The 144,179-nt window shown below is 38.4% G+C and overlaps 2 protein-coding genes and 1 pseudogene across 7 annotated transcripts; 2 read left to right on the forward strand and 1 right to left on the reverse strand.

The window, feature by feature from the left end:
- Positions 1–4,347: 4,347 nt before the first annotated feature.
- Positions 4,348–87,301, forward strand: SLC12A1 (solute carrier family 12 member 1). Of its 5 annotated transcripts, none has more exons than XM_088797189.1 (28): positions 4,348–4,501; positions 5,588–6,203; positions 17,251–17,382; positions 17,535–17,610; positions 22,748–22,843; positions 23,346–23,441; positions 25,085–25,224; positions 27,298–27,408; positions 29,125–29,236; positions 30,843–30,970; positions 37,334–37,418; positions 39,936–40,087; positions 41,217–41,324; positions 41,645–41,768; positions 43,575–43,676; positions 45,573–45,728; positions 48,213–48,312; positions 49,121–49,232; positions 56,394–56,534; positions 59,058–59,164; positions 63,288–63,370; positions 72,737–72,880; positions 75,604–75,735; positions 75,966–76,077; positions 77,776–77,862; positions 83,418–83,553; positions 84,920–84,987; positions 86,008–87,301. In XM_088797189.1, the coding sequence occupies exons 2-28, from the start codon at positions 5,784–5,786 to the stop codon at positions 86,141–86,143; spliced, it is 3,396 nt and encodes a 1,131-aa protein (XP_088653315.1). In that variant the 5' UTR covers positions 4,348–4,501; positions 5,588–5,783; the 3' UTR covers positions 86,144–87,301. The 5 variants fall into 5 exon arrangements, with proteins under 5 accessions (XP_088653315.1, XP_088653319.1, XP_088653318.1 ...); XM_088797190.1 differs by having other exon boundaries at positions 4,388–4,482; XM_088797193.1 differs by lacking the exons at positions 22,748–22,843; positions 23,346–23,441 and adding an exon at positions 22,117–22,212.
- Positions 36,643–37,323, reverse strand: LOC148758665 (ubiquitin-ribosomal protein eL40 fusion protein pseudogene; annotated as a pseudogene).
- A 29,325-nt stretch (positions 87,302–116,626) lies between the features above and the next one.
- Positions 116,627–128,823, forward strand: DUT (deoxyuridine triphosphatase). Of its 2 annotated transcripts, none has more exons than XM_019730691.3 (7): positions 116,627–116,762; positions 117,853–117,991; positions 119,926–120,017; positions 122,105–122,149; positions 127,782–127,856; positions 128,016–128,086; positions 128,511–128,823. In XM_019730691.3, exons 1-7 carry the CDS (start codon positions 116,738–116,740, stop codon positions 128,565–128,567), a joined length of 504 nt encoding a protein of 167 aa, XP_019586250.2. In that variant the 5' UTR covers positions 116,627–116,737; the 3' UTR covers positions 128,568–128,823. The 2 variants fall into 2 exon arrangements, with proteins under 2 accessions (XP_019586250.2, XP_019586249.3); XM_019730690.3 differs by lacking the exon at positions 116,627–116,762 and adding an exon at positions 117,006–117,324.
- The last annotated feature ends 15,356 nt before the right edge of the window (positions 128,824–144,179 follow it).

Genomic DNA, 144,179 nt, shown 5'->3' on the forward strand with positions numbered 1-144,179 from the left:
GAGGAACTGAAGTTGAGAGAGACTAACTAACTTCCCAAAGTCACCACACTTGAGAGTGGTTGTGTTAGAAATTGAACTTGGGCAATCTAATGTCAGAGTCCTTGTTTGTAAACACTCTGCTGTACTCCGACACTGCCCTCAACACTTCTACATATCTTACAAATACGGTTATTGCTCAGGTCTATGGTACTCCAAAACCAGCTGTCTTAGTGAGATTCCCTGGTACTTGCTATCTCCTAATAGATTTAGAACACATCTGTGTTGGCTATGGATCTTCTGGAACAAATCTACACATCAACAAGGCTCTTTGAACTCCAGTAAGTACAGGAGGGTTGGCCTGAGACATCTGGTAGCCAGTTAGTAATTTGGTCCAAGAACACCTCATTGAACCATGTCAGCTGGACACACTGCAATTTGCATATACCAGGACACTAGGCATCTCCTTTGTGACCCAGGCTTGTCAAGTACTCACTAAGACATATGTCCAAGACATATGTTCCATTTGTCTCCCAGGGAAGACACCCACCAAGATGCTCCATTTTGGTGTCTAGACTATAATAAGGCTAGATCTTTATTTCAAAAAGAAAAAAGGCCCGAAAACCAAAAGACAAGAAAACTTTATGAAGTATGAGCATTATTTCAGAAAGTTCAACATCCACAAGCTTTTTCAGGTATCATCAACTTCACTGTAATGTTATTTCAATCCCTCTAAAGAGAAATTCTTTTAAACAAAAGTGCCTTCAGCCTTCAGCCATGGCATTCATTCATGCCCTATAGCAGGGAAAGGAGGAGAAAGAGTGGTCACTATCTGTATTTTCAGAGCAAGAAACAATATGAAAGATATAAAAAGGCTGATTAACGTATGGATACAACATAAAGACTTTCTGAAATGCTAAGCCTTCTAAGGACAGATGTCCAATATCATAGCCAGATCCTCCCCTAGCTGCCCCTTCACAAGAACTGTGTCAGGGAGGACAAGAGGAAAGATAGAGGAGCATACCTCCAGACAGTTTCCACATGTTACCTTACCCACCTGTCTGAAATACCTAAATTGGGTTTACCTTTCAAGGTTGGCTTTATGGATGGTGTAATTTCATCCATATCCCCCAAACCATCTTCCATCTGCTCCAGGATGTCTGAATCCCATAAGTAGAGAATAAGACTTTCACTTCACAGTTAGAGATAAAAGGCTTAGAATAAAAAGTTCTGCTTGATGTAAGACCAAGATTAAAACTAATTCACACTACACTGTAGTCAAGCAGTCAGTCAGCAAGAAAAAAAGAAATTGACCATTATCAAAGGGCATTCACAGTCATTTGTAGAGTAAAAAAGTTAGGAAATAAATAGGTAGATCATATGGTAATTCTATGCTTTTATTAAAGTATAATCGTATACAATATTATATTAGTTTTAGGAATAGTGATTCTACATTTATATACCATGCAATGTTATTACCACAATATCTCGAGTAACTATCCGTCACCATACAAAGTTATTATGACATTATTGACTATATTCCCTGTGCTATACATTACATCCCTGTGATTTATTTATTTTATAACTGAAAGTTTGTACTTCTTATTCCCCTACACCTTTTTCACCCATCCCCCTACACCCTTCCTCTCTTGCAACCATCAGTTTGTCCACTCCTGGTGTACACCCCAAAGAATTTAAAACAGGGTCTCAAAAAGATATTTGTACACCCATGTTCTTAGCAGCATTATTCATAATAGCTAAAATGTGGAAGCAACCCCAGTATCCATTGATGGATGAATGGATAAGTAATAGTGGTATATAGATACAATCGAATATTTATTATTCAGTCTTAAAAAGGAAGGAAATTCTGCTATGAGAAAACATGGATGAGCTTAGGGACATTATGCAAAGTGAAATAAGCCAGTCACAAAAAGGAAAATACTGTATGATTCCATTTACATAAGGTACTTAGAGCAGTCAAAAATCATAAACACAGAAAGTGTAATGGTGATTGCCAAAGATGGGGAAGGGAAGAATGGAGAGTTATTGTTTAATAGGTATAGACTTTGTTTTCAAGATAAAAAGAGTTATGGGGATGGATGGCGGGGATGACTGCACAACAATATGAATGTATTTAATATCACTGAACTGTATACCTAAAATAGCTAGAGTAGTAAATTTTGTGTTAAGTGTATTTTATTAATAATACAATAAAAATACAAAAGCAAAAACAAACAACAACAAAAAACCTGCTTACCATGGACAGAGGATATAAAACATGTTCATTTTCTTCCCTCCACCAAAATTGTTTTTAAAAAGAAAAGAAAGAAAGAAAGAAAGAAAGAAAGAAAGAAGGAAGGAAGGAAGGAAGGAAGGAAGGAAGGAAGGAAGGAAGGAAGGAAGGAAGGAAGGAAGGAAGGGGAAGGAAGGAAGGAAGGAAGGAAGGAAGGAAGGAAGGAAGGAAGGAAGAAAGAAAGAAAGAAAAGAAAAGAAAGAAATGGGTAGGCTCCCGAAAGATGGCCAGTGTTGAAGGGAAGGGAGACTGAAGGTGGTAGAAGTAATCACAAGTCAGTCCACATCTCCTGTCCAGGGCCAGTGAATAGGACTTGTTTTGGGTCTCAGCCTCATCTCAGCTGATTTAAATAACCAGCCCCACCAGGCTGAATCTGAAATGTGTCTAATTCCTATGCCTGACTACCTTCTATATGGGGAGTCAAAACCCTTTGTAGAAAGAACAGATAAATGCTCTTGGTATTTAAGAGCAAAAGGAGTTATAGTTGCGTACTTGTAATTCTGTTTCTATATCTGATACAGCCTCATGACACCGTGTTTCCCTGAAAATAAGACCTAGCTGGACCATCAGCTCTAATGCATTTTTGGAGCAGAAATTAATTTAAGACCTGGTATTATATTATATTATATTATATTATATTATATTATATTATATTATATTATATTATACCTGGCATTAGGATTAGATTAGATTAGATTAGATTAGACCCAGTATCATATCATATCATATCATATCATATCATATCATATATCATATCATACCCGGTCTTATAATAAAATAAGACCGGGTCTTATATTAATTTTTGCTCCAAAAGACGCATTAGAGCTGATGGTCTGGCTAGGTCTTATTTTCCGGGAAACATGGCATTAGTCTGACTGATTAACATGACACCTGACAAAGAGCATCTAAGGAGTTTTACTTAGGTACCTCCAGACTACCTTCCAATCTTGAATCTGTTCACCAACCTACCTTTCCCTCTATTTTAAAAGGTATAATACCTATGCCAGGCTCTACTGATTCACCCCAGAATCTTCCATGTGACTAAATAAAAGTCACCAGTTGTAAATATTGCTAAAATAGTAAAAGCAAGTGCTAAGCATAAACTAAGTATAAACGGGTGCTTTTTCCAAATCCTCTACACAAATTGACTAATTTTATCCTCACAAAAATTCTACAATAAGGTAGGTACCATTATTATCCACAACTGTATTTTACAGATGAGAAAAATATGGCAGAGAGACTGCGTCATTTGCCAGAGATCACACAGTTAGAAAGTGGCAGGACTAGGATGGGAATTGAGCATTCTGACTCTAGAGACTTGCTCTTAACCACTGTATCATACCACATGCTGCCCAGGCAACTGGAACTCACTTGGATAGTTTCGTATAGAACACTAGGAGGACTCATTCAGTCATACCAATTGAAAACCATAACAGGACCTGCAAGGAGAGATTGCTTGTGCTGTCTTAATAATCACCACCTCACCGATTTGAGCAAAACATTTCCCACAATAAAACTCAAAAACCGGGTTTGATAGAAATGTTTTGCCACAGGGAGACAAAGAGGTCATTTAGCAGTGCCACTGGGAAACTTACCCACAGTTTGATTTCTTCTTGAAAGCGTTTTCCCACTAGGTAGAAATATTTTCCATAAATTATGGATTCTACTCTCAATCTGCTTACTTCCCATGCAAAGAAGAGCCAAAGTGAGATGTATAAGCAAGATAAAATCATCTCAAATACCATTTTCTAGTTATAAAGTATAGAAACTATCCCAGGGGGACAATATTTTGCTACACGTGCTGAACAATAGGAGGTCATTAGGAATCATGTGAACTAAGATGACGGGATTTGATTTATTCAGTTCCAAACAACTGAAGTACTGCTCATATTTTCTTAGGTGATTGCTGTTGAGTAATATAACTCCCCTTATGAATTAAAGAAACTTTATTTTACTTCCTGTCTAAAAGGATTAATGGTTTACTACTAGTTACTTGTTGATGTAGTACTTAAGGTTCCTCAGGGCTAATGACTGGGCAGGACTTACAGTACTATTCCAGGCCAATCATTGCTCAGGCATCTCTTTCAAGGAAGACTCTAACCAATAAAAAGAAGCCTAAGGTTCCAAGGGGGAAAACTAAGTGCCCCATATATGCCTGGGTGATGCTGAAGCAGGTTACACTTCCTGAGAGAAGAAGGTTCCTGGTTGGTAAGGTAAACATTTCTGGACAAGGTAAAAAATTACAATTAATATTATGTCATAAAGTAGATTCTGAGGAGTAAAGGAAAGGCAAAGATATCAAGAACTATGAAGAGAAGTGGGATGTTCTATAAAAACTAAAGAGATAACAGATTCACTTACAATTTCCCCAGGAAAGGTCTTTTGAGAGTTGAAGTTGAGATTTTTTCTTTTAATTCAAAGAAATAGCTTTAATAATGTCAGGAGAGAGGCAGCTTTCTGTTTGTATTTATCTATCTTTCCAGAACTTTCTTTGAAAAGCCAAATTTTAAGGTATGAATGAAGAGATATTATTCTAATGGAAAAATGTTCTAAGATGGGTTATACCATGGGTCGTGAAATTAATCAATGGTCTGTTTATCTGGCAGTCAAATATAAACTTCTCGATAAGACTGAGACTATTTCATTAAAGAGAATCAGAAGAGCATGATTATTTTACCTAAATCTAGCACACAATTTTATTAAGGACCGTGATTTATTTCCTTACCCTGAATACTCGTATGTTATTTTAAAGGTTTTATAACAGCATTTGTAAAACAAATTTATGAGCAAATCAAACATTTTGAAGGCTTGCAAAATAACCGAGTATTTGCAGAAACATCATCTTGACAGAATGTATTTTTATCAACTAACAAGAATATAAATTTCTAGAAGTATTAAAAATATTTTAAAATCATATATATATATCATAAAATATTTCACAGCTTCAACATTTAGTACTGTGAATGAGCTGTGTTTCTGGCTAAGAATATTCTCATCAGCTCCTACTGTACTAAATTGGTAGTTACATCTTTTCTAAAGTCATATTTAATCCAATTGCACAAAGTCCAAGCAAATATTACAAACACAGGTAACATTTTAATGGCTCCATTGGAAATTCTGTTTGCTGAAGCAAGTCCCCAGTTATTTATTATGGGATTTAATTGCTCAGGTGATTAAGATGCCTGGACGGGTAATTTTTAATGAAATGAATTTAAAACTGCATGTCTTGTGAAAGAAAACTGTTTCTTCATACCCCCACTCCTACTTAAATATATTTATATTCCTTGGAATAAGTTTAATTTTCTTTTTTAATGACAGCTTTGAAGAACAATGTGAAGATTGTATAGGAGACAATACATCAAGAATCTACTTATTGAATTCTTCTAGAACAAAAGCCAGAAACTCACTAATTAAAATACATTAGTGTTTATTTTGAGGAGGAAATATATAGATTTTTTTAAAAAAAACAACCATAAAGTAGATAGCTTAGTCCAAAAAAAATCCAGTTTGGAAGATGTCACTGAACAACTCTTCCAATGTATTTCTGGATTCAGTGCCCAGTAATACCAATCGCTTTCAAGTTAATGTCATACATGAGAGCCATGAGAGCAGTGCAGCAGCGGCTAACAACACCGACCCTCCACATTATGAGGAAACCTCTTTTGGGGATGAAGCTCAGAACAGATTCAGAGTCAGCTTTAGGCCTGGGAAACAGGAGTGTTATGACAATTTCCTCCAAAATGGAGAAACTGCTAAAACAGATGCCACTTTCCATGCTTATGATTCTCACACAAACACGTACTACCTACAAACCTTTGGCCACAACACCATGGATGCTGTTCCGAAAATCGAGTACTATCGCAACACCGGCAGCGTCAGTGGGCCCAAGATCAACCGACCCAGCCTGCTTGAGATTCACGAGCAACTTGCCAAGGTAAGCTTAAGGGCACCAGCAGGTATCCTCCCTTCCTCATTCAGGTGATGTCCTGCTCTTTAATAACACTAGAAATGTAAAGGCTTCCAGTGATGGGTCTACTCCAAACCATCCATCTTACTTACATGAATGTCCCTAGTTCCCAATAAACAGAAAATACACAAAAGTGTTTCACAAATGTTTACTGAGGACAGAGACCTAGCAAATTGAATCTGAAAGTTAGGCAATATGCTGTATCTTGTTTACAATTGTTGTCTACTCAATTCGCATTTGGTTAAACATGCCAAACTGAATACTAACCTAGTTTCACCTTAATAGTAATGCCTCTACAACAGTTGTAAAAAAAAAAAAAAAAAAAAAAAATCCCTGATGCTTGCTGTAGTTGATACTGTGGTGACAGCCTTTAGTGCACATGGGTATTTTTATATTCTTTAAAGAGACAGCAGAGTTTTATAAGATTGAGCACTTTATCCCTTCTTCTTCAAAGTTTTGCCTCAGGTTCCTGAGTGCACTTAAGTATATAAAAGTAACTAAATTAAGTTTAAGTACAGAAGCGGCAGATGTGGCTAAACTTTTTATTATTTAAGGAATATAGCCAAAGTTTCCAAATCAGCGAGAAACATGAGGCAGCACTTTTTCTAGTCTTGTAGCAAATCATTTATAAGCTTAGTAGATTTCCTCTTCCATAACTTGCTCTAAAATATGTTGATGCACTTTATCTTCCTGTTCTGGAACACAGTTAGGAATGAATATCATTCTTTATGCATATAATTACTTGCTGAGAAGAATAATTAGCTGTCACATATCCACATGTAATTTACTCTTGCCCAAGTTTTAAAATAAGGGAAAAAAAATTGATGGAAATAATTTCTTTGATATTCATTCATTCATTCAACAATTGTTTTGGTGTAACCATTTGTATTAAATGGTTACCCACTCCAGGGATTCTAGGACTACTGCACTCATGAGAGATGCTAATGAAGGTGAAAATCTCCCTTTAGTTTCTGATCATCCTTCTTTCTACAAGGAAGCCCATCTCTAAAACTTGTTCTCCTTGGCTGTTCAGGGTCCCTGACTCTGGGTCCTACCACCAGAGCCTGACTGACTTCCTGAGGAGTAGCCCATGCTTTGAAGTCTATCCTGTTATCCCTTCTCCCACCAAACCTTGCTTGTCCTGTATACTGTATTGGCAACACTCTGCTACAGGGCTGGTTTCTTTGTAGACGTAAGATTTAGATTTTGTCTGGGATGTTTGATGCTTTCACCAAGAGAAGTGAGCAATGTGTCAATGTCAGACAAAATGACAGCCCCCATGAATATTTTTAAGAAGAAGGCCAATTTGAAGCTCCCGAAATCAGACTGAGGTATCACTTTTCTATTTAAGGGAAAAGGAAAGGAGAAGAGAAAAAAGGAAGAGGAAAAGAAGGCTGAGAGAAGAGGGCACAGGGAATTTCTAAGATGTGGGAGGGGCAGAAAGAGAAATTGAGGGTACTATAAAGAGATTTTAATTCATTCTGAAGAAGTGAAATAAAGCAAATTCCTTTCAAAAAAAAAAAAGACCTGAAATTCTATTCCACCATACTCTACCTCTTCATACATGATAATTTTTAAAGCTGCATCCTTCATAAAATTGTGATCAAAATTTAAATATTCTCATTCACCCTCTTCCCCAACGTACAACAAAAGAAAATTTTAACTCCATTAGAAAGGAAATGGAGTAAACTCACATTGTTCTTAGGATTGATATTCAGGAGAGAGAGAGAAGAGTAGCTTATTTATAACTTCTAAATCAATAACATGTAAATCTTTATGTAAGGGGAAAAAACTCTGGGGAACATTGTTAGAAAGTCATCTAAATGGACACACAGCTAGAATGCATTAGCTGCATTTGACAGATTTGATAGCTGTTTGCGATATGGTATTGTTCTCAAAGAATAAAATAAGACTAAGGACATAACTTTGACTTAAAGCACTTTTTTTCCCTCATATACGAAGGAATGGCAAATTAAATAAATTAAAAATTAGGTTTAGGTTCAATCCCCTGCATAATTCTGAATGAGCATAGTAATAAGTAAACTCTTTTTATGAACTTGACCCTGACTTATCTAGGGTTCTTCGTCTTGATTAAATTATTCAGAAGTATCTGCATAGCCAAATTGGGAGCAGATACAACCACAGAACCTACAATTGGCACATTCCCATAGCCAGGACCACTCTAGTGTTATTGAACTTGTAGGGGCACATCTGCCTCTCCACATGTCCTACTCCTGTGCTATCCTTTGACTGCAGACATTGACAGTCAAGGCCTTCTTCAATTCATCTCTTTCTTCCTTTACAGTGGAAAGTAATTGACATAGCACAAGTTTGGCGATCTTTTTTGAATCCATGATTATATTGCTTAAAAAAAGCCATGTAGCAAAGGGATATAAAGTACAGCATAGGCAATATAGTAAATAATATTGTAATAACTATAAATAGGGCCAGATGGGTACTAGAATAATCACAGGGGATCCCTATGTAAATCATGTAAATGTCTAACCACTATTCTGTACACCTGAAACTAATATAAAGCAATATTGAATGTCAACTGTAATTGAAAATTTAAAAAAGAAAACCTTTAAAGTACCTACTAAACACACTATTTATATTATATAAAGCTTACTTACATGACAACTAAGCTTTATTAAGACAACAAATTATACAGTCCTAGAGAACAAATTTTTTTAATCCAAATATTGAGATTCATTGTCATTATTACTAATTTAATCCAATCCCTAATCATTTTTACACATTAATCAGAATATCTTTAACAACTATTTTGAAGTCTTTTTTTTTAGATTTTGGCTCAATATGGAAACAGTTCTAATGATTTTATTAACTACAAGAATTTGTTGTGACTGTAAAAAAATCAAAGCCATACAGGAATGGTACATTCATATTAAATGGCAGGACATATTTAGTCAGAAACTAGTTGGATTTTGTGCAAATTGTGGTTATAACTTCCAAGTCAGAAAAAAACAAATTACATGACAAGTTTGTCCTAATAGGTAAAACAAAAAATACGTTTGAAAGACATTATTTTCAGTCTCTATCTTAAGTGAAACTCTAGGAGGGATAGATATTGAAAGAATTTGTAATCCCAATGATTTGAGATCATAGTTAAAGAAATCCTTTTCATTTTCTATGTAGCTAAGAGCTAAATGCCTATACTGATGGCTCTAAATTAAGGTCTTCTAAAAACTCTAGCTAAAAGTAGAGAGAAAAAAAAATTACTCCATCCCTTACTTGCTCTACAACATTATACAGGCTACAGAACTTCAACTGATCTTGCAAGATGCTTGTGAATACCGTGTTTCCCGAAAATAAGACCTAGCCCTACTTTAAGCTCTAATGCATCTTTTGGAGCAAAAATTAATATAAGACCCAGTCTTATATAATGTAACATAATATAATATAATAACATAATACTGGGTCTTATATTAATTTTTGCTTCAAAAAATGCATTAGAGCTGATTGTCTGTCTAGGTTTTATTTTTGGGGAAACATGGTATTTGAGTTTATATGCCTAGAAAGTCTAGCACATTGCCTATAATGGGTAGAAACTCAATAAATGTTGATGATGCTGGTAATTTTTATACTAGCTAATTTTAAAATTTTATTTGAAAAGTAAAATATACACTGATACAATTTAATAATACATAAATATATATACATATATATAATGAAATATCTCTTATTTTATGTAAATCCTTATTTATTCTCTCCAGATAAATCATTACTGAGAGTTTCTTATAAATCTCTTCCGAGAGTTTCTATGCCTATACAAACATAATATATGTGTGTGTGTGTGTGTGTGTGTGTGTGTGTGTGTGTGTGTGTATTCCTATCTAATTTTCTGTCTGTATTCTTTTTTCAAACACATATTGTGATATATTTTACATATTGTCCTGCACTTTGCTGTTTTCACTGAACAATGTACTTTGGAGATCTTTCCATATCAAAACAAGCATAATGATTATTATACATCTGGCAAAGATTAAGCTAGTATTTCTACTTTGTAAAAATAATTCCACTTTTTATATCCAGCCTAATTCATATGGTTGCCTTTTCATACACAATTCCTAACTACAGGCCTAACTGATGGAACTCCTTTTCAGCCTTACTCACCACCATTGTTAGCATTTCAGAAAAATATAATTATAAGGAAATCAGGAAAATATATAGCCTTTCTATCAAACTCAGTGTTCTGATGTCATTGCAAGAAATTGTCTATGAAAAGTATACAATAACTATAAAAATTAAGATGGAAATATTATTCTTTAGGAAGCCAACTGTTTATAAACTGATCCAAAACAAAAACAATGGAATGACTTCACATTGGGTCATTAGGCTGTTAGCAACTAAAAGTAATTTATGAATAAAAGCATTAAGAGAGCCTGTGATATAGAATAACAAACATTTTACTGAGAATTTTTTGTATCAGACATGATGCTCACACTTGACAAATTCTCACTCAATCCTTATAACAACTCTTCAAGTTAGTACTATTATTATTGCTATTTTATAGATGGTGAAAGTTTTATAAAATCCTATGGCCATTTTAGAAGAGAAAACAATGACTTAGAGAAGTCAAACTTCCAAGGTCAAGAAGCAAAGGTCACATACTAAAAAGTTGAACCCATGCCTGTATGACTCCAGAGTCCATGCTTTTTTTATCACTATATTTCATCCTCCGTCTGTTCTCCCATAGCACTTTGCCTCAACTCATTGGATAGCTATAGAAAATGATGGAACTCAGGCACAAAAAAGAAATCTCACCTCAGTCATGATGGGCTCAGCAGGGGATCCCAATTCCTTCCTTAGTGGGGGCACTGTGCCAAGAGATATCCTTGCTTCTCCTACAAAATTAATTGTAGGTCTTAATTTTTATTGTCATCATGAAAAGCATTTATTAGCCATTTATTTACAAGAGCTGCTGTATAAAGTGAATTAAAGAGATTTGACCTATACTCTCTAGAATTTGATTTTATAAGTCAAATGGCATTGCTATGGGTAGAAATAAAAGACATGCAGTCAAGTTAACAAGCATTAAACCACATAAATCAATGCATAAATGCTTATCTTCTGTAAAAGGACAAACAGAATGTACAAATGTGTTCTTTAGAAAATATTTTCTAAAGTGTTTCAAAGTTCACATTTGAAACTTTAGCATTCAAAATGGGGATATCCAAAGTTAGAAATAATCATCAAGACAAATAAGATAAACATTAAAATCAGACAATAAATGTCTTGAAGCATTTATGTGCTTCACTTTTTTATGCCCATCCTCCCACCTAGCAATCATCAGTTTGTTCAGTGATAACAAGAAGCTACCCCTGAAATATTTGTTGGAGTGAAACTGTGCAACTAAGGGCTCATTCTAATACCTGTCAGAGTTCTTAGTGCTCAAGGCCACACCTGGGAGCTCTCACTATTAAAATACTCTGTGGAAACAAACAAACAAAACACATTAATTGCTCATTATAAACAGTTCAGTGATAGATGGTAAGTCGAGTGGGCGTTTCCGTAAAGTATACTTGGAAAATATCAAGAATCTTTTAATTCTACTTTCTTAAAATGGCTTATCTGATTTATCACACATCACTACCTTTTGGCCTAAGTTATCAAAAATATAAGTCGGTTTGTGTGTGAGCTATATGTTTTCAGATGTAGTAAAAATATTTTGAACATAAATTGTGACCATTGGTAGTGACTTAAAGGCATGGTTTATGGTAACTTTTAAAACAAGAAAAAAACCTCTCATGTTCTTATTTTATTTTGTAATTATAGTTGACAATATTATATTAGTTTCAAGTGTACAACATAGTGATTAGACATGTATATACCTTATGAATTAATCATCATAATGTCTAGTAACCATCTGTCACCATACAGTTATTATGATATTATTGACTATATATCCTATGACATTACATCCCTGCAACTAATTTTATAACTGGCAATTTGTACTTACTTCTTAATCTCCTTCACCTTTTTCGCCCATCCTCCTACCTGGCAATCATCACTTTGTTGTTTGTATCTATGAGTCTGTTTCTGTTTTGTTTTGTTTGTTCATTTTCACAATTTAAAATACTCCCCATTATCACAAAGGGCTAGAGATGTACAAACACAATAATATTAATATTAAGATATATAAACATTAAAATCATGTTTTTTATTCTGATAGGAACCTTAAGAATTATCTGGTCTTTACTGGCATTGTTTTTAAAACAGTCCAGTGACAGCAGTCTGAGAGGCTTACTAGGTGGAATAATACTGGCCGTATGTTAGTAATTGTTGAAGCTGTGATGGGTATATGAGATATACTAATTCTCCTTACTATTGCATATGTTTAAATATTTCAGTAATGAAGGAAAGTTTAAAACAATGGGGAGGGGATCATGTAGGCCTAAATATTTATGGAACCTCTTCAATGATGGTCTAAAATTTCTACTATTCCGAGATTAAAGGCTAAAAACTTGAAAACACATATAGAAGCAAATATGATCTAGTTAGAACTTAAAGAATAAATATGTTAATATTTTTTTATTTACCCCTTAATCTGCATGTGATTGAGCTTTACTGGTTTACAATATTGGGGATGGGGGCAAAGTTTTTATCAAATGGTCTTCCTTTCTCTCTCTCTCTCTCTCTCTCTCTCTCTCTCTCTCTCTCTCTCTCCCACTCTCTCTCTCTCTCTCTCTCTCTCTCTCCCCCTCTCTCTTGCTCTTTTTCTTTCTTCCTAATGCACTTTATTTTACCTTCTCTGAATACTTAATGCACAAGTAAAACTCTTAGTAAATAAATAATCATTCCCTAAAGCTATGCAATTTAAAATGCATTTATAAAAGGTTGTGGGTCATCATTTACGATAATGGACTGTGAACAAATTAATTCAAAGTATGAAGGAAAAAAACTGGTTTCAGGCAGCAATCATAAAACTTCTGGTTTTTGAGACTTCAGTCCCAAGAACATGCAGCACCTAGGAGTCTGTCAGCCACCGGTTATAGCTCACAGCCACTGAGTCCCCACAACCCTCCACCTGAAATCTTGTTCAGTACTTTGATGATAGTTGACTTTATAATTGCTGTTTGGGCTTACAAAGGCGGCATGTCTGAAGAGGAAGATGGCAAACCTAGAAAAATGATTTTGCCTCAGAGTAAACTACTTCAAAGTAAGGTTTTCAGGAAACCCACTGGATGTATCCTCATTTTCAGTATCCAGGAAAGATTAAGTAACTTGCTGGAGGACACACCCTGAATTAATTGTAGAATCAAAACTAGACTTCAAGTCTTCTAGTTTATATGGTTTTTCAGCTCCTGCATGAGTGTGAGCAATGGAAACGGATTTTGTACTTATAAATTTACTATCAGAACTTTACAGTCAAGAGAAGAAATATACATTGGAGGTTTTTTCCCCTCTAAGGTATAAACATATTTAAAACTTTGAAACTCTAGCAAGTTGAACATATTTACCTTAGGGATGGTTGAACACCCAACATCGACTCTATTTTTGAATAGCTGAGAAAATTATTGCCTTACTAATTTCCATGTATGATGATTTCCCTGACATGCCTTTATAGAATATTCATTTTGCTTTATATTATGATGTACTAGTGATAAATTGAAGAACTGTTAAACTGTGACTAGAAAGGCATCAATCAGATTGAAATGTTCATTTAAGGGGAACTTTTAAGTATCCTATTCATCCTTTAGCCTGCCTTGTAAGATGATTTTTACTTATTGGTATTCTCATTAATCCAGATCTAAGGGTCACAGTTACCATCAGAGTTCATCAGAGAGGAGAGCAATTTCCTGGACCAAACCCTTAAGTTCAGATTTAATCATAAAACATGGGTTTTATTCCCAAGACTGCCTTTAAAAAGCAAATGATTAGGCTTTGTCTCATGGGATCCCCAGTTAATCCAGGAAAAGGAAATTGCCTTCTCCCTGAATGAGTAGCTGCTGATGGTCTGGCCATGGGATTTTTTCTTCTTTTTCTTTTTTCCAAAGCATATTAACATTTAAATTTTAAAAATTTTAAATTAATTTTTCAATTACATTTGACATAGAATATTATATTAGTTTCAGTGTACAATGTAGTGATTAGACATTTATATACCTTGTGAAGTAATCACCCTAATAAGTCTAGTACCCATCTGACAGCATACATAGTTATTACAATATTATTGACAATATTCCCCATGAGGTACTTTACATTCCCATGACTATTTTTATAATTGGCAATTTGTATTTCTCAATCTGGCCATAGGATCTTGATTAACTAGAATATTGACAATGTAAAAAGTTTTTCTTAAATTAAGTCAAATAAATGATTCTCTTAACCAAATAATCCCTTCAACATTCATGGACTTTTTAACATATTCCTCAATTCCCTGCTCTCATTGATTTTTCCAGTCGTGGGAAATGAAAGTTATTGTTGACCCCTCAGCTGCCTACGTGCATGGAATCCTTTCAGAAAAATGTAGAATTTTTGTATGACTGGAGAACAACCTCAAATGTTTCATCCGTCTGTAATTGGCTCTATCATATAGACATGTGTCATCCAATATGGTACCCACTAGTGCCATGCAGCTATTAAGCACTTGAAATGTGGCTGTTCTGAATTGAGATGTGCTGTCAGTGGAAAATACACACCAGATTTCAAAGGCAGAGTATGAAAAAAGGAATGTAAAATATCTTGTTAATGTTTTTATATTGATTACATGTTGAAATAATAATACTTTATATAGATCCTATTAAGTAAAATGTAGTTAAGACATTCTAATTCAGGTTCCTCTGACAAGGTGGCGTGCCACCACTGCTAGTGAATATTTACATTGCAAATATTAGGAGTATGATATTCTACAGAAATTAAATACGTTTTTAAATTTTAAGGATCCAAGTCTGAACCCATGTTATTTCACTATTTTATTTTTCACTTTTTAAAAAATAGCTCCTGAAAAATTGCCACTTCCATACACAACTCACATTTGTGGCTGGTATAGAGCACCAAGTCCTGTCCTGCTACTTCAGTCTTCATTTTCATGGACTTTGTTTATCCATATTTTACACTGATATAAATACATGTCAGCTTTTAATTATTTGTACAAATAGGGCCTGAGGATGCCTAAGATTAAGATATCCTCAGGTAATTCAGTACTAAATTTTAACTATTAATTTGTTTCCTTTGTCATTCAGTCCTCTTCCCCAATGCTGTCAGAAGATAATAAAATTGTCTGGCTTAGGATTCATTCCCTTCCTCTCCCTTTTTATGTGGCCCATACAAAAGAAATAATGAGAAATGGAATACCCAATAGGGAAGGAAGAGAAAAGAAATAGAAAGCAAAAACAGATTTAAAAACTTGGTTATCTGCTCCTCAGGTGGACTTGCGGGCCACAAAATGCATTCAATACTGTATTTATCTGATGGCCTGCTATATGACAAGCCCTTGGTTGGTGTTGAGGAGAAGTAACCATACCACCATCTTCCTCCAATTCAGTTCACACATACATATACATTAACTTTACTGCATTGTATTACATTGGTTATCCAAAGGTCACATTGGTATCACGAAAAAAGTCTTATGGGGGAGCAAAGTTGGGAGAAACCCTTACCTACAGAGGGAAGAAGAACATGCTGGAAGAAGGAGACAAGAAGTCAAAATCAGTTGGAGTAAACAGTCCAAATTAGGGTCAGTTCACAGTGGGTAGGTTAATGGTACACCAAAACCCAAAGAAGCAAGAATCCATGAGCATGTCAAAGGCAAGATCTTTGATCATTCCCAAGTAAAGACCTTATAATAAATGCTGAATATTTATTTCACATCAGTCCCATTTTAGAGGGGGGAAAAACACCCTTGTCCAAGACCTCTTAGCTAGTAATGTCAGAACACATCATTCTAGGCTTAAACCAATTTAGACCATTTAAATAAGACTTGTTCCTTAATAATGATAATTAATGCTGAATCTAAGAGACTTCCCCAATGGTTTCAAAACTCTTACTGGAAAAGATTGCTTTTGGGGCGCTCAAAAGGGTGTAATCTAACCATTAAAGAGTCAGATGGGTGTGGATAGGCTAAATTAAGTGGATGCATCTGAAATTAATAAAAGTCATACCTAAAAGAGAAATTAGAGAGTTGTTCTTGAGAGAAGCAGAGCTATTTCCTCCCCCATTGAATTCAGAGACTATCCTAATGACAAGGAAGTTCTTTTTCAAATTGCACAGGAAAATAAAAACAAAAACAAAATAAAGGTTTGAAACTTTTTTTATACTATTTACTTTTTATTTCTACTGGCCTATCTTTCTAATTGTGAGATTTATTTCCTTCTGTACATTACTAGTAGCACATCCAACAGTTCTCAGGCAAAGGTGTGTCAAATCGGAAAGAAATTTTCCCTTTATGAATTGCACTCGTGTAGCCATTGCAAATACAGTACCTCTACATTTTTTTTTTTGTAAGGAAAACACTTCTCTATCTGTTCTTTCACTGAATCCTCCTAAAGATCCTCTGATGTGATTAGAGAAGTTTTATCATTATTATTTTAGACGAATAAAATTAGACCCAAAGAGGATAATGGAAGAAAGGCCAGGTACCCTGTGTTAGCGAGGAAGGTTAATTGTTCAGCCCTCTTACCAAGCCTTTTCAGAGACCCTCATTCACTCTTGACAGACTTCCCTCCCTTTATTGCATCCCTTCTTCTCTCTTTAGTTCTTTCCATGTTCTAAACAAAGCCAAATCTGGCCATTTTCCCCTAAGGTAATATTCTCAATAGTGGAAGAACTTCCCAGGTTCCTTCACCACCCCTGCAGTCTTGGTGCCTAAAATCACTGACAAAACAAACCCATCACCTTCCCAGGGAGAACATTATTTATCTTATTAAAATGACTAGAATTTGTTTTCTCATCTAAACTTTTACGTCAATTGTTTTGATTTGCCTCTGAAAGTCTTATGGAATTGTGTATTTGTTGACCATACACTATGTTTTTGCTCTCTGTAAAAATGCAGAATGTGGCAGTGACCCCTGGTTCAGCTGACAGGGTTGCTAATGGTGATGGGATGCCTGGAGATGAACAAGCTGAAAACAAAGAAGAAGATCAATCCGGTGCTGTGAAGTTTGGATGGGTGAAAGGTGTGCTGGTGAGAAAGCTCCTATGTTTACAAATGAAAACTATCTATTCAATGTTCTAGTAGACTTAATGTTAACAAGACCTGAACACCAAGTTACAAAGACCTAGGTCTTACCCCACTATCACTTCTCATGTCCTTTTCCCTGCTCCGTCAATCCACAGGTAAGATGCATGCTGAATATCTGGGGTGTCATGCTCTTCATTCGCCTCTCCTGGATTGTTGGAGAAGCTGGAATTGGTAAGCATTTTTTTCTCTCCTATATAATTTTCAATGTAAATTGTAAACTCAATAAGCAATTTGTTTTCATTATTAATGCTGAATGTGAGATGAAGGTTACAAAAATAATCTGCTCTTGGGCTGTTTCACTTTGCCTTTTGGACAGTGTTTGTCAGAGGGGAAAGGTGAAGCGTTAACTGCTGGGAGACTAGAATTTTCCAGCTTGCCAACCAGATAAATGCTCAAGGAAATATTTCTATCTTTTCATAGATTTTTAGGTGCACAGGCATATAGAGACACGTTCATTTTAAATCATAGTATTCATATTTGGGGACATACTGAAATTTATCAGAGTATCTCCCTTTTGATTATTGGCAAAATTTCACTAAGTAAAAATAACTTGTGGGAAAACTGGTGAAAATGTGACCTGACTCATAAAAATGCGGAATTGTTGAACATTTTCCAAAGAAAATAATTGTGTTACTTTTAGATACCCAGCAGTAAGAAAACAAAGATTAATAAAGTATTGCTTAAAATAATAAGTAAAATGACTAAGATAATGTATGTAACTATTGCTAATTTTTCTAAATGGAAAATGATGTTGAAATTACTGTGCGAGATTATTTAATATTTTAAATATTATATCCCATTTAAAGTATTATTTCCTGTGGCAAATTTTTTTTTATTGAGAGTATATTAATAAAATTTACATGAAAAATTTATTTGAATTTTATCAAAGTTCCTGATTTAATGTAATAAAAATTAATGGTGTTCTATGCTACATATGGAAAATACATTATAGGTTCACTTTTGGGGGAGACTGATAAATCATTACTATCAAGAACATAGAGGTTCAGATGTGCTTTCAGATACTATTCCAGAATGTATCTCAGTTCACATTCAAAAGGTACTTGGTCATTATTTATTGCCTTCACTCCTCAAAACACATTTAGAATCACTCAGAAAAAGAAAGGGCTGAGTTGTAAATTGAAAAACTGGAACCAGTTCTCATAGTTTTTCCATGTTTCATGTTTGGCAACTGCTGGGTTCCTGACAAAGGACGGCTAGCAGGCTTTGTGATGCATAGCAAATGAGGGTTTACAGCCTCAGGGTCCAAAATAAGTATATGCTGTTCCCTGGAAAATCTGCATCTTAATATTGCCAAGGTTTTGCTCCAGGGCTTCATGCAAAATTAGGTTTTTAAGGGCAGTTTAGTAACTTATTGAGATCATCAAGAAACATTACTTTGTTTGGAGGTGTGAGTGTAGCCAAGGGCAAGAGTAATTCTTTTTAATGCAATTTATTTAACATCCATATGTTTGGGCCATAATCTGAACTTTAATCATATCCTACATTCCTCTTCACATTTAATCCAGTTTCATGTTTATTGCAAAACAGTAATATATGAAGAATCGTACATTCTGCTAAATTTTTAGTATACTTTCAGATATCAGTATTGTTTTAATAAGGACCTTTTATTTAAGTATTTCAAGCCTACTTTAGAAGAGTATAGAGTTCTATTTAAATGGGTGTTCAATAAGTTTTCCTTTGAATGGAAGTTGTTCTTTTTTCTTTTAATTCTCAGAAAATAGACTTTAGAAACTTATTACTACCCTTACTTATTTTATTGGCCTTTGCTGTAAACTTAAAGCTATAGGAATTGATTAAGTCACCATCTGCATCCCATTTATTGGGTAAGAAAAGAAACAATACAAGTAGTTTCTTCTTCTGTGAATAGTTTGGGGAAGGAACCTGGACATGCGTTAAGCCTAGACCCTGGGAACAAAGCCCGAAGGAAGTTAGAGCCAGCAGTATAATAGGAGCTATAGCCCTTAGGTAACCATTCAGAGGCTAAGAGTTTTGGCTATCTTGTCCCCAAAAGCAAAGGGAAGAATGAGCCAATAATGACATCTAGTTGTTCTCTGTCTTGGAGACTTTGGCTGGGGCAAGATGATTTCCAATAAACTTAACCATCAGGCAGAGAAAAATGGTGTGAAAAGCAGGTATGACCTGAAGCAAGTCATTTATATTCTGTGAGTTCGATTTTCTTATGTGAATATTAGAGAACTGGATTAATTGTTTCCCAGTGAACTCTTTGAAGATAATGCTAAAGAACCTTGCTGAATAGGCAGACACAAACTGAGATAGGCTGAGAGTAGTGCAATAGTCTTAAGACTGTGGGGTGTATAAGAGTTACAGGGGAAGTTAAGTTGTAAAACTGCAGAATCCAGGGATTCACTGTAAAAGATCTAAACTCAGTAGGTCTGAGCATTTTTAATAAGCACCCCAGGCATTTCCTCAAGCAGGTGGTTCAAAGACCACATTTTGAGAAAATATGAACTGAATGTTCTCTCAACTGCCTTATGTCCTGGGATTGTATGTTTGAATATGAGAGGGAAGCAGATCCTTCATTCTTTAAATATATAAAATTTGTTTCCAAGATATCATATGATTTACAAAAATATATACAATGCAAAAGGAAAAATTAAAAATTGTTGGAAAAGTAGAGGCAAAGGGAAAATAAGGGTAGGGAAATAATATAGTCAGAGTAGGTTTAATGTCCTGAAATGCAACTATATGTCCTTATACAGTTGCTGGTGAGAGCTAAACATTTGATATCAAACTTCCACAAAACAAAGGCAAGAGCAAAATCATGTACAAAAGATAAAAAAAATCACCTCTAGGGGTACAAACAATTGAGGCGACTTAGTGATATAGTGGTGATGCAACAGATACGAAAAATTTAGTGCAACTCTCTCTTACAACACCAAACTTTTAAGAGTCTACAGGGGCCAAAGCAATACGGCCCAAGTTTGCATGTCATGCCCACAGTTAGCCTCTTCCTACTGCAATTTAACCTGTAAAATAGCCTACACACTTCTGCTAGAGCCAGGATACAGCGGGGAGCATCAAAAGAGCCAGCCTCCAGTATCTCATTCCCATTTCTATCCTTAATCTCTCTCCACTCCCCCTTCTCCCAGGGCATGACCAGAGAGATCATAGCCTCTCTTGGCCAACTACCCTTCTAATCATCCTTGGAACAAGAGAGACTGTCAACAACAACTATGGAGCATCATTTTGTATAGGGGAGCATACATACCACACAGGTCCAGACAAGAACATTCTGGCTGGAACTAGGGTGATTTCAGCCCCGCAACTTCTCCCCGAATTCTGGGTTGGCCTCTATTGAGGAAGGTATTGCAGGGGTGAAAAGCTGTTTTCCCACTATGCATATTAGGGTCACTGGCTAAAGCCCTGCAAATTAGACTGACAAACGACAGTAACAAGAGAAAAACAATCAGAAGTTTATGAACATGTGCAATGTGCATACACATGGGAGGATTCAGCAATGAGGAATTCAGAGGGGTGGTTAGAGTTGGGCTTATACAGCATCTTAACCAGAGAATGATACATTTTTAGAGAAGTGACAAGACAGGAAAAGGACTGAGTTTCTAGAGTGGCAAATGGTTGGAAGGCAAATATATGGAGGGGATTAATGGAAGATAAGTAAAGTTTGTTATGTAAGTTCCTCTGGTATCATCTCCAGCTGCCAAGAGTTTAGAATTGCATCTGGTGATTTAACTTCTGCCCTTCCAGGGAAAGGGAAAGAGGAGATACCTTTGCAAACTTATGTCCTGATTTTAGGCCAATAGGGGGAGGTATCTGCTTCTCATTTGCCTGTAGCTCAAAATAATCTTTATATTGAAGTGGCACATTTGGGGGTGGCCTATTCTGCTGTTTTGCAGTATCCTTGTTGTGTATTTTTTGAAGCTGAATTTTGGCTTGCCACCTGCTCCCACTCGTAATCATTGACCTTCTCCACCGTAAAATCGTTGAGGGCAGACTTTTTCGTTTCATTTTATCTGTTCCTTGCATTTCTCATATTACCTAACATATAGCTCTTATGATTATTGTGGATCTAATCAAAAGGCAGTGCACTGACTATGTGCTGTGTTCTACGCACTAAGCTAGCCACTCTACACATGCATTCTTTCTCATTTCTTTGCCATTTTGATTCAGAAAATAAGTAACTTGCCAGAGGTCACATAGCCAATGAGTGAAACTCATTTAATTTGGTTCTTCCTACTTTACTTATTTGCCAGATGAACGATTTGTTATACTGTGTGTCATTTTCCACACTTACACAACCAAATGTATGTAAAAAAAATAGTTACCTGGAAAGATGAACATTTACTCTTTAGTTATATTAACAGCTTGGAATTGTGTGGACCAGTTATAATGTTTATAGGTGTCTAGAACCTCATCAAAAATGCAGTTTACATTAAATTTTGACCAGCCACAGTTGTGCAGTTGTGTGCAACTTCTCACTGCACATCTTAGCTCTTGAGTTCCTAGAATGTGTGCTACAACAGGCAGAAAACGTCAAAGCTGAGCACTTTCCCTGGCTAACTTGTTAACTCAAATGTGGTCCTTAGGTGATTACCCTAGACTTGCTGGCTTTTATGTAAACAATCTAACGGATTGTTCTACCGATTAATTGCCTCTATTTTTCCTCTCTCAACTGAGGTCTTGGTGTGATTATCATCGGCTTAGCCGTGACAGTGACTGCTATCACTGGTTTATCCACCTCTGCTATTGCTACAAATGGATATGTCAGAGGAGGTAATTAAACTTGTGACCTGCACGATCATTTGTAAGGTAAAGGCAACACAGGCTCAAATAGTTCACCACTGACCTTTCTGGAGTGTTTTCAAAGGTAATCCAAGTTGGTTCCTTTTTTTCCACCACCCCCGCCCCCCCAGGCAAGAGAGATACAAGAAGAATGGGGAAGGATTTAACCTTTGTCAAACCCCCAGCTTTCTCATTCAGGTTCCTCTCAAGCAAGAGAGAAGGTCAAATGTCATGTTTTGTCTTTTCACAGCCAGGGTAGTTTCTCTCCCAGGACACCAGCGTAAGTCAACTTTTCCTTTCTAGGGCTGCATTTCAGATTGTGTTTACCTTTGGAAATCATCCTTCTTTGTAATGAGCAGTTCTCTGGCTTGATCTTTATGCCAGTTTCTCCTTAGCACCAAGGAACTCCATTGGGGCCCAAGGCTTGGACGTGAAAACTTCAATTAAAGGCAGTATAGTTTGTGGCAATAGGGAATCCAAGGAAGAAAAGTAAAATGTAATATCTTTTATCTTTCATTGCTGACAGGTCTTGGAGTTCTCATAATTCTTCTTTCCACCATGGTAACTTCTATTACTGGGTTGTCAACTTCCGCAATAGCAACTAACGGGTTTGTTCGTGGAGGTAAAATTTCTAAGATATCTAAAGCTCTCATCACTTGTTACGGGTAGGCAAAAACTTTTTATATACTTCTTTTTGATGGGGACAAGAAAGTAGCCCAACGTGCTTGAAGCCTGACTAATTCTTTGGATGAGGTAGATTCAGAAGGATACATAAGGTACTGTGAGTATAAGTGCTGGTCCACTCTGGTCAGCCATCTTCTCTTTTCTGACGGAACTCTCTGGCACATTGCAGGTCATGGTTTCCAGATTCTCCAATTCCTTGGGTAAAAGTTTTATTTCTCAGGCTAACCTGCACACTTCTTGGAGTTTCTTGGAAAATGATTCCTGGACATGGCTTCAGTTTAAAGTTTAGTACATTTCAGGTGCTTCCTAGACCTTCGTGGAATGGGATCTTTTTAGAACATTTCAGGTTTTTCATCACAAGATTCCAGCTGCTGCGTCCTGAAGTATTGGTGACTTCTTGAAGTACTGGAGCCAAACACTTTTCTTGGGGGATTTTACAGGTCTTGGAGTGATCATCATTGGCCTGAGTGTGGTCGTGACAACACTCACAGGTATTTCTATGTCCGCTATTTGCACAAATGGAGTAGTAAGAGGAGGTAAGCCAATTCCTTTACTTGTGTCTATAAGCTTTGGTTATGTCGTAATGTCTAGAATTGGTTTAATGTGGGAAGTAAAAATTGTATATCGATAATGAGTCCCTCAAAGCCTTAAAACAAAACAAAATCATCCAAAATTTAAGGAGTAAGGCAAAATTCTTCTCAATTAAAATTGAGAGCTCTCCAGGAAAGACTTTTTTGACCCATTTCCTGTGATTAAACATGTTTGTAAAGTAAAGAGTGGCCAGGTGTCTAGAAAGAGGGCAATTTCTTTGTGCCTTGAATGAGCCCTGCTGGCTCTCTCCCAGGTCCCCTCAGCATGGCTCTTCTCCAGTGCCCCCTGCTGACACTGCTGATACTTCTCAGTCAAGTCCTCAGCGTTTACCCCAACATGGCTCCCAGTGGCCAATAGCCATGAGAAGATCCTTAAAAAGAAAATAAAAACAAAACAGTTTCTTTCAAATCATCTAGGAACAAGCAGACCCAAGCAGAAAATGAAGTGCATGAAGTTTATCACTGTTCTAACTTCCTTTCTTCCCCTCTCCCATTTTGCTTTGCTCCTCAGGGTCTCTACTTGGGTACCTTATCCAGGTCTCCCCATCACACACTTTTTAAAACACCACCCTACCCACAATACACCTGCTCTCACAATGTCTGCCTGTCTATCATTTTGACCATGCCTAAGTAACTGCCTAGCTAATTTACTTAATATAATCTGGACAAAAGAAATAATGGGGATTTGCACCACCTAGGTAATAGGTAACACTTTTAGAGGGGACCCTGACCCCTTAATCGAAAGGAATTAATAAGGTGGAGAAAATTTCTTTTCAGTAAAAGATTGTTTTGTTTTGTTTTTAGATATGTTTGTTCGGTGTCATTTCCCTACCATTCTGTGACTTCTAACATTAGCTCCATATAGAATGTTATTAATTTGCTACAGTCTGTGATAATATCTCGTTATCTAGGCCTTTCAACATCTAGTCTTTTTTATTTCCAGTAACCTGCTCTCAGTACCCTCGAGGCAGTTAGCAAGTCCGGCTCAGTCTTTCACGTGCACAGAAGTACACAACCATATATAGAACTACCTTTTCAAAGTCCAAGGAAGAAGCACTTGTTCCAAGCCCTCTCCTGCCTTCCTTCCCATTTGCCACCTCCATATACATATGGGTATTTGGCAATAATAATGTCTTCTTGAGCTAAAAACATAGACAACCAAGTCTGATTTATAGAGTGAATCATACATAGCACTATACAGGTAACTTTTTTAAACAGCAAACTTATACCAGAAAAGAAGTTAGAATAACAGTGATAAATTTCACTCACTTCATTTTCTGCCTAGGCCTACCTGCTCCTGGAAATTTCAGATATAAAATTTTACTTCATTTACATTATTGATTGAACTCGCCAGTGAATTTTTTTTAAAGACAAAGCATTAAGTCAGGATAGTTCTATTACATTATTAAGTCAGGTTGTTCTATTATATAATATACACAGAGTGAAAAGAAGGGCTAAGTTAGGAAATTATAATATTTTTATTAGAATAATTAATATGTCAAGCATTTTCAGATGTTCAAAATTATTTGGTCATGTACTAAATGCCTCAGTTGTTCCTCAATGTAGAGAATGTTTGTTTCTTTTTTCAGGTGGGGCCTACTATCTTATTTCCAGAAGCTTAGGGCCTGAGTTTGGTGGGTCTATAGGCTTGATCTTTGCTTTTGCCAATGCGGTGGCTGTTGCTATGTATGTGGTGGGATTTGCTGAGACTGTGGTCGACCTTCTTAAGGTAAGTAAAAGCTTTTCTTTTCATTAGCCAAGCAAGATGATTTGATTCAAGTTGTTTTTTCAGGGCACAAAGGCATATCATGATGGCCAGATGAGAGGAAATAGGTTTATTCTGCAGAACGTGGAAGTTGGATAGTTGAGGGGGCCCTAGGCTTGGCATCAGAACTGGCTTGGAATCCTGGCTCTCATATTTACCAGCTGAGAGATTTTGGACCAGTTTTCTAAATCCATAATATGGGTTAATAATGCTGTTCTGTGTATTTTATAGAAATATGATACAGAGCAAATGAAATACTGTGTAAAATACAAAACAGATAAATAAAGGGTATTATCAGCAGCAGCATATAGTAGCCCCCTTATCCATTGGGGATATATTCCAAGACTCCCTATGGATGCCTGAAACCATGGATAGTATTGAACACTACATATACTATGTTTTTTCCTATACACACCTACCTATGATAAAGTTGAATTGATAAATTAAGCAGAATAAGAGGCTAACAACGAAACTATTAATAAAATAGAACAATTATAATAACATTGTAATAAAAGTTATGTGAATGTGGGTGTCTGTCTCTCAAAATATCTTATTGTACCATATGCACCTTTTCACTTATAGGAAGCACTTTACAGTTTCTCTTTGGCATATCTAAATTGCCAGCATCACTGCTTTTGCACTTTGGGGCGATTATTAAGTAAAATAAGGGTGACTGGAACACGAGCACTGCAATACCATGACAGTTGATCTAATAATTGAGAAGGCTGCTAAGTGACTGACAGGCGGGTATCATACAGCGTGCATACACTGGACAAAGGGAAGATTTATGTCTCAGGCAGCACAGACTAGGACAGTTTAAGGTTTCATCATGCTACTCAGAATGGCACTGTTTAAAACCTCTGAATTGTGTATTTCTGGAATTTTCCATTTAATATTTTTGGACCACTGTTGACCATGGGTAACTCAAACCACGGAAAGTGAAACTGCAGATAAAGGGAGATTACTGTATTACTATTATGGTTATAGATTTTCAAAGGGAAAGAAAGTTCAAACATTAAAATAACTTATTGCAGAACACTAGGTGTTTCCTCATTTAGGTGCCCCACCTAGATGGTGTATATATGAGCATGGGAATTAGCTGGTAACAAACAAACTTCTAGTCCTCCTTTTGTAACAGTGAAAGCACTCACTGAATTCAATCGGTAACAGTACCTCTATTTAAAACTTAGATAAATAAATGAGTGGATTATGTAGTTCATAAGGTATATTATCTTCAAGAGGTGCATTACCTGGTTTGTGTAGCTTGTTATTTGATTGAATAACACTTATGTTCAACTATTCACACTGGAAACCACTCATTTTTACTCCTCTAGGATTTCCCTGACACACAAAAATAACTAGCCATTCTTCGGAAACAAAACTTGATATATGTACGTATACATACTTTTACTTGATGCTACGATAGCTTCAAAAGCTGTAACCAGAATGAATCTCTAAAATTTCTGACTCCTAACCTTAGCTATCAAAGGCCTATTGTAGGAAAAAATGTTAGTTTATTTATCTTCTCATATTTATGAGCACTTCAGTTTTCTATTATCCTCTATGGTCCCAGACATTAGTGCACAGTATCTCTTCTTACTGTTAAATGCTACAATAAGAAATATAGGGGGAGGCCGGCCCAGTGGCTCAAGCGGTTAGAGCTCCGTGCTCCTAACTCCAATTCGATTCCCACATGGGCCAGTGGGCTCTCAACCACGAAGTTGCCAGTTCAATTCCTCGAGTCCCGCAAGGGATGGTGGGCTGCGCCCCCTGAAACTAGCAATGGCAACTGGACCTGGAGCTGAGCTGCACCCTCCACAACTAAGACTGAAAGGACAACAATTTGAAGCTGAACGGCACCCTCCACAACTAAGATTGAAAGGACAACAACTTGACTTGGAAAAACTGGCCTGGAAGTATACACTGTTCCCCAATAAAGTCTTGTTCCCCTTACCCAATAAAATCTTTAAAAAAAGAAAAAGAAATATAGGGGGAGAAAACCTCCATCTCTAACCAGTTTTGCAAATTTTTTTCCAGGAGAGTGATTCAATGATGGTGGATCCAACCAATGATATCCGGATAATAGGCTCCATTACAGTGGTGATTCTTTTAGGAATTTCAGTAGCTGGAATGGAATGGGAAGCAAAGGTGAATTTCTCACAATGAAGTTATCAACAACTGCTGGTCAGGTCCTGAACAAATTGCAGGGATAGAAGGAATCTCATATTCAAAAAGAATTTCTATTATTACTTACTATGGAAAAATTGTAAGTTAATGTGTGGTGGAACACCAAAGCCGTCAAAGCCCGAGGTCCAGGCAGTCATGACTCACAGCTCACGTGACACATGATCAGACCTGTACTTTGTCCTTTATAATATCATCACAGTCACAACTATCAAGGTTGCTGCCATCATCACACACAAGACCCCTTATGATCATAACAACAGTACATGCTGGAAGCCTCTCAATCCCGCTTCTGGTATCCCCTTTCAAGGTGCTAAAAGCCAAAAGAAATGGCAAATATGTTGGGAGAAGGTAATAGACGCAGAAACTATCATTCTCTTCTAAAATCCAGTAAGTGCGTCAGTAGCAAATTTGAGAGCATCAGAGGCCCTGGAACTAGAGACTATCTGGATTTAACTAGTAGTAAAACAGCAATTTCTGAGTGATGGGGAGCATGTTTATTACCTGCTTCGTAACTCCCTAGAGTGACTGGTGCAATAGAAACGGATCCTATGTGCCTGGAGATGGGCAATTAGACCTCAATCGGTCACCAGAAATGAAAAGATGGCCAATGTCTTCCACCTATATAAGGCAATAGGAAATGTTCCTACATGGCACTTACTTATGGATTATGTATTCCTACACTAAACAAAAATTGATTAAGTGCTTACATGTGCTGGGGATTCTGCTAGGCTCTGGATATTCCATTGTGAATAAAACAGGCACAATTCCTACTTGGTTGAGAATATGGTCTCTGAGGATATGAGTAATAATCAGGTAGGTAAACTAGTAAATCTAAGATGGTAAATTGTAAAAGTGCTGTGAAGAAAATAAACAGGGCACTGAATAGAAAATAATGGGGAGTCTACTTTCGATGACTTTATTCCCTGAGGGAGCCAATGTAGTTTCACGGCAGGAGACGGTAGAATTTAAAGCTCCAGCTCTGCTGTTAGAATGCTAGCATGTGAGTCTGCTTTATGTCCATATGACCTCTAGTAAACTGCTTAACCTATCTGTGCCTCACTTTTCTAATCTTTAAAATGAGGATAATAATATTACCTACTTCACATGGTTATTGGTGGTATTATTTATCTGAAAGAATACTGGTACAGTTTAATCTGTGTCTGTTATGTTGTAAGCCCTCAGTGAACATTAGTTGTTATTTAGATTCAGTGGTCAAGAAAGGCCTGTGTGAGAAGGTAACTAAGCCTTAAAAGATGAGAAGAAGAAAATAGTTATGCCAAGAGTAGAAGTGCCTTCTTAGCAGAGGGAACAGCATATGGGAATGCCAAGACCCCCCACAAAACACCTCAAAACGTATGAGGAAATAAAGACAATTTGGCTGGTCAACCTTACAGACTGTGCTGAGCACATCGTGGCAGCCCGACATCAAAGGCACTAAGCGTCAGGTGGATTCTATGAGTCATTCTGTGTTCTTGTACTCCTGCAGTTAGCTCTGGGAAGGGGAGGAATCCAGGGTGCTCTGCCTAGAGAGGAAATAAACTCCGTTAAAGCTAAAATTTGGGGCTGCATTTATATTCCTGAGGACACTGCAGTCTTCCGTGGACACGTAACTTTTGTAACTATGTAAAAAGCTGTTAAGTAGATCTAATTTGCACTCCTTCCGCTTTGCCATTCCAGGCTCAAGTGATCCTTCTAGTCATTCTCCTTATTGCTATCGCAAACTTCTTCATTGGAACTGTCATTCCATCCAACAATGAGAAGAAGTCCAGAGGTTTCTTTAACTACCAAGGTACGTGTGATAAATGAACTGCTTTGCTATAAATGGTTCTCCATCATTCGCCTCCACCACCATCCCTGTGACCCCCACTCCAGCCTTGAAATCCTAGTGTGATCCAGGGAAGAGTCCGGAGTGGGATTCCAGAGAGCATCAATCCTGCTGCTTATCAGTCAGGCGGGTCACCGAGTATGTTCGGGTCTCAGATTTTCCTGGTAATGTGTGCATGATAATAATAACTTCCTGAAGGGATTTTTGAGTAGCAAATAGATAGTGGGTAGAAAAGTGTTTAGGAAACCTTAAAGTGTTAGACAAATCGTTGTTGCTGTCCAGAGTAGAAAGAGAGTGTACCTGCAGGGAAAGAGAAAAAAGCTCAGGCCATTTGTTCAACGATTGAGAGCACTAAAGACAAACATACTCACTTTTTTCCCGCTTTACTTTTTTGCACGTTCCCTTTTTAGAGCCTTACCTAGTGAAGAATCACTGTCAAGTTTTCAAGCATAAAAAATTGTAGGAGTTATTTAGTGTAGCATCTTGTGATAATGCCACAAAGCATGAAATTTGACATTTGATTTCTCTCCCCTGTTTTACTCTGCCTACCTATTCTTTCCTAACTTTCCACTCTAGCTTACTCAAGATCCATTGATGAGATTTAAAACATATTTCCCTTCATTTACTCAGTTGTCACTATTCATTTCTTTTTTATATCACACACCTCTTTTGTTCTGATTCTTTTTCTTTGTAAAGATTCTCTTGTTTGCTTTGCATTGTTAGCATCCGTCTTCTTTCTATTCTTTCTCCTACTTCCAGCTCCTGCTGTATTTTTTCTGGTGCTATACATTTTCTTTACTTGTTTTTGCGTTATTCCAGACTCTTTTGTTCACATTTTTCTTCCTTCCTCTTTTTGCTTCCTTTTCCTTTTTGTTTTTCTTCTAGATTATTTCCTTTCATTTAAGTAATATGGTGACAACCTGTGAGATAGTATTATTTGATGACCAAAGCTCTTCCTGATATTATCCTCCCATATATTAGAATTTGGTATAAGAATTTAAGATGTAATCTTTGGGAGCAAGGAGCGGGCAGGTTAGAATATTAGTAGCAAAACTAACCAACAAGGTTCACCTTCAATTAAAAAAAAGCATAGAAAAGTAGTGTGTTGATTAAGGTATTTGTGCATGTGAGAATGTAGTTTATATATATATATATATATATATATATATATATATATATATATATATATATATATATATATATATATATGAATGACAGTATAAGTGTGGTATATTTGTGAGTATGCCAGTGCTATCATGAGAGAATTCTCCATTTACTCCTTTTTCAGTCTTCTAAATTCAAAGAAGACAGGTGGCCTGGGTCTCCGTTGGCACAAAATTTATGGATTTTTAGAGTCTTTTCCTAGAGACCTAAAACCTTAGGATACTTATTTTGACCTTTGACAAACATTAACATAAGGTTCACCACAAGTCCACCAACATCTTTGAGTTTATTCCACGTAGATTATAGGAACCCATGTGCATTTAGGGCTATGAATGCCAGCAGTAACTTTATCTCCTACTCTGTGAAAAAAGTTTACATGATAATGTTGTCGTTGTTTGTGTTGCAGCATCAATATTTGCAGAAAACTTTGGGCCAAGCTTCACAAAAGGTGAAGGTTTCTTCTCTGTCTTTGCCATTTTCTTCCCGGCAGCTACTGGGATTCTCGCAGGTGCCAATATCTCAGGAGACTTGGAGGTATGTTGTTTTCTCTCCTTTTGTAGTCCTGGGATGTGGTGGTACAGTTGGTGGGCAGCACAAGACATCGATAATGACCCTGTTTCTCTACAGATTTCAAAACTGTAAGATTTCTGTAAGGTTTCCTGGTTATTTAAAAATTCTCTTTTAATGCCAAAGTTTAATGTCAAACTATCCAATTCCAGATAGTTCTTCCAGAATTCTTATTTAGTGATATCAGAAGGGCAGAGTACATTGACAGTGTATCACATTTCCAACAAAATGAGTATAGCTCAGTGAAAAAAAAAATATGAGAACCACTCTTTCTCGTTTAAACACATGGTGAACAAGAACACGGAACATTAAAGAAATAACCCCCCCAAAAAAAATTTACTTTGTTACTGAACACATGGCATTAAATTCAGAGGTAAATTCACTCATTTGATAGGTATTTATTTAGCATTCACTAACGTATTGTTCTATGTTAAGTACAGTAATGAGCACTGCATTAGTTAGGATATTGCTTTGAATGTTTTATAAAAATCCAATAACAGTGACCTAAACAAGATAGAAACTTGTTTTTCTACTGCATTAAAATTTGAGCTGAATAGCCATCTAGGGGAATAAAAAAGGTCTGCTCCTAAAGGTAGCCCAGGAACCCAGATGACCTCCCTTGTTTTACCATTCTCTTGGGGTTTGCCCTAGTCTGATCACTTCCAATATCACATTCTAGTCTATAGGAGGGGAAATAAGGAAGTAGAGGACAAGCAATTCCTGGACCTTGCATGTGTCGCTTTTGTTGGCATTCCATTGGCCAGAATTTAGTCTGAGGCCTTCCCTCAATGCAAAGAAGGCTGAGAAATGTAGTATATAGCTGGGCAGCCTTGTGCCCAGATAAAAATTTTAGGGGGTTCTAGTATTAAAAGGAGGAAGGTGAGAGTGGCTGTTTGAGATACAATAAACAGTTTCTATCGCACACACAGGTTTTTCCTCAATAAATTTATATCTACTTTAGAAGACAAATATTTGCAAGAGCCATCAAGGCACAATTATATTATATTATATTATATTATATTATATTATATTATATTATATTATATTATATTATATTATATTATATTATAATATATTATAATATATTATAATATATTATTATATATTATTATATATTATTATATATTATTATATATTATATATTATTATATATTATTATATATTATTATATATTATTATATATTATTACATTATATTGCATTACATTATATTATATTTATTATATATAAATGAAAACTGTATGCACTGTCCAAATGGATAGTGAAATAAAAATAACAAACAAATAATTGTTAAGGATGATTTCCTCAAGGAAGTAACCTTTGAGTGTGAACTGAAATCAAAGGCTAGGTACTGACTATTGGTAAAAAAATGTACTACAGGGAGAGAAGACAAAAGAACACTCAGGCATGGAGAAACTAGGAACAATAAGGAATCTCTCACAGTTTAACTGGAGACGCCCTCATGAGGCTGGATAACCTTGCAAGGCAAGGAAACAGCTGTTGGAGGGAACTGAGCCCTGGAACATAACGGTGAATGTGACTTTGCTTTTGGTTTTGTTCATTGCTATATCCTGGGAGCTAGTAAGGCTTCAATAAATATTTATTGAGTGAAGGAATAAACACATTTAGATTTGTCATATTAAGGACCACAGTGCCATAGGAAATTCTTTAGCAGAAACATGGCATTAAAAACAAGATTAGGCTGAGGCTCAAAAATTAAGTAACTTGTTCGCAATGATTCAAGCGGTATTGCTGTTTAATGAAATTTAGCTATGGATGTTGAGCTCCCAGTTTTTCAGATTTGGAAAAGCATTAGATGTCACTGATTTAAATTTCTGCAAACTGTAAGTGCACATTTAAATTGAAGAATAGTTTTCTTTTCTTAGACTCTTTAAAGACTATATTGTACTAGAGGCTTAGTAGTTAGTTCAGCTCAGCCAATACTTACTGAGCACCTACTTACACGAGGCACTGGGGAAGCAAAGAAGAGCTTGAGCTTTCCCTCAAGGAGCTCATGGTCCAAGAGGGAGACACACTTACTCAAACTGAGTCATAAGAAGCAAAAACAGATTGTGTGCCAGGGAAAGGAGAAACAGTAATTGCCTGTCCCTAAAGAAGTAAGGGAAGGCTTTCAGAGGAGGGGACACTCAATCCACATTTAAGGGATGAGCAGGAGCTCATCAATAGAACACAGAAGAGAGGGACATTTGGAACAGTCAGCATGGAATGTAAAAAGGCACAGAGAAAGATGCTGCTGATGGAAAGTAGTTTATGTACAGAGTGAGGTATGCAAGTATATCTTTTCATCAATATATTAATCAACATATTTATAAAGGACCTTCTATGTGTCCTAGGTAATCTGCAAGTAAGCAGAGAACTGGAAGATATCCCTACCTAAAAAGGCAAAACTTACAATTTCTTTCTCCCACAATAAATGCTAACTTGATTTAGTGGTGCCATATTAGTAAAGATTTTTACTTTTCCATCAATCTGTACTAAGAAATCTCTGATTTTGAGATTACATGGAAAGAAAATGCAGAGGATATTGCATCGTGATTTTCAGGGTACAAGTGGTCATAGCATTGTTGCAAAAAGTTTTATTCTTTCTATTTAAAAATATTTTGGTGATTTTATAATGAAGCTTAACTTTCATCACATATACCACAGTATACTGTTAAACAGAACTCAGAGGTCCTTTAGACTACTGATAATGGAGTTTGGATATCATCCCAAAACTAGCTAGAGACACTAAAGAGATTAGATCAGGATTAGACATGTGTTTTACAGAGAGCCTGCTAGCATTTGTGAAGGATGGATTAGAGGGTGGGAGGTGATAGGTAGGGAGACTGGAGGCAAAAAGATCAGTTATAAGATATCATGGTAGTCTGCACAGAGATGACATGGTCTTGAATTGAGGGTATGGCAAGGGAATTGAAACAAAAGGGTCAGCTTTTCTTAGAGTTCCCTAGGAGAGGAAATGAAAAGGACTTTTTTTTTAACTATAATCTGCAGTAAGAAAACTTTATACATCACAATCAAGTGCATACATACAAAATTTTCCCCAAACAGTTCTTTACTTTACTAAAAATGATGTCTTCTGATATTTTCACATTAGTTCTCTTCTACTATATTCTTTTAATGCTGGTTCGAACCTATTGAACTGATTGCATGAAATAATAGATGAGAAAAAAGAAGCTCAGATTTGGTCATGGGGGTTGAAATGACAGAAGGACGTCAGAGTGGATATGTCTAGTGTGTGGCTAGATTTATGAGTCTGGAGCTCTGGAAAGGAATGAGAGCAGGATTGGAAGCCGTGGCATGGATGAGTTCATCCAGGTCTGTGCAAGAGGCAGGAGAGAAGAGTACCAAGGCAGCATCCAGGACAACAGACATTCAAAGTATTGAAGGTGGAAAAGGAACCCATGAAGAAGAAAGAGGAAGAGGTAGGAGAACCCAAGAGAGAGGGGGGTGATGAAAGCCAAAGGAGGCAAATGCTTTAAGAAGTAATAATTTACCATCGGAAACCAGAGTGGTCAAGCATGATAAGGAGTGAGAGGTGATTGCATATAGGGAAGTGGCTAGGAACCTTCCATATTTATTTCTAAGAGTGAAATTGGAAATAACCAAAACATAATAGATTCAGACCACCTTAGTAAACATTTATTTTTTACACACTATGGAAATATGCAAGATGCTACCTCTGCTCACAACCGTAGCATGTTGAGTCTCAAGATGGCACTTCAGGCTGCCAGTGACAGTCAAAGAGAGTTGGCACAAGGGGATGCTACTACAACGTTCCATCCTGAACCATCTATGTGTTAAGACATTCATTTATATCTGTAAATATGTGCCTGGGAGAAGATCTGGGAGGTACCCAAGTCTAATCAATAGAGTGTAGATGAAGTTTCAGAGATGCAAGATTAAGAGGTGGTTGACATCCTCTGAAAACAGCAATCTAACAGATTCCTTCTATTCTGTCTTGAGAAAAAATGTAATATTTAGTGAAGAAGGGTGAAGGAAGGTTAGATTTTGGGTAACTGCTGGGGTGGAAACTAACATTTAGAGTGAAACTAAATATTTGCCAGTCCTGAGCCCTGTCTAGGGGAAATGTAGCTAGACCAGACAACGTGAATATGTGATCATACATTAAGAGATTGGCATCACAATTTATATTGAGTCAAGTTTGACCCTCATGTAAGTGCTAAATAAGTAATTTTAGAACTTATAATAGATAGTTCTAAATAAAGACTAAGTTTTTGTGTTTTAGGTATAAGACTACCTACCATCATCACACCTCTTCTTATCCTCACATATATTCCCTTTCTTCCCACTTAAATCAGTTCTTCACATTTCACTCAGATCCCCAAAAATCCTTAATCAATGCAATAAATTTTGAAACATAACATGAATTAGGAGATTGAATAGGGCCATGATTGTCTTCTCCTTCCTTCTATGTGCTGCTTAATTGCACACACTTCCCACATTCACTTTTGGAGACAATAGCTTCGAAGGAAGAGGCTGGGTATGTATGTACTAAAACAAACCATGTGTGGAGATATTCCTAAAAGAGTGGGAAGGAATTAATGATCACAGAGTGACTCCGTAGGGATGGATTACTCCCATGCGGGGACAGATTTGCTTGGTTTCATTATCACTTCCAGCTGTCAGGTTGAGTTTACACTCACCATGAGTTCACCTTTTGGATGGATTTGATCAACAAATTTTAGCTAAAAAACAAATGAATAAAAACAACTTCACACTTTCACTGCATTGATTGCTTGTTTGTATTGATGAGTCTCACGTCCTCTGCTGGGGGAACTAATGCCTACTGAGATTGTGATTCCCTCAACTCAATATTTATTGACTCCTACTATATGCTAGGCACTGTCCTATATAAACAATGACTGTATTTAAATCTTTATTTAATAATCCCTGTTAAGTTGAATTCAATTATTCAGATGTTATGCTGCTTGGAATTGATTATGACAAGATTTAGCCCCCCAAATAGGATCTAAAATGGTATGATGTCAGTTCAGCTCAGTGAATTCATATACATTTATAAGCAAGAGAAAAGCCCATTTTCTGTTATCAGCTTAAATTTCTCTCTTTCTTTATGCCTGCTTATGAAAATTAAATATCTCCCATTGCAGTCATTTCTGAACTAGATTCCAAATGGGAAATTTGAGGGATTGGAGAATTTAGCAGATCATCCTTTTTGCTCAATCAAAAGTGATTTTTTTAAAAGGCAAGCCTAGTTGAGTCCAAAACAAATACACACAGAGATACTGTCAATGTGCCGGGTATGGTTGTATATCTCTCGTAATAATTTAAGGTCTAATAAATCTGCGTGAAATTCACAGAAGATAAAGAAAAGAAAGAGAAGCGTTAGTGAGTGAACTAACTAATGTACTTTTCTATAAAACCTCCCTCCTGGACAATTAGAGATCTCTTCTGTTCAGTGCAAAGTTCTTCACATTTCTTTCTTTCTTTCTTTCTTTCTTTCTTTCTTTCTTTCTTTCTTTCTTTCTTTCTTTCTTTCTTTCTTTCTTTCTTTCTTTCTTTCTTTCTTTCCCTCCCTCCCTCCCTCCCTCCCTCCCTCCCTCCCTCCCTCCCTCCCTCCCTCTCTCTCTCTCTCTCTCTTTCTGTCTCTCTCCTTTTTCAATGAAAGGGAAACTTTACTGAAGTCCCAGGGCCAAGCGATTTGGCCAGAAGGCCGCCTTGTGGGCCGAGGTGGCAGTGGACGGGCTTTAGTTGACCTTCTTCTTGGGGTGTAGGTTGTCGGTGTGGCCACACTACACTTGCGGCAGATTATCTTCTTGCATTTGTACTTCCAGGCAAGCTTGCGAAGGGAAGGCTCTATGATGCTGCCCTGCAGAGAAAGCACCAAGAGCAGGGTGGATGCTTTCTGGATATTATAGTCTCCGAGAGTGCAGCCATCCTCCATCTATTTGCCCGCCAATATCAGGCCCCGCCGGTCAGGTGCAAGGCCCTCCTTGTCTTGGAGTTTAGCTTTGATGTTCTCAATAGCATCCCTGGGCTCCACCTCGAGTGTGATGGTCTTGCCCATCAGAATCTTCACAAATTTCTGCATCTCTGCGTCTGCTGCTCCGCCACCTCTCATTGAAAAGAAAGAGATCTACAGATTTCCTTATTCACTCTAAGTACTTTGTCTTTGTCCTCAAAGAACCATTTTGCCATTTGCTTGAACTTTTCTTTAGAACTTCCCTCAGGAAAGGTAGCCTAAAAATTTTGAAAATATAGAAATAACTCCAAGTGATCTCTGTCTCTTATTCTACCCTGTCTCCTCATACCTCCATGTTATTTTTTCAAGGATCCCCAAGATGCCATCCCCAGAGGAACCATGCTGGCCATTTTCATCACCACTGTTGCCTACATAGGAGTTGCTATTTGTGTAGGTAAGTTGTTTGTCTCTGGTGTTGGAATGCCAGATTTATAAGGGTCTTCATGTCCAGTGGGTTTTCAGTGGGACGGAAGTAGAACGTTTTTTTTTAAATGCAACAATTTTAGGGGTTTGAATGCAACTAAACTGTGACACAGTTGTCTCTGGGTCAGGACTAGAGTAGAGATAATCAGATTGTCATTTTACCTGAACACAAAAGGGTTCCATTTTGCTACTCTTGATATTATTCCTGCTGCCAAGGAAGCTATCACTTCCAGCACCCCCCTCCCTTACCTTAAGGAGGCAGGTGAGGAGCAGAGAGAAGAAAAGAAACCCAAAGCAAAACAAAACCAACAGCAACAACAAAAGCCTTAGGGAAATAGAAGAGTCATAGAATTGATGGCTGTGTCTCCTCCTTGCACTGCTATCCCTAATATGGAAATGTCGCTGTCACTAAGCAGCAGGAAATCAGAACAAGACCCAGTTGCCAGCAGCCCCCACGTTGCTCACTGAGCCGAAAATATATGGATTCGCCTGCTGTTCCGAAGCTGACTTTGTTCCACCTGCTGCCTGCAGCCACACCTCCCCCTGGCTGTGGGTCACCTCATGCTTATGCCATTATGGGAGAGGAAGCAATATAGAACATTCAGAGAAGCAAACTCTTTTCTGTGCACACTAGGGAATAGAGCCCCAGGCTGGACCACTACAGAAACCCGGATGACCACTTCCCGAAGGACATATCCCAGTTGTCCTCTTGTTTACTATGAAGAGGATTAGGAGAGCACATATATCTTGAGTTGGTTTCTAAAGAAAATAGCAAAACAATTAATTTAGATTCTTGTTTCTCTCACTGCCTCTCATTTGAAGAAATTGAATAATGTTAACTGTATTGTTGTGGCATTTCCAAGTTTAGTTACATGTAAAGAGATTTTATTCCAATGCTTTTGTTAAATCAACATGTTTTTAAATGACACTGAAGTCACTTAAATTTCCCCAATGTTTTTTTTTTTTCCCCTCACACAAAGTGAAAACAGAATGAATAAAGTTAGAGACCTCATTTCAAAGATTCTTTTAGTTTTTGCCACTGATAAGTGGGAAAATCTGTTTCTATACTTTTCCCAGGATAGGAGAAGGATACTCATGGGGTCCGTGGCTGGTCATTAGTGCAAATAATGGCTCATGGATTGACTTCATGGCTGTTATGGGAATTATATTATGGAGAAGTTAAAATACATGACTTAGAAAAGTCAGCTCAACATAAATGAACACTGCAAAGAAGTCAAATCTAGAATGGATAGTTTTTCTTGGTAACCAACACCCGTAATTTCAAGTGGTTCAGCAGAGGCTGGCAGGCCATCTCTCAGGCCTATATAAAAAAGATTCCTGCACCCTGATTATTTTAAATGATTCTTTCAACTTGAAGATTCTATGATTTTTAAGTCTTTCTGAGACTTAAAGAATATGAATTCATGGCTAAAATTGAGGGTTCCCATTAGTACCCATCACAGGGACCTCTCTTATATTTATTAGAAAACTTACCCTGACTGGAATTTGAAAAGCAAAATGAACAGTTTTATTAGTTGGCATTAGTTTGTATTTATTTACCCTTCAGGTGGGTCAGAAAAGTTTATATATATTTCATGCCTATGTTCATACATTTCAATAATCTTATCAAATACATAACGGGAGAGATTGCAGTTGCAAAAATTTACAAGAAATGTCAGTGATTAAAATATATATCAAGGATCTTTAAAAACTTTATAACTCCATTTCTGGGAAATTATCCTATAGAAATACTTTGAAATACAGAAAAAAATTTATGCACAAAGATGTTCATAGAATGTTTATAATAGAAAATAACAGAAATGCCCAACTGTATGAAGATAATGGGATAAACAGAGATAAAGAGTTGATAGAATATTATTTGACTATTAATGTTACTTGAGAAATCTTAATATTTTTACCCCAAAGTATTTTCTGTATTATTTAAACCATTAAATTGAATATAAAGTAGAATTATAACTGTTAAAAATATTTTGCTAAGAATATCATTAGTTGAAAACTTGGGCTCAGTCCTCTTAGTTAGTCGAATTCAATAAGGCCATCTCTTGGTTCTCCTACAGATGAGAAAATAAGATCTTCTGCTTGAAAAACTCCTAATCAGTAGCACGAAGTCAGAAATATCAAAAGAGTATGCATTATAGGCAAAGCACTGCCATGGGCATTTTAAGAGATAAAAAAGAAACGGAGTCCAAACCCCCAAGTGTCTTTCAGAGGCTGGCGAGAGCCAGGCCTGAAACTACCCAAGGCAGCAGAAGTAGCAGCCTGTTAAAGACAGGAGGTGCTCCCAGGCCTCAGAGAATGGGAACTTCCAGGGACCATGTTCCAGGAAGCATTGACAATAAAGACAGCAGAGTCAGTGGGCCTGCTCAGACTCAAAGTAAACTAAATATGTTTTCAGAAGAACCCCTTAAGGAAACAGAACCCTTCATATAAAGAGATGACGAAATGACGAGCCACTGTTTTTCCCCAGGGGCCTGTGTGGTCCGAGATGCCACTGGGAACATGAATGACACCATCATTTCTGGGATGAACTGCAATGGTTCTGCAGCCTGTGGGTTGGGCTATGACTTCTCAAGATGTCAACACGAACCATGTCAGTATGGGCTGATGAACAATTTCCAGGTTTGAACTGCAATAATTATAATAATGTTTATTGCCATTTTTTTCATTTTTAGAATATCTGGTATAATGAAACTTCTGACTCTGCAACTGATTGATTTGAATTCAGCAAGGAACAATGGGTGTGGGAGGGAAGGCAGTCATACCAGCATTATGTGATAGCAAATCCTGTGGTTACGTGCACTGTGGTGAGGAAAAAACAGGCACTTGTCTGAATTGCATCACCAGTGAAAGCTTACCACCCTACATTATGTATCGTCCAATCAATTGTGCAGGATTTCATGGTGGAGAGGAGAGACTTAGATTAGTGGGCACTTGGAATGCATTTCATGCATGGGCTTTGGCTTAGGAAAAGCCTCTGTGGTGGTCCTGGAGTGCCTGGAAGATAAAGCTCAGAGAGAAATTGTGAGTGGCAGAAAGGGAGGTAAATGAGGGGGAAGGAACAAGGGAAGTTGGGAAAAGTGTAGGACTTGAAACACATTAATTTGTCTGAACGACTGGCAAGCAGAGGGAGAAGCAAATTTGTCGTGAAGGCTTCATTCATCTGTTTTAACAACCAAAAAAGAAAAATTAGCTCAGCTGAAGTCATTATTCCAAAATATGACATAAATGGATAGAACCTCATCATGTCTCAGATCTAAAATTATGTTTTATGAGCATAGAAAAAGCAAAGGTTTGAAAAGCCTCTGAGCAGAAAGAACAAGAAAGGCTAATGCCTTTAAAAAGACTGGTAAACAGCCGAGTCCCTCCCCAGAACTTATTAAAATACCACTTTATGTGGGACAGACTTTCCCATCGTGAAAGAAACATGTGCCTACAAAGGACAGAAGGGGCAAATGTCAGAGTCCTTGAAACCCTCCTGCCTTATTCTTTCCAGGATCTTCTGGATGTATTGTGGTGCACATTTATTATTTTTATAAACAACAAAAAGGCCATTTTCATTTTGAAAAAAACAACTATTAAGAACTCGAGAATGAAAGGGTGGGGCGGAGGGTGGGGGGGTCTGTTTAGAAGCAATTAGCTTATAAAGGAGATTCCAGATCCCAGTTTGTATAAAAACTGTTTTTTTGTTTGTTTGTTTTTTTGTCTTGTCTTTTGGATGAGTCCCCTTACTTGAGCTTCTCTTCTCCAGGTCATGAGCATGGTGTCAGGGTTTGGCCCCCTCATCACGGCTGGCATCTTTTCTGCAACGCTCTCCTCGGCCCTGGCCTCGCTCGTCAGCGCTCCCAAAGTGTTCCAGGTGATACAGGCACAGGAGCATGTGCTTCTCCCTGCTGCCATTGCCACTGAACATGGATCAAGCTGCAATAGTCATTCTCACGGGCAATCAGTTTCCATCATTTTCTGAAACAGTTTAATGTTTGCATCTGGCTCAAATGCTATGTCTGCCACATAGTTAAGATCGATTCAAATAATATAAAGAATGATAAACTGCAGCGTTAACTTGTGCCTCATATTGTGTATCTCTTTATCTTTCCCCAAATCTTCTTGTTTGAATCACCTAGGGAAAATAGTTGTGCATAGATATAAGTGACAGATTTATCTTCTCTTTCCCATTAGGCTCTGTGCAAGGACAATATCTACAAAGCCCTGCAGTTCTTCGCAAAAGGATATGGGAAAAACAATGAACCGCTGAGAGGATACGTTCTCACTTTTGTTATAGCCATGGCCTTCATTCTTATTGGTTTGTAGTTTTCTTGGTCTTACTGAAAGCCAAATAATTCTTCTGATTACTCCCAGGTTTTTCCTCTTAGCTTGAGAAATTACCTGTTTTATGTTTAATATTCCGTTTGGGAATATTGGAATCTGTCTAAGAAGGAAATGAGAACTCCTTGTGTGTAGAGGCCTTTGAAGACTTGAGTCCAAAGTCTTTTGGACTTTAATCTCTTCTTTGAATCTGAATGTTGGAAATCTATCCGACCAAATGTAACTGAATCCTTCCTCCAACCTGTCCAATATTGCCTAATCCCAGAGTCTCCCCCAGCTGCCTCCTGTCTTTCCGTCTCCTGGCCTGGCAACTAGCAGGAGCGGCAAAGTGTCTGTTCTCAAAATGTGGTCTGGTGACCATTTGTGTCAGAATCAGAACCATCTGCATGTTTGTTAAAGTGCAGATTTTTCAGGCACAACCCAGAGGTAGAATCAGAATCTCTGGTGATGAGCAATCTGTATTTTTACAAGTTCCTCAAGAGATTTGTAGACAACTAAGGTTGGAGAACTTACCTAAGCTTTAATCTTGATTCCTTCTCCTGAAACAATATAAAAACAGCTATATAATCTTGGAGAGGCACATGCAACAACTGTAGGTTGCACATTCCTCACGGCTCCCTAAGGCACCACCTTTGCTGGTGAGCATGTCAGAGGAAAAGAAGCAACAGGCAAGGAAGATGATAACGATGCATAGATGGGCGGAGCCTCCCTCAGCACAGTGGTGCCGAACAGTGAGGGATCCTGCTCACCACATAAACTTAGGAAGTGACCAATTCATGAATCCTCATAAGGTTTCCATGAGGGTGAAGATGTTTGTTACAAGGGAACAAGGTTTGTTAGATTTTTAAAAAATTAAACAAAAAAGCAATTGTGTGTAGATATGTTTCAATTATGTCATTTAAGCTTTAAGACTTCAAATCATTGCTGTATACTGCATGTCAGTGATAAAATAGACAAAGTTTTTAAAAATTGTAAAAATGAAAGAATATCCTTGAAAATCATTCTTTCAGAACAACATAGAAGAGCTTCATGGCACAACCTACTCCCTTGCAGGCCTCCTGTTCTAGCATCACAATCACACCCAGCTGCCACTCTCATTTGCATCACTGAGGTTGACCTGCGTCTGACCCTCAGAGAAATAGGATTATCTTTAATTTATTTCTTATATCTTATAATTCACCCATAGACCAATTCAGCTAGGATTAACTCATACTGGATATTTAGCTACTGCGGTAAAACATTTTGGCAAATCTTAAGAAGTAGAACTCTCTAGACATGTAGAAAAGACCAAATGACTAACAAGAGTTCTGAAAGTCAGAGAGAGCAAGTTGAGTATCTGCAGAGAGATTTCCAAGTAGGCATTTCTGGTGCACTGGTATTTAACTAATCTGATACTCTGTAGAGCCTTTTGATTGTATGCATAACAGATAAAGAACACAGTATTTGGTACCTTCGGGATAGCAGCAGGGAAATTTATCATCTACCCAGTCCCCAAACCTGCTACCCATTCCCATTCAAATTTTTGGTGGGTAGAGGTCTTGATTGCCTATTTTCTGATAAGAAGGTTTTCTTGCTTTTTACTTTATTGGAAATAAACTCTGGCTAAGAATAGATTTTTTAAAATGAATGCAGTCCCAAAGAAAAATCACTAACTTCTTAAACTTTGACAGATGCTAGCTATGTTTTCAATTTCCAAATAAAGTCAAGCTTCCAGGCTATAACTGCTGTTCAGCTCCTGGTCTCATCACTCACATGTACATGCTCAATTCTGCTTTGTTCACAGCGGAACTGAATACCATTGCGCCCATCATCTCCAACTTTTTCTTGGCCTCATATGCACTTATTAATTTCTCCTGCTTCCATGCCTCTTATGCCAAATCTCCAGGTAAGTTGACTTTTCAAAATTAAAATACACGTACGCGAACAGTCTCAATAAAAAGAAAAAAGTCAGTGAAAAGTGCTTAATTTGTGTTTATGTGTTTCCTTATGTCCTAGTAGGCAGTGTAATCCACTTTATTTCGGTGAGTTGGGGGAAGACTTCTGAAATAGAAAAAGAATCATTTGAGCAATGGCCTTTTTGACCAACCGTAAAGTCAATTTTCTCCTGCGGCAATAAATTATTCATCGCAAGAGAAACCACATTTATTTCAGCTGTAGAAAAACACCACTATTTATTTCCAGAGTGAAAGTGACCACAGAAGTGGAATAAATGTATATATTTGAAACTTCCTTGCTATCAATTTGTTTCCTGCCCGTGGTGCAGAAGAGAAGGATGAGTAGCTCCCATAATTACCTGCTGAGTGTAGTCAACGCAGATTCACATTGAAGCTGGTGACATCCCTGCACTCTCAGACTGTGGTTTAAAATGGTACAAAATTTCACACCAAAGCGCCTTGCCCTATCTAGTCACCCTTCACCTCTGCTGTGCTTCCATTGGCCAATCGAATATCTTCTGCCTTTCCACCAGATTAGAGACTTGCCGTTATCAACCATCAGAAAGTTCTTCACCACAAGGATTTTAATCAGAGATATAAACATATTTCCATTCGTTTAGGGCCTGCCATAATTGAGCTTCCTTTGGCAAAGCTGCTGCCAATAAGACTGTAGATGGAAGGAGAACCTTCATCCATCCAAGGCCACCAGGCTCCAGAAGATATTGAGGACTTTTTGTTTCTGTTTTGTTGTCTTCTTTTAAGCAGAGAACAGAAAGTTCTAGTCAGAGAATACAACAAATCATAGAAATGTGTGCCTCCGTGCCATGTTATGTCCATTTTTGAAAAACAACGTGAAGTCATAGAGTGAAAAGGAAGGAGGGAGAAAAAGAGAGAGGAAAAATAGAAAAGCACATAGATGGGGACACATGGATACATAAACCCAGAAAATAAGAAATGTGACTCTCCTCCTCCCTACCCCCCCACCTGCGTCCCAAGCCAGACTGAGAAATAAGGGCATTTCCAGTGATGTTCTTCTCAAAATGCTGTTTCCATCTTGTGGCCATTTAGGAAATTGCTCTAGAAGACTTGGAAAACTGTTGTGTTTTGGCAACTCCAAATTTAAAATGTACTTCACCGATAGACCAAATGTGCCCTTCAAATCAGAGCTTCCCCATCCTGGCCATACTGTCTTCCAGCTTCTTTTATTTCAGGGAACTAATAAAACATGGGAAACCCCATGCATACATGAACCATTGGAAATGCGTAACATTAATGCATAGGGTTTGAGAAGACATTGCAGACAAATTCCCTCCCTATTCCCATAGATTATTATTTCTGAAAGAGCAGGCACTGTCCTCTTGGGGTAAAGGAACAGCTAGCCGGAAGTTAGTGGATTGACCTTTGATGACTCTGCCTTCTCCACAGGAACAATAAGCCCGTTGTCTTAATCTTCTTCTTAGGCCACCAAGGAGTTCCTCCCAGCCCTCCCCATAAGACCCCACTTTTTCCATCCCTCCTGCCTCCTTTCGATTCCTTATGGCATAGACATCAGATGCTCAAGGCTGTAATTTGGTAAGACAATCAGGAGGCATGCAGGTAGTGTGGAGGGGCCATGAGTGACACATTTTCTATATTTCACAGCATCCTTATTTGGTATAATTACACCTTTGTAGGCCAGGGACCAAAGATCACAGCAAATTAATAACAAAGTTAGAAACTTGACCTGAAAGTTCTGATTTTTATGCTAGGAAAAAAATGTTAGCTGTATTTTAATAATATGCACTGGCATGGTGAGAGTGTGGAAGTTTTTCTTAGGCACATAGATTGTTTTTCTTTTTTACTTTTAGGATGGAGGCCTGCATATGGAATTTACAACATGTGGGTGTCTCTTTTTGGAGCTGTTTTGTGCTGTGCAGTCATGTTTGTCATCAACTGGTGGGCCGCTGTCATCACCTATGTCATTGAGTTCTTCCTCTATATCTATGTGACCTATAAGAAGCCAGGTAAGATAAAGACTGTATAGGAGGGGGGGGTTCCAAAGCAGCTTCTAACGAATAAATGATTCAACAGTTATTGAGTGGCTCCTATGTGCTTAGGTGTGCCATGTGTATGGTGGATATTAATGATATAATGTAACATAATAACAGTCGTTAACCTTGTTGAGCACCTATTATATACTACCCACTCATTTAATCCTCACAACAATACTGTACAGCAAGCATTATTAGACCCATTTTACAGATGAAGAAACTGGACTTAACTATAATACAATATAATAATGTGAGAGTGATATGAATGAATTGCTGAGAAAAGGAGAGAAATGGATGGACTGCAAATGGGAGAGGCTAGAGACCTCAGAGTGAGATACTGAGAGGTCCAGTCTCACACTCCCCTTCCCCTTGCTCTGCAAGTAGAGCAGAGAAGGTAATAATAATAATAATTGGAGGGGTATATTTGTTGTTTATTTTTATTACTTCATGTATTTTAAACATCAGGTATAATTTACATATGGTAAAACTCACCCCTTTTCGATGTGCAGTCTATAAGTTTTGACAAACTTACACAATCTTATAACTACCACCAGAATTAAGACAGAGGACATTTCCACCATCACTATAAGTTTTTTTATACTCCTATGTAGTCAATCTCTTCCCTCCAACTTAGCCCCAGCAACCACTTTTCTGATTTCTGCCCCTATAGAAATGCCTTTTCCAGAACATTATATAGAATCATATAGTATGTAGCCCTTGTGTGTGCTTCCTTTCATTTAACAGGGTGCTTTTAGATTCATCCATGTTGTTGCGTGTATAAGTAGTTTCTTCCTTTTTGTTGCTGAGTAGTACTTGATTGTATAAATACATCTCAACGCATGTCAGTTGATGGACATTTAGGTTGTTTTCAGCTTAGGGTGATTATATATAAAGCTGCTATAAACATTCACACATAGGGTTTTATGAGGACCTATGTTTTTCCTCTAAGAATGAGATATCTAGGAGTGTGATTTCTAATATAACAAGTGTATATATAACTTTATAAGGAACTGCCAAGTTGTTTTCCACAGTAGCAGTATCATTTTCCATTTCTACTAGCAATGAATGAAAGTCCTAGTTGCTCCACTTCTTGTCAGCATTTAGTATTGTCAGTTGCTTTAAGAAATAAACAAACAAACAACAACAAAAACACATTCTAACAGATGTAGAGTACTATCTGACAGTGGCTTGGTTTTCATTTTCCCAATGATTAATGATATTGAACATCTTATTTGCCATCCATGTATCTTCTTTAGTCAAGTGTCTCTTGAAGTCTTTTTCCCACTTTTTTGAGTTGTTTGTTATTATTCAGTGGTGAGAACTCTTTATAAATTCCAGATGCAAATCTTTTAGCAGTACATGTTTTACAAATATTACCTACAGGTTTGTGACTTTTCATTTTTCTTACAGTTTGTTTTGAAGAATTTTAATTTCTATAAATTCTAATTTATGATTTTTTTCTTTTATGGCATGTTTTTTTGCTTCTAATCGAAGGTAGTATTCCCTAATCCAAGATCACAAACTTCTTTTAGATGTTTTAATGCTTTAGATTTTAGATTTATGTTTATTATCCATTTTGAGTTAATTTTTATATGTGATGCGAGGGATGGTTCAAGGTCCCTTTTTTTTTACATATAAGTATCCAACTGACTAGTAGGGTTTTCATAAGAATAAAATAACTTAAGATATACTAAATACCTGGTACGTGATCAACACTTAATCAATATTAATTTTCTTTATCTTGAGATAGTGATCCACCACCATTTCCCGGATTCTTTCAAGCAAGACTGGGAAGATGGTTCTGTCTGCCATCTGGGGTGAACCTGTACATTCCCATCAGGCATTTTCTCTTATCAATTTAGAGAACCCATCTAATATTTAATTTGTTCAACAACAACAACAACAAAAAGCCAAGGGATGGTAGTGCTTACCTCCCTTATGAAGACTAGTCCCTAAAAGATCAAAGTAAAATGCTTGATAAAAATTGACCTCTTCATGAATACCCAAAAGTAAGAATTCCTGAGCTATTCAGTTTTACTATTCAAAATAAAAAGATTGCTGCACACTATCTGTGTATACAAAAATGTCTCTTCTTTTCATCTTAAGAATTTGTGAAGACCCCTTGAATTTATTCAGGCGCTTAGCATTTTCTCGTCTATCACCTGCAATGTGGTCATCACACAAATTCTCCACAAAGAAAGATTTCTGAGCTGCAGCTTTAAAAGTATGATCCTTAGCTGGAAAGAGAGGTCTCACTTCTAAGAATTCACAAAGTGTTCATAGAAAAACACAGTGTTCTTCCTAGGAAATACTACATTATATTTTCTGTAATTTGGGCACTCATCACTGCTGACATAGCCAGGGGAAATCATAGTAAGGGATGGCTTATAAAACTTATTCACAGTATACAGAGGGAAGGTCAATACTTTTTATGCCGCATTTCTCCTTCGTCCACAGATGTGAACTGGGGCTCCTCCACACAGGCTCTTTCCTATGTGAGCGCTTTAGACAATGCTCTGGAATTAACCACAGTGGAAGACCATGTGAAAAATTTCAGGTAAAATGGGCTTCTCAGGCATCCTGGTGTTGTTCCATATTAGAAGTGTCTTTTCTTTATGGGGGACAAATGCACTAGAGTAGTTATATGCTTTTATGGGTCTATTCTAAGACAAGGCAGTTATACAAAACTACCACATTCTCATGACAGCCCCTCCTGTAAATAAGTACTTCTTCTATTCCACTCTGAGCTATGCCCACCCCCAATTATAAATGCTCATGGTGCCAAGGGTCACCTCCCATTCATGGAGATACAGAGGTGATCTAAGTCATGTGATTTCAGAGCGATGTCCCCCAAACCCCCACAAACCTTAATCTTTGGTGCTGTGTCCATTCAGTTTAAGGCTTTTTGGCTTACTGCATTCTCTTAGAAGAAGTAACACTTTAAGCTCTACATTAGTTATATATTATTTTGAATGGAACCTCAAAACATAACCTTTGCAAGGAGGATGAAGGAAAATAGCCTGAAAATACTGGTTGGAGAACAACAGGCTGTTTTGGGATTTGGGATTTGGGACAGGATAGTGTCCGGGGGTGAGGGGGGATTGGGGGGAGTTAAACAGGAGAAAACTCAAAATCATCTTTTCCTTACTTGACATTTTGGCTATCACTGTCTAAACTAAGAATATAAAAAGAGCAAGATGGACAGGCAGGATGATTCAAGACTTCCAGTGAGAAACCTAAGACATATTTAGGGTAGAGAATGTCCCATTTTGCCAAGCCTTTTGTACCTGCCATTTCCATTGGGGTAGTTTTGAGCTCATAGGCTTCTTGCAATAGTTCTCACATCTTCTTTTCTCCACTTTCAGGCCCCAGTGCATTGTCTTAACAGGGGGACCCATGACAAGACCTGCTCTCCTGGACATAAGTCATGCCTTTACCAAGAACAGTGGCCTTTGCATCTGCTGTGAAGTCTTTGTGGTAAGAGCCACTTCATCCAGGAAAATGCTTTTTTCTCCCTGCTCACCTTGTGTTGTTTTAGGTGTGCCGAAAAGGTACATGTGGTGATAGGAGAATGGCAAGACAGTTTGGACAAGAACCCTTTCCCCTGATTCATATAGCAAGAACTAGCAAGGGCCCGTGAGCCTGAATTTAAATGAGTGGATAAAATGACTTTCCGATTTCATAGGAGACAAACTAAAAGTGATAAATCTTTCCAAATGATGGCCATTGAGTCAAGAAAAAGAGAACTGGCTCAGAAATAAATAAATAAAACGAAGGTATTTGACGCGATAAGTGTCCCCAGACATATAAAAGGATGAAATGAGCCAGAGAGCACTATTATATAAATTAACTGATGAGGAAAGAATCAGACCAAATGGCCTTAAATGACAGCACATAGAATTTAGATTGAATATTTGGATAAACTTGATGACACTATAGATAATCTAGGGAATGAAACCAAGTTTTTCATGTCTTAGATACACATTCCGAGCTGAATGAGTTCTTTTTTGTTCAGGAAGTACATGGTAGACTAATGATAACTTATTGGTGGGTTTTCCCAGGAGGGATCAAAGTACATGCTAAAATTTTAACCAGAATTATTGACTGACTAATCACCAAAATCACCAATATCTAAAATGAGGAGAAAACATTAAAATGATAAGAAAATAATAAGTCTAAGTTCTCCAAACCAGTCTACCTCTGTTTGTATCCCCCCCCCCCTCTCTCTCTCTCTCTCTCACACACACACACACACACACACACACACAGGCACACCACTCAAAATCCTCAGCTATTTCAAAGTCTTTTTATAGTAGTTACCTATTTTTCAAAGCATTTTCCTACAGTTTTTATTTGATCTACATAATAGCCTAGTGAGGCAGAAAGGAAAGAAGCCATGTTCTCATTTTACTGACTGAAAAAGTGAGATTCAGGAAACTTAAGGGTCACATTACACAGGGTCACATGATAAGAAAGTGACAAAGCCAAGATGTCAGTCCAGGCCACCTGACTGTGCTCTGTGTTACATCATGAGGAGAAAGTCTTGGCAGACTTGTATCCAGGTTGTGCTATAAGCATCAGGTAGCACTACCTAAATGTCCGATACCTGCCAGAGAGTAGGGCCATCAGGAAGCTGTGGAATCCTGGGGCCAGTCAGCTGTGCCATGATGCAGGGGGTAATTTACCACACATCATCATGACCAGCACTTAAGCATCTAAGCATCTTTTTACTCTTGGCAATACCCTAAATGCTATATAAAGTCAATTGGTCATATTCTCTTTCCTCTCAGTGCTTAGTTATATGATAGTAACTGAAACAATATAACTCAATGCAATTATCCAGTAGGGGGTGAAGGGAATTCTACTGACTACGTAAGATTGACAGGTTAAGTAATGACCAAATGTGACTCCAGAGGATTTTTAAAAATCTCATCAAGCGCTCTTTTTCTCATATTATCAACTTTGGTGCCCTGGATTAGTGGATTTCATTTCAGCCAATATAATACAGGAGTAGGTTTTGATGGAATAAGCAGTTTGGGGTGTTTTTCTCCTCCAGCAATTTAGGGAAAACTTACTTTAGCAGGCAATAAAATACCTTTAGGACAGGACAAATGAACTAGGAGTATAAACAGTCATATATTGGCAAGGGAGAAAAGGTCTTTTTACAGAGGCAAAAGATATTGCTTTTAATTAACCCTTTGCGGCTTTAACTATAATAAAAGAGTATGATTCTGGAATATCATTTCACGTGAAGTAGGTACCTGAGACTGGGCCTCCAGCAGCCCTGTTTGATATGTATATTGGACCACATTCTACATCACTGTGCGTGATTCTCTGAGTAAGGACCAAGAGTCTTACTCCCAGGTACTGAGTTCTCTTAGGGACAGAAAATAGTGCATCAGTTAATGACTTTCCAGTTAGTTACTTACTGTGAGCTCCTGGGGCTGCAGATGCTGTCAGCATTTTTCAACTCCATGTTCAGTCGTCAATCATCTTTGCAAAGAAACAGATGGAAGGGGATGTGGGGAAAGTCAACATACCATTAGAAAATTTTTTCCCAAAAGCACAGTGCTTGGTATTTAGGCCAACCTTGTGGAAAAGTTAAATAGTAATGGTAGTGTTAAGGGATGACAACTTAATTTTTAATTCTAGGAAGTTGGTGCTCATGGGCATTTGAGACACATAGTCAAGATTTGAATCTCTGTTTTGCTATCTGTTAGCTGAGAATCCCTTAGGCACATAATTTAGTCTTTCTATGCCTCAATTTTATCAGGTATAAAATGGGAATATTAATAATAATAACACCTATATGACAGAGTTGTTGTGAGAATTCTGTAAGATAAATTTTAGTGCTCAGCTCAGTGTCTATCAAATAGTAAATGCTCAATTTTAGCTGTTATTATTGATATTGTTATTATCATTATTTTGGTATATCATAGTTGCCATTTTTATTTCAAAACTATATCCCCTTCAATGGAAGCCAAAAGCACTCTCTTTTAAAGAATCCAGGTCCAGACACTGGGTGTTGGATTTGGTATCTGATGGCTTACTCGTGATGTAACAGTGAAGTATGTACTCCCACCCAGCTAGTCACAGGACAGCAGGCTCTGCGCTCTGTCCCTCTGGTGGCCGTCAATCATTTGACATGCTAGCTTCAAGTGCTGTTACACTACAAGGAAGAAGCAAGATTCAGAGCTCGCTGACATTTTGATACTGGTGGCTAAATGGAAAGCATGTGGCTACAACTGCCATTTCCTGCAACAGAGGTTTTTTAAAGGACTGGACATCATAACCCTCAAAGCTGCTGGAATTGAAACTAAGAGTTGTTATTATACCATCACCCACATTATAGTCTTCCAACTATCTGGCTAAATCTTACATGCAGCCATCAGAACCTCTTCCACTCTTTTGCCTTTTTCCTACTCAGCCTAACGATGTCGAATGAGGGACCCTTTATCAAGACAAATTTCGGAATCCTTTTCAAGAAATCCAGTTTGGTAACTTAAAATAATATATATTTTCCCCTTTTGAATTACCATATAATAAATCAGTGACATACTTATATCCCAAGAGACTTTATATTCCACTTCTCCTAATAAACAACTCTTAACTTTTTTTCTCATAGATGCTTCCATTCACTTTTTAAATGAGATAAACCGTTACAGATCAACCTAACATCCTCTTTATAACCACTCAGTCCCATGGCTCTCTCTCTCCAAAGGAAATGTTATCTGTGTTTTATTGGTATTCTTCTAGTCATTTCATGTATGTGTACCAAGATGCAGATTTATTTTGTTTAATGCTTTTTTCTCTTTAATATTCTTTAAACTTTTATTGTCCTGTCCTCTCTTCTCATTGTAAAGGAGAAAAAGGAATAGTTTTTGACCAGGTCCTTCATGTAGATCCCATTTAAGAAAATTTCACCTTTACTATTTCCATTTCTTTTTTTTTTTTTCTGAAAATATATACACTATTTTAACAAAACCTAAAGCTTTTTTTGAATTCAAAGAAGCTCTTAAGAAAATTCAGGGAAGACAACCAACTCCTGACTCTATGGCATGATGGAGGGCAGCTGAAACATAGATAACCCAGGGGAAACTAAAATTCTCATTTCTATCTTCAGCTTTTTCTTAATCTCAACTTTCACATCCACTGAGAAGAAACACACTCTTTTTCAGATGTATCTATTCTCCTTTAACTAGTCAGTCTCTGCCATGATATTAACAAAGTAGTGACATGACCAAATACAGGAAGAATGAAGTGACCTAGCAGTGGGCTCTAGGATGCATCATGAGATGAAATATGGACAAATCAGAAAGGGAAAAATTCTCTTTCCCACAGTTCCCACCAGAGCAGCAATGAAATCTAAAACAGAGTAATAGGACTCTCAATGTTTTGAGAAATAGAAATTGGAAAGAACACTGCACTTGGCCCAAATTCCTCTGTTTAATCCTAATGACATTGGAATGCCTTTGCAAATTTTTTTTCATAATGTTCATTTATTTGAAGTAGTGTCACATCAACTTCTTCTCCAGACTAAATAATTATAATTCCTTTACCCCTTTCTCAATCAATGACAAAGTTGTAATATATTCAATATTTTTAAAGCGTCTTCATTCAAATCCTGGATTAATTTATGTACTCTTATTTTGGATCCGAACTGAACTAATCTTTATAATATTTTAATTGGGTGGTAAAATTCATTTTTGTGACTATGACATATTTGAATGTTGAATAATTATTTTCTAGTATGTCTTCCCTCTTTGTTAGTTTGGTTTTTCCTTACTTCATTTGTATTGCAGCCTTGCCTCACATTAATAAGTGTGCTAAAAAGGATATTATAATCTTTTTTTAGACAAGAGAGATTCTGCGTGAAATACTTTTATGATTTCTCAATATGGCAAATTTAGACATTAAAACAAATCTTTCTGTCACAATTAATGTTTAATCTAGATTTTTGTATTACAAATAGACATATGTTACACTGTATTTATTTAAATAAATGCCAGTTTCCCCAGGGGTTCACAGTCATTGCGGCACAACTCAATATATTGATGGTCCAATTCCTAGCTGTTGGTTTTTCTTCTATTTCATGGTTGTTGTTACCACTGAGCTTACTTGAATAAAATATGCCATCTTCCTTTTGCTGTCCATGGACTCTAGAATGGCCAAGAAGGACTAGTAGTTCAAAATGCACTGACAGTCTAGAACCCTGAGCAAAATTTGACCCATAGTGACTTATCTTTCTTTAGGCTAGGTCTTCTGGTTTAATAACTGCCCTCTTTAAATCTTTACTTTCTCCATCTTCACTGAAGGTTCTTGTTTTTTTAACTTTAATATACCAATAATGTTTTATTGGTATTCTTCTAGTCATTTCATGTATGTGTACTGAAATGTAGATTTATTTTGATTAATGGTTTTTTCTCTTTAATATTCTTTAAACCTTTATTGTCCTGTCCTCTCCTCTTATTGTAAAGGACAAAAAGGAATAGTTTTGACCAGGTCGCTCATGTAGATCCCATTTAAGAAAATTTCGCCTTTACTATTTCCATTTCTTTTTTTTCTTCTGAAAATATATAAGCTATTTTAACAAAACCTAAAGCTTTCTTTGAATTCAAAGAAGCTCTTAAGAAAACTCAGGGAAGACAACCAACTCCCAATACATGTCACAAAAGTCATCCAAACTTTCTGAAACATTATCATGTTCCAGAAAACACTATGGTAAAAATCAGTACATAAATAATCTGATCCAATTTAAATAGCGTATTGAAAGGGAAGTGATCCCAGAGATCATCTAGTGTTGTGTAATAGCAATTTAGTACATGCCACAAATGTAATGTAAAATTTTCTAGTAGCCAATTAAAAAAGTAAAAAAAGGTACAGTTAATTTTAATAATATATTTTATTTAATATTTCTAGATTATCATTTCAATATGCAATTAATATAAAATTATTGAGATGTTTTACTTTTTTCATACTATATCTTCAAAATTCAGTATGTGCTTTACATTTTCAGCACATCTCAATGTGCATCAGGCACATTCAAATGCTCCATTGGCAACATGTGGATAACGGCGATCACCCTGGGCAGTGAGGACCTAGACAATTTCCTTATTCTTAGAAATGTATGATCCACACCAAGAGAGGACGAATGCATAACCCGGTATCAGCTAGGCAGTGCCAGAGCCAGACCTAAACCCAACCTTCAGGTTCCCAGTTCAGTCCTCTTTCAGCTCTGCTATCGAACAAACGCAGTGGTGCAATTGGGTCCAAGTTTCAGTGAGATTGTGAGCACTCAGTTAAGATAATAAAAATCAACTTTGGATAAGCAACTACTATATTCCAGACATCACATTAGGCACTTTATCATGACTACTACTTATAACAACCTTGCAGGACAGAAATTGTTATCTCTGTTTTCAGAATAACATACCACAGCTCACAGATTATCAATTACCTCCAAAGTGGTCACGTGTAGATGTGAAACCAGTTCTGCCTGACTGCAAAGTCTGGTATCTTTTTCATACATTCAAAACGCTTTCCAATCCAAGTGCAGTCTGAGAACCAGCACTGCATCTATGTCACCAGGGCATTGTTAGAAAGGCAGAATCTTTTTTTTTTTTTTTTGGGGGGGGGGGTTGGGGGGTGAAGGGGAGCAGGATTTTATTGGAGAACAGTAATCTTGAGCTCCATTCCAGACCTACACATTGCATTTTATCAAGATTCAAGGTGGACTGTAAGAAATCTAAGAAAATTCAACAAAATTCCAAATCTCTCAATGAACTGACATAAAATCCCAGGAAAATAGTAGATGTATTCTCTATCAGCACACGGAAGATAATCAGAAGTCCATGTTGGAGTAATTTGAAACATGCAAGGAAAAGAGCTGGCTGGACCATTAAGGAAGGAGAAACAAGAATACAATTTTTAGTTAAATATGAGCTAACTGAACTCAAATCTTGAAGTTATAAAATGCTTCATCTACCACCACAACACCTGCCTCCTTCTTAATCTCTTCTAGTCTTCCTGTGCCATAGATATGTGAACTTTTATTCCCACCAAATTTATTGAGTGAATAGGAAATGTTGATTTATTTCAGTGGGAGTGAAAGTGGCACAAGGGCAGCCTTACCACACATAGAAAGCAATGAATGGGCTTAATAGAATTGTCAAGATGTGGTCGTGCACAGAAGGAACTGCAACTCTCCATGCTCTGGTTCCCAAGAACGCTGTCCATTTCTTGCAGTTGGGCTCTAACTGAGATTTCCTTGGTGTTCCCAAAAGTGGCTCTTAGTTATTAAGTCAAAGGTTTATTGTGTATTTATCCAGAACTTCTTCAGGTACATTTTTAGTATTTTCCTCATGTATGATGCCCTCAGCTCTTTCTTTCACTCAGCATAAGGCAATTAATTAAGCAGGTATTAATACATTAGACATTCTGGGTGGAAAGTGAGTCTGGGAGCAACACAGGTCCTCTCCCAAAGGCTGAATCTGCGTGAACCCCATTTAGTGAGGTGTTTTCTCTTTCCCACTTCTTAACTCAATGGGGCATTGCCAGCTATTTTTGTCCTTTAGACAACAACAGCAGTGCGACGTATAATAGCAAGGCTTCTAACCAATATTTCATTATGTCATACAGGGACCGCGCAAGCTGTGTGTTAAAGAGATGAACAGTGGCATGGCGAAAAAGCAGGCCTGGCTTATAAAGAACAAAATCAAGGCTTTTTATGCTGCAGTGGCGGCAGATTGTTTCAGGGATGGTGTCCGGAGTCTGCTTCAGGTAAGGAGGGAATAAGTACAGAGGCAAAAGACAATTAGCTCTCCATGTTAATGAAGCTTCCAAAGCGAATGGCTCTGCTTAGGCAGTCCAACATCACAGATCAATGTGGACTGTAAGAAATCTAAGAAAATTAAGGAATTCCTTTTGAATTCCTGGGGATAGGCACAGCAAAACCAAAGAAGAGAGGTTCTGTTCCAATGAACTATGACTGATACACTGGAAATGCAAACCAAGGTTTCCTTTGGCCAACAGCATACATTCTGTCCCATATTTATTGAAATGCAAATTTGTTCTGATACTTGATGACATTCAGGATCCTATTAAAACTTCAAACTATTTCTGCATCTCACACTGCATGTAGCAATGCTCAAGTCAGGCATTCTTTTCCTTTTTTCTTTCACAAATGGTGTGAGGGCAGCTGCTAGACTAAATAAATGCATGGTGATGATGATCTGGGTGGAAAATCTCCCTATCCTCCTAAATTATTTCCAGAATGTTGAATAAATTGTAATAATCTCTGTGGTTCCACACTAAAGCCCACAGTTCTCCCATCTTTCCTCACTTACTCTTTCCTTTTGCCTCCCCTTCTATAGTAAGTACGCTTTCCCTAGTTCTGAGTTTCATAATTTAGAGTGCCAGAGTTTCCCTTAAAACAATCCAAGAGCCCCTCAGAAATTGTAGAGTTTGGCTTTCTAACCATTTTGCCTTTAATATGGTTGAATAGCCCTGATTCTGCATATACCAAATGATGCGCGTAGCTTTCAGAGTTGCCATACACAGTAGTGTCAAAATTCAGGACTGTATCCAAGCAATTCTGATGCTTGTGCAGGCAGGAAAAGAAAAAAATATTGATTAAATTGTAATATTTTGGAGATTAAGAGTATTTGACACATTCCTGTCTCTAAGGTCACTGGAGAACACTTGCAAAGTAGCTGCACACACAGAGAAATCATTTCTGAAAGACCTATTACCCCCAGTGAGCCTCTTTCGTCTGTTATTATTTGCTAAACCATGGAAATAGATGTCATTGCAAGATGCTGATATTTCTTTCCATAGTGAGTTACTTTTCAGTGGCTCTTTGGTTAAATATGTTGGGAGGTTACACATTTAATGTAAAATTATCACAGAAGATTGGAAAAATAATAAAAATTTCAACTAGGAATGGGAGGATAGACATAGAATAAGAACAAGGAGATATAGAAAACAATTCATGTATTAATCCAGAAGGAATTATAATAAAAAAGAAAATGACAACTCACAAAGCTTGTTCAAACAAGTTTCTTCAAGGAAAAGTGAAATGCAGAGGGGTCATGACAAAGGGCAGGACAGAGTGGTATTAAAGGGAAGCACTGACAATTACACCATTTTAGATAAAGTCTTCTTTGCAACTAAGAAATTATGGTATGAAGGACCACATCCCCAACTGTAGTCATGGAAAAGACTACATCCATATTGCCATGCATCTGCCAAGGGCCAAGTGAGCTGTTCTGTTACCTGTACATTTCTAAGAGCAATATACCAAATGTGATGGAGACAAAATTTATTTCAGGAACCCTCCATCAATGTCTACTGTCCCCTCTAAAATATCCTGCTCTGGTCATTTGTTTCACAATTCCCATGACCCAGAATGTCCTTCTTTCCCTCCCACTGCTCTCCTTATCTTTACTGGCAAGATCTAACCAACCTGCAAGATCCAGGACAAATGCCACCTCTCCCATGAAGCCATTCATGAATCCTTAACTGGAATACAAGGTTTCTTCCTTTATGCTCTCCAGATGAGTTCCTACTGCATTTGCACTTGAATTACAATTGCTTATGTGCATCTTGTTTCCTCCACCGTATTCTAAGCTCTTTAAGGCCAAAGATTATGCCTCACCACTGTGCCACAGCACCTAACATAGTACTTTGCAGTTAACAGGTGCTCTATAATATTGCTGGATTAAATTTAATTAACTGGAAGCCATATCCTGTCATCTAATAGGGGTATGAAACTTCTGATACGGAAGATGGCTATTAATGATACTGTCATATAAGAGAATTAAGTTCTGGAAACATAGTTCAGTTACTCTTCCGCAAATAATATAAGCAGAAGTTTCAGTGATCCTTGTATATAAGAATTTTCCAAACATGGATTTTATAGCTAATGACATTATGGATATAACAGGTGGAAATGAGCTTTGAACAACTAAGTTACAATACGCATGCCAACAGTTAAGCCGACCCTCCCTTGATTTTAAATTATTGAACCATTTTAATGAGTATGTCAGAAGAAATGCAAATGACTGCTAATTTAGAAAAGCTACATTTCTGTCATCTAAAATCCATTTATGGCTGAGATGATTTAAAATTAATCTTTCTATTTTATGCTTGGATATGGACACAAAGGACATGCACTAAAATGTCATCTAATCTTCAGAGTCATCAGAACATTACTTCAGTGCTCTTTTGGACATTATTTTTCATTTGCAGTGGTAGTTTCCTGGTATGGTAAGGATTGCTGATGTGTTTATCTCTTCTGTGTAGGCCTCGGGCTTAGGAAGAATGAAACCAAACACTCTGGTGATTGGATATAAGAAAAACTGGAGAAAAGCTCCCTTGACAGAGATTGAAAACTATGTGGGAATCATACAGTAAGTGATGGTTTTCAAGATGTGTTCTTGTTTATAAAGCACTAACCAGGGCAGTACATAATTGACACCGTTATACCAGATTAAATTACCTGAGAAGAGGATATTCCCCCGGTACTCTGAATTCTTTACCAAAGTGAAAAAACACTGCCAATAATAGAACTTGAGGGAGTCATAATGTCAAAGGAAGCAGGGTGGGGGAAATTCGGAGTCAAAGAAAAAGGTAAATACTGTGTTTCCCCGAAAATAAGACCTAGCCGGACAATCAGCTCTAATGCGTTTTTTTGGAGTAAAAATGAATATGAGACCTGGTATTAGATTAGATTAGATTAGATTAGATTAGATTAGATTAGATTGGATTGGATTGGATTGGATTGGATTGGATTGGATTAAGTTAGATTGGATTAGATTAGACCCGGTATCATATCGTATCATATCATATCATATCATATCATATCATATCATATCATATCATATCATACCCGGTCTTACATTACAATAAAATAAGATCGGGTCTTATATTAATTTTTGCTCCAAAAGACACATTAGAACTGATTGTCCAGCTAGGTCTTATCCCAAGGAAATACGGTATTAAGAGTTAGAAACCTAGAACCTATTTATAAGATTAAAAGCAAAGGACAACTAGTTAAGGAAGGAACTTTTCTTTCAAAACAACTGGAATCTTGGATGGGCTGGTGTGCCCAATTTAGTCATTATCTTCTGAGCCAATGTAACGTAGTCACTGCCCCAAAGCCTCAGATTTCCCATGGTGAATATGAGGGTCCCATATACCGTTGCCTCAGCCATGTAGCAGTGATGGTTTCTGCACAGAATGTGAGTTTTAAATGGTACGTGAAGTCTGATACCTTAATATTGAAAGAATCTTGGGATAAAGGTAATAATGATAGTCGTTACCGGATGTGCAGATACCAGGCTAACGTCCTTAACATGAGTTAACCCATTTAATTCTCACCAGAAGACTTGGAAGTAAGTACGGCTATTGTTCTCATTTTACAACTAGACACACAGACATTAAAAATTAAGTAACATGCAGAAAATGACAGAGTTGAGTAAGTGAAAGAACTGGAATTCCAACCCAGTACTACCTCAATTCAAAGTTCAAAGTCCTGACCACATATTATACTGCCTCTAGAAGCACAAAGTGGTACCTGGCGTGGCTCCTTCTTTTGCCTAAGAGAAGACAAATTCTGCACTTACTGAGAAGCACAGGGTGTTCTCAGTGACCATGCTAGAAAATTGAGCCTTTCTTCCAGGCTTGAAAATACTTAACCAGATTCATCTCAAGGGGAGCAATGTTAGCTATGCCCAACAGACATCTTTTGTGTCAATTGCTCTGAAAATGGAAGATTTCCTTAGTTCATGGTCTGGCTTTGCTCTGATTTCATACCACAGGGTAGATAGAGAACATGCCTTGAGAGGTCTGACTGCAATTAAAAGTCTAATATACAGGAAAGCAATCCTCACCCATCAAAACAAACATACTCAGTGCTTTTTACGCTCAGCTATGTCCTCTGGCCTCTGCTAGAATGTGCACCAATTTATCATTATTTGGGGGAAGATTTAGGCAACACAACAAAGCATTCTAATATTAGTTCTGCTGAAAAGAAGCATAAGAAAATACTTTTCATCTTTTGAAATTACATGCATTACTGACCAAACAAAAATTCACTTAGTCTTCCTAACATGGGAACCCTATGCATTAAATGCATTCTCCTGAATTGTATTCCCCAAATATACAAAGCCTGGATGCCACCTGCTGCCATCTGGCTCCTGCTGGTGCTCTAAATTCAGTAGGTGAAGGCTAAACCAGGTGATCAAGGTCAGAATTTTGCCAGGCTCAGCAAACGGCATTTTGATATGTTTCGAATCAGTCAGCTGCTGACCAGATGTTCTTGGAAATGGATTAGATTTGCTCTCTGTTATCCAGATTCTTCAGTAAAATTTCATCTTTACCTTTGAGAAAAAGGGGTGGAGGGGAAAGAAATTTCATCTTCACTTTTGGAACAAAAAGGGTTGGAACAAATAGGAAGGAATATGTAAATCTTCAGTCATGGAATCCATTATTTAATATAAAATTACCTGGGAGCATCTTCCAACCTCCCCACCATCCCAAACATTCTAGAAATTCAAAGGGACCAAAATAATCAAACCTAGTAATAAAACGTAGAGGAGAATTCTGGCTTTTATACCAAATTAATAATTGGTCTTTTTAGTAATAAAATTCAGGGTTAAGGTGGCTCAAATTTGTACTAGTATAAACTTAGCTGACTTGGTAAACTTAAATGACTTTACTGCCATAGCAATGGGGTCAATAGAGAAAAAAGACAATCAGGCAACCATATTGTATTGTATTTTCCTTTTTAACATTTTTGTTTTGTTTTATGACTTAAAATAAAGCACAGTATTATTGTTATCATAAGGATATTGTTATAATAGTATAGTATTTTACTAGTTTTATTTGTATAAAAGATTTTAAATATCTGTAATATTCTTAAGTATGGTTTAATTTTAATTAGAATCTTTGTAGTTTTTGTTGGCTGTGTTAACGAATTACCTCAAACTTAGTGGCTTAAAACAACACAAATTTATTAGCTTATAGTAGTGTGGGTTAAAAGTCTGACACTAACTCACTGGAGTAAAACCAAGGTGTGGACTGGGCTATATTACCTCCTGGAGACTCTAGGAGAGAATTCCAGGCCTTGCTTCCCCAAGTTCTAGAGGCTGGCCACTCTGATGCCCCCCACCCCTTCCTTCATCTTCAAAGCCCTTGATGGGTCAAGTCCTTCTCACATCATATTACTCAGATCTCCTCTCCTGCCTCCCAACTTCACTTTTAAGGACCCTGATGATTACATTGGGCCCATCTGGATAATCCAAGATAATCTTCCCATCTCAAGGTCCTTAACCTAATCACATCTGTAAAGTCCCTTTGGTCACGTGAAGTAATTTATTCACTGGTCCCAGGGATTAAAATGTGGAAGTCTTTGGGGGCCCCAAATTATTCTGCCTAACACAAAGTCCAAATAGTTTTTGGGGAACACACTGTTTAGTTTTTATAATCAAGGACAATTAGAAACAAGATTTATTGGAAATTTATTTTGTGGCAACTTTTGCTAGAATGAATCTATTTTGTTAAGTGAAGATCACTTATGGTTTGAATTTTGAATGGATATTCATATTATACTGAAATTTTTATATCATTATTTGAAAATTCAGGTTTACTCTGGCTATTGAAAAAACTTGTTTGCATATAGGCACATGAGGGGAAAGAAATTTCATCTTCACTTTTGGGAACAAAAAGCGGTGAGATAAGCACAAACTGCATTGTTTCTAGAGGAGGTGACTCAAAGGAGAGGGTCCTGGGCTTTAGATCCATAGAAGATTGAACAAAGGAACACCCAAGGAGAAAATTTTAAATGAACTCAAAATACTAATTGGCTTGTGCCACATTTAGAAGTAGAGAAAAAAATATTCTACAAGAACAGTCATAGAAGAAAGAGAGCTTTTCTTTTCCTTCTAGATAATCTAATTCCTTTCTGTTGGGTGTACGGAAGACACAACAGCCAACTTCAATAGCATAGGGTTGCCATGAAAAAGCCTTGCTTCAGGTGGTCTGTCCAAAGTCAGTGGGGAAAGTTCCTGAGAGGAACTGGAGACATTTTAACCTGGGAATTTGATGACAGCAATGTTGTAGGATTCCCCCTCAATGGGTGAGAGGTTTGGCTGATGATTTCAAAGGGTCTTTGCAGCTTAAAAACTCTCTGTTCTAAGTATTTCAGAGATTGTTTCATTTACATTAGAAAATAATAAATTTCTTAAGTATGTAACATGCTCTTAATCAAAATTCTAGTTGATAGTATTGTTTGAATAAATTGGTTCCAGAGTAAATGAGTTAGTTATCTCAGTTACCTTTCCCCAGAAAACATTTTTAAAAGGCATAAACAGAGAACAAACTAAGAGAAAGGCATCAGCTTTTAGTTGTATTCTAACGTGAATTTTCTTAGTTTAATTGCATTAAAATCCTAGACGCAAGTTTAATAGTTATGCAAAACATGGGGATTAAAGCAGTTGTTTAAATCACTAACCACTTTGCTTCCACTTTCAGTGATGCATTTGATTTCGAGATTGGTGTGGTCATCGTCAGAATCAGCCAAGGGTTTGACATTTCTCAAGTTCTTCAGGTGCAAGGTATGTACTTTCTTTATTCAACCAACAAATGTTTATTGAGCCCCTACCCCATGCCTGGCATGGAGTTCCAAGTGTGGGGGCCAGAGTAATCAGTGCACAGCACAGACACAACCCCCTAACAACGGCACTGGTGTTATTGTGCTGGCCCTGGGTTTGTACACTGCCCAGTGTTTCCCCCATTGCTAAGGGAGGTGGCCTGTGTCCTGCTAACCAGAAAAGTAGAACAACCCAGGGTAGTCATCAATTATTCTTCTTATCACAAAACCACAAAGCCAGCATCACTGAAAATAAACACCTTCGGTAAATTAACCTGCTGAATTAATTTCTGCAAGATGTTTCAGAAAATGAAGATTAATTCCTTCCTCAGAAAACCATGTATTTTGTTTTTAAGAGTCTATGATCTAGTTTACAACTAACATGGAAATGAGCCTGAATGTATCGTGCCATGAATCACTAATCTAGGTCGGAGACAAAAACACTAATTCAGATTAGTGACCCTGCTTTTTCCCTATGGAGGGTAGGGGGTCCACTTATACAGGATTTATTTTCAATTGACCTGAGCAGTTCAACTGACTGAAGTTCAATTGAACCTCACAGTTCAATTGAAGTGAAAAGTATGAAGCAGATAATAGTAAAATATGAGGCTGCTGATATAATACCTGATTTTAAAAGCCCTCATTTGCCACATTTAAAAATGTGGAACATATTCTTTAACCAATGAAGAACCATTGAAGAGATTTGAGTGAGGGAGTAATGTGGTCAAATTTAGATCTTATATCTTAGGTCTTAGATCTCATGCTCTGTTACCTGGGCATGGATTCATGGGGACTAGAAAGAAAACAGAAAGACAAACCCAAAAGGTTTTTATAATCATCAAAATTAGAGAAAGTGACAGCCTGAACTAGAGCTAGGGATAGAGAAAAAAAGGCCAGAAGTACTTTGGAGGTATAAAGAGCAGCATTTGGGGGTGGCTGGATGTGTAGAATATGAGAGGGGAAGGAGTGAAAAAGATTCCTCGGCTGACTAAATGAATGGTAGTTCTACCAATGGAAATGGCAAAACACAAGCGGAAGCGTAGGTTTAATCAAGAGATGACTGGTTCAGTTTTAAACACTCTCCTGTGGGAAATTCTACTGGAAATGTCCAATAGGCTGTTAGAGTCCTGGTCTTAAAGGAGAAATGCAAGCTGGAGATGTAGATATTGGAGATATTATGGGCCAAATTGTGTTGTTCCTCCCACCACCCCAGCCCCCAAATTCATATTTTGAAGTCTTAATCTCAGGTGTGACTGTATTTGGAGATAGGGTCTTTAAAGAGGCAAGTAAGGTAAAATGAAATCATTAGGATGGGTCCTAGTCCAATATGATTCGTGCCCTTATAAAAAGAGATTAGGACACCGATGAGCACAGAGGAAAGGAGGAAGATAGCCGTCTACAAGCCAAGGGGAGAGGCCTCAGAATGAAACCAGCTCTGGCAGCACCTTGATCTTGGACTTCTAGTCTCCAGAACTGTGAGAAAATAAATTTCTGTTGCTTAAGCCATCAAGTCTGTGGTATGTGTTATGGCAGACCTACAAAACTAATACAGGAGACATCATAGTTAAGGGGAAAATTGAAACTATGACACTGGAAAATATAGTCCAAAGAGTGAAGTACTCAAGAGGCCCAAGGCACGGGAAAGGGACCCCAAAGAAGGAGCAGGGAAGGAACTGTCTGAAAGGTAAAGGAACCAGGAGTCTGTGGTGGCATGGAAACCATGGGAGCAGAGTGCTTAAAATGAGAAGAATCATCAACATTGTCAAATACAGCATAAAATTCCAGACAGACTATAAACGAAATATAATTGACATGGCACAGATAATCCTAGTGAGCCTAATTGCTGTAGAGCAGTGCTGACAGAATCCAGATTGCAGCGTGTTGAGGAGAGAATATGACATGAGGAAACAGAGAGTGTGGATGTGGCCAGACATTCTGAGAAGTTTGGATGCTAAGGAGAAGAATATGATTGAGGAAATTTACTATAGGGAGAATTATAGACCTTAGAATGGGAAACAGAGGCATGTTTTTAAAATAAGAAAATGGGCCCAAGAGAGTGGGGCAGATTGAAGATGAAGGTGAAAAAAAAAAAAGTGGGGGGGGATGACCCATGGAGCAAAAACCTGGAGGATCAGGAAGAATCAAGGAAAGAGCATGGATGGAAGAGTTGGCCTGAAACAGAAGGAAAATGCTTCATCTTCTAAAATTAGAGCATAAGAGGAGAGGATTGATGCTGCGGTATAAAATTTTGTAAGAATGGAGTGACAAATTGAGGAGGATCATACATAACAGTCTCAGTTCTCTTTTCGAAGTTGGAGCAACTTCTCTAGTTGTCCAGTTTTTCTCTAGCAGCATTTGGTCTCCAAAGTGGAAGAGTATCAGGGTTTTGCTAGGCAGGTTCAGCAGAAAGGAAAAGCCTGTGAGGGATTTGAGAATGCTGGTTCCTGATGGGTCCAGATTCTATTTGGCCATTTCACAATTGTCTCCATCATAACAGAAGGGAACAGGAGTGGATTAGGTGAATTTTCTGATGCAAACCATTTTGGTGTGTTACAAGGGAGGAGGCGAAAGAAGAAGAAGCTAGAGATCAAGTGTTTGTATAGAACAGAGAACCATTATCTGCTATGTAGACTCTATGTACAAAGAGCTTTAAAAAATAAAATTGAGAATAGAGTCCATCCTATGCAAAATTGTAGCATAAAGGTTACCTCTGGTGCCTTCAGTATTCCATTTTTATGCCACTTTTCTCTTTTTATGGGCTTTTTACATTTATAGATCGGATATACGAATTCTCTCTTGGTGTTCATGATTAATTTATATTCCTTCCTAGTAGAACTTAATGTATTAGTAGCAACAATAGCTAACATTTTGAGTACTTATTATGTGCCGTGTATTGTGTTTCACGTTCACATGCATTATAACATTTATCATCCCAAATACCCTATGAGGAAAGTAGTATCATTGTCCCCATTTTACACTTAATGAAATTGAGACATTCACAAGGCTTGTAATTGGTAGAGCTGAGATTCAAACATGTCTGTTTGAAGTGCTGTTCTACTTTTGAAAGCTAGAGAGAACAATGACTTACATTAGGAGAAGCAATAGTAAAATCTGAGATAATGGAATGGAACAAGGATATTTCCACCCAGTCCTTTAAAAACCCATAGGGGCTGCCCGTCTATGTTAACACAGACATGAATTGAGGATGATTATAAGAACCTAATTTTAGGAAGCCTGTTCTTTTGCTAACTTTCTATATTCTACTTTAATTTGCCTGCCTTTTGTGCTATAATGTTTTTCCATCTAAACAATGAGAATACAAAATACAATTTGTATTTAGATTACGTATTTGTTTTGTATGTTATGTTGATCTCTTCAAGTTGAAAGATACGTTGTAGCTCAAAAATATTCCTCCCACCTCTCACTGCTCCATCCACCAAAATGTACCATCAATTTCATTCTATAAAGCAATACAGAAGCAAATTCTGTGGTATTTCTGAAAGAATCGTGGCAGTGAACTGCATCCCCTTTTAATTTCCCAAGGGATGTATCTGATTTATATCAACTTTGATGTCTGAAATATTTCTGCTTCTTAGTCAAGAAGGCGAAAATATAGTTGGATGCTAATAAAATTATTATAAGTACCAATTATCTAGGGTAAACAAAAAACAATGTTACACAAATACATGAAGAACATGCAGCAAAACAATAGCATAATGATAGACATTAACTTCACGCCACATTTCCATGCATTGTTTGAAGTTTATGTAATTCATGACACAGCCCTCATATTAGATTTTGAATTGGAAGAAATAAGCTTGTGTTTCATTATATTATACTGTAATACAGGGCTTAATAAGAGCCTGATAAATCTTAACGATTGCATTACACTATGTTAATGATTATCATCACAGCTTTTCCAACACAGGCGCCACAGTGGCATCACAGATTATAATTTAAAGGAAATATTAGCAACTCAGAGTGCCCATACACTGTAGTTAATAAAGCAGTGAATAGAAATCACCTTTATAGGTAATTTACCAGCTAATGACAATTATTTCTATACCATGTCACAGGCTTCTGTGAGGAGAATAACTTTTTATAGAGATAAGATCGATGCGCACAGCATTCTGACTTGTATACAGCAGCAACTGAACCAGTACTGGTGGCTGACAGTTTCTCTTAATAAATTTATTTATTGCCTGACAACACAAAAACCCGGTGTTTCATATTGCTCGATTCCCAAGGGTATTTAACAAGTTGGCCAACTTCAACAAAGAGTCCAAATTATACTGGTAGGAATAAAGTGATGAAATGTGATTTGTAATATATTGCGGTCAAGTGTTCCGTGTAAGGACTGCCCGATTTATGACCATCTCAGAGCATGGGGATTCTGCTGTGTCTGATAAAGTGGCTGAGCAAAATAAAGATAGATGGCAGTGTAGTAAATAATGACTTCATTGGAAGGTGACCACCGCAGGATCACTAGGACGTGATCAACTGCCTTCAGTTGAACTTGACTTTACCTGGGCTACGGCATGTCGATTCATGTGAGTATTTATAGCTTTGAGTTGATTGACCGAGGGAAAAAAATATAATTTAGTAATTAATGAAGAAAATGGATGTTGTGAAGTGGGAGGGGATGCACTTTCTTCAGGGATTTCCCTGTGCTCCCTTCTGTTGTCAGATAATTGACTACTCTTCTCCCCTTAAGGTTCAAAATGAATTGTAATGTGTAGACTCCTGCCTATTTCTAAAAGACATCTTTTTTTAAAAAAACAAAGTAGGACAGAACATTGGAGGCAATCTTGGTAACTAAATTGAATTTCAAAATATGGTCACTCCAGTTTGTTACCATACGTTCAACTTATAAACTCAGACACTTGAAAACAGAGTAACTACTATTGAAGTGGCTTTGGCATTTGCACAAAGATATGGCTCAGGATTCACTCTTTGTTCTTACTGTGAGAGCTGTTTGAAGAATTGGTTAGAAACCCACTCAACTGAGAGAACCTAAAGTTTAAGCTTTTTTCATCCATCATTAGAACATCAGAGATTCTCTTAATCTTGGAAAGAGAGAAGGGCAGGGTTTTACTCTCTGTCTAGTATTGTGGCTGTGTAAATCATGATAGACTATGGAGTTTTCTAACACGGAAGATTAAAATTCCCACCTGAGGCCCAGGTGGTGGTCCTTTCCTGCGAAAGGACCCCTTTCCTTGCCTCTTCATTCTTCTGATTAATCCTGCCATCCTGCCTTCTGTCACATTCCAGCCTGATTTGTACCATCAGCCCTATAAGCCCCTCTTTTTATACCTGTATATATGGCATTAACTCTGCTTCTTTCAAACATTGTCTTTTGTACTTACCCACCCTCCATGTACACACATACTTTACACACCCCACTCCCAACAACTATTTACTTGTTTTTCTTCCTTTATAGAGATAATACTTTCAAATGTATTGAATTATATTAACAGTATGACCTGTTCTTTTCTTTCAACAAACTATTATTTTAGCACTTATGGTGGTAGGCACTACTAGGGAGGGGTGGGCAAAATAGAAAATGTGAGAGGGAGTATGTGAAGTCTAAGCACAGGCTTTGGAATCAGACAGACCTGGGTTCAAGTCCCAGGTTGACATTTTTGGGCTGTGTGATTTTAATGAAATGACTTATCCTCTCTATGTTTCACTTCTCACATTTTCAAATTAGAATAATTATAGTACCTACATTACAGATTTGTTATTTTGCATTAAAGGATATGATAGGATATCCCATCCTGTCATATAGTTTGGTATTATACTTGTCACAAAATAAACTCTCAATAAATGGTGGTAGTGAAATATAACATAAGCTATTCTCCAGGAGTTTGCAGCCTAGTGGGGGTAAAATAAAGATGTATTTTAAAACTCTATTCCATGTCCCACAGTTATAGTTACTGCAATAAAATCTGAAGCAGAGTATTATGGAAATGTAGAGCATTGTGTAAATTTCTCTGATTAGGGAATTTCGGGTGGTTTCTTCAAAAAGTGCAGACTGAGTACTCCTTTCACAGACAGGTATTGGCAGTCAGAGAATATCACTGAGAAGGGATGGTAAACAGGAATGAACAGTAGAATTGGAAGTGGAAGACAATACTTGGGTCACCAGTTATGGAACCATGGACAATTCACTTGAACTGTCCAAACCCAAGTTTCCTTTACATTAAAAAAGCTCTGCCTGCATTACTAGCTCTGCCTGCATTACTAGCTCTGCCTGCATCCCAGTTTTGGTGTTGGGATCAAATGAGATACTATGGGGAAAGCGTTTTATGAGTCTTAAAGATCACAAATGTAGTGATGGTGGTGGTGAGAACAGTGACGAAGTGAGACATTTTTATTGTCAGCCTCTTGGAATCAATTCAAACTACCTTGGCTCACCCACCTTGAGCCTAATGGCCAGCTAGCCAGTCCTCCGACTGAAAGAAATGTTTTGACAAAGTCTGCTCTTGATTTCGTATGCAAACAGAGGCAAGCACTACACCAGAGAGAATGCAGAACAGAGCATCAAAACATTACTTCTACTTCGTGCTAAAATGAGAAAAGGAGGGAGTGCGCGAAAGGAGGCCTGAGGTCACCTATAAAGTGAATAATTAAGAATTAACTCTAATGGGAATTTGCAAAATCACTGCGCCAGTGGTCATACTACTGTGTGGATCTGAACATCCAAGATGGCCAAGCAAGCCAATGTTAGCCTTCAGAATAGACTCTGTTGGCCTCTGTCTCTGTTGTCGTTGAGGGACCTGATAAATCTGACTCATTCAAGCAAAGTCTGGTTTTATCTCTCAGGCCTGGCATTTTGCAGTTTCCTCTGTCCAGGGTGGGCTGTGTACACACCTTCCAGCAAGCTGCTGGAGCAGCTCCAGGCGCACTCAGCCAGCTGACCCTGGTACAAAGGAGGATTCATCTTCTTTTCTCCGTTGTCCAAACCAGAGGAGTAGCTAATCACAGGGTGTGCTGGAGCCCGGCCAAAAAGCAAAGCAAAGCAACCCTCTCCCTAATGTGGCCCTTGCAGCTGTCCCCAAAGAAACTCACAAATATGTACCTTCTACACGACTGCAAAGAGCAGTTACCTCCCAGCTGCTTTCTGCAGCACCCCAAAATGTGGATAATAGCTGGGGGGCCGTCACCCGGGGCTGGGATGCTACCAATGTTACTGCTCTGGGTAGCCTGGCATATGTACTTGTATTTTAGGGTCCTCCCTTTACAGTGACATGTTTGAGGCGCCATAGTTTGGGGGAATTAACTTGGCAATATACCATGTGCCTGAGAGCATTTATTTCCTCTGATGATGAAAAGTTAGAGGTTAATAAGACAACTCTGAAATAATAGTAATAAGACAAAAGCAAAAGTTCTCTTCAAAGTGGAAAACATGCAGGATTTGGAGTCAAGCAGACATTTGAACACTGTTACTTGCTGGATGACATCAGACAAGTTACTTAACCTTTCTGAGCCTCAATTTCTTCATCGACAAAATAAGGATAATCATAGTAACTATCTTAGAGTTTTTCGTGCAGCAAAGTTCCTGGCACCTGTGAGTGTTAATAAATAGCAACTACTAAAATAACTCCAGGCTTCTCAGAATACTCAATTTGCTTTGCACGACTAAGCCCATTTCCAGGAGTTGCATAAATATAGTACCTATAGAATGTTACTCGTTGCTTTGTTCTTTAAGGAGCAGCAAAGCACTATGGGGGAACTGTTGTTTATTCTTTCTGCAATGCCAGGGAAAGGGGAAGGGTTACAGTTTTCCATTTCACAGATAGGAAATCAGAGGCATAGAAAAAGTCAATGACTTGCTTAATGTCACATAAAGCCAGCAGCAGAGCTATAATCGGTCATGCACCCCAATGCAATGCAGCTTATGTTCACCTTTCAAAAGTCAGGGGTAAGCCCCTCCTGTCTGAGCTTTAATACCATCAGTATAATTTCTCAGATTTTCTGTAGCTGCTGATCTTGAGACCCTTTGAAGCTTTGGGGAAATCACATGGGTGATTTGACCTTAAATCTCATGCCACTGGCAAAAGATTAATTGCTAAGACCTGGAAAGGAGCCAGACAATTCTGTGTAGCTGAATAACAGCACCGTCTGGGGATGTGACTGTCCTGACAGATTTAGTTAGTACATAACTGATAAATCTAGAGTTTGTATAGCTTCACTTCCCAGATAGATAAGGCAACGGGCTCCGAGGGTTGACATTTACAGAAGCCCTACCAGTGTTCTATAACACTGAACCTAGGTCTTCTACTCTCTACCTCAGAACATTGCTTATTTTCTAAGGCTCTGTTCTCAGCAGGCAAGAAGATGAGGGGATCTGACAAGAGGGTTTCCTTGCTAACTGTAAGCAAGGATGCCCAGCACTCTTTAGCACTGTCATCTGACTGCTTTTAAAGTCTTTGTTTACCCTGATCCAATCCAGGCTGAGGTCAGAGAAGGATGCAACACATTACATAGCAGCTAGGAATTTTTCGTCACAATCAGAATCCAAAAAAGATAAAAGGCAGCCAGATACAACATCAAAGTTTGGATAGTGGGTCTAAACCCTGGACAGGAAATTTTGCACAGCTTGACTTTTATTCCAGACTCAAGTGTCATGAGACCCTTTTTAGCAATTTGCACTCTGAGAGACACACAGAAATCTCAGCTTTTATTTTTTTTCACTTTGGTCACTCACTCTAGAAAGTATTTTGCTTGTCGGAAAGAATGGTTGGTGGATATTTTTCACTGCAATTTGTATTCAGAGCTCATAGGGTTTATTATAAGATTTGGTTATCTTTCCTTAATTCTTGTTCTCTAGTTTTATGTGTCAATTCAGGAGGTATTGTTGTGTGCCTGATATAGACCCAGTACGCCTCTGTAATTTTGTCACTTCCACTTGTAAAGCATCTAACCAGTAGTTTAGGTCAGTAAATCAGTGGTTTTCAGTGTATAAGAGTTTATATACAGTGGAAGTATTGGCCAGAAGTGGAAGTAAAAGCCAGATTGAGTGGATCTGGCTTTTTGGGGTTTTGCCGGACGTAAATAAAGATGGCATTAAATAGCCCCCCTTGCCCTTACAAATAAAAACCCAGGGACCTAACACATAGAGCTATTTGGGGGGGGGAGGGCTAGTTATTACTCTCTGAATATAATTTACTGATATGCATTACTTTTTCATAATCATTCAGGAAAAAATCATAGGATAATAATCACTTTATTGTATCTATGCCATTTTTATTATTAAACTAGTTTCTGAATGTTCCTGGAAACTTGGTCACACTGAGTTAAGTGAGTGATTTTTGTCTTCTGTCATCAGAGGAATTAGAGAAATTAGAACAGGAGAGGCTGGCTCTAGAAGCTACTATCAAAGACAGTGACTGTGAAGAAGGAAATGGAGGCATCCGAGGCTTGTTTAAAAAAGCTGGCAAGTTGAACATTACTAAACCAACAGCTAAAAAAGGTAAGTACTTTTAAAATTTGCAAGAAAGATGACAAGATGAGCACTTCTTGAGTATCTGTAGAGGTCAGCAGTCAGCTTCTAAGATGTTGGGGGCATTGAGGAAGGACTGGAAAACATTTGAGAAGGTAGTGCAGGTGAAAGGTAGAAGCTATTGTCATTTCTCAGCAATGGTAATCCCTTGGTAACATTTTACTGTAAAGTCTTTATTTTAAAATAATATTTGGTGTGGAATCCACTTCTTAGTTAAGATGAAAACAGGACAGAAATTTAATAACCAATACCCAAACTGGTTTATCTACATCCCCCTCTCCCCCACACACCTTGCAGACATTTCAGAGATTTGAAAATTGACTAGTATAGGTGAATAAGGGATCCTGCTAGAAGTCTAATTTCAAAAAAAGCATCTTTGTCGCAAACCAGAATTCTGGACTTGGAACTTGATTGATACTAATTACCTGTAGATTTTGGCTGAGTGGTATACTTGTCTCTGAATATCAAGTATACATCCTTGGAACAAGGGACCAGAAAATGAGAAAGTATGTTTTAAATGTTATCAGCGGGTTATTCAAACATCTGATTTTTTTTTTTTTTGGAAAATTGCGCTTTTCAGAAATCCTGCGACTTGAGTTTAATGAGGTCTGCAGCGACCTCTGCTGGTAGAAAATTAGAATGTTAACATTTATTTCTGTCAAGAACAAATATTCCTAGTTACTGAAGTCATTTACTTGTGTGGGGCCCAAGAAAGATCTTTTCTCTGGGATGGTCTCCAAGTCAAATAGCAAGATTCAAACTGAGACTTAGCAGGCTTTTTTCTTCATCTACGTTGACAGGATCCAACCTTTCAAAGAGGCTATCTTCTACCCTGGAAAATGCTTGGTTTTGTTTCCTTGTTTTCCTACCATCGTCTAAGGATGACATTTCATCTGTCTATAATATTTTTACATATTTACATAGAATGATGGGAAATACAAACATTTACTCCTTCAAATACTGGAGGTACTCTCAGGTACCTGGAATATTCCATGGGCTATTAAGAGAGCCCTTAAAATGACATTTTCTATAAAAATGATGTGTTTAAATCTAAAATTGGTGGTACATCAGGATTTTATGGGTATAATTATTAGAAAAAGACCATCGGAAAGCTAACTACTATCTTCTTTCCTTTCCAATTATTTGGTTTATTTGTGAGAAGAGTTAACTATCCACTGAATCTGGTCTATTCAATGGTACAGTCTGGAAAAGCAATAGAAAATTCAGAAGTCATAGCCCAGTACTATTTTCTAGCTGATGAGGAGGAAGGAAGCATTCATGTCCTTATTAATGAAAGGGGGACTTATTATTTATTCTGGAAGCCTGTCCTGCATCGCAATATTTTGGGCAAAAATATACTCCTCTGAAAGTCAACATAACATGTCTCATTGTTCAGAAAAGTAAAATAATGTCGTTTTATTTCCAACACCTAAAATTTCAGACACAGCTCTAAATAGGACCTTTCACTGCTGGGCTTCGGTAGGTTAACAACTCTTTTGAGTTCTAGATCAGCACCATCTGCCTCCCAGGCACTGGTGCTTGAGTCCACTGGATGCTTTGATGTGCATGTAAGTGGGAGCGGAGTTCAGTGCGTGTTGTAAATGTATTTACTTTCTCCCTCAGCAGTCCTAGGGAGACAGAAACAATATAAGATAATTGCTTCAGAATGGACAGCCCCAAACATGGAAACAGCAAAAGATAGAACAAAGCATCTTTAGAACCTCTTAGATCAGAGAGAAAGCTCAGAGCGCTGCCAGCTCTCCTCTAAGCACTACACTGACACCATCTCTTTGAAATGAGCAATAAAGTCACAACTTTCAAAGATGTGGAAATGAGAAAGAGTATATACGGTGTAGCAAAGAAACCCCCACTGGCAAATAGGAACAAGGGTCCAATTTAAACATTGGCCTAGTTCCCTCGTACACTTACATTGCGTCCATGTTAGGTTGGAAATTGCATTAAAAAAAAAATTTTCTTTTTCACCTATCTTCTGTGCACCCTTAATTATAACTCAAGTAAAGGAATTTTGTCTTTCCATATTTTCTGGCTTTTTCATCTCTTTCCCAGAGATGCAAATAGCTCAAATGGCTTTACCTTAGCCTCAAAACCCTCCTTGAGAAGAAAGCTTGGCCATAGAAAGCCAAGCTGTACATTGTCCCTGGCCACCTTTATAACCCAGACATTCGTGGAACTTACACCAAAATTATACTTGAGTGAATGACTTGTCTAATGAAGGAATACTTCTGATTCTATTGCTTATCTCCAGAAAATCGATCACCACATGTTCTTCTTTCAAGTAAATTTGAAAATATGATTAAATTGACTTATACCTGAAATTTGGAAAAATCAGGATTTACTTGATAATTTAGCATTATTACATGTCTAGATAATAATTCCACTCTGAGACAGAGTACTAATGACCTGAAAACAATCCACAGCTTTATAATGTGGATTGTAAACTGTAACCATAAAACCAATATCAAATTTTTTGAACTACTGAAGGTGATCTAAATTACTATGGCACTTGACCTTTAGCTCCCTTTTCAGAGAATAGAGATCACTATTTACCTGTAAGTATAAAAAGCACTTACAAATTTATGACCCTTCCTCTATTTTCCTGAACAGATTTATTGCAAAGTTATTTTGTTTCTTTCCTCAAAAGACAAATGGCTGTATTATTTTTCTCATTACAGACAGCAGCATTAACACAATCCAGTCCATGCACGTGGGGGAGTTCAACCAGAAACTGGTGGAAGCCAGCACCCAATTTAAAAAGAAGCAAGGAAAAGGCACAATTGATGTTTGGTGGTTATTTGATGATGGAGGTAAAATATTCCAGAATATACACTAGGAAGGCAGAATTTCTGTGTTGATAAATTTAACAACTGGCGTGGGAAGGTATATGAAAACAATGCTAAAGAATAATATTTCTGTGATCTCCAAAGACTGTATTATTTAGGAGCTATGAAAGTGAGAATAAAACAGTTGCAAAGTCCTTCATTTCCTTTCAGCTAGCTGTACTCATCTTTTCTGTCATAATTTACTTTTTTTTCAGGTTTAACACTCCTTATCCCCTATATCTTGACTCTCAGAAAAAAATGGAAAGACTGTAAGTTAAGAATCTATGTCGGAGGGAAGATAAACCGCATTGAAGAAGAAAAAATTGCGTAAGTAACTTATCTCTCACGTGTTAAAACATTTTGGATGTTTGTTGTTCTAAAGCATTACTTGGTTTTCTGGTCAATAAATTATCTGTGTAAGTTTTCTACTCACTGTCTTCAAGTCCTTTTATCCCCTGCCACAAATGCTTTCAAAAAGGAGCTTGGCACAGAAGCCTCATCTCAAGTCTTGAGTGAGCGTATCATTATCTTTTATAATGTCCATTATGTTCTGACTAGTAAGTGTATCCAAGAAAGAAAAAGCCTGAAGGAATTTGGGTCCAATAGTTTCTTCTAGGTGATTCAAACTGGTTAGTTCACAGCAGTCACTCTAGCACAGCTCACTTAAAAGAGAACTGAGGGCACCTGGTCCTTGTCCCAGCCCTGCCACCAATGAGCAGCAGGACTTTGCATTAGTCACACACATTTCTGGGTCCCTAGTTTCTCAATTGTAGTTTGGAAGAATTAAAATGGATGACTGTTGAGAACTCTTCCAATTAAATAATAATAATAATAATAATAAAAGTCCCATAGTGTGAGTCTGTTTCTTTATTAATTTAGTCATGGAGAGTTGAGGCATAATTGTAAGAATAAGAGAATGTGCTGTAATCAAAGGTCTCTGGTGGCAATTTGAAGAAGCACCTGCAGCAGCTGTTGGTCCCTCATGGGATGTCTAATTCCTGAACCCTTCCTGGAACCTCCTTCCAGAAACTGCAAAACAATGATGAGTGATGGGCTTTTATGCAGTGATTTTTCTTCATATTTTCTCCCCCTTCTTAGGAGGACATTATACATTTAATTCCTCTTAAAGAGAATCATTAAAATGTAAACAAACATGATGTCTATAACAATTACATTTTCTTGGAGCCTCCAGTATCTTATTGAGACAACTGGTGACAATTGAAAATAATTGGTGGATTGGATGACAGTATGGTATCAATGTGCAGCTTCCTGATGTCAAAAATTGTACTCTATTCATGTAAGAGAATGCCCTTGTTCTTAGGCAATACCCACTGAAGTATTTAGAGGTAAAGGAGGCTGACAGCTGCAGATTTAACATGGCAGATAGGTAGGTAGGTGAGCAGGTAAGTAGAAACCAAGCAAAAAAAGAAAAATGGAAAGAAAGAAGGTATAGATAGATGTAGACATATATAAATAAAAGACAAAAAGAGAATGATAAATCAAATGGTGCAAAATATAAACAATTAATGAATCTGTGATTTCTTTGCACTCTCCTTGCAATTTTTCTGTAACTTTGAAATTGTATCAAAATTTTTAGTTGCCAGGGGGAAAAAACCTCTACTATATAATGATACAATATATAGTAATTATTAGTTTGTCAGTATTTTGTCAGTAAACTATAAAACTTATCAGCAAGATAATAGACAATAACACTGGTTTTTTTTCTTTTTCCAAATAATAAGAAAGTTTAAACAGCTCTATATTAGCTTTCCTGAAACGTGATTGCAGACCTGGGTTTGCTATTTTCAGTGTCTGCACTGACAGGAATTTGCCTTCAGTGGAATCGCTTGGTCTACATTTAATATATCTATTAAGTACTGTAATGAAAATCAAACACTAACCAAAGCCTTTGTCTGAAAGCTAAGCTGAAATAAGATGTGATTGCTTTTGATATCTTAAACATAAAACTCTTTGATTGAAAATAGTTAAAAGTGCAATGACAAAATGTTTTTCTCCTATTTTCAGAATAGCTTCCCTTCTGAGCAAATTCAGGATAAAATTTGCAGACATCCATATCATTGGTGACATCAACATTAAGCCAAACAAAGAAAGGTACGAAATGTTTAACAAGGTTCATTGTTTATTTGTGACATCTCTCATTCTCTTTTGTGTTGAGTATTAAAGGGTAAAAATGTTATGTATTTCCTACAGTGACCTCCTGAAAGGATATAACAAAAAGGGAATTCAAATAGTGATGACATAGCACTATCAAATAGGTTCTAATGGAATGAAAAGGTGTTATGGTGAAGATGAGCTTAAGAGGGAGACTTGTTGAAACACAGTTGAGTTAGCATTTTAGAATTGTCCTTCATGTTCCTGGTGTCTATGGTAGCAAGAGGAACAGAAGGTAAAGCTCAGATGGTTCTGACCTACACAGTGAGGGCACGTTTTCATTATTTAAAGTTACAGGTGGGGCATCCTGGATTGGGGCGCTCCAGTGGAGAAGATATGGAAACAGCTTGTGTTTTCTTGGCACAATGACAGTCATGGCCATTTCAACACTTAGAACATGTGAGGGCCGCCAAAGGGGGCTCTAAAACCATTTGAAGCCTGGCAAGGACATGTATCGGCTCCAAAATTTAAAAATGACAAAACTGAAATAACTGGCTAAATGTCCTCAAAACATGACATAATTTCAGCCCTCATTAATTGTTAAATTTGTCAAGTTCATGATATTTGTAAGTTAGATCTTCACAGGAGTTCCCAGAGGAGCAAGAAGATTGTCTAGAAATTATAGCTAATTGTAAATTAAGTGAACTATTTAGAGTGGTAAGTTAACAATTATAAAACGTTTTCAGTCCAAGATCATGTTTACTGTTGTGTTTGGATGCAACTCTCTATGTTTGATCTGGTGTGGAATGGGGCCTCCAAATGTTAGAGAGTCACCAAGGTCTCAGCATAGCTTAGGTCCTCGCTGGCCTGTTGGACCTCTTCTCATTTCTGTTGACCATCATTTCTCCTGCAGTCTCCTTGGGTTGCCATTCCACCCTCAAGTCTTCTTGCTCTTCCCTTACTGTTATCCTACATGAGCTTCTTAACTAACTGAAAATCATCCAGATGTAGGATGTGTTCTTATTTACCAAACAACCGCCTCCAAGTTCATGCTGTTTGAGGGTATTCATGATTCCACCAAGTCTTTGGGACAGTTCAAATTGTTTTACCAAACACCTTAACTGCAATAAGAAAGCTGTAATTGACAGGGTTGTCCTAGATTATTACTGTGTAATATTTCTTTATATCATATATACCACAATGCTTTGCATTCCTATATTTCTACAGTTGTAAATACTTAAGAAAAATTAAGAACAGATTTATAATTCTCCATGGTAAATGGAGTTAACATTCTGATATGATTATTGTCATGCCACAATCTCTGGTAGCCTTCCACATTTCATTTGAAGAATTTTAATTCCTAAGTCTTTGCCTCTTGGCATTTGCAGTGATGTGATCAAATGAGTTCATTTTATGGATTTAATGGTTGGAAATGCGTTCTCTTTTATAACACAGCAGGTCCAATGATTCCCTAGTATGTGCCACTTAGCAACAGGCCAGAGCCTGCCAGGGCTCTGCCAGTACAGCGCCATTTACTGTTGTCTACAGGGTAGTCACAGTGTCCCCTACTAACTTTGGGGTTTTCATAAGCCCTAGCTCAGTCCTGGCCACAATTCAGTTACCTACTTCTTGTAGCTGAACTCTTCTTGCTGTTGTCCTATCAGCAGCAAAGAACTGTCTGCTTGCTGATGTATTCCTTCCTATAGCCCTTGCTTCTTTACCCATCAATATGATTGTCTCTACCCAAGTCCTTGTTTCCTTACCTTTCTTTCATGCTACTCTCTGCCCAGCTGCCATGGTCACCCCCTGCATACATTCCTGTCCTATCACTGAGAATGCTGTTATACCAGTAACCATGCCTCTTCATTCTTTGAATGCTCACCAGTCTACTCACTCTTTCTCTTACTATCCCTGACCTTTGTGCCACGGTTGCCTCTTCTCAGGGAGCAAACTAAATAGTAAGAAGCAAAGGACCCAGGCATTTTTGCTTTTGTCCTGGTATCTAAATTTGACTGTAAACACTGTTTTAATTTGGTTGGTTTTTTTTACATGTTCTCATCATCCTGCAATGAAGAGATCTACTTCCCTTTCTCAGGGAAAAATGAAATTGTTTTCAGAATTTTGGAGATTTCTCTCTGATATTTCAAGGTCTTGAAGAAGAGGCAGGGGGAAAACATCCATTCTTATTGGAATAAAAGAATTCTTGCAGTTAATGTACCCTAGTGTGAAGACAAAAGGTCCACCAAGTAAAGGCGGGCTGGAAGTGCCATTCTCCTCTCTTCAGCCTCTGCGATAACTGATGATATATTATGTTGTAAAATGTAATATGGTAAATTTTAGAACAGAGAAAGGTCATTCAGTAAATCTCACAGGTGGCCACAGGTAGCACATTTGGCACCTTTGTGATCATTTTAAAAAGGCAACTCCTCTGAGTTGCTCAATTAGAGAAAGAGACCGCTTTCTCTGGGCTGATGTAGCCCTGGGCCTAGGGTCCAAAGCTTAGAGTCCTGGCACAATTTTAGTTCCCACATGGACCTTCTTGGCTGGGCAGCTCTTATCTACCTTTAACAACGATCTCGATCACTGCTGTTTCTTGGTCACCAGGTAACACACAATGTCAAAAATAGTTTGTCAATGATTTCCACTTTGGAGACTAATGTTAAATGCCCTTAAGTTGCCTTTAACAAATCTTTCAACTACCCGTAAAACATCAGTAAGTCTTGATGAAGACATTTGATCATAGAAACATTATCAATAAATATGGCAGAGCAAGGGTGGAAGGGAGTACAAAAGCAAAGTTAATGAGAAAATAATCAAGCCAGCAGAAACTGAAAAGCTCTTGTGCTTAAATTTCTTTTTTTATTGTATAGACTAAATTAAAAGTCATAGGCCAAAAAGACAACAATCTTTATACAGAAATCAAAGAGGAACTAGGAGCACTGAACTAGATAATTTAGTTTAAAAATTTAGAGTGGTCACAAAAACAACTACTACATTAATTTGAGAGAAGAAATCTTATATGAATAGGGAGAAATTTTTATGCAATTTAAAAAATTTAAACTTTGTTATGAGGAACAAGGATGGGGAAGGCAGGGCAGCTAGGAGTTAATTATTTAAATTGAATTAATTCTCATTTATATTTCATATCATGTAATGCTTGGCCTACTTTTGAATCAATTAAAAATACTTATAAGAAAAATCACATTTAATGAGAAGCAAAATAGAAATCTTGAGCTACCTTTGGATCACCTAGCTAGGAGATGGAAACTAGCCCGCCCTGGGATGAGCCTTAGGATGAAGAAATCAAAGATGAACATAGACAAGGAGCAGTGAGAGTTTAGAGAAAATAAATGGGCAAATACAGCCCTGTGATAACCTTCTGTGTCACGTAGCATATTTCGATTGCAAGTAAAAGAAAAACTCAGTGACTTAAATAATGGAAATTATCGTCAAACATAGCTGAGAAATCCAAGTGTATTTTTGCTTTCAGGCAAGCTTGATACAGAAGGTTAATTTTACAATCAAGGACTAATTCTCTTTCATTCTTTTCATTCTACCTTCCATTATGAAATCATCAAAGTTGATTTTGCTTATAAAAACTAGGTGATTGCCCATAGCAACCAGGACAACATATCTGCTCATTTGTATTCAGGGAGAGAAAGTTTGTCTCTTCCCCGGTCATTGAATTGAGGCCATGGGCTCCACTCAGCTTACACCAATCTAAGCCACTGAGCCACTCACAGTAGTCAGTGGAATGCTAAGTACCTGTTGGTCAAGCCTGCCTGGGTTATGTGCCCACTCTAGCCAATCACTCTAGCAGAAGGAATAGAACTGTGCTGATTGGCTGATACTGGGTAGGGATGGAGTCATTCCCACCTAGATATAATGGGGAAGCATAAATGCTGGGGAGACAACCGGCAACCTCCACTCCACCTTCCGTTTCTTAGAAACTATTTTTGAACTGGTCTTTCTGATAAGCACCTGTGCTGAGATGCGAAGAAAACTCTTATCTTGATCAAAATAAGTATACATGGAGTTTAAACAGAGAGCCTCTTAATTGCTAACCTCAGTCCTGTGACTGTGCAGTAAAATGAATGCCTTGTTTTTACAGGGCACTGCACACTTTTCATAGCACCATCACCCAGATCATCATACTGACCCTCATACCAATCCTCTTGCCAGCTCTGAGCAACCCTTCTATAGGCAAGGTTATCCAGTCAAGGAGGAAAATGGAAGAGCTGGAGGGAGAACCCAGGCTCTTCCATCCTAGGCCAGCACCTTTGCACTGATGGCTCTCAAAGGTCTCTGAAGGCAGGGCATTGTTGGAATGAACAGCAAATTCAAGTATTGTGTGGTTGAAAGAATAATAGGGCACATCAGTCTTATTCCTTCCCTGTCGTTGTCTATCTTCAATAAGTCAAAATGTCAGAAGTCTACTGCATTAAGTATCTATCTCATCAATCCCTTCACAAAGGCACACTGGTAGGGATATCCTACTCCTTTGTATCTCTGCACTTTGATCTGCAAATCTTAAAACGCGATAACGGATGAGATCATTGAACCCATGTCTCCATATTTTAATTTCTTAGCCTAACAGCACATTGAATCTAATTACTGCTCATTCCAAAGTTACTTAGTTATAAGGAAGCTATGTTATATAAAACCAAAAAACAATGTTTATATTTGAGATCATCTTAAAATCGCATACCAAAAACAACTATTCTCATAAATTACAAGCTTTGTTTTATGCTATCATTTTAAAAAATATATCTTATGAAAGACAAGAGTGAGGTTTTTCCTGCAATTTTTTAAATGTTCCACAGCGCTGACATAGTGCTCCTAGTTTTCTACTAAATAATGTCTTCTTAATTGCTCTAAAATGGCCTCAGATTTTTAAACATTAAAATATTATTGATTTTTGTTCTTTCTTCTAACCTGCACCTGAATAATAGTCATTTGAAAAGCTCAGGCAGCAACACCAGAAGGAAAAAGGCTGCATTATTTGCAGCAAACATTGAAATTGTTCTATAGCCACTAAACTTGTGGGGACCCTTACTACCCTCCCAGCTGCCCACAGACTCTTGCTGTGAGTGGGAGTTGCCATGTGGGCTAAAGTGAGGAAGGCAGCCCTACCCAAGTCACTAGGAGCCTAGTTTATCCCCTACATTAATTCATGCATGTCTCTCATGGAATCTGTAAAATAAGCTGATGGAAATTCTCTTATGGGCTAAGTGTCTACATTACAACTATGTCTTTGACTATACTATGTAGAAAATGTATTTGCAGAATATATTCGTGTGTTTATATTGAGGATCTAATACCTAGAAGGTTAACAATCCTCATGCATGTTAAGTAAGACCTTTCCTTGGGAAGGGAGGCAGTATTATAGCCAAGGTTTCACTCACATTAAGTCCCCTGCAAAGATAACTCTTAAAAGATTTGCATGACATTCAGATTTGATTCATCCAGCAGAGCCAGTCAGTCAAACCTGGAGTATCTGTGAAATAATGAGTTAATTTCCCACTGTGAGGTCTCCTTTATAATTCCAATTTCAGCTGGAAAGTCTTTGAAGAGATGATAGAACCATACTGTCTCCATGAAAGCTGCAAAGACTCAATAACTGCTGAGAAATTAAAGAGAGAAAATCCGTGGAAAATTACAGATGCAGAACTGGAAGCAGTCAAGGAAAAGGTAAAGATTTGTCTTAGTTTTTACTTTGCTGTCTAACCAGCTGAAAAAGAAAACAGTGGTGGATTTAAAGATCAAGAAGCATTGTGTCTGTTATAGAATTTCATTGTTTAAGATCCAGGGTTCCTGCATTTTCCAAGTGCTTTTCAATTATATTACTGGATATGAGGATTTAAGAAAACTTTTCATTTTTAACATAAAATCATTTTTTTAAAAGTTAAAAGGACAGCTTATTGATACATATTGTGAAGTCTCCTTTCAAATTTAATTTTATAGAACAGAAGACAGACCTATCAGTCTCAAATAATTTAAGTCAAGTCAATATCTATGCAAAGTAGACAAAGATAGATTATCACAATTTGACAAAATAACAAAGAATTTTAACCTGATGAAGATAGCTATGAACACTAACAGAGGGATCTGAAAAAATATGTAATTGGAATAATGAATATGAAAGTTGAATCAGGCACATGTTGTAGCGTGGATGTAAAATGGTAAAATGGTGGTAACCCCAATCTGGCTGGGTTCTCTAGAAAAGATGGGAGTTACCCCTATCTGGCCTGAGCTGAAGTTGTGATGATGATGAAAGGGGCAGGGACATAAGAATAAGGTAAAAGAATTGACTTCTGAATTGGATTGGACATTCAAGAAAAAGGACCACAAGAACCTCTAAACTACAAAATTTAAATAAACTACATTAGGAGCTGAAGTTGGAACAAATTAGATCACTTTGATATTTAGTGGAAAAATTACTGAGCTAAGAATCTTAAATTCTGTGTGTAATAAGATGCCCAATTCTAACAAAGATTTTCACATAATTGAGTAAATCACATATCTGGAATATCATTATATTTCACTGAGCAATGAAATATAGTAATAAATATTACTCTCATCACTGCAAAATAGATAATGTAGTTCTTTTTCCAAGTGAGTCTTTTGGTAACTTTGTAATTGAAACCAGTCTGATAAAATATTCAGTTTAAAGAAAGGTAGACTAGGATATAATCTATATTCTTAGGATATGAAATTGGTATATGAAGATAAGGTTAATTTTTTTCACTTGCAAACCTTTTCCCCAGAACCTGCCATTCTCATCTTCATTTTATGTTTATCCATGTTGTTTGCTTGCTTTTTTCTCCCTAGAATTTAATAACCCACTATAATACAATGACAATCTGGTCTTATAGTTTACATTTCTAACATTTCTCATGTTTTTAAAACACTTAAGTTTCCAAACCTGAATGAAATCATTGTTAAATTTTTAAAAAGTGAAGTTTTTCTACTTGTCCATAATTTGAGGTGAGAAGGTAAATTCTTATTCATAATTCTGGGAAAGCTGCCCTCAACAAACCCTGAATGTTGTCCACAGAGTTACCGGCAAGTTCGGCTGAATGAACTCTTACAGGAGCACTCAAGAGCTGCTAGTCTCATAGTCCTGTAAGTATTACTGAGACATTTCAGAATGTTACAGGGAAATCTTAGGTAAATGGGTTAATCAATATAAAAGCTCACAACTATTCAAGTGGAAAGTTTGAACTTGAAAGGTGGGATTTTAGTGAAGGAAAATAAATGCCATCCTGAGACCTTGAATACCAGGGCCATGGGCTTTGGAAGGCCCCACGTGCCATTCCTCCAGGCTTGCCAGACCCCTGGGGCCAGGGCAATGCCCACCTAGAACCCCGGCTGCCCCTCTAGACCATGCTCCAGGAACCTGACCCCAGAACTGCCGCCTAACAAGCCCCAAGCCGGCCACAGAGATTCACAGGCGCCTTCCCTGGGTGGGTGCTCTGTGGTGTGGGGTCCACGGCATGTTCCCAAGGCTCCTTGCCATGTGGAGAGAGGCCAAGGTGGGAGAAAAGGGCAATGGGCTTTTCCACTCTTTGCCCTCCACCCAACAAATGTTAGAGGTGTACCTGCTGAGATTAATGTTTGTTTACCTAAAGATTGATAGCTAAACGTGATCATCTCCAACTATTTCACATCTATACACCATGAACTGACTTCTCTGTACAAAGATAATATGCCTTCAAGCAAAGTCTAGTTTGGAGGACTGGCTATCCATCGAAGACATAGAATGGTCTCTTGAATTGGGTCGTTCAAATAGCTGGTTTCTGAGGTTTCTCCCAAATAAAAAAACTTTAAGCCATTGGGAAAAATTATTTCTGCCAAAAAAAGTGAGAAGTATTGGTTGATCAAATTTTCTGTTTAAGAAGAGTGAAAATTTATAGCTGTGTTTTGTCTCTACAATGCCTAAGCCTAGTTTTCTGATTTATAGATATTTGTATCATTGGAGAAGTACATCAGCGTAATATCTATATTTAAATAATTTCAGTGTTTTCATATTGGGAGGGAGGGGTATAAAAGTTTCAGACCACTGCTTATTAAATAGCTCAGACAACTAGTGATGTTACTGACTGTAGTAATTGTCACTTCTGTTTTGCTTTTCCATTCTGTCAGGAGCCTTCCTGTGGCAAGAAAAGGATCGATATCAGATTGGTTGTACATGGCTTGGTTGGAAATCCTCACAAAGAACCTCCCTCCTGTCTTACTAGTTAGAGGAAATCACAAAAATGTCCTGACATTTTACTCTTAAAACATGAAAAATTAGAACACATTTTAGCTTAGCGTATGGATAATTAAGAAACGTTCCAGTACTTTCTGTTGTAAATCCGATTATGGTTATGCAAACCTCTGGAGACTATCCTACAGCATTCTATATAAACTTAGCCACTTTTTTTTTTTATTAGTTAATGGGAGCTGGGTTTTTTTCTATCAGCTTAAGGGGGATTTCAAAGCCAATGCTACCCCTAGAAAAACATCTTTATCATTGCTGTTGATAAACAAGAAAATTAAGCAACCCCATGCTGGTTTATGCTCATGAAAACCACCAACTTGATTATAAGTTTCTCCAGGCAACCCTAATCTTTTGTTTGCTTCTAGGCCCTGTTGAGACCTCAGGCCCCACAGCAGGTTCTTATTAAATGCCTATTGACAGGCTGTAGAGTAACATGGGTGGTTATCAAAGGAAAAGACCAGCTGGGCAGGAAACACGATTATACTTGCCCTTCTGAGAGGCTTATACCTACAAAGAAGATTTGAAAATCAATAACTGAAAACTTTAAGAAGTACTTGAGTCTACAAAATGTGTAAAGCAGTTACCTATAGAAAGTTATTTAATGTAACACAGATTATATACTTAGAGTGATCTGAGTGATCATTGATAACATATGGCTTCAATTTGCTGCTGACTAAAAAGTATATTAGCTGGATTAGAAGGCAGTGCATATTTTAAGCAAATGAAATATATTCCATTCATGATATAAACTTTAACTTTCTCCCTATTAAGTATTTTGAAATTTCCATCATAATATTACTTTACATATTTTTAATTAAGTGGTTTGCACAGATGAAATCTTCATAGATGTCTAGTAATTGAAAACCAACTACCACAAATTTTCAAACCATCATAAACATATCCTGAATCATATATTTAGTTACTTTATATAGTGATTGTATGAATTTAAAAGAATAACTAAAATGTGAAGTGGAAAAGCTTGCAAAATTTGGAATATACGAGTATTGATTTTATTCATTTTTGTTAGTATTCCTATAATAATCACATTGAAAAACCAACAAAATTTTATTTTCTGATGAATGCCTTGATTTTTCTTCCTGACATGTTTTGACTGTTTATTCTAACGGATAAGATATAAGGGAAACAATGAACCTGAAATAAAAGCACTGAAATTTGTTTGCTTTGGCCTAGGTTATTTTTTTATTTTCAGTCACTAAGTCCATAGCACAATGGTGTAGCAGATGTGAGCCTGAAAATTTCTATCAGTTGCCTCATCTAAAGATTGTATAAAACTGGGATTTAAGACTTCCAAGACCAGATAGGGCTCAGAAGGATGATAGAGAGGGAGAAACAGTTAGCAAAGCTTAAGTAACAGGCTGTCCCCCCTCCACATCTGGGAGCATTTGACTTAACTCAGCCCTGGATTAGACCCTTTCTCTTGCGCCCTATGTACCTGAAATCCACATGAGTAGACGTGGAAACTAGGGGAATAGGCATCTAGTTTCATCCAGGCCTGACATTCTCTGAAACACTTGGTAAGTTCTCTGGGAAAGGTGAGAAGTAATTTGACTTCTGTAACAGGAAAGTCTGACTCCTGTTTCTTTGAGTGGCTGTTGCAGTTTGGGTTCCCTGGGTAACAAACTGAGAGTTTAGTGTGGAGTATGTTTATTAAGGAGTGCTCTTGGGATCAACACCCGTGAAATGGAGGGGGAGAAAACAGGAAGGGTGGAGAAAAAGGTGAGCTGTGATGTAGGCCCAAGGACAAACTTGGCTGACCCCAAAGGATGCTCTGGAGACAGAAGGTCCTTTTAGAGTAGTCCCAAGTAGGGTCAAGAGCACCAAGCTTTTATTCTCCTGCATTGATCACTCATTGGATGTTGCTGCCCATGAGGGGATATGAACTTGGGTAAGGCAGCTCTCTGCAGCTGCAACATCCCTGAAGGACCTCAGAGCTAAAGTCTCTCTGCTGACTGCACTCCCAGCTGCTGGGGCAGTAAGTCTTCATGAAATAGGGTCTGGGTGGGACATCACCATGCCAACCACAGGGACCATATAAAGTAGTGGAAAATACACACACACACACCTTTAGACTGGCCCAAGTTCAAATCCTGATCTCACCATTTATTAGTGGTTTGACCTAAATTAGTTATTTAATTTTCTGAGGGTGACTCGCAAGAGAATGACTAAAGTAATGCCCCTTGGCTTCCAAATTAACAAAGGAGGACATGGACTGAGAGAAAAGGAATGAGTGGCAGCAAGGACTGGTGATTTTAAGGTCAAGAGCAGCTGTATCGGGAAAAGGCTGGGATAGCAGAAAATTGAAAGGATGGGCTACGATCAGATACCAGAAGATCTTTGTAGTCTCCAATGTGCTGTCTTTGTCCCTTGCTTCACCCAACTCTATCAACCCAAACACCCATCATATGCATGTCTACACTCAGCTTTCTGACCAAGGAGAAAGTTGCACAATCATGTGCATTGATGCCCAACTTACTCTGTCCTCTCACCTTGTTTACATTTCTCATCTGCTCCCCCCATGCTTTCCTCACAATGGCTTTTCCAAATCACCACTTTTTCAGTTGATGACCCTGCCATCATCCCTACAACACATCCATTTACATATAGACATAAAATTTTCCTACATAAATAGGACCACTCTGGAAGAATTGTCTTATAAGTTCTATTAATACTCAACTTTAGGAATCTTTCAATGGAAGCTTTAAAAAAAGATTGTAGGTTCTTGGAGATTACCAAGGACCTGCTAAATCAGAATATCTGGGAGAGAGACTGATGATCTGCAAGATTTTGAAACTGCTGCTCTAGGCAGTTGCTCCTATTCCAGTGACCTGACTGCCCCCCCATGCTGATATCTCCCGAATTTTTCTTACCCCGATCTCCCCTAAGTCTCAGTTACATGCATTCAATCAGTAACTTTCATGATGTTTCTCTTTGGAAGTCCTGCAAACATCCTAAATGCAGGATGACCCGACTTCTGTTAAAAATAACAACAAAAACCTGAAATCACACAACTGGAGCAAAGGCATCTAACTCTCTTTATCGTCTATCAGATACCCCTTGAAATGACCAAAGAATCATAAAAGTAGAAAAGATGTGCATCACAGTAGCAAGCTAAAGAAGAATGCCATCCATATGATAACATTTTTTAAAATACAGTTTACTTGGGAGAGATTGAAGGAAGCTATCTAAGGTCAGCCTACAACCAATGCTCCTGAGGAAAAAAAGTATCACAAGCAATCATTGCAAGAGACCCTGGTAGAAATCCATTAACCTCTCCCCTCAATTTGCAACAGGAGGTGAGAAGCTGCAGGTAGGAGAATGTAGTACTGAGTGGGATCCCTTTTGATGGATACTGAGAGTATTCACAAATGGCTACCCGGAGAGGCCAAACAGTATGCTTGGTGGACACACAAAGCAAATGTAGGTATTTCACAGATGCCCTTTACAAAGGCACATAAAGATATCTGCCTGCCATAGAGGCTGAGCCAAAGAGAATCAGCCCTTGGTGCACAACTTCTCCTAATACAAAAAAGAAAACTTGTAGAGATGGACAATGCTGTCCCTGGGTCTCACTCCTCTTAGGCTGCTGAGTTACTAAACTGGGCTGCAAGTTGATATTAAACAGGCCTCTAGCTAAGATTAAGTAGGGAGTTTGTGACACTACCAGGTGGTGTGGTGGAGGTCTCTATGCCAATCAAGAAGACCAGCCACATCTGTTTGTTGTCAGTGTGGTATATAAGACTTAGCATTCACAGGAGGGTCCTTGCTAGCTAGATGTCACCACACAGGTCACCCAGAGCCAGTCTACCTACATATTTCCAATGTTTTCCTTGGCAGGGATTTAGGGAACACACTGACATAAGGATGAGATCTGTGTGGACTCCACAAAGGGAGAAGAGGAGAAATTCTTTGGGTGTGACTCACTTTGGTACTAATATATCCCAGTTACTGACAGATCATGGTGTCCCCATCACTTGCAGGAACAGCAAAGAGGTCAAACCCAGCTCCAGGCCCTACCATCTGCCCAGACACTCACAAGGCCACCACTCTCCCACACCATCCCAGGCCTGGTCTACAGGTGAAACTTCTCCACAGCAGGACATATCGGTCAATCTTACCTCTTTTAGAATTTCTGACATTGAAAACAATCTGTCTTCCTTTTTTTGTGCAGAAAAAGTGTTTTCAAACAGCACATATAAGATTTCATCTCATCTGTGACACCATTCTAAACACACCATTATTTTAGGTCCCACTAAAGAAGAAAAATCTTTGCCATTTAAACTATGACACAATATTCTATCACTTAGGATTTTTGTTATATTAATTGAGATACTTTCTTAAGGTTTGTATAGGTACAGAATTTTAAATCATATGCCATTATTGTGCATTTAAAAAGGGGAAACAGAAGTAAACTAAATGTGATTTCACTTCAGAGTCCTACTCTTTATTCACTTTTCCATTCAGAGTGATGTCTCCAATTTTCCACATGACAAGATTTCAGTGCCACCAGGAGTGCTAGTGGTACAGTGTTTCTTACATGGGAAAACAAATACACATTATTTTATTATCAGCATTTATATAACCTATAAATATAGGTTTGAGTATGATTTTTTAAAAATAGCTTAAATGTGTCTTCCAATAGAATTAAAAATATTGTCTGAAAGTTTGAATACATAAAGGGCATTAAAAAAAGAAAAACATAATCCAAAAAAGTCAGAAAAAAATTCTCATTAAAAAGAGAAATCATACAATATAATACAATCATACAGAGAATAGAAGATCACACATATAAGAAATAAACAGAAAATATAAATGTATTTTTCTTTCTTAAAGAACCTCAAATTTAATTTTAAACAATAAAATCAAACTATTCTGTTTGCTAGCATCATATTCTAAATTATATATCAAAAAGGCTAAAAACAAAAGAATAAACAAAAATACATAGAAACAGAAGAATGATCCAAGATGGCAGAGTAGATAAATGCTGTGCTTGCCTCATGCCGTTAACACATCAAAATTACAACTAAATTATAGATCAACCTGGAGAACCATCTAAAGTCTAGCTGAACAGAACTTTTATAACGGCCTATAAAGAAGAAGCCAAGTCAAGACTGGTTGGTCGGAGGGGTGGAGACGCAAAATGAACTGGCCACAAACCTCCATGAGGTAGTTGAGAACCAGGAGGAATATCTCGGACAGAGAGGTTCCCATGGAGGAGTGAGGGACCCCAGCTCCACGCCAGCCTCCTCTGCTTAGAGTACTGGTGCCAGGAAGAGGGGCCCGCACAACACCTGACTGTGAAAAACAGTGGGGATTTCGACCATCTGAGTGGGAAGGAGGCTTCAGAAAACCCTCTTAAACGGCCTGCGCACAGACTCACTCATTAACAGGCACTCACCTTGGGCTCTGGCGGAGGGACAGTGACTTGGGGGTGTCAGAAGCGTATGTGGGCAGGCTGAGCGGTATGGCTTCAGGTGAGGGTTGGAGAACAGTCGCCATTTCACTGAGGGAGGTCCTCCTCCCATGCAGCTGGCAGGCAGGCGCCATCTTCCCTCTGTTGAGCCCGCCCCCTACACTTACGGCCAAATCAGAATCTGATTTGTCTAGTGAGCTCTGCAGCTCTGCCCTGGTAACTCCCTGAGACTCTGCCACACTCAACTCCATGCCACAGGAGGCTATATTTGCAGCACAACCTTATAGGAGCCAGCAAGTAGCAGCAAGACTAAGAGTGTCCTGGCTTCTTTTGGAGCTACTCCAGACCCTGTGCTGGTGGCAGCCGTCCTCAGTTCACACTATGGCCTCTCCCACATGCCTCCAGGTCCAGCACAGGCAGCAACTAACAATGGATCCCTTTGTAGCTCCTGTCACGTAGTCCCCAGCCAGTCACAGGCAGTGACTGACCTGGGCCTGTACCAGAGCCCCTCCCAAAAGGACCCAGAACCAACATACTTGGATTTAGCATTAGACCACAGCACAGCAACGCCCAATTAGCCCCACAAGTGGCACACATAAAGGGCAATCTCACCAGGCATCAGAGCCACTGGGGCAAATCCCGCTCTGTATGGGACGCCCCTGTAGAGCAGCCCATAAGCTGTCTATGCATCCAGACCCCACAGCAAATCAATCAGCCTGAGGCGCAGTCCCACCTACTGACATGCCAATAGCAATCAAGGTTCAAATAAAACAGAAGGGCACATAAAATCCACACAGGGGACATTCCTGGAATAGCCAGCTCAGGTGACCAGGGAGCCTATGCCACAGGGCACCTACTATATAAGGCCACCTAGAGAAGATTGGGAGACAAAGCAGCCCTACCTGATACATAGAAACAACAGAGAGAGGCAGCCAAAATGAGGAAACAAAGAAATACATCCCAAATGAACAAACAGGAGAAAAATCCAGACAAAGAAACGAAATGGATACAAGCAACCTACCAGACACAGAGTTCAAAACAATGGTTATAAGGATGCTCAAGGAACTTAGTGAGAACTTCAACAAAGAGATAGAAAGCACAAAAAAGGATATTGAAACCATACAAAAGAACCAGTCAGAAGTGAAGAACACAATAACCGAAATGAAGAATGCATTAGAATGAATCGCCAGCAGACTAGACGTAGCAGAGGATCAAATCAGCAACTTGGAAGACAAGGTAGCAGAAAACACCCAATTGGAACAACAAAAGGAAAAAAGAATTTAAAAAATGAGGACAGTTTAAGAGACCTCTAGAACAATATCGACCATCACAACATTGGCATCACAGGGATACCAGAAGGAGAAGAGAGAAAGCAAGAGATTGAGAACCTATTTGAAGAAATAATGACTGAAAATTTTCCTAACTTAGTGAAGGAAATAGACATACAAGTCCAAGAAGCACATAGAGACCCAAACAGGATGAACAGGCCCACACCAAGACACATTATAATTAAAATAGCAAAGGTTAAAGACAAAAAGAGAATCTTAAAAGCAGCAAAAGAAAGGCAACTAGTAACTTATATGGGTGCTCCTTTAAAATTGTCAGCTGGTTTGTCAACAGAAACTTTACAGACCAGACGGGATTGGCACAAAACATTCAACATGATAAAAAGCAAGGAACTACACCCAAGACCACACTACCCAGCAAGACTATAATTTAAAATTGAAGGACAACGAGCTTCCCAGACAAGGAAAAGCTAAAGGAGTTTCTCACTACCAAAGCAGTATTACAAGGAATGTTAGAGGAACTTCTTTGAGATAGGAAAAAAAAAATAGATCAAAATTATGAATAATAAAATGGAAATAGCTACATACCTATCAACAATTACTTTCCGTGTAAATGGATTAAATGCTCCTATCAAAAGACATAGGAGGGCTGAATGGATAAGAAAACAAGACCCTTACACATGCTGCCTTCAAAAGAATCACTTCAGATTAAAAGACGCACAGACATGGAAAACAAAGGAATGGAAAAAGTTAGTTCATGAAAATGGAAATGAAGGAAACAAAAACCAAAAAAAGGTAGGACAACAATATTTATATCATACAAAATAGATTTTAAAACAAAGCCTATAATAAGAAACAAAGAAGGACCCAGTAATCCCACTTCTGGGTGTTTATCCGAAGACGCCCAAAATGCTAATTAGAGGTGACCTGTGCATCCCTATGTTCATTGCAGCATTGTTTACAATGGCCAAGATGTGGAGGCAGCCTGTGTTTCCATCTACAGATGAATGGATAAAGAGGAGGTGGTACATGTATACAATGGAAGGGAATGGGTTCTTGCCATCTGCAGCAGCATGGATGGACCTGGAGGGTATTGTGCTGAATGGAGCATATCAGACAGAGAAAGACAAATGCAATGTGACTTCACTTACATGCAGAATCAAAAGAACAAAATAAATAACAAAACAGAAACACACTCACAGTTACAAAGAACATTTTGATGGTTGTCAAATGGAAGGGGTTTTGAAGGGGTGGGTGAAAAATGGGAAGAGATTAAGTACAAATTGGTTGTTGCAAGGTAGTTATGGGAATATAGAGTATAGCATAAGGAATATAGTCAATGATATTGTAATAACTATGTATGGTGTCAGATGGGGACTAGATTTATCAGGGTGATAGATAGGAGGGGGTTAGGGGAACAGGGTGAAAAGGTGAAGGGATTCAGAAGTACAAATCAGTGGTTACAGAATAGTCATGGGATGTAAAGTAAAGCATAGGGAATATAGTCAAAATATGGTAATAGCTATGTGTAGTGCCAAGTGGGTACTAGACTAGACAGGAGGACCACTTTTTAAATTACACAAATGTCTATCCACTATGCTGTACACCTGAAATTCATATAAAATAATATTGAATATCAACTGTAATAGAAAAATTTTTAAAGGGGGGAAAAGGTGAAGGAAATTAAAGGTTTAATTTTCAAGGTATGAAACAAATGAGTCATGGGGATGTAACGTACAGCATGGGGAATATAGTCAATAACATTGTGAGAGCGTGGTAGTATCAGATGGTTGCTGGACTAGCAGTGATCATTTCTTTAGGTATACAAATGTTGAACAACTATGGTGTACCCCTGAAACTGACATAATGTTATATGTTGGCTATATTTTTTAATAACAATCATTTAAAAAATAGAATAAAAAAGTTCTTGCCCCCCCACCCCAAAAAATGTGATGTAAAATGAGTTAGAGGGTAAATGCTGGAATATCATAACAGAGAAATAAAAGTGGTAGATCTGTCAAAGAAAAGAATATAGAAACAGTCAAACAAAAAGAATAGATTTGGCAATATTGTTCAAAGTTTAAGACTAAAAGAATTAGGAAGGACAGGAGAGTATCATTTCATATTTATAATGTAAATATAGCCATAATGTAGCTGTAATACTAATGGAACTTTATGTAAACACATAGCATGGTATTGATATAAATAATACAAGAATTGTTGGAAACATAAGGAGTCACAGAAAGTCAATGTTCTTAGGAAACAGCTCACTACATCACCTCTTTTCACAGATCAAATATAGGAGAATTCAAACTACATTTAAAAAATGGATTTAATAGGTACAATAGTGCTCACCCACAGAGAATACATCATATTTTAGAAATCCACAGTGTTTGTAAAAAGAAGTTATGTATTAGATACTCAGTAAATTCCAAAACATAGAAATAGTAAATATCACATTTTTATCACAATGTAATAAAACTAACATTATTTATAAGTATATAAACATCAAAAACCTTGTTCATTGGAAAAAGAAAATTCTTCTAAATAACTCAGGTCAAAAAAGACTTATATAATGCAATTTTAGACTCTATCAAAAAAGACATTGAGAATTCCACATAACGAAATGTATTTTATGCTGATGTAGCAGTACTCATAAGTAGATTTATACCTATAAGTAGATTTATTAATAAATAAGAAATACGAACGTTAACAGTCTACTCAAGATAGAAACTGCACAAAGTAACTAAAGGAAAGCATGAAGAAGAAATAAAGGAAGAAAAGCAGGGAAGTAAAATTAAAAGCTGAGGTGCTGGAGTTAGACAGACAGAAACTGAATCTCAGTTCCCCCCCTTACTAGTGGAGGATCATTCCCCAACCTCCTGAAGAATTGATTTTCTCATATGTAACATGAGGATTATTAAAAGAACCTGCCCTTGACAGTCGTTGCAAGGAAATGAGATCATGTGTATTAATAGCTGAGCACAGTACCTGGCTGAGAGCTTTATGGTAAATACTTAGAGAGGTGTTAGACATTATTATTTTCAGAAAAGACAAAAACAATACAGCTGATAAACTCAACTGCTGTTTGCTGTTATTGCTAAAAGAAAGAAAGGAAGAAAGAAAAAGAAATGTCAGAGAGTAAACTACCCTTTTTTAAAGAGCTTTGCCTGATTAAGTCAGGCCCACCTGGGTCAATCTCCCTTTTGATTAACTAAAAGTCAACTGATCAGGGACTTTACTTATGCATTCAAAATCCTTTGCCAAACATATAAAGTAACCTAATCGTTGGAGTGGCATCCTATTATACTCACAGGCCCTGCCCAGACTCAGGGGAGGAGATTACAAAGGGTATGAACAAGAGGGGGCCAGGAAGCATTTGGACCATCTTAGAACTCTGGCTACCACAAACGCTAGCTTGCACTGCTAAAGGTCATATCTCAGCTACTAAGATTCAAGCTGGAAATCAGATAATAAGTTAAAAATAGCCTGTAAAATATCCAAGAAATGCCCCACTACCTGTGTACAATACACATAATGCTCACTTTTCGGGAAATCTAGAACATAAATAAAGCTGAAAAAGACCTCAGCGACCTTCCATTACTAAAGCAGAGTTCTCAGGATATTTGTACACAATTCTGGTTACATGGTTTTCTAGTTAGTGTTTTCCAGTATGTTAAATGAGTAGTAACTAACAATAAACGACAGGAGGGATGATGCAGAAAAATATCAAAAACATTTTTTACAAAGCAAACACAAGCCTCAAAAACATGTTAGTCTGAGGTCATAAGTGTGGGCGGCACAGACGCTACATACTTTCCTAGAGCCTGAGGACATCCTCACTTTGTGAGAGGACAGCCTAACGGCAGAAAAGTTCAATTTTGTTCCATGCAGTCTGGTTAAGAAAGCAAGAATATGTGCAGTTCATCCTCAGAAAAATTCTCCTTCACATGGTTGACATCAAAGGACGGCTAAGCTTCAGTTATCTGGAAAATTAATTTACATGGAATGAGTCTGTGGTGAAGCAGCATGGATGGAGCTCTTGCATAAGTCTTATAGAGCGTATTTTCAGGTTAAATAGTTCAAGATGAGGAATGCAGAAGAACTCAGCCTGAGGCCAAGATCCAGGTAATGAATGTACTACTTACTTCAGAGAAGGTGACAGGCAATGACATCTGCAGCAAGGAGCCTTTGCTTCTTTCTCAGCCTGGAACATCTCTCAGCAGAGGGTTGTTTGGGGCCAAAGCTAAGCAGTCGGCTTTTTAGAGATAGACCTGAGTCACTGCCAAGCTATAGATTCAGCTGCAGAGCCCTGGGGACCAAAGCACAGGCCTCTGCTCTGATGTAGCTCTTTCCCTGAAGCTGGCGGCTTTTCTGAGCATCTGAATGCACTTATGAGCCACTCTTTCGATGCCCAAGATCTTAGGAGATTGACATATTTCACATACAGACTTCTCAGTTGTTATTTCCAAAGCAATTCTGTAGTTGGATTTTCTAATTTTCCTGTTGTATTTCTCCCAACAAAAACATGGTAGAAATATTCTCAGGGAAGGTGAGAAGTTCAGAGAAGCAAGCCATACTAGGTCTTGAAAGATGTTAAGCCAGTCTGGCCACTAATGCAACCAGCACACTGGAGAGATATGATCACCAGTTCTATGATTTTTTCATGCTCACAGGTACATTTACAAAATGAATTCTATTACAAAAAAGTATTACTTGTGCATTTTGGACATTATGTGTCCAACACTGAGCTCTCTTGGTCTTCTTTCCCAAAGCAGCTCTTCTAGCACTCTTCCACATCTCAATAAGTGGCAACCCCACCTTTGCCATACGTCTTGGAGTCATCCTTGACTTCTTTCCTTCATCTCATATTCAACTATCAGCAGATCCTGTTGGCTTCAGAATATACCCAGAATCTAATCCCTTCTCGCCATCTCCACTGCTACATCCCTGATCTGTGCTACCAGTCGCTGCGTTGGGCCTTAATCCTTACCTGCCTCATTTCAGCATAGTAGCCCAAGCAATTCTTTAAATGAATTAAAATCTATTTAAGTGAAATAGATCATGTCCCTCCTCTTATCAAAATCTTCCAATAGCTTTCCATTTCACTCAGTGAAAAAGCCACTGTCCTTATTATGAAAACTTACAAGGCCCTACAACTGTAACCCTCCCCCCCCCACTTCTGTGACCTCATCTCCTACAACTGTGTACCGCCTCTGTCAGTCTGTTTAGACCACATCAGCCTTCTTACGGGTGATTTTGTACCTCAGCACCTGAGTGTTTACTGTGCCCTCTGCCTAGAATGCCCTTCTCCCAGATACCACTTTCTTCAACTTCAGTTAAACACTCCCTTTGCCCTCATCCCCAGACCTGGCAGACACCATGTTCTCACTAAGGCTTTCCCTGGCCACTCTCTATAAATTGCAAACCTACATCCCACGTCTCACTCTCCTGCTTTGCTTTTCTCCTTAACACTCAGCACTATTTATTTTAATCACTTCTGTTTACTGTCAGGCTTATTTTTGTCTGGTCTGTGCCTGCTATGTCCCCAAAGTCCAGACCAGTGCCTAGCACATAGACCACAAATATTTGTTGAAAGGATGAATGAATGCAGGACACTAAGGGGAATAGGGAGTATAAAGCCCAACCTCTTTGGGGGCTGGTCTCTGTCTCTGTATGGAGCCTCACCCTACCAACTCAGACCCCACTCTACGCCACTCATGCCTCACATTCCACACATACCTATGTGTGTCTCTGAACACTTGGGTCCTGCCTGGGATTTCTGATTCTCTCTTGTTTATCTCACTGTTATTTTTATCCTCATTTATTTCACTACCAGTAAAGTTAATACTACACAGTTTCTCAAGAGTTTATTGGCCATCTGGTATTGCTTCTTTTGTCACTTTAATAAAAATGTGCCAAGCTCTAAAGATATAAAGATACATTGTTCTAAACTCTTAAGATACAAGACAATCATGTTTATGGTCTAGATAGGTAAGTAAACAAGTACACCAAATAATTATAGCTTATTAAAAATACTGTGAAGGAAATAAAGAGGAAACTATGACAGAATTATGGAAAGGGCAGTACTTAGAGCATTTGGGGAGAATATCTTTGAAAAACTATTTGATGAAAATGTACTGACAATGTTGAACTATACTCGAGCCCTGTGCTCTTGAAAATCAGTGATGGTTAAGAAATCTCCACAACCTTTTTTTTGTTTTTGTTTTTGCCAATTTCCCACCATTTTGTGTTCTAGAAAACAGCTAACTGCAATGAACCACCATTGCCTACGTGGTTTACATAAGACTTGCTGCCCACTCTTTCTCCTGACTCCCACAAGCCTTGTGAAAAGAACCCAGGTTTACCTGTGACAAGGCCAAACCCAGACCACTCCCTTTTTGCCTATGACAAGATCACACACAGACTTTTTAACTTTGTTCTTTGTCTCATGAATGATTAGCAACGATTAGAATTGTCCCCCACCCCCAATGAAACTAGCTACATACAGAAATAAACATTTCCTGTGCCACTGAAACTTCTTTTGATTGAAAAACAATCCCTACTGTAAATAACGCCATCCTGCAACTTACTTACTCCTCCCTATAAAAATCTAAGGTAAAACTACCTTGCTAAGACACACTGTGGTGGGCTGAATAATGGTCCCTACAAAATATTCAGGTCCAAATCCCTGGCATACATGAATGTTACCTTATATGGAAAAGGGGCTTTTGCAGATGTGATTAAAGAGTTTGACATGAGACAGTTATCCTGGATTATCTGAGTGGATCCCAAATATAATTACAAGTATCCTTATAACAGGAAAGCAGATGGGGACATGACTACATACAGAAGAGAAGGCAGCCATGGGATGGAAACAGAGAGAAGGAGTCAGAGATAAGATGCTATACCACTGATTCTGAACATAGAGGAAGGTACCACGAGCCAAGGAATTCAGCTCTAAATGTCAGAAAAAGCAAGGAAACAGATTCTCCCCTAGATCCTCCAGAGGCAGTGCAGCCTGCTAATACTTTAATTTTAGCCATTAAGATTCATTTTGGATATGGATCCAAGTTGGCGAAGTAGATAAACACTGTGCCTGCTTCTTTCAGTGAACACATTAAAATTACAACTAAATTATAAAACAATCAAACTGGAGGACCATCTGAAGTCTGGCTGAACAGAAGTTTTATAACTAAGGATATAAAGAAGAAGTCTCGTTAAGAATGTTAGGAGGGGTGGAGACGTGAAATGGGCAGCCCCAAACCTCTGTGTGGCGGTTGAGAATCAGGAGGGATATCTCAGCCACAGAGGTTCCCCCCAGAGAAGTGAGGGGCCCCAGCTTTACACCAGGCTTCTCAGGCTTGTGTATCGGTGCCAGGAAGTGGAGCCTCCACAACATCTAGCTGTGAAAGACAGTGGGGATTCCGACCAACCAGGTGGGATGGAAGGCTTCAGGAAATCCAGACGTTCTCTTAAATGGCTCGCACACAGCCTCTCACACCCAAGCACTCACCCTAAGCTCCAGTGAAGGGATGGTGACTCAGGGAATTTTGGAGGCATACAAGGGCAGACTGAGGTTTGTGGCTTTGAGATGAGGGCTGAAGGATAGTCACCATTTTCCTGGTGTAGGGTCCTTTGGCTGGGCAGCTGGCAGGTGGGCACCATCTTTACTGTGTTCAATACCCCCGCCCCAACAACCAAATCTGAATCTGATTGGCCCAGAGAGCTCCGCTGGGATCCCTCCCCATCCAACTACCCCTATGCTGGAGATATCTTCTCGTGACCAGCCCACCCTGCCCACATTGCACTCTTTCTGGGAAAACTATCAGAGGCTGTGGGCCCCAGGTATGAGGCAACTGGCGTCTGTGTGCTCTGAGACTTTTGTCGAGTAGCTCCAGGCTCAGCACTGTCACCAAACTAGAGTCTACATTAACTTCTTGACCACAACTCTTTTCACTCTAGTGACTCCCTGAGTCCCAACTTGCATATCACATGAGGCTTTGTCAGTGGCTGAACCTTAAGGGAATTAGCAGGTAACAGCAAGCTTCAGGGTGTCCTGGCATTTTGCAGAGATACCCCCTACCCAGTACTGGTGGCAGCCATACTCTGTTCACAGCGTGGCCTCTCCCACGTACTTCCAACTTTAACATAGGCAACAAACAACTATAGATCACATGGTAGCTCCTACCAAGTAGTCCCTAGCTGGTCACAGGTAGTGACTGACCTAGGCCTGCACCGGAGTCCCTCCCAAAAGGCGTGAGAACCAAAATACTTGGAGGTTGGCCTCAGACCGCAGCACTGCCCAATTAGCTCCACAAGTGGCAAACACAAAGGGCAGTCTCAACAAGCACCAGAGCCACTGGGGTAAATCCCACTCAATGGGGTAAGATCATCTGCACAGCAGCCTGTAAACTGCGGACATGGACAAACACCACCACCAATCAGCCTGAGGGCCAATGCCACCTACTGATATGCCAATAGCAATCAAGGCTCAACTACACGTATAACAGGAGGGCACACACAACCCATACAAGGCACACTCCTGGAGCACCCAGAGCAGGTGACCAGGGAGACTGTGCCAGGGCCCCACAGGGCACCTACAGCATAAAACCACCAACCAAGACTGAGACACATAACAGATCTACCTCATACATAGAAACAAACACAGAAAGGCAGCCAAAATGAGGAAACAAAGAAATATATCCCAAATGAAAGAATAGGAGAAAACTCCAAAAAAAAAAAAAAAAAAGAACTAAACAAAATGGAGGCAAGCAATCTACAGAGACAGAGTTCAAAACAGTGATTATAAGGATGCTCAAAGAACTTAGTGAAAACATCAACAAAGAGATAGCAAGCATAAAAAAGGACAGAAACCATATAAAAGAACCAGTCAAAAGAGAAGAATACAATAACTGAAATGAAGAATGCACTAGAACGAATCACCAGCAGATTACATAGGCAGAGGACTGAATCAGCAATTCAGTCATGGAAGGAAATAATTTGTAGGACAAATTAGCATGAAACACCCAATTGCAACAGCAAAAAATGAAAATAAAAAGAAAATAAAAAATGAAGATAGTTTAAGAGAACTTTGGGACAACATCAAGTGTAACAACATTCACATCACAGGGGTACCAGAAGGAGAAGAGAGAAAGCAAGAGATTGAGACCCTATTTGAAGAAATAATGACTGAAAACTTTCCTAATCTGGCAAAGGAAATAGACATGCAAGCCCAGGAAGCACAAAGAGTCCCAAACAAGATGAACCCAAACAGGCCCACACCAAGACACATTATAACTAAAATAGAAAGGTTAAAGACAAAGATAGAATCCTAAAAGCAGTAAGAGAAAGACAACTACTAACTTATAAGGGAGCGCCCATAAGATTATCAGTGATTTCTCAACAGAAACTTTGCAGGCCAGAAGGGATTGGCACAAAGTATTCAAAATGATGAAAAGTAAGGACCTACAACCAGGACTACATTACCCAGTAAGGCTATCATTTAAAATTGAAGGACAGATAAAGAGCTTTCCAGACAAGAAAAAGCTAAAGAAGTTCATCACCACCAAACCACTATTACAAGGAATGTTAGAGGGACTTTTTAAGACAGAAAAAAAAAAAAAAAAAGATCAAAATTATGAATAATAAAATGGCAATAGCTACATATCTATCAAAATTACTTTTAATGTAAATGGATTAAGTGCCCCTATCAAAAGACAGAGGAGGGCTGAATGGATAAGAAAACATAACCCTTACATCTGCCTCCTACAAGAGACTCACTTCAGATAGACACAGACAGAAAGTAAAAGGATTAAAAAAAAAGTTATTTCATGAAAATGGAAAAGAAAAAACAAAGCTGAAGTAGCAATACTTGTACCAGACAAAATAGACTTTAAAACAAAGGCTATAACAAGAAACAAAGAAGGACCCAGTAATCTCACTTCTGGGTATTTATCTGAAGAAACCCGAAATACTACTTCCAAGGGATCTGTGCATTCGCATGTTCATTGAAGCATTGTTTACAATGGCCAAGATGTGGAGGTAGCCTGTGTATCCATCTATGGATGAATGGATAAAGAAGTGGTGGTACATATATACAGTGGAATATTGCTTGACCATGGAAGGAAATGGGTTCTTGCCATCTGCAGCGGCATGGATGGACCTGGAGGATATTGTGCTGAGTGGAGCGTCAGACAGAGAAAGAGAGATGCAATGTGATTTCGCCTATATGTGGAATCTAAAGAACAAAATAAGAAAATAAAACAGAAACAAACTCATAGATGCAGAAAACATTTTGATGGTTGCCAAATGGAAAGTGGGTTGGGGGTGTGAGTGAAAAAAAGGGGAAGGGATTTTTAACAAATCTTTTTAAAAGACTCATTTTGGACTCTGTCCTCCAGAACTAAAAGAGACTCACTTGTTTTAAGCCACTAATTTTGCAGTAAATTGTTACAGCAACCATAGGAAACTAATATAAACTAGTCTTGAGATCCAGGGTACTTTCCCTATTGCATTAGACTGAATAAAATCTATCTCATTACTTATTCGGTTTATGTCTTTGACAGTGCTAACCATATCAGTGCTAACCAGAGCAGAAGAGTCCAGGCAGAGTGAACAAAGTCCCTCAGGCAAAAGAGAACATGGTGTGTTCTAGAATTTAGGAGATGATTGTGACTCAAGGTAAAGTTCAATGATAAGGGCCTGCTTATACAGGGCCTTGGGCCATGGTAGCGAATTTGGATTTCATTACGTTTGTGATGGGAAAACTTTAGAAAATTTTGAGAAGTAGGGAGATCACTTAGTAGTCCTGGTAAGAGATGATGGTGGCCCCAGAATGTGGGAAGGATTTCAATATAGGACTAAAGGAATCAGACTCTGTTTCTGTAAGGGTTGTAATATGAAACAGCACAGTCCAACTAGGATAATTTAAAGAATGTTTACTAAAGAGGGTATTTATAAAGTTGTGGGCAAGATTTGGAAAATCAAAACCACAAAAGTGTACCCTGAAGCTTATATCAGTGCCAAGCCTGAAGAGAAAGGGGAAGAAAGTATGTAGTTTTCAGAGCCTAGAAGGAAGGGCAACCTTGACAAGAACAGAGGTCTTCAGTGGAAGGACCTGCCTTTCATAGGAGACCCTGACCTTACCCTCCTCTCTCTGAGCTCCTGCTGGGGCTCGCTGTTGTCAAACCCAAAAGCAAACCAGACGACAAGAATGCTGATTGGTGATGTCCACACAGGTCAGCCTGCTGGGTAGAGAGCAGGGTAGATGGGGACAGAGAGTGGGTCAAGAGGGAAAAAGAAAGATATGTAGTAAAGACATTTCAATTAGTCCAATTTATTAAAAGAAAATGTGGAGACTTGACTTTTCTACATTATTTCCTGATTATTCAATTTCACTTAGCCTGTGCCTATAGGCACGGAAACAACGGCCTTTCACCTTCCTGACTTTTCTTTGAACATTTACAACTGCTCTTTTCTCCTAAAGGCAATCAGGAAAGACAGTGATTAAAACCTATGAGGACTAATAATGCTATCTTCAAAGTTCAATGAAAAACCTCTTGTTAAAAATGTAAAATTTGAGGAAATGTTGCCACATGAAAAATGGATCATTCTCCTTTAGACTGAAGAGAATTGAGTTTGTGCAGTCTAATAAGTAAAGGTTGTTTGACAGGGACAGAATATTGAATCACAATCAAGCCTAATTCATATATCTCTCTGCATGGATACCCATATTTTACCATTGTTTCTGTTTCTGTTTTTTTGTTTCGTTTTGTTTTTTATTATTACTCTGGAAGATAATTCAATTTGCATTGCACATTTCCTCACAGAAAATTTGAATCTTATGAATATGAAAATCATGAACTTGGTCCAATTTTATTTTAATCAGGTTTTCTGTTTCTTAATTCAGGATTAACTTCCCAGGATGTATGCAGAGATATAGTAGCAAGAGCAACAGTGTGCACATGAAAATATGGAGAGTTTCAGCAGCAATCTGAGTTATGATAATTACTGGTTTTGTTTACACAGACATAGATAAAAAGCATAACCTTTTTGGTTCTATCTTTTTTTTTAATTTGGAAAAATTGTGTGCTTATCAACAGAAAAATCATACAAGTTGTTCAATGTCATGGAGGAAATCTGGTCCAACCAACAAAACTGAGGAATGAAGAGATCAAAGCTGCCTGACATAGTATGTTCACTAAGCATCCTTTCTCCTGGAGCTTCCCTAAATGGTATGGAAAGGCTCTCATGCTCACATCCTGCTCAGAATGATTCTCACAATGTCCGCCTGCACCCAAACCAACTACTCAGTGTGTCTCCACTCACATACCCATTCCAGTGTGGCCCCAACATCGTCTTCTGTTTCCACAATCATTCTCCATACGCTGTCTTTGGCCCCATTTGTTCCATCCAGGAATTGGGCCTGAGACAGATGGGGCACATATGGGAAAAGAGGAACAGGAAAAGGCAGATGGTCCAGGCAACTGGGAGCCAATAGGAGAGGCACCGGTGCTCTCAGGGGAGGTGAGAAAATAAGTCCATCTCTGGGAACATTCAGGAACAGACCTGCTTTTGTAAGGCTTGTGGATCCTAGATCTAGAACCTTCCCTAAGACATGCATTGCTTCATGACTTCCAGGTTTTTCCTCTTAAAAGCAGCAGAGAGACAGAATTTCATATGTCTTAGAATGGTTGAAAAGGGGTGAAATTACCCAAATGACTAATGCTTGATCTCAATATCTTGTTTTACTTCTTCCACCAACTTGACTTTAAGGGTCATCAACCCAGCTAAACGGAAAGTCCTACTGATTGCTTAAAATATCTGTTCTCAGTCTTTATGCTAGACATAGTGATGGCTCCCCAAAGACATTCACACCTTGATCAATGGAACCTGTGAATATATTACCTTATATGCAAAAGGGACTTTGTAGATGGGAAGATGGGATTACAATTACTGACCTTGAGATAGAAAGATAATCTTGGATTACCTGGGTGGACCCAACCTAAGCACATGAATCCTTAAAGGAGGAGGACGTTTTCCAGCTGTGATCAGAGAACTAGAGAGATGGCAGCATAAGAAGGACTCAACCTTCCGTTGCTATCTTTGAAGATGGAAGATGGAGGTGACAAGCAGGGAATGTGGTCAGCCTCCAGAAGCTGCAAAAGGCAAGCAAATAGGTTCTCTCTTAGAGCCTCTAGAAAGGATTGCAGCCTTGCCAACACCTTGATTTTAGCCCAGTGAGACCCTTGTCAGACTTCTGACCTAAATAATTGTAAGATAACAAATTTGTATTGTTTAAACCACCAAGGTGATTTGGTGTGGTCATTTGTTATAGCAGCAATAGAAAATTTCGTTTGTTATAGCAGCAATAGAAAATTTGTTATAGTATTTGTTATAACAGCAATAGAAAATTTTGTTACCACAAGCTTGGATTAACACAACAGAAAATTTCCAGTTTCTTAGCCTCTCTAGTCCTGGGCCATCTTAGAAACTCTTAATCCATAAACTCTTATCAAATATCACTCGTTCATTTGACTTCCCTGTTCAAGAGCCTACAAATGGCAATTTTTTCAAAGTAAGCTCCTCTGAACATTCGAAGACCTGAGGTATCTCCTCTTGACCTGCCAAAGTTCAGGCTAGAAGGTTATTGTCGAAGATGAACTGAAAAGATTCCTTGGAGAGACTGGTCAACAGAATTTTCCATGGGTTTCATCATCAAACCTGTTTAACAACAGGACAGTTTATACAGTCGGACAGTGCTTGCCAGTTACACTGCCTTACTGATCAAAACAGTCAGTGTGTTGGAATAAGACCAGTTCTGCTACTCCGGTCAGAGTGGATCATACAATTAACCTCTCTAAACCACTGGATTATACAATTAACCTCTGAGCCAGGGCCTAGTCGGGATGGATTGTTACATTATAATACATTATGTGGCTAATTTTCTAATCAAATGCTCTTCAAACATGAAAGAGGAAGACATTTAAAAGAGATCATGCGAGTCAGGAGAGAGAGAGCAGAAGTCTAGCGTTGACTTAGTTCTTGAACAGCTTTCCAGTTAGTCCATATAATCCCCCTTCCCTAACCCTTTCCTCTTTGTCTAGTCTTGCAATTAAAACTGTCAAATATATCAAGATTCTTAGTGCTCAAAATTTTAGTTTACATCATACAGTAAGTTTCATACTTTTAGTCATATTTAACTGTTGGTGGGACACCTTTTGTGACTTGCTTTAATAGTCTCCATTTGGCTTAACCAAGAAACAAGCAGATATTCTGATTGTTTCCTGGTCTGTAATTATTCTTAGTAAAAGTATGCTACAAATCTATTGCTGAGAACAAAGGCCTTAGACCTGCCTTTATATTTAAGTAATACTGTCTCTATCAAATAGTCCAGAGCACAGTGGTTTTGGTAAAGCTTTTAATATTGGTTAAATGTGAAGGAATTCTTTCCAGCATGTCTTGATCCCAGCAGATTCTCTAGAAATGAATCCCCTAAAATAGTTACCAGGGTGGTCAACCAGGATCTTAACCAAGGTGGTCAACAAAAATCACCCTGGAGATTCTGAGTAGTCAGTTGTAGTGAGGTTTGGACATGTGCATTTGGCTAAAACTTTCTAGGTGATTCTCATGTGTACCCTTAAGCCATCTGCTTTTATTTTCTTTCCATCCTGAAAACTCAACGATGCTTTAAAATGAAATAACAATAGCCCTTCTCTGGGCTGTAATTACAGAAATTTCACTTCCTGGTACTCCTACACACATTGGCATAACTCAGAGTCAGCTTTTCATGATGATTATGTTAAGAGACTGGGAATTCAATGTGTTAGAACTGTAATTTTAAGTTTGTATGTTAACTATTCTGATCCCCTTAAACTTTTGTAGCATGAGATGACAACAATTTGTGAGTTAGTCTGAAGTAGTTTTGTAGTAATAAATGTTTGTTTTGTTGACTATCCTTACTTGCTTGTTTAACTGCCACTCAAATTAATGTCAGTCTCATGATCTACTTATGTGCTTAAGGTCTATGTGTTGCTCTTATGAAAGCATGTGTCTGATCTTTATATTCTTCCCAAGCGTCTGGCAGAAACATTTTTGTGTGTTTCACAAGTTATATGCTACTTTAGTGTTTCTAAATTGGGCTATAGATAACCCTGGGGGAATACAAGGCATTCTAAGAGGTATCCTAATGGTATTCTGAACCAAACAGTTTTAAATGAATAAACTTCCAGATAGGCAATACACATATGTACTTTTCACTAAAATTGATCTACCTGTATACTAGTTCTTCTTTCCCATCTCCCTTACTTTAATTGCCCTTTTACAAAAAATAGGCATACATCTCACCCATCCTCATCTTTACTGTGGTGCTTTATCCATGGCGTAGAAAGACTCTGGGCTTGAAACAAATAGAAACTTCTAAATTTTGATACCAGAACCCAAAGTATGGCTTCTATCTTTTATTGGCTTAGACATATTTTTAGTAAAGGAGAACTGTGGCATGATAATTGAGGTATTTTGGCTCAATTCAGATATAGTAGAATTGTGCAGTTATGGGGAATTATAATTTCCCATTAATGTTCTCACCTCTTCTACTCCTGAATGATTGTCAAAGAATGCACTCCCCCTAAGGAAGAGTTCAAGAGTTTTGCTTAAAGTGACAAAAAGAGAAAATTCCCCTACTGGAGAACCCCTCCATAGGAAGTTTAGGCAAAAGGATAGTGATACCAGATGAAGGTTTGAGATGGAGAAAGGTAAGCAAAAAAATTGATAAAAGTCTGGGTAAACATTTCTTTAAATGACTGTAAAAAATAGAAATGACAATGATGCTTACTGAGGAGAGATCCAAGATGGTGGAGTACATAAACACTGTGCCTACTTCTTTCCATGAACACATTAAAATTAAAACTAAATTATAGAACAATCAACCTGGAGAACCATCTGAAGTCTAGCTGAACAGATGTTTTATAACTAAGCATATGAAGATGAAGCCACATCGAGACTGGAAGGAGGAGCAGAGACACAAAACGGCTGACCCCAAACCTCTGTGTGGTGGTTGAGAATCAGGAGGGATATTGTGGCTGCGGAAGTTCCCCCAGAGGATCAAGGTACCCCAGCCTCACCCCAGGTTTCCAGCCCAGAGTACAAGCCCCAACAACGTCTAGGGGTGAAAAACTGGGGATTCTGACAGTCCAAGTGGGATGAAGGCTGCAGGAAACCCAGACATCCTTTTAAGGGACCCGCACACAGACTCACTCACTCACAGGCATTCACCCTGGGTTCTGGCAGAGAGATGGTGACTGCAGGGGGAGGGGGGCGTCAGAGGCATATGGGGGGCAGACTGAGGTGTGTGGCCTTAGGGTGAGGGTGGGAGGACTGTCGCTATTTTCCCTGTGAGGAGATCTCCTCCAATGCAGCTGGCAGATGGATGCCATTTTACTGTGTTGAGTCCTCTCCCTCACAGGGCCAAATCTGAATCTGATTGGTCTGGTGAGCTCCACTGATCAACCTTGCTGACTCACTGGGAACCCTCCCTACCCAACTCCCTAGAGACACTTTCTATGCAAACAGCCAGCCTGGCCCACATTATACTCTTTCTTGGAAAACTATCAGAGTCCCCGGGACTCAGGCAGGCAGCAACTGGCCTCAATATGCTCTGATACTTTTCTGAGTTGTTCCAGGCTCAGCACTGGCACCAAACCAGAATCTACATTAACTTGGTGACCACAACTCTTCCCAGTCTAGTGATGCCCTGAGACTCTGCCTCATCCCACTTGCATACTGCATGAGGTTTTATCAATGGCTAAACCTTAAGGGAGTTGGCAGGTGGCAGCAGGCTTTGGGGTATTCCGGCATTTTGTGGAGCTGCTCCAGGCCCAGTACAGGTGGCAGACATCCTCAGTTTGTAGCGTGGCCTCTCCCATGTGCCTCCAGGTTTAACACAGGTGGCAAACAACCATAAATCACTTTGTACCTCCTACCAGGTAGTCCCTGGACGGTCACAGGCAGTGGGTTATGTGGGCCTGCACCAGAGCCCCTCCCAAGAGGCTCCAAACCAACATACTTGAAGGTTGGCTTCAGATCATAGCAGAGCACTGCCCAATTAGCCCCACAAGTGGCACACAAAAGAGCGGTTTCAACAAGCATGAGAATGTGCTAGGGCAAATCCCATTCAGTGGAGTAACCCTCCCCCCAGCCACGCGCACACACACACACACACACACACACACACACACACACACACAACAGCCTGTAAGCTGTGGATGTGGCCAAATCCCACAGCCAATCAGCCTGAGGGATAGTGAATACCACCCACTAATATACCAATAGCAATCAAGGCTCAACTACAACAGGAGGGCATACACAATCCACACAAGAGATACTCTTGGAGCACCCAGAGCAGGTGACCAGGGAGACTGGCCATGGCTCCACACAACACCTACATAAGGCCACCTGGCCAAGACTAGGAAACATATCAGCACTACCTAACACATAGAAACAAACACAGAGAAGCTGCCAAAATGAGGAAAAAAAGAAATACATCCCAAATGAACAGGAGAGTATTCCAGAAAAAGAACTAAACGAAATGGAGGCAAGCAACGCACCAGAGACAGAGTTCAAAACAATGGTTACAAGGATGCTCAAGGAACTTAGCGAGAACTTCAACGAAGAGATAGCAAACATAAAAGAAAGATGTAAAAAACGTACAAATAACCAGTCAGAATTGAAGAATACAATAACTGAAATGAAGAATGTACCAGAATGAATCACCAGCAGACTAGATGAAGCAGAGGATTGAATCAGTGATTTGGAAGATAAGGTAGCATAAAGCACCCAATTGGAACAGCAAAAAGAAAAAAAGTGAGGATAGTTTAAGAGACCTCTGGGACATTAAGCATAACAACATTTACATCATAGGAGTACAGGAAGGAGAAGAGAGAAAGCAAGGGATTGAGAACCTATTTGAAGAAATAATGACTGAAAACTTTTCTAACCTGCCAGAGGAAATATACATACAAGTCCAAGAAGGGCAGAGAGTCCCAAACAAGATGAACCCAAACAGGCCCACACCAAGACACATTATAATTATAATGGCAAAGGTTATAAAGACAAAGAGAATCCTAAAAGCAGCAAAAGAAAGTCAACTAGTAACTTAATAAGGGAGTTCCCATAAGATCATCATCTGATTTCTCAACAGAAGCTTTGCAGGCCAGATAGGATTGGCACAAAGTATTCAACTTGATTACAAACAAGGACCTACAACCAAGATTATGTACACTACCTAGCAAGGCTATCATTTAAAACCGAAGGACAGATAAAGAGCTTCCCAGACAAGAAAAAGCTAAAGATATTCATCACCACCAAACCAGTATTACAGGAATGTTAGGGGGACTTCTTTAAGATGGGAAAAAAAAAAAAAAAGATCAAAATTTTGAATAATAGAATGGCAATAGCTACATATCTATCAACAATACCTTTCAAAGGAAATAGATTAAATGCTATAGTCAAAAGACATAGGAGGGCTGAATGGATTAAAAAAAACAAGATCCTTAGATATTTCAGATCAAAAGACACACACAGAAAGTAAAGCAATGGAAAAAGATATTTCATGAAAATGGAAACAACCAAACCTAAAAAGCTGGGGTAACCTGCTTATACCAGACAAAATGGACTTTAAAACAAAGGCTATAACAAGAGACAAGGAAGGACTCAGCAATCCCACTTCTGAGTATTTATCTCAAGAAACCCAAATGCTATTTTGAGGAGATGTGTGCATCCATATGTTCATTGCAGCATTGTTTACGATGGCCAAGATGTGGAAGCAGCCTAGGTGCCTGTCAATGGAAAAGTGGATAAAGAAGTGGTGGTACATATGTACAATGAAATATTGCTTGGCCGTGGAAAGAAATGGGTTCTTGCCATTTGTAGCATCATGGATAGACCTGGAGGATATAGTGTTGAGTGGAGTGTCAGACAGATGCAATGTGATTTCGCTTATATGTGAAATCTAAAGAACAAAATAAGAAAACAAAACAGAAATAAACTCATAGATACAGAAAACATTTTGGTGGTTGCAAGATGGGAGGGTGGTTGGGCGTGTAGGTGAAAAAAGGGGAAAGGATTAAGAAGTACAAATTATTGTTACAAAGTAATTATAGGGATGTAGTGTTAGCGTAAGGAATATAGTCAATAATATTGTAATAACTATGCATGGTAACTAAGATGGGTACTAGATTTCTTGAGATGATACATGTATGGGGTTGGGAGGCAAGGTGATGGTGAAGGGATTAAGATGTAGGAATTGGTTGTTACAAAATAGACATGGGAATATTAAGTAAAGCATAGGGAATATAGTCATTGAATGGCAATTACTAAGTATAGTGCCAGCTGTGTACTAGACTAGTCAGGGGGATCATTTCTTAAATTACATAAATGTCTAACCTCTATGCTATACACCTGGAATTAATATAAAATAATATTGAATGTCAACTGTAATAGAAAAATTTTAAAAGGCAGGAAAACGTGAAAGGGAATAAGAGGTCCAAATTTTTATGTATAAAACAAATAAGTCATCGGGATATCAAATGCAGCATAGGGAATAAGTCAACAATATTGTGATAGCATAGATGTCAGATGGTTGTTGGACTTATCATGGTGATCACTTCTTTAGGTATATAAATGTTGAATAACTATGGTGTACACCTGAAACTAATATGTTGTGTGCCTTAGCTATATTTTTAATAAAAATCTTAAAAAAATAACACTTGCTGAGATTCAAAGAAAAGATACACTTAAAATACCAGACAATAATTAAATACGAATATATGTCAAATGACGCATAAATGGAATTAAAGCCTTCTAAGGTCCTTGTGATCCAGGAGAAAGATAACTTTGTTTTGATTTTAGACTCCAACGAATTAAGCATGCATATTTTAATTTATTTAAAACAATAGACCCAGAAGTAAAACTTAATAGAGGAAAAAGTAAAATAATAAAATAATTAAAGTAATTAAAATTAATTATAATAAAATTAATAATAAAATTTAAAGAAGGCAAAAAGGATAAAAAGAAATACAGAGCATCTGAAAAGAACAAGGAGAAAAACACAGACCATCTGAAAAGAACTCAAGATAGTTTAAGTCCATCGTGGAGCTTACATGCTAGTGGAAAAACATGCAACTAAGAAGTGAAATGAATAAATATGTACTATCATGTAGCAATACATGCTATGAAGAAAAATCAAATAGGGTAAAGCATTAGGTGGTTCATAGGAGGAGCCTATTTTTAGATAATGGTTGATCTAAGAGAAAGAGAGAGGAAGCAAGACTCCCAGGCTTTTTATCTTGAGTAAGAAGAGAGGTTGAGAAAAGAAGAGAAGCCAGGAAGGAGACTGAGAAGAGGCAGCCAGTAAGGTGGAAGGAAAACCCACTGTGGTCCAGTGAGGAAGTGTTGCAATAAGGAGGGCATGATAACTGTAAAACTAAGAATGCCTGGTTAACTTACTACACACATCTTTTCCAGACCTGGGAACACAGTCAGCAGCACGCTCAGTATAAAGAAGAGTTACCACAGTCTCAATAGGGCCCATGTAAACCTAAAGAGCAGAGCAGCTAAGTGCAAGGACTCTCCTGAAGCCAGACTACCTGAAGTTGAATCCTGGCTCCATCTCTTTCTAGTTGTGAGTTCTGTGATCTTAAGCAAATTATTTAAGCTCTCTGTGCTTCAGTATCCCCATCTGTAGAATGGTGATAATAACAGCATGTGTTTCCTCTGGTTGTGATGAAAAACACTCAGAATATAACTGGCATAAAGTAATCACCATGTACTCATAAGTCTTTGTTAAAAGGAGAAAGAAAAATCCCTATACAGTTGTTCTCCTTTATCGGAAGGGAATATATTCCAAGACCCCCCAGTGGACACCTACAGTAAACCATAGATAGTACTGAACCCCATATATACGTACTCTGTTTTTTTCCTATACATATATATCTATGACAAAGTTTAATATAAGTTAGGTATAGTAAGAAATTAACAACTAATAATAAAATAGAACAATTACAACAATGTACTATAATAAAAGTCATGTGAATATTGTCTCTCTCAAATTATCTTATGGTACTGTATTCCCCCTTCTTCTTCTTGTGATGGATGTACTGGTGGAATCATTCCATAAAAAACATGTCTGTCACCCACGCTTTCTGATTACGTTGCCAGAACACAGGCAGATAACTTTTGTTTGTTTTGGAGACTGTGTGGGTTTTTCGCTCTGTACACTATGCCTGGCTTTATCATATGCCCTGCAGCGTTGCCACAAAGTATCAGAAGTCATCTGTCCTGCCATGTTTTATGCCCTAGTGCCTCCTTTTAATACCTTTTCCATCTTAACTAAGCATTTATCACTGACCGTGGCCATAATCTTTGAAGCTTGAGGTGCAACAACAAAACTAGGACAAATTTCTTTTCCTTCTTCACAATTTCACAGATAGAAGATTCATTCTTACCGTCAACCCTAGCAACCTCAGCATATGATTATTTTTTTCGTTCCTAAGTCGAAAACTTGCACCTTTTCACTTAAAGGAAGCCTTTTGCAGCTTCTCTCTGGCGTATCTGAATTGCCAGCATCACTACTTTTGGGCTTTGGGGTCATTAAGTAAAATAAAGATTACTTGATGTCACGAATGACTGCTAGGCTCACAGTCCGTGCTGCAGTCTCTTTCTGCAAGTCAGGGGGACTAATCCCCGAGAGACTCTCAAACCCCCAGGATCTACCTGGCACTGACTGAGGACTCCGCAGTAGCTGTGGCATGAGCAAAGAACAGAGCAGGCAAGATCTTAAATGCCTTTCAATATGCTCTTTACTAAAACATCAATCATCAACACACCAAACAGTAAAGCACACAAAGTAATACAATAATTGGGTAAAATAGAGTAATAAACTAGTCCCAAAGTCAATCAAAGTCCTGGTGGAGTGAGGAAGTGTGGCTGGTCCAGGAGGTTGGTCCAGCAGAGGTTCGGTCAGAGGAAAGCAGAGCAGAGTGGAGGGTTCCCGGAGCAGAGTGGCAGCGTGGTCACCTTTCAGTCAAGACAGGCTCTCTGAGCTGCAAAAGTTATCAGTTCTTATGCAGTTCTGAGTGCCCTCCTGATGTCACCTTATCAGAGCAGCCAGCCAGCGACCCTGACATCCTCTTATCTTCAGTAGCAGACCTTCGGGAGTATAGCTGGTTACACCCAATTACCATGGCAACCGGGCAGCTCCCTGCGTGTTATCGCTAAGTTATCTGCTTTTGTTCAAAATAAAGTTACTCTTGCTCATTCAATATGGAGTCACTCTTGCTCACACATAACTCATTCTAACAGCTTCTAGGGGTGCTCCACACTTTAGCGTAAGCACTGTGATACCTCATCAATTGATCTGATAATCAAAATGGCTGCTAAGTGACTATCAGGTGGGGAGGTGGGGAGCATATACAGCATGGAGATGCTAGACAAAGGGATGATTCATGTCCTGGGTGGAATAGCTTGAGATTTCATTATGCTACTCAGAACAGTGCACAATTTAAAACTTATGAGTTGTTTATTTGTGGAATTTTCCATTTAATATTTGATTAAAAATTAAAGAAGTGAACAGAAAAATCAAAAGACTTTGAGAAGTGATCATATGCAGGGGCCCACCGGAACAGGCAATGAGATCTCTATCATTCATTCAGATAAAAAACATTTATCAAGCACCATTCTGAGCCAAGCACTAAACTAGGCCCCAAGAATACAATAGTGAATGAAGATATTTGTGGTTCCAGCACTCACAGAGCTTTTATGTCTACTAGAGCAAATAATAAACAAGGAAACAAATACATAAAAGAAGTACAGGTTGTGTTAATAAATGGCGTGAACAGGGGAAAAAAAAGACCCTAATTACTGTGATAGAAAATGGTGGTGAGGGAAAGACAGGGTTAGTTAAGTTTTTGAGGGAAGGCCTTTCTGGTATGAGCTGAGACATGAAACATGAAGCATAAATCAAGGATGTATATTGACTCCCAGGCAGGAAAGTCTAGTGGGTCTTGAAACTGATAAATGTTTTTTTATATGAATGCATGACAGAGATCTCATTGCCTATTCCATTGTGCCCCTGTATGTGATCACTTCTCAAAGTCTTGACCTTTCTGTTCACTCCTTTAATTTTTAATCACTGTAGCCAGAAGCACCAGAGATGAGAGAGGGATGATGGCTCTAGATGAGATTGGAAAAGCAGAAGGGTCTAGATCGTGTTGCTGTAGGTATAAATTTGGGGAGTCCACAGGGTACAGGTCATATTTAAAGGCACGGGGAAGAGAGTGTAAACACTATAATCCATAACATCATCCAGAGGAATTCCAACATTGAATAAGAGGAGCTTGTAAAGAAAATTGAAATGGTGGGGCCTGTAAAGAAAGGCACATTATTTGTCATTTTTCTTAAACTGCCTCACTACAGCTTGTATCTATTTTGACAAAGTGCATGACAATTTGGTTTTCAGATTTTTGAGTGAGTTCCGGAGATAACCGGATATACTTATATCCTAGAAATATCTATTTACAATTATATAGAAAGTGACTTGCGCATCCTCACTTTAAGTTGCACCAGCATGGCCCAGGATCTTTGAATCATAGCCAGGGGGTCCCCCTCTGTGCTGCTGTGGGGTCATCCAAAACAGTTCTAGGATTTCATCCGAGTTGTCTTTGCTGTAATCCTTAAAACCTTGCTCCCCCGCCCTCTTTTAAGAGGAACTATACTCCGTCGTGCACTCTCAGTGAAATCGAATCTGCTGCCTTGCTTACAGCCTAAGGCGCAGCAATGAGCGCATTGTGATGCGGTTCTGCTGCTTTTGGGCCTCCTGAAATTTGAACCTGGGGAGTCATGGCCACGGGCGGCTCCGCCCCAGGTAAGTCAGAAGATGGGCAGGGCCGGGGCACTGGGCATCGCAGATAGTCTCAGAAAAGGGGGCCAGAAAAAAAAGAAAAAAAAAGAGAATAGAAGGAGGGAGGCAGAGGCGGCCCGCGGTGACAGCCAGATTCCAGACACAAAACGTTCGGTGTTCCCGTAGGCCCAGGCTGTTCCTGCGCCAGCCGGAGGGCTGCCAATGCGCCGCCTCCACGCGCCCCTCGTCGGAAGGCAGCGATTACTGCTTCCGAGGTCACTTTACTGGGACGCGCGTCTCTAGGGTGCCGACCAGGCGCGCGCCAGCAGGAGCGGATAACCAACAAGCGCCTAAAGCTCGGGGCAAATGACGCCCCTCTGCCCTCGCCCTGCGAGCTGCTACCATTTCCTGTCTTTGCTCCGCTCAGTGTGTAAAGACGCGCGCAGCGCAAGGCCAAAAGCCGAGATGGCGGGACTCTTCCAGCCAGACCCGCCCCTCGGCCCCACCCCGCCGGGAGCAGCGCAGCTGGGGACGCTCCCTCCGCTGGCCAGCGCTCGCAGCCTAACCCGAGGATGTCGCGGCGCTAGTAATGTCGGGGCCTAAATTTCCTAAATCGTGGGGAGGAGGGACGGCGGCCGGCAGTCCCCGCCCCCGCCGCGGGGCCTGGGAGGAGGCCCGCGGATTAGCCAACCGGGCTTTGGCGGGCAAGGGAAGTAGGAGGGCGCGCAGGCCCCCCGCGGCGCAGGCGCGAGTCCATTTGGGTTCCCCCCGTGGGGATGAGGGGTGGTCTTTCTATAGTGTATGGGGGAGACCATAGGTGTTACCCCCCTACTTGGGACCCGTGCGCTGAGTTTGGAAAGCTTAAAAATGCTCAGTAGTTTCCGATCCCAAATCTGCTTTCGGAGAAGGGTTTCCAGCCCCAAATTTGAATCCCGCCTTCCCTCGGAGCCAAACTGTGGGCTCGTCCAGGAGGAGGGGGCGGGGCGGGAGCTACTGGCGGGAAATTTAGAATTTGTGTAGTGTGTGCTCAGCGGCCTGGGCTCATTTTGCGCCCTTTCCTTTCCTGTGCTCTCTTCCTCGCCTGTACTCTTCTCTACCATGCCTTGCTCTGAAGAGGCCCCTGCCATCTCCCCCAGCAAGCGGCCACGCCCTGCGGACGAGGGCGGCTTACGGCTCCGCTTTGTCCGGCTCTCAGAGCACGCCACTGCCCCAACCAAGGGGTCTGCGCGGGCTGCGGGCTATGACCTGTACAGGTGAGTGGTGAGCGCCGGCCGCCTGCTCCCCCGGGAAAGGCCTGCCCTTTCCCGAAGAAGAAGCCGAGAGGGCCGCTTTCTGTCCCCGCCATCCCCAGCCCCGCAGAGAAAGCCCAATTCCCGAAGTTTAGAGCTCTCAGGCACGTTAACTTATATTCTGCCACAGCTTGGAACATTCACTTAAAAGATTACAAAAACAGACATTTTTTGCATATATGTAGTGTTTCCGCCTTTGTGTTGAGAATTTTAGTTTTCTCTTCAGCATAAATTCAGTGGGGATTTGGGCAAAGAATGCAGAATGGTAAATAAATATCAATAAATGTCCTGTGAGGCGTTATTGTTTTGCAACATTTATAGTATCCTCTCCAAATGGAAGGTAGAGATGAATAAGGCCCACGTTGGCCTTCAAAGCCTGAGCGTGATGTGCCCAATAGAAAGAAAAAAAAAGCCATGGTGGGAGCCTAGATGCTGAGTATGAAAATACCTAAGAAGGATTAATGAAGGCTGCTTCTGCCTTAAAGGGTAAGTGAAATTTCTTCACACATCCATATTTAAGTTAGCCCTAAGGACTGGAAAGTTCAGAAAGGGCCCGAATGTAAAAAGCAGGGATGTTGGTAATACTACCATCTTTTCATTTGTACACTTTTTACCTGTACTAAAAGCTTTTCCCATATGCTATTTTTTTTAAAAACTCACAACAATCCTGAAGTAGATGAGTGTTATTTTTTATAGAGGAGGGAGTTCGTGAAGAGCTGAATTGATAACCCAAAGGCTAGAATGTAATAGAATTTTTGATCCTGAATTCAGTGCTTTTTCCCCCGGATTCCTGTGTCCAAGTCTTAGAACCATTAAGGTAGGTGAAAAGTGATATTGGAAGTAGGGAACATTTATTACATGACTAACTCCTGAGCCTTAGGATATCTTTTAAAGCATTCCAGGTAATTCTAATGTGAGAACTGCTGATCTAAGTCATAAGTACAGGAGTAGGGGAGAAAGGAGTGTGTAATGATAGTAAGGGAGAAGAGAAAGAAAAAGAAAAGTGAAGTATAGACTGTTGTAGATAAAGGAATATAATTCAGTCCCTTAATTTTTATGAATAAAAATAAGAGTGATGTAGTTTGCCTACACCATGTCTGGGAACTGCTGTGAGTCAGGAGAGACTTTGACTTAAGGTACCTGTTAAGCATCCTCATAAACACAGGTGACTTTCTGTATACTGAATGGACATGGGAATAACTGATCTCTAATAAATTAGGGGTTAACTATTTAAAGAGGAAATTTCATTGAAAGAAGTAAAAATACAGTATTGCTTTTACCAGCCTTAATTAAGGTTTTCAAAGTAACTTCTAGCTCTGCTTATTGTAAAATCTCTTAAATTTCTGTCAGTGAGGGGGCTACAGTAATAGCACACAACATTTGCTGGGTGGACCTTAGAGAATCAGTTCCTCAGCAGTGCCATCTCCAGGGCTGTTCACAGTGGTCAGTTCTCCACTTCAGCCAGTGAAGTTCATGGGCACCGCTTGGTAGACTACCAAGACCAGCAGAAAAGATGCAGCACAGCTCTACTCCCTTATTTTGTCCACCCATTTTCCCCTTCTGAATGTTTTCCTTAATTGCTTAGAGGATTGTTGTGAGAACATGAGTCATATAAAGCAGTTAGAACTGTGCCTGAGGCAGAGTAAGGTTTAATAAATGTTAGCTATCTGCAGCTATTATTTACTCTTTGTTCTCGCTTCCTCTTCATACTGTGTTACTGAAGCATACGCCTTTTAAAAGTCTGCTTTTTCTGCCCATTTCTGCTAAATACCTCAATTTCCCCACCAAATTTTGTTTAGGAGAGAATACATTTACACGTCGTCACCTCTTTCAATAGAAAACTTCATAGAGAATTACTATATCTAAACACCAGTTCTTTTCTTCCAATATCTTCCTAGTGCCTATGATTACACAGTACCACCTATGGAGAAAATCCTTGTGAAAACCGACATTCAAATTGCTCTTCCCTCTGGGTGCTATGGAAGAGTAGGTAAGTGGTTTAAGACATAGGTAAGTATCTGTCATGCTTTTCCTTTGTGATGTGTTCCTTCATCTAAATTTCTTTGGGTTATAAATGAGAGAAGAGAGATTGCTCAGCCTGTGTCCTAAAATTAAGTGCCATCTGTGGTGGCAAATACAGCCATTTGAAAACTTTCATTTACATACAGGCATGTCTCGGAGATATTGTGGGTTCGGTTTCAAACTACAGCAATGAAGCAAATATCACAAGCAAATCATGGATTTTTTAGTTTCCCAATGAATAATAAAAGTTATGTTTACAGTATGTTGTAATCTACTAAGTGTGCAACAGACATGTTTTAAAAATGTACATACCTTAGTTAAAATATACGTTATTGCTAAAAATGCTAACCATCATCTAAGCCTGCAGCAAGTTGTAATCTTTTTGCTGGTGGAGGGTCTTACCTTCATTTTGTAAAAAGCACAATATCTGTGAAGCACAGTAAAGCGAGGTGCAATAAAAGGAGCTATGCCTATATATGCCTTTGCCTCTATCTCTGCTGTTTTTCTGATTCCTTATTTGAGCTTTTAGGAAGCTCGCATTGGCCCAAGAGGTGGTTCTCACAACCACTCCCTGTGAGAAAAACTGAAAATATAGGTGATTTTTAACTGGCACTTTTTCCAGTGTGAACGCCAACTTGCCCTTCCAAGGACCAGATTGCATATATGAAGTCAGATTTCTTTATGAAGATGGTGATGAGAATGGCTAGTATTTGTTATGTAAGAAGATAGAGACAAGCTTAGGAAAATGGATATGGCATTTTATATTGTGAGAGTAAAACTTTTAACCCCTGTTGGTCCCACTTAGCCTTTTCCCCTTTGTGTTTTTCCCCCATGAAGTATGTTAGGGTAAGGGATACTAGACTCTTCAGTGGGCTAGAGGGAAACATCTCAGTGGGAGGAGCTAGGCAAAAGGAGTGTAGGTCAATAAGTTTGACTTTTCTGGAGTGAGTCAGTTGTCAATTGGAAAAAGCTTAAAAGTACTTTTCAAGAGCATAATTACTTTCCGACTAACTTGAATAAACATGAAGGAGCAAATGGAACTGTGCCACACCCCCACCCCCGGAATGGTAGGTAGTAGCTAGACTACCACTGTCTTGTTAGCCATGAGTGTGAGAACTGCTGATACTTCAGCATTTAAAAGGAAAATGAGATGAGCGCTCTCTTTGTCTCTTTTTGACAGCATTGACTGCATTTTTAGTGTATGTTGGGGCGAAAAATATCAGGAGATGGAGTGAAATAAAAGGACAGGAAAGGGCAGCATTTAATGACAAAGTTTCCTGATTTAAGTTATTCTGGAGTAAAATACTAGAAGTTAGGATAGTTAATGGTACACCTGATGTTCAAGTCAGCGAGTATAAGGTATAAATTCAGCTCTTGATTTTTTTCATTTTAAAAATAAAAAGCACAGAAAGCACAGCAGGAATGAAAAGCATAGTGGAATTGAGTTTTTAAGTTTAGTTTTTGGCGTTTTGCTTGATGATATTAAGCCTTTTATTCTTACTCTGGTTCATTTGTTTCATACAGACCTGTCTTGACATCTGACTCATGAATAGGAGTCCTAAGTTCTAGGCTAAGTTCTGCCATTCTTTGATTAGGTTTATGCCTCTCTTTATCTCTCTGCCTCCTTCCTGTCTGTGTACATGGCAGTATGCTCAGCAGTCCCGTCTGAAAACAAAAGCCCTTCCTCAGTTCCATGTTCCTGCCAGTCGCAGTCCTCCCATTGTAGCTAGACTGCGCAGAACTGTCTGCAGTTGTACGCACTTGAGCATTTCATTCCAGCAGTTCACAGCTATACCACCGTAGATCCCCATTTGGACTGAAGTTGTGTGGGACTGGCTTAAGTTGGCTTCAGATTAAACTTGGTCAAATTTTTCTAAACTATTGTCTATTTTGGTAATACAGTATGATAAATATATTCCTGAATTCAGAACCTACTAAAGCTAAGATGAATATCAGTAGTAAAAGAGATGAGAATAACATGCTTAAATTTGTCAAGTATCTCCCATATTGCCCTTCCTCCTTAAAATAGCCAATTTCTCCTTTTTTGTTTTTTAGCTCCACGTTCTGGATTGGCTGCAAAACACTTCATAGATGTAGGAGGTAATATATTTCTTTTTTATTCTCTAAGTATTTTGCTTTTGCTTAAGAGATAGTAATCAAATGACAAGTTTTATTTTTATCTTCAAGAAAAGGAAATGATTTTTGTTGTGTCTTGCCTTTTAGAAATTTCTAGGTGAATAATAGACAATTATGATACAGTTTCAAATGCTATTTGATCATGTCTAATTTTTATAATAAATGAATGAAATGAATGTTACTTTATTAATAGGCTAACTAGACACTATCTGACAGATAGGATTTTTGCCTTGGTTTAATGATAATCTGTATTTAGTCCAAAAATGAGTCTATTCTTAGAAGAAAGGTTATTATAAGGGAAGGAAAAGCTTTTGTCATTATTTAAGCAATTATTAATATATAGGTTCCAGAAAATGCAGGTCTAACTTATAATAAGAATTTACTGACTTGCGTAAGAGAGGCATCCATGTTTGGCAAAATACAGAAAGAATCTTTCCCTCAAGTCAGGAGAGAAAACTGTGCTTTTTTACGTACATTTCTTGGCCAGCTAGTCCTCACTGGCTCCTATTGCTCTTATAACAAAGCCTTGCTCATGTCTCCCAAAGTCAACAACCTCCTCATAGGGCCCCTTTCATGTAGGACCCCTTTGTTGTAAGATCATACTGTAAGGAAGTTCTCTGCCTTTTACTATAAGGAAATTCTCACTTTCCTAATATGGCTCCCTTGCTTCGGATCTCCTCATTATTGGGATCCAGGCTCCACTTACAGTGGTTCCCCATGTCCTGACCCTTTTATCTCCATTGATAGTGAGCGAGTGCTTCACTAACAAGACATCTTGGCCCTCAGATAGGTGCGTATGATAGATGCTCCACCTCCCACCATTTACAAAGCTACTTTTTAACAGATGAGGAAACTGGCTCGGAGATGAGCCCAAGTTGACATGTTAGAAACTGGAATCTCCATGCATATGATTCCAATCCAATGTTCTTGCCACTCCAGTTAAATTGCTATGGATCACCCTGCTATCCCTCCACTAACCAAGCACTGCTGGATTAGCTCAGTATTACCTCCACTGCAGGGGCACAAGGCCCAGATGAGGCTCGCCCCTGGGCGATCTACAGCCTGCCCTTAGTCTCCCCATGGTGTCACTAGGTGGTGCTGTGGGGCAAGACGAGCCCAGAAGGAGGCCTTAGGGACTGAAGAGAGGAGCTGAGTCTGAGGATTGCCTGGGCTCAGTTATGCTTGATTGTCAAAAATACTTTCAGAAGGTCAAGTATTATAATTAATCTTTTATATATGGTAATCTTTTAAATAAAAGATTGTGTATATTTTAAAGAAATTTCAAAGGGTCATGAAAGGAACATGAGCTTTGGAGAAACAACTGGATTTGGGTTCCAGCTTTGTCACTAACTAGTTAGTTATTACTTAACTTTTCTGATCCTCAGCTTCCACATCTGTAAAATGAAAATTAGTATACCTGCCTATGAAGTGTGGGAAGATTAACTGACGTATGTAAAGCACTCAACACTGCTTGGCACATACTAGATCCTGTAAATTATATTTCCTGTCCCCTAGGGGCTTCACAGATTTTTTTTTTCACATGGAAACTTTTTTTCCCAACTTTGTTACTAATTTTGGCTCTGTTTAAAACAACCCTCTGAAAAAAAGTCATGTAAAAGAAATGGAAAGTTAGTTTGCCTGGTGGTTGGTGTGCTATTATTTATACAATCACATTGTGGTGTGTTCTTGGATGCAGAGTATCTTAAAAATGTCTCTTAGGCACAAGTTTATCATAGTTGGCCACAGTTTTTATTTCAGAAAAGAGATATTGTTAGAAATCACAGGCTGTAAATAAGGGTCAAAGGGAAAAGTTGAGTATGCAGGATTCTGTTCAGAATTCACATCTGGTAGGTGTGGATAGTTTTCACTAAAGGTTTCCAACAAATGACATGCCAAAGTCTTGACACACTAAAACTTTTGCCTGAAGTCAGTTAATCACTGCCAGTTCCAATGCATGAGTTTTCCAGTGATAACTTCAAAATACTTTCTGCTTTCTGATGAAGAGAAATAGCCCTGATGCTTATGTCCCTTATGTAGAAAAAGAATAAACCTTGGGCTTTTCTTGAAGGTCAAATCGCCTTTGAGTAATAAATGAACTTGGAACTATTGGATTTTTTATGCCGTTGACATACGAGTAAATGCTGAAAAAAAAAAGTTCTAATTGAGGGCTTTCTTTTCTTGCCACACGTTTTAATTGACTTCACACAATTTCATGTCCTTTGGTTAGTTGAAGGCTTTTCCCATGTCTGTGTGCCAAGCATAAAATCTTGGTAGATCACATGGCATTGCAGAATTCAAGACACCCAACCATTTGAATTGGATAGAACAACTTTACAGATATATAGCAAAGGCCTTTACAAAAAGGAAGTGTTTTGTATGGTAGAAGATAGAATAAAGTTAAAAAATTAATACTTGGAAGTCATATGAAGAAGTTAAATACCCAAACAGATAAGAAAAAAATACCTCATCATAAGCAATATAGAAGAGGACAAAAAAAATTTATAAGCAATAGAAAAGAGGACATGCAACTATGCAATAAACGTACAGAGGAAGGAAGTCCGGCCTCACTATAGTCATCAAAGGAATTCAAAGTCACACCGCCATGAGGTACCGTTTTTTTTTACTCATCAAATTGGCCAGAATTAAAAAGATTGCTACCATCTGGCACTGCAAGGACTTTGGAAATAGGCATTCTTAAATATTGCTTTTAGTAGTTTGAATAGCTACACCTTTTTTTGCAAATTGTCTAGTAATATCCATTAAAATTTAAAATGTACACACCCTTTGCCCCAGGAAAGTGCTTTTTGGAAACTTTGACAAGGATAAAATGCTAAATACACTAGGACATATGTAAAGGGCTGCTTTGTTTAGCATAGCAATAATGTGAAAGCAACCTGAATGTGTGATAATATGTAAGAGATAGTTACATAGAAATAAGGTACTTTATTTCCCTATCTTTGCTCTAAAAAGAATGACTATGATTTATATATAACCTCAAAGGATGCCTATGATATTTTAAGTGGAAAAAAAGTAATATGTAAAATACAGGGGATGCCAAAAAAATGTTTACAGATTTTAAGAAAGGAAAGCACTATTAAAATTGTAATACAATGAATGACGCTAGCATTCGTTGATTAATGCCATCTTTTGAGCGAATGTCATACTAACATTGCTACTGTAATTCAATTCAACTTCGAAAAGTGTTAGGTTGGTGCAAAAGTAATTGCGGTTTAAAAGGTTTAATTGCAAAGACTGCAATTACTTTTGCACCACTCTATACATACTGTTTCTCCCCCCGAAAATAAGACCTAGCCGGACAATCAGCTCTAATGTGTCTTTTGGAGCAAACATTAATGTAACACCAGTCTCATACTATAAGACACAGTCTTATAGTAAAATAAGACCGGATCTTATGTTAATTTTTGCTCCAAAAGATGCATTAGAGCTTATGGTCCAGCTTGGTCTTATATTCCAGGAAACACGGTAGATAACATCTCTTAAAAAGTGTACATTTTTTGGCACCCTCGGTATATTACTGTAACATTGGCTACCTGAGGAAGGGTTAGGGGAATGTCATTAGCTTTTACTTTATACTCGTATGTATTTGTACTATTTGGGTAATCTAAAAATGTTCTAATAAAATAGAAACAAGAGTTCAGAAGTCAGTCCATGTTGTCTTTATCTATAGCATTCTAGATAAATGAGTTCTATCCTGTACTTCAAGCCTCGCAGCCTGGAGATTCCTACCGTGGTCATCTGTCCTGGCATGGAATAACATGTTGTACTGAGTGGTGTCCTCATTAAATCTGATCCACATTGTTCCTGCAGCCAAAACATTCTGCACATAGATAACATAGAAAAAAGATGATCCCATCTTTGTATCAATTCTTTCAATAAATATTAAGCATTAATTTAACGGTTAACTGGCAGTGGGGAAAGAAACCAGGCTTCAGTATTCTTTGAATTGGTCAGTTTCATTGCTCTATAGCTAGAAAGGAATAAACTGTTTCCTTTAGACATGATTTGAACCATCTCTGCTGCTTTTCAGCCACTTTTATACTCACCCTTCTCTCTGTTAAAATGTTATTTATCTTTAATTTAAACTCTTAATAGTTTTGTTTCAGGAACCTTTTAAGAAATGCTTAAATTCAATTTCACTTACTCCTAGTAATTTATTCATAAAGCACAGGGGTTCATTTAAACTATTATAATCCACTGGAAAAATCTAAAATGTTGGGGTTTTTTTGAGTATTTTTCCTATGGTGGAACTTTTTTTTAAATTTGCTTTTTTTTTTTTTTCCTATATGAGAAAAGTTGAAAAGAAATGCTTATCCTTGTTCTAAAAAAAGAATTTTTTTTTCAGTTGATCTTCAAATAATTGAGTCTCGCCAACCAGCATTAGTACCTGTGGAGCTAAATTCCTGATTACTTTTATTTCCTTCTTTTTTCCTTTAATGAGTTTCTTGTTTTTTAGGAGGCAGGTGTTAATAAGATGTTACACTGAATTAGGTTCACATGAATTCTCCAGCATTTTACAAACTGAAGGGAAAGAATTAACATGTATAAAAGGAAATTGGCAGTGGGGGGGTTGAGGAGTGACTGCTAGTAGATAGGGGGTTTCTTTTTGCGGTAAAGAAAATGTTCTAAAATTGATTGTTAGGTGATGGTTGTAGAACTCTGAATACACTAAAAACCATTAAATTGTAAATTATGTCTAATATTTAAAAAAGGAAATGAGAAGGCCTGGTGCACTTGTATTATCTGTGCTTGTATTTATGGAAACATTTTAAATTCTTGGCCCAAAGATAAATGCTGACAACCCTGGCAACTGAACCTCTCTGGGCCACGACTAGGCCCTGGCTTAAGTTTGTCTCCTATAAAGATTTGCTGCCCTTGTGTTTATAATCTCAAACAGGTACTAATTATACATGGTTCTGTGTAAAAGTGTACTCATTAAGCTTGTGTGCTAACGTCTTCTGAGAGATCATGCTCTAAGAAAGGATGGTGGCTCAAAATAAAAGGAGAGGTAGACAATGAACTGAAAATTTCAGCTCCATTTCTGTTATAAAAATGGAGTCTCCTGATATTTGTTAGATTGTTGCTTAACAATGTTAGCATCAACTTACTCCACTGCAGATCTTCAGACTTTTTGACATTTTTATTTATCACTCAGTCATATTTCAACTTGGATATTAGTGGGAAGCTGCTACTAGGAAAAGCCTTTAAAACCCAAATCATAATTTTCTCCTCATCTTTTTTTGGCAGGTATGCAACAGATAGACAGTGGGTTTGGAGAGAGCAGTTCAGAACGACCTGTCTGAGATGCTAAGTGCCTACTCCCACTTTAGAGTAGGAAATGGTCACCATTTGTAAAAATGATGGGGTGGAAAATTAGGACTATTTTCTAAATTCTTATTGGTATTTTAGTAATATTGTTTCTTAGTTTTGAGGCTTAGGTAGTACCAGAGCAAGATTCACTTATTGCAAGCTATAAGGATAAAAATATCAGAGCTACATAAGAGTGATTTTGAGGTCATCATACACTCTCAGTGTTTTGGTAGCATAACCAAGTTAATACTGTTTTTCTTTTCTTCAGCTGGTGTCATAGATGAAGATTACAGAGGAAATATTGGTGTTGTACTGTTTAATTTTGGCAAAGAAAAGTTTGAAGGTATGTTAAATATATAGTCACATAAATGCAGTGAATTTTCTGAGTTACATATATATCTAATTAAAACATGGTAACTCTTGTAATTCTCATTGTAGAAAGCAGGATATAGAGAATGCATTCATGAAATATCAGTAATAAACTGTTTTTTTCCCTTTGAAGTCAAAAAGGGTGACCGAATTGCACAGCTCATTTGTGAACGGATTTTTTATCCTGAAATAGAGGAAGTTCAAGTAAGTATCATAAAAACTGAATAGGGAATGAATGATGTAACATCTTCATTGAAGGAAAAATACAATTTTGAGGATTTAATATGCTATTTGTAATTAAATAGTAGCGTATATGACTTAGTCCCATTTTAAACAAAATTAAAATCTTAGTTTTAGAATTTCTTGAAATGATTTTTATAGCTATCGTAGCATTATTTTGGATGACAAATCATTTAAATATACTGTGAAATTCTATTTCCTTAGCTTTTTAGAAAATTCTCCAATATTTAAATTTATGGAGGATTTTTAAAAGTAATTTTTTTTGTTGCAATCTCCTTTTTAAAAAGATGTTATAGCAAGAATAAAAGTCTTGCTAATTAGGAGCTGGGGAAAAGTGAAAGAGGATCTGAAATTAACTATATGGCTTGCAACCTTTATGTCTTTTCAGGTTTTAGATGACACTAAAAGGGGTTCAGGAGGTTTTGGTTCCACTGGAAAGAATTAAAATTTATGAAGAATAGAAAATGAGAAAACATGCCTTTTTCTTAAAAATAAAGAATTTTTGTTTAGTGTTGTTTTGCACTTCTGTAAACTTAATATCTTCAGCTTTTAAAAATATGTGGTTCTGTTATGGTCAAAGAAAGGGTGCTCTGTTTGGATCACATAGAGCTTTGCTGTCTGGTATTTTTCTACATTTAATTGTTGTATAAATCTGCATGGTAACCTAATAAAGTTTATTTTTTAAATCAAATGTACATCAATTACAGATCTCCCCGAACTACTTTTTTTAATTTATTGGGGTGACAGTTGTTAGTAAAATTACATAGATTTCAGGTGTACAATTCTGTATTACATCATCTGTAAATCCCATTGTGTGTTCACCACCCAGAGTCAGTTCTCTTTCCATCACCATATATTTGATCCCCCTTACCCTCATCTCCCACCCCCCACCCCCCTTATCCTCTGGTAACCACTAAACTATTGTCTGTGTCTATGAGTTTTTGTTTCTCATCTGTTTGTCTCCAAACTATTTTTTTTTAATCTGAAGATTTCTTTGAGGGTAGGAAGAATAGAATCTTTATTTTTAGTTTTTTGTTTGTTTGTTTGTTTTTTAGTCATTCTTTTGGTAGACCATAGCTTGACTGGGCAGAATATGTTTTGTGAAAGGAAGTGTAACTTGGGGATTGAAAGTTGTTTGTTCCTCTGAATTTCATTCCATCGAGTAAATTGTACGGGTTGTTTCCCTCACTGAAGTGAGTTTCCCCTCACTGAAGTAGTAATAATAGGCTGTATCCAAGAAAATATGCAATTGAATCGGGATAAAATATATGTAATGATGTATGCTTAGGCCCCTGGGTTTGTCCAGCCCATGTACTTTTGAGTAAATATATTTAAGCAGCATTTCACTGCCGATGTAACATTGGCGGGGGGCTGATTCTGTGGATTAGTTTGATTAACATCTATTGCAACCTTCTAGGTATGCTTTCCTTTACTGTACTTCCCAGACTCCTTTGTACCAGGGCTTTGGGTGTCGCTTAGGCTTTGTCAATCAGATGCACTAGTGTGGGACTGATGAGGCATCTTTTTTGTGAGTGTGGGTCATACAGACAGAGTGCTTCTGGAGTGGGCAGCTCTCTAGGCTGTCCAGTTCCTGGAAGCACAGGACAGAGTTTGTTTCTTCTCTCCTTCCAGTGTTTCTCTAGGCCATTTAATACCCTGCAATAGAGTAGTTTCCATCTGTGGGTCACGATTCATTAGCGAGACATGAAATCAACTCAGTGGGTCATAACTGGCATTTAAAAAAATTAAATAGGAAAACAGTGGAGGACAACACATGTTAGATGGGTAAATACTGTGAAGATTATTTGAATTGCATATTTATGTGTATATGTGTGTACTAGGTTATGGTATAAACTACATGCAGTTCAGTAAAATTTAAATAAATCCTTTTCTGCTAAACTAGTCGGAGTGGATTCTGTTCTCTGACTGTACATTGTAATAGTTGAGTACGAACAAACAGTATGATGTGACTACCAGGAGATGTGGTCTTAGCTTTCACTGTTAATGTTAATTACCACTTAGGTGAAAGTCCACTATATTAAGCACTTTTTTACAAACTTTTCATATCATACCTGTCAGAGAGTAGATAAAAACACTTTATAGGTGACAAAAATAGTCTCAGAGACATTTAGTAACTTGCTTAACATCTTAGCTAATATGACCAGTTAAAATTTGGGTCCTATGGTTTCACAGCCCATGTTCTTTGCTATATGTTCAGTCTTTCAAGTGGGAAAGAAAATAGAAATATGGTTAATGAAAGTCCTCCTCTAGTTCATACCTGGTATATATTTCCGTCTGGGCACATACTTAAAGGAAGTTGCTCCGATCTGAAGCTACTCTAAAGTTACCATGAGGTTTCTTTAGACCTGAGTTTCGTTTTGTTTGGAGAAGTGTGTGTCCTGCAAATGGGAGGAATGAAGGGGGAGTGGGGAGCAGAAGGTCCCTGGGAGATGACGTGTTCTTAGATCTTAAAAGACTCATAAGGGGGGGCCGGCCCGGTGGCTCAGGCGGTTAGAGCTCTGTGCTCCTAACTCCGAAGGCTGCCGGTTCGATTCCCACATGGGCCAGTGGGCTCTCAACCACAAGGTTGCCAGTTCAATTCCTCGAGTCCCGCAAGGGATGGTGGGCTCTGCCCCCTGCAACTAAGATTGAACACGGCACCTTGAACTGAGCTGCCTCCCAGATGGCAGGCTCTCAACCACAAGATTGCCACTTCAATTCCTTGAGTCCCGCAAGGGATGGTAGGCAGCGCCTCCTGCAACTAAAATTGAACACGGCACCTTGAGCTGAGCTGCTGCTGAGCTCCCGGATGGCTCGCTTGAAGCGCATCCTCTCAACCACAAGGTTGCTGGTTCGACTCCCGCAAGGGATAGTGGGCTGTGAGCAACGGCAACTGGACCTGGAGCTGAGCCTCCACAACTAAGATTGAAAGAACAACAACTTGACTTGGGGGGAAAAAAAAGACTCATAAGGGAAATTAGGCTTGTCACATGTGACGTGAGTGACTAGAACTAGAATCAGTAGGTTTAAACGATAGAAGATGTTATCTGTGAGATAATAGAGGGTAGTATATATTGGTCTCTGCCTCTGGTTCCTGGCACAGAACTCCCAAAACCCTTGTAATTTCCTAAGTGATAAGAACACTGGGAGCATCTCTTGTTCTTCGACCTCTGTTCCTGACAAAGCTCCTGAAATCCTTGTAATTTTCTGGGTGAGAAGAGTGTCTTGTTGTAATGAGGTGACTAGGTGGGCTCCTGGATCACCAGAAAGACCATGATTAGAAGTTTACAATTTTTGGTCGTGCACCTAAATCTCTAGAAAAGGGAGAAGGCTGAGGATGGCGTTAATGATGGATCCTGCCTACGTGATGAAGCCTCCATAAGATTCCAAAAGTACGGGGTTTGGAGAACTGAGTAGATAAACACATGGAGGTGCTGGGTGAGGCACCCCCACACGGCATGGAAGCTCTGCTCCTCTTCACACATACCCTGCCCTACACATCTCTGCCACCTGGATGTTCATCGGTATCCTTTAATAAACTAGCAAACTAAGTGTCTCTGAGTTCTATGAGCTACTCTAGCAAATTAATCGAATCTGAGGGAAGGGGTCTTTGGAATCTCTAATCTATAGTTGGTCAGAAGCATGGGTCATAACCTGGGCTTGCGATTGGCATCTGAAGTGTGTGTGTGTGTGTGTGTGTGTGTGTGTGTGTGTGTGTGGTGGGGGGTGCAGTCTTGAGACAGCCCTTGTGGGTTCTGAAACTTCAAGTACACAGTGTCAGAATTGAGTTACTGTAAGACACCCAGCTGATGTTGCAGAGAATCGCTTGGTGTGGGGATAAGCCTTCATACATCTGGTGGCCAGAGTGAAGTGTTTTATGTGAAAAGCTGAGACTTGGAAGGAAGACAGTAGGGAATAACGGGTTTTTAGAAGGAAAAACACTGAGTTTTTCCTTTACAGTGACATAAGGGCAGACTCATGGAACTTCCCTAAAACAGCAAATTTAATGATAAAAGCAAACTATGCCATCTGGGATAGTATGACATTGTCGGTTGGGTTGGGATTATTGGACACTCATTTTCGCTTTATGCAAGGTTTAAATATTTTATAGCATTTTTACTTTGTTTTATTGTGAAATATTCAGAAAAATGTATGCAAAACTGTATATGGCATAGTGAATAACTACAAAATAGAAACCCCTAAGTAGTGGTCTGGGCTGGTTTTTTAGGATGTGAAAACCCTATACTAATAAGGTTTGGTTCCTGAGCCCATTTTAGCTAGATTCAGTTGGTAGCAAAGGGAAACCAGGGAGCAGCCCTTTATAAGGACAAGTTCTTCCCACTAGAAAGGAAAACAGTATTTTTACTGATGGCCAAAGAGAAGCATCATTTTTACATGTAGGGCTGCACATTATCATTTTCAGATTACAAATTGAGTAGCAATTACCACTATCAGTTTAGTAACTCCCCAGGCAGGAATCAGATAGTTTTCCTTCACAGTTCTGCCTCACGCACCAATGATTTCCACTATCCACTTCTGTCCTGGGTACTGTATACGTCAAAAGAGAAAAAATCAGGGCAACTCCTACAAACTCATCTGATGCTCCATCAGTTAAAATTTACCTTGGTGGCTATCTGTAGAGGAAAACATACTAGTTCTTAAGACGTTGCCCTAGGTGGATAGAGGGGCCAAAACACAAGATTTGGGTTTCAGAGCACCTTCCCTACAGAGTACTTCCTGCCACATGACCATTTTCACACCTAGCAGGAGATAATCAAATTATTTTTCCTCAAATTCATTTTCCGTCTTACCAGTGGGAGAATGGTGGAAGGCTAGAGGGCTAAGATAATGCAGGCATCTGGAGTTTTATGAAGTGAATATATCAGAGTTTGGGATTAATGGGCCTCGGACATATTGACATAATTCCATGAGTACTGAGTCCGAGTTGTCATATAGGACATTCTCAGCAGTGCTCCTACCCCAATCCTCTGGTTTTGACTATCCGCAAATCACCCTTGGTCCTATTTCTCATTTGTCCTTTCCTCCTGCATCTTTAACTCCAGCAGTGGTGCTGTTAGGAGAGAATCAACTAGTAGTCTGTACTTACCTCTGTCCCCCAACTTCCTTTTGCTACTGCTAACATTTACTACATACCCATAAGGTAATGGTGATAGACTGCCAGTCACAAGAATTGCAGATGACACAAAAGGATAGAAATCATGTGGGCCAAAATTCAATAATAGTAGTAGTTATACAGATTCAGAAAGCATCCCTGTATACAGAGAAAGCTTGATAAAACCCATTCTAAAAGGCATGTAATCCTAGCAAAGATAATGTGACTGATCTTTGATCAGGCATTTAAAGCCATTTTCTGCTCAGTGTAAAATATACTATTTTATATAACTGATGTAATCCTTTCAGCTGAGAAGTACTCTAGTATCCTAACAAGAGAGGTGAGGTGGGAAGGAATAAATTCTCAAAAGTGAAAATAAAATCTTGCTGAAAAGACACATCTCCATTTGGAGATGGATTAGGTACACACTGCTTTGATATTGCTCTTTTCCTTACAAGAGAATGAGAAGAAAGAAATATAAGATAAACTGGAATTTTCACTTAGGGAATCTTCTCAAGAAGTACGTGAAGAAAACAATGTATATTAAAAGTTATTTCCCTTTATTAGCAACTAAATATGGTTAAATTGGGAGAATTTTAGAAGATCCAGGAAGTCTCCTAATGAAAATTTCTAGTAACTATATGAAAGTAAGATTATGGAGAAAACTTAAGATTAATTTAGCAAGTTACTAAATTATGTCCTAGTTTGATTCTAATTTTTAAAAATGGGTTTTACAAAATGCATCAGGAGATCCAAAATGGCAGAGTAGATAAGTGCTGTGCTTGCCTCATCCCGTGAACACATCAAAATTACAACTAAATTATAGAACAATCAATATGGAGAGCCATCTGAAGTCTAGCTGAACAGAAGTTTTATAAATAAGTATATAAAGAAGTCATGTTGAGGCTGGTAGGAAGGATGGAGATGCAAAACGAGCTGGTCCCACACCCACATTTGGCGGTTGAAAATAGGAAGATATCTTGGTCACAGGTTCCCCCACAAAGGAGCAAGGGACCCCAGTCCCCATAGCAGGCTTCCCAGCCTGGAGTACTGGTGCCTAGAAGAGTAGCCCCCACCACTTCTGGCTGTGAAAAATAGTGGGGATTCTAGCCACCCGGGTGGGACGGAAGGCTGCGGAAAACCCAGACATTCTCTTAAAGGGCCCACGCAATCACTTACCCTGGGCTCCGGTGGAAGGATGGTGACTCTGGGGGCGTCGGAGACAAATGGGGAAAGACTGAGTTGTGTAACTTTGGGGGTAGGACTGGAGGAACAGTCCTCATTTTCCCTGTGTTAGGCTGTTCTGTGCAACTGGCAGGCAGGCACCATCTTTCCTGTGTTGAGCCCGCCCCCACAAGCCAAATCTGAATCTGATTGGTCTGGTGCGCTCCACTGCTCCTGTTGACTCACTGAGACCTTTCCTCACCTAACTCACCTGCCGCAGAGCCTTTATCAGCAGCTGAACCTTATGGGAGCCGGCAGGTGGCCGCAGGTCTCAGAGTGTCCTGGGTTTTTGTGGGGCTATCCCAAACCCGGTACTGGTAGCAGCCATCCTCAGTTCACAGCATGGCCTCTCCCATGCAACTCTAGGTCCAGCACAGGCAATGACCAACCATGGATCACTTTGTACCTCCCACCAGATGCTCCTAGGCGGTCACAGGCAGTGACTGTCCTAGGCCTGCACTAGAGTCCCTGCACAAGAGGCCCCAGTAACAACATACTTGTGGCTTCAGACCACAGCACAGCAATGGCCAATTAGCCCTACACATAGCACACACAAAGGGCAGTCTCAACAGTCACCAGAGCCTGCTGAGGAGAATCCTGCTTCATGGAGTAAAACACCCTGCACGGCAGCTCATAAGCTGTGGATGTGGCCAAACCCCATAACCAATCAGCCTGAGAGTAAATACCACTCACTGACATGCCAACAGTGATCAAGGCTCTACTATAACAGGAGGGCACACACAACCCACTCAAGGAACACTCCTGCAGCACCTGGCTCAAGTGACCAGGGAGACAGTGCCACTGGACCCTACAGGACCCCTACTACAAAAGACCACCCAGCAAGACTGGGAGACATAGGAGATCTACCTAATAGATTGAAACAAACACAGGAAGCCAAAGTGAGGAAACAAAGAAATATGTCCCAAATGAAAAAATAGGGGGAAAACAGCAACCTCCCAGATACATAGTTCAAAACAGTGGTTATTAGGATGCTCAAGGAACTTAGTGAGAATGTCAACAAAGAGACAGCAAGCATAAAAAAGGACATAGAAAGTGTACAAAAAAACCGGTTGGAAGTGAAGAATACAATAACTAAAATGAAGAATGCACTAGAAGGAATCACCAGCAGACTAGATAAAGCAGAGGATTGAATCAGCAATTTGGAAGACAAGATAGCAGAAAATACCCAACTGGAACAGCAAAAAGAAAAAAAAGTGAGAACAGTTTAAGAGACCTCCGGGACAACATCAAGCATAACAACATTTGCATCATAGGAATACCAGAAAGAGAAGGGAGAAAGCAAGGAATTGAGAATTTATTTGAAGAAATAATGACTGAAAACTTTCCTAACCTGCAAAGGAAAGAGACCTACAAGCCCTGGAAGTGCAGAGCCCCCTAAAAGATGAACCTAAAGAGGCCCACACCAAGACAAATTATAATTAAAACAGCAAAGGTTAAAGATAGAGAGAATCCTAAAAGCAGCACGAGAAAGGCAAATAGTAACTTACAGGGTAGCCCCCGTAAGATTGTCAGCTGATTTCTCAACAGAAACTTTGCAGGCCAGAGGGATTGGCACAAAGTATCCAACATGATGAAAAGCAAGGACCTACAACCAAGACCATGCTACCCAGCAAGGCTATCATTTTAAATTAAAGGACAGAAAAGAGCTTTTCAGACACAAAAAAGCTAAAGGAGTTCATCACCACCAACCCAGTATTACAAGGAATGTTAGGGACTTCTTTAAGATGGAAAAAAAGATCAAAATTATGAATAATAAAATGGCAATAGCTACATACATAGCAATAATTACTTTCAATGTAAATGGATTAAATGCTCCAGTCAAAAGACATAGGAAGGCTGAACGGATAAGAAAACATAACGCTTACGTATGTCTCCTACAAGAGACTCACACAGACGGAAAGTAAAGGGATGGAAAAAGTTATTTCATGAAAATGGAAAAACAAAACAAAATTAAAAATGCTGGGGTAGTAATACTTATATCAGACAAAACTGACTTTAAAAAAAGGCTATAACAGGAGACAAGTAAGGACCTAGTAATCCCACTTCGTGGTATTTATCCAGAGAAACCCAAAACGCTACTTTGAGGGGACGTGTGCATCCATATGTTCATTGCAACATTGTTTACAAGGGCCAAGATGTGGAGGCAGGCATCCATCACTGGATAAATGGATGAAGAGGAGGTGGTACATATATACAATAAAATATTGCTCCGCCATGAAGGGAATAGCTTCTTGCCATCTGTGATGGCATGGATGGACCTGGAGTGTATTGTGCTGAGTGGAGTATGTCAGACAGTGAAAGACAGATGTAATGTGATTTCGCTTATATGTAGAATCTAAAAAGCAAACTAAACAAAACAGAAACAGACTTATAGATACAGAGAACATTTTGATGGCTGCCAGATGGGAGGGCGGTTGGGATGGTGGGTGTAAAAGGGGAAGGGATTAAGAAGTACAAATTGATTGTTACAAAATAGTCATGGGGATGTAGTATATAGCATAAGGATATAGTCAATAATGTTGTAATAACTACGTATGGTGTGAGACTAGTACTAGATTTATCAGGGTGATAGTTGGGGGGTTGGGGGATGGTGAAAAAGGTGAAAAGGTTAGAAGTACAAATTGGTAGTTACAAAATAATCATGGGGATATAAAGTAAAGCATAGGGAACATAGTCAATAATATGGTAATAACTATGTATAGTGCCAGGTGGGTACTAGACTCGTCAGGGGAATCAATTTTCAAATTATATCAATGTCTAACCACTATGCTGTACACCTGAAATTAATATAAAATAATATTGATTGTCAACTGTAAATAAAAATAGTTTAAAACTGGGGGAAAGAGAAGAAGGGGAATGAGAAGGTCAATTTCCAGTATAAAACAAGTCACGGGAATGTAATGTACAGCATGAGGGATAGTCAGTAATATTGTGATAGCATAGTGCGGTGTCAGATGGTTGCTGGATTAATGGTCATCACTTCTTTAGGTATATAAATGTTGAATAACTCGTGTACACTTGAACTAACAGTATATGCTAACTATGTTTTTAATAAAAATCTTTTTAAAAAATGAAAAAAATGGGTTTTACAGATGAGGCAAAAAACCTCTGAGAGAATATATACCAAAATAACAATTATCTCTGGCTGTTGGAATTGTTGGTAATTTGTTTCCTTTTTGCATTATCTATATTTTAACACTTTTAAATATAAAAACTGCATTTACTTGGTTTTAAAAATGCTTAAAATTTTTGATAAAATATTTTGTTTAACTTTGATCACAGCTGCTATTTTAATGAATATTTTTAATATTGAAAATACATAGAAAATTGTGGCTAGAAACTATAAGTTTTGAAGAAAAAACTAAACAAGTTGGTATAATGGAAAAGCACTAGCTTTGGGAGTTTTAGACCGGACTTTAAGTTCTGCTCTTTTACTAACTAAAAGACCTTGAGTAAATAAAATAACCTTACAAATTCTCAGTTTTCTTACCATAAAATGAGGAGAGTGCATCAGATAATCTTCAGGGTCCCTTGCTGCTCTCTTACTCCCTTTTGTGAATCTTGAGACGACACTGTATGGCTGTGGCAAACTACTGCCACCTGGTGGCAGCTATCTAAAGTGAGGGGGCTATATTTTAGGTGTAAAATCACCATCATTTATTCATGGTTGTATCTGCCTAGCTATATGTGCTGAACAAGTGCTGGCATCATCATTTATTCAATTTAGTGTTTTTCTAGATGATATAAGTGAAACAATTAAGACATGAGCTGTCACATGCTTGCTGTGTTGACTTGAGAACATCATTTAACTGCTTTTGAGTCTGTCTTCCCATCTGAAAAATAAAGATAATAATATCTGCCTACAGTACTAAGAAATCTAGAGATGATGGAAGTAAACTATCTCACACAGTCCATGGGAAAAAATGTGCTTCTGCGCAGCGAAAGAAACCATCAGCAAAACAAAGAGGCAACCAACCAAATGGGAGAAGATATTTGCAAACAACACTTCCGATAAGGGGCTAATATCCAAAATATATAAAGTACTCATACAACTCAACAACAAAAAAACAATCCAATTAAAAAATGGGCAGAGGACCTAAACAGACACTTCTCCCAAGAAGACATACAAATGGCCAACGGATATATGAAAAAATGCTCAACTTCACTAGCTATTAGGGAAATGCAAATCAAACCACACTGAGATATCACCTCACCCCAGTCAGAATGGCTGTCATCAATAAGACAAATAATAACAAGTGTTGGAGAGGCTGTGGAGAAAAAGGAATTCTCAGACACTGTTGGTGGGAATGCAGATTGGTGTAGCTTCTATGGAAGGCAGCATGGAGGTTCCTTAGAAAATTACGAATAGAATTACCATATGACCCAGCAACTCCTCTCCTGGGTATCCAAAAAATCTGAAAACATTTATCTGTAAAGATATATGTACTCCGATGTTCATTGCAGCATTATTTATGGTGGCCAAGATAGGCAAACAACAAAAGTGTCCTTTGATAGATGATTGGATAAAGAAGATACACAATGGAATACTACTTGGCCATAAAAAAGATGAAATAGTACCATATGCAACAACATGGATGGCTCTTGAGATTATTATGCCAAGCAAAATAAATCAGATAGAAAAAGTCAAGAATCATATGACTTCACTCACATGTGGGATATAAAACTGAAAGTAACAAAGGAACAAGACAAACAAATAAAGAAACAAAAACTCATAGACACAGACAATAGTTTATTGGTTACCAGAAGGTAAGGGCGGAGGAGGGGTGGTAGAAGACTGCAATGGGGTCAAATATATGGTGATGGAAGAAGAACTGACTCAGTGGTGAATGCACAATGTGATATAGATGATGGATATTAAAATTGTACACTTGAAACTTACATAATTTCACTAACCATTGTCTAACCCCAATAAATTTAATAAAAAAGAAAAGAAAAAAATGGTCAATAAATGGTAGCAATTATTCACTAAATGGTAGCAATTATCCCCAGGAAAGTTACCATCTAGAAGTATACTGTCTAGTAACTAACTATATAGAAGGTTGCCATCTATATTCTAGACAAATACTGAAATCTGCGCAGTATGATATACCTTGAAAATACAAAGAAGGCACAAGGCAACATTTATATACCTAAAGAAAATGGCAAAACCAAAGTTCAAATAGCCTGGAGTATAAAGGACGTGTAGGAGATTACTGGTAACTATTCTGGAATGGTAGGTTGCAAGGCCACTCTGAAGGGTCCTAAATACCAGGGAAGAGACGGCCAGCCATGGAATAGTTTGGAGCAAAGGGTAACATCACCAGAGCTGAGCTTTAAGAAGATGGCTATTAATCTAATATCTGTGACAACAGTTAAGAAGACACTGCCAAAACATCCAGGTAATGAGCACAGAGGATGGCAAAGGAAAGTTGGATGGAAATGACACTGAGAAACTGCAATACCAAGTTGTAAATGAATCTAAGATGACTAAGACGTTGTTAGATTAAAAATGAACTACCCGAGACAAAGGGAGGCTAAGATGTGCCTGGTGTCATGGAAACAACCAAACCACAGCAGTTGTAGAACTAGACGCTGGGGTTCCTAATTCTGGGTCTAATACCCCTTTTTCCACCCAGGACAGATATTAACCTGACTTTCCACTCAGGTATGAACACTGAATGAAACATGAGGTTTGCCTTCTCATCACACACTGTACAAGCACATAGGACAGAAACACATTTTTGTGACTGTTTTCCAACATGCCAGGGGCTAGAGGGGACAGATGACAGTATACTCTTCTATAAGTCCATTCACTTTGAGTATTGGAAAGGACATTATTCTTAGAGAAAAATAAAATGCCAAGTGTGCCCCGTTTTGAAACCCCTGTCGGATTTATAATGGCTTAACTTTTATTTGACATGAAGTGTTTTTTTTTTTTCTTGTGGCATCTTAGAAAAGCTGGCAATTTCAGAGGTGATGTTTTGACAAATAGTAGCATAGATCAGAACAAATGACAGGAAGCTCTCATAAAATACTTTGACTAAAGCAAAGGCAAATAATGATATAATCCCTTGCAGCTGTATGTTTGGAATGGAAACATATTGTTGGGGATGATAGGAAATATAATATTAGAAAAAGACTAATGCTGCATGGCAATCCTGTGAGATGGGGAGTGTAGGACAATTCCATAATATGTGCAATAATATGGTTCAGGAAAAAGAAGGCACCCTGTTAACTGAGATGGATTGTCATCGAAGAGATGAAACACTTTTTCATAGCCAGAAAAATCAATATACAGCCAAAGAAGAGAAGCTGTCTGATGATAAGGCAATAAAAGCTTCAAAGGGTGACTTAAAAATGTTTCCTAATTCATTTCAGCCTAAACTTATCCCCATGCCCATCTCACGCTGTCTGCCAGCTCTTTCACTGGAATCCAGTCTCCTTGGAATGGAAACTGTGTCAGACTCCAGGGGTGAGTGGGAGGGAGAATGGTGCTGGCAGAAAGAGAGGAAGTGTTTTTTCAATTTAGAGCCAGAAGTAAGTGCTGACATTGTCTTGCATGTGTTTGGGGACAATGGCACATGCCAATGGTGACGTGTCCACTTTTCCCAAGTCCCTTGCTCAGAGGCTTTTGGCAAGTGGCTGCAGAAGTCACAGCTACTTCTCCCTCCCTACACCCAAATCTCTGAGTCTCTTTCCTCCCTCTTGGAAATGTTAAAAGGGGACAACCGGGCACAGTTTCCTCCTTTGCATTCTTAGCTTAATTCAGAGTGAATTCTCTTATTCTACCGCTAGATGTATTTTGAAGTGAAAAACGGTTTTGTCTTGCATAACTTTACCTTCTCTCTTCATAAGCACACCTTTTCAGAGGAGGGAGGGCATTGAGCATTAACCTTAATTGACTTCAGAGCTGCACTGAGCAAAGCCTGCATTTTTTAGGCCAAAATAGACAAAGTTAAGTTAAAGGAGCAGTTGCCAGTTGATGCTGACGAAGATAGGAGAAAGGTTGGTTAATCGTGCTGGGCTCCATGCCCGTGCCCCTCGCCTCCCCTCCCACCGAAGTTCATGGGGGTGGGGGTGGCAGTGGGGGTTCAGACTCCTCAGGCTCCCAGTGCATCTGTGATGAGCTAGCTGTGATACCGTGTTTTCCCGAAAATAAGACCTAGCCGGACCATCAGCTCTACTGTGTCTTTTGGAGCAAAAATTAATATAAGACTAGGTCTTATTTTACTATAATATTTTCGGGAAACACAGTAGCTGCCTAAGGCTTGGCCACTCCAGTATAGCTGAGTAGCAGAGAGAAAAACACATTGTTTATTTTTCAAGATATTTTATTTATGTATGATACAATATATATTGAATATCTTATTTAGGAGACAAAATAACCACCAGATTGCCACATTTGACTTGCGCTTTCCCCTAACACTTATTTGTAAGCATAGAAAATCGTCTTTTAAACTGCTTTGTCCTGATATAATTATCTATGTCAACCTTTGTTAGAATTAATTGTCAGAATTTCAATTAGAATACAAATAATAGGAGAAAAATAATTACCCTTCCAAAATGCTGTCTACTCCAGGCGCTACACTAGGCGTGTCATTTTTACCTGAACAAGGTATTTTCTAAAGCTGGGGTAGAATTCCTTTTAGGGTGAAAACTGATTTCTTTGTTTTTAGGGAGTTGCCAAACCATTCTGATGGGCTACCCAGGTATCAGAGTGGGTCCAGAGCCCACGGCTTGCTGGAGCAGCCTGAGAAGGAGGAGAAACAGTAAGACTCAGAAGTTGTAGGAGACGGTCCCCAAATGTGGTCGGAGGCTAATCGGAGAAGGGACCAAAGCCAGAGAGAAATTTCCTGTATTGGGGATCGCCAAGGAACTTATTCCTTTAGATATTATGCCAACTTTAATCATGCACAAAAGCAGATGCATAGCATGATGAATCCGATGTACTCATCACTCAGCTGCAACAATTCTCAGGTAGCTGATTTGGTTTCTTCTATATCCCTACCTCCTCCCTCACCCCAACCCCCAATGAATTGTTATTATTTATTAATAACAATTGGTAACGTTAACCAATGGTACCATTGGTTAATGACATCTACATTTCAGGTGTACAGCATTATAATTCAATATCTGTATACTGTATTGCACGCTCACCACCCAAAGTCTAGTTTCCTTCCTTTACCATATATTTGACCTCCTTTACCCACCTTCCCACTCTGGTAACCACCATTCTGTTGTCTGAATCTATGAGTTAGTCTTTGTTGGTTTTGTTAATTCATTTGTTGCTTTCTGTTTTATATTCCACATGAGTGAAATCATACAGTTCTTGTCCTTTTCCCTCTGACTTAAGTCATTTAGCACCCTCAAGAGCCTGCATGTTGTCTCAAATGGCAATATTTCACCTTTTTTATGGGTGAGTAGTATTCCCACAAAGAATTGCTTTGAAACAAAATCCCAGACATTGTATCACTGCATAGATGACACTTTAATCTGTTTGCTGAGCCATCTGTGCTGTCACTTCCCTCTTATAACCCAAACTTCAATAAAGTTGACTCCACACGCTGCTTTAGTGTCAGTGGTGCTTTGCAGGACTACAAGCAACAATGTTTGTGTTTGGGTCAGAGTGGGTAAAGAACAAAACAGTAGTATGAAGCTTGATGCGGAGCTGAGATTAAGAATGAGCAGAGCTCCCAAGAATCCTTGAAATGATTAGCGGAATGGAGGGGAAGGAGGGGATGCTAGTTTTCTACAAGAAGTCAGAGGACGGCTTCATGCAAGGCTGTGTATGTGTGTGTATGTGTTTTATTGTTGAAATAAAGGATAAAGTGACTCTAACAGACTGGAAGACTTGGGGACAGCCAGACAGCTGACATCTGGGTTACAGTTGCATATTCCAAGTTTCCTTTCCTTGAAAGGAAAGAAAATACTAAATTTAAATACCACCTTTCAATTTCTCAGTCAATAATTTCCCTTTCTGTCTCTTCCACAAATGCACTCTCTAGACATCAATGCAAGGCATTTATTCTCTACAAAGCCTTTCAGACTCATGAAATCACCGGAGAGGAGTTGTTAAGCAATCACAATTCCAATTAAGTTTTCAGCTGCTTTCTGTGTAGCCCTGAGTAAGTCACTATTCTTTAATAACTTGTGGTGAACCAGCAAAACATTCCAAAATTTATGGGAACTAGAACTAGATACTTGCATAATTTTCCCACAGCATTCTCAAGGGAAAAACAAAAACAAAAACCCCAAAACAAGAGAAAATTGGGACAATACTTGGACTAAATATTGATTTGGTAAATTAATAATATTGATATAGATAAACAGAGAAATTTGGTACTTGAAATGTCATCTCTTAAGAACCACCCATATAGGTGATAATTGCCCAAATATGTCCCATGTTAAATATACCATGACATTTTTTGCACAGCTGTAGCATGAGTTACAGGTGAGTTATTTCAAGAATGTTTTATCTTGAGAGTTGTTATTCATATACTAATGGAAAGATAATTTTTTTTTTCTTTTTGGAGAGAAGAAATGACAACTTTCCCATCTGGTAATCTGCCTTCCTGTTTTAGGACGTGACAGTGATTCTATCTGAGAAACAAAAATTATAAGCAATATTAAGACAATATAATGCTGAGAATATTGCTATTTAAAGGCCTTAGAAAATAATATCCAGACATCCACTAGATG

The sequence above is a fragment of the Rhinolophus sinicus genome, chromosome 3 (genome assembly GCF_057876585.1).
Source record: "Rhinolophus sinicus isolate RSI-liver-muscle chromosome 3, RSI-T2T, whole genome shotgun sequence".
NCBI classification, from domain to species: Eukaryota; Metazoa; Chordata; class Mammalia; order Chiroptera; family Rhinolophidae; genus Rhinolophus; species Rhinolophus sinicus.

Bases quoted from the DNA above. Each gene is read 5' to 3' on its own strand.
- SLC12A1 (XM_088797189.1), top strand. From the start codon at position 5,784: ATGTCACTGAACAACTCTTCCAATGTATTTCTGGATTCAGTGCCCAGT. The intron at 17,383-17,534 runs GTGAGAAAGCTC...GTCAATCCACAG, and splicing joins GATGGGTGAAAGGTGTGCTG to GTAAGATGCATGCTGAATAT. The intron at 40,088-41,216 runs GTTTGAACTGCA...TCTCTTCTCCAG, and splicing joins GGCTGATGAACAATTTCCAG to GTCATGAGCATGGTGTCAGG.
- DUT (XM_019730690.3), top strand. From the start codon at position 117,105: ATGACGCCCCTCTGCCCTCGCCCTGCGAGCTGCTACCATTTCCTGTCT. The intron at 120,018-122,104 runs GTAAGTGGTTTA...TTTGTTTTTTAG, and splicing joins TGGGTGCTATGGAAGAGTAG to CTCCACGTTCTGGATTGGCT. The intron at 128,087-128,510 runs GTAAGTATCATA...ATGTCTTTTCAG, and splicing joins CTGAAATAGAGGAAGTTCAA to GTTTTAGATGACACTAAAAG.